The sequence below is a fragment of the Pseudonaja textilis genome, chromosome 3 (genome assembly GCF_049901715.1).
Source record: "Pseudonaja textilis isolate UNSWEBS1 chromosome 3, rPseTex1.2, whole genome shotgun sequence".
NCBI lineage: Eukaryota > Metazoa > Chordata > Lepidosauria > Squamata > Elapidae > Pseudonaja > Pseudonaja textilis.
Window position 1 is genome coordinate 20,803,029 of NC_141992.1, and position 136,820 is coordinate 20,939,848.

General features: G+C 38.6%; 3 long non-coding RNA genes across 4 annotated transcripts; 2 read left to right on the top strand and 1 right to left on the bottom strand.

Moving 5' to 3' along the window:
• Positions 1-1,180: 1,180 nt before the first annotated feature.
• On the bottom strand, positions 1,181-36,103 carry LOC148126022 (uncharacterized). The gene is made up of 4 exons (XR_015742692.1): positions 35,875-36,103; positions 8,324-8,465; positions 6,930-7,106; positions 1,181-1,483 (listed from the first exon to the last, which is right to left on the bottom strand). It is a non-coding gene; the product is annotated as an uncharacterized LOC148126022 (long non-coding RNA).
• Positions 36,104-48,646: 12,543 nt separating this feature from the next.
• On the top strand, positions 48,647-75,019 carry LOC148126023 (uncharacterized). Of its 2 annotated transcripts, none has more exons than XR_015742693.1 (4): positions 48,647-48,784; positions 67,000-67,923; positions 68,103-68,256; positions 74,018-75,019. It is a non-coding gene; the product is annotated as an uncharacterized LOC148126023 (long non-coding RNA). The 2 variants fall into 2 exon arrangements; XR_015742694.1 differs by having other exon boundaries at positions 48,651-48,725; positions 67,679-67,923.
• Positions 75,020-78,146: 3,127 nt separating this feature from the next.
• On the top strand, positions 78,147-81,503 carry LOC148126024 (uncharacterized). Its single transcript, XR_015742545.1, has 3 exons — positions 78,147-78,360; positions 80,421-80,509; positions 81,455-81,503. It is a non-coding gene; the product is annotated as an uncharacterized LOC148126024 (long non-coding RNA).
• Positions 81,504-136,820: the final 55,317 nt, after the last annotated feature.

The following is a 136,820-nucleotide window of genomic DNA, read 5'->3' on the forward strand; positions in this document are numbered from 1 at the left end:
TGTGTTCCAGAGATACAGACGCTTTAAATTGGATTCTTAGATGGGTGGTAAGACATATTCAGTGGCTCATGCTCCCTTTGAGTGACAGGCTTCCAGCTGGCTCTTCATATTTACAAGTTCATGTTTCTCCCTGTGAGATGGAGTGGCAAAAAATGAAAAGCAGAGAAAGCTTTCGGATGCAAATGCATAGAGTGATATTCCGTTAGGGGAATACAGTTCCACAATTCTGGGACTCAAATTTGAACTGGAAGAAAACATGATGAATTTTTCATCCCTAGTCTGAAGATTCCTGAAAGATTCATAAACGAGTCCAAAATACCTACAAGGGAAAAATGGTTGGTAAAGAGAGGTGGCAGTATTAACTTGCTTGATCAGGGATGACAAGTGTACATATTTTTGACTAGAAACTCTTTATATTTTGCTAAAAATGAAAAAAAATGTACTGGTGACTTATAGATGATATAATGATGATTTGAAAGCGTACAATATAGGAAGAAGAGAATAATAATTTAACCTTAAAGAGAGAGTGGGTAGATGGTAACATTAATTTGTAACTACTCTAAAAAAAGATCAAAAGATGATTCGTTGGTAGCAAGATGAGCAGCATATAATAAATGAATAAATAAATATTTTCTTTTTTTAATTTATATTCACTTTTACTTTTTATTCATTTGTTCTGTATTCTTCTTTTATTTAAATCTGTGTTTTAATTACTGTATAAAATCCTTCCATAAAAGTAATACATTAAAGAAAAGAATTTTATTCCTGATCGAGCAAGTTAATTTTGCCACCACTGCAAATTCTGTCCTCTTTACCGACCATTCTTAGTTGGACCAGCTGTAATAAAATGTTGTATTTGGTCTTAATCATCATTACATTTGAGAGTTTATGATTAAATTTCCCCCTGAAAGAGAAATTTCATCTATTGATTGAAGCATCAGGGGGAGAACATGAGTTCTAGTCCCACCTTAGATATGAAAGCCTACTGGACAATCTTGGGCCAATCATTTTCTCTCAACCCTAGGAAGGAGACAAGGGAAGATCACTTCCAGTATATTGACAAGAAAACTGTAGCGGCTAGTTTAGGAAGTTGTCAACAGTCAACACTGATTCAAAGGAACACACACACACACATACACAATAAAATTAAACACACAAGCATGCCATCATCACATAGAATAGAATAAATACTTTATTGTCACTTTAAATGTACACTAATCAGCATGCATTAAAATGCGATTTTGTGGCATTCAGCTCTCAAAAGATAACCATTATGCATATACCCACCTACCCACACATATATGATACAGAGAAACATCACAATCTACTTCAAATGTATAGCTATACATGGCAAAAAAAAAAAAAAGAAGAATCCTGTGAGTTTACAAGATGGATGGCATAAGGAACAAAGCTGTTACTGAATCGGGCAGTCCTGCTATAGATACTTCGAAACCTCCTCCCAGAGTGTTCTGACCAAGGCTTCCTGAGACATTAAAAAATATACATTAGTCCCCAAAATCTTTTATTTTATTTCAATGGCTGTGAATTATAGTCATTCACAGCCCGTAATGAGTCTCAAATAGTTTGTAAATAGTCTCACAGAAGTCTGCCAAAGTCCTTCGGGATAAGTCTGATAAGCACGCACCTTTATCTTTCTTGAAATGCTGCCAGTGACTAAATTGCCAATTAGTTGTACAAGGCCAAACGGAGCATAAATTCAACACAGAGTTCCAGGGTTCAAACTGACCAGTACGAACAAAGTTGCTTCCTGCAAAGGTTCATGTCCCTTTGCTCCTCCTTTATGTCTTATGGGAGAGCCAATCACCTCCAAACCTTACTCCTGAGCCACCCCTTTGTCTTAACTATTCTTGCCTTGTGACAGCTTTGTGCATGCGCGCACTGGTAACAGGCTCCCCCTGTTCCTCTGCCTCGCTGCTGTCAGATTCTGGAGGCTCCAAAGTCAGCAGATAACTCCCAGATGGCCCTGACCCCATCTCTGTATCAGATGCAGAACCTTCATCTGAGTCCTCCCCAGACTCCTGGACTGGCCCATGTTCCTCCCCACTGTCCGACTCTGCTGCCAGCTCTGCAGGCTGCCAGCAGACCACAACACAGAGGGGAGCAACGGAAACAGACTGTGAAGTAAGTGTGTGGGGTTTCTGACAGTGCCTTGAGCTCTAAGCACAGAGCACTTATAAGCAGTATCCTGAATAATGGGAAGCGAGCTTTCTATAATCTTCTCAGCTATCCTTACCACTCTCTACATGGACCTTCTATCTATGTAAGGAGCTATCCTGTTTCAGCACACCATAGTCAAGCTTGAAAGCAAGATTGAAACTATGGATAATTGATGCCCGGAACAAAAATGTCTAGTTTAAACTGCACATCATACTAAATCTTCAAACTGGGCCATATGCTTGTGCTTGTATTTACCTATAATTTGAAACTTTCCATTACAGATACAGGTGCTTGGCTGAACCAGTTCTTTGAATGAAGAACAGCTAGCAAATAAGAAGAGTTAATGACTTAAGGAAAGTTTTCCATCTCTGCAGAGTCAATGATTGTCTTTTCAGACAAACTTAATAAGAAAATCTGTTTGCTTGAATATAGAGTGGGAAATCATATTGTGATGCATATATACAATCTCCAGTGGGGCTATGAAACACCCTTTGAAACTAAAAACATTAGCTGCTTATCTATCTATCTATCTATCTATCTATCTATCTATCTATCTATCTACCTACCTACCTATCTATCATCTATCTATTTATACACATCCTTATTCTTAGGTAGTGTATGACTTACAAAGAAGAAAAATGGTAAGGCTTCTGTAATAATATATTAGGACAACCAAAAAATCATTAAAAATGTGCAATTCTTTAAAATTTCTCCATTAAGTAAAAATAAATCCTGGAAAGGAAAGGGAAGACTGACTTAATCCCAAGAATCACAGACTGGTTTGGCATGACACTAACTCATTTAACTGAATCATTTGCTCAAATAAAATGTTTAGGTTTACAGAACTGTAAGTTGATTACAAATATCAGTTTAGTAGGCCAAAAAAAATGGCTTAGGGTTTTTGCATAGGCAACCATTCAATTCAGAGTGAAATGGTGGAGGAGTTGGCAGAAGTTTGCTAGGGCCTGGGACGACATCACATTGCAGTCAGGGCTGCCTATAAAGTTGCTGGTATGGGCAGTGAATCATTTTTATTTATTTATTGTGTATCAAGACAATAGCGGATCTTTCTTTTTGCAAATGTACAGCCCAATTTTTTTAAAAACATTCTGCCTGTATCATTGGACAAAATGAGGTTGGTAGAAGGGAAGCAGATGTAGCTATCTAGCAGAAGTAGAGATTCTTTAGAGCGATGTATTAGATTTATTTAAAATCTATTTTAAATTATGTAGTGATTAAAGAAAATGAATTGGCATATATAACAGTGTATTGTGGGAGGGAGGGTGGGAGGGAGGCTGGCCGATAGGCAGGCATGCAGGCATGCAAGCTTGGTTCACTCATTTTGAGGGCCAGAGAATAGAATAATTTGGAAAAGATAACTTTCTTAAGCTCACCCAAATGGAAAGGGTGAGCAAACTCCTTAGACAGCACTCGTATTTTTGAACTGAAATTCTATCACAGCTGCCATATGGTTGTGGTTTAACTGATACTCATGTGGTTTCAGTGCAGTTAAGAGTCCATGGATCATTTCAGCACCTAATGAAGATTTAGGGTTTGGAAGTGCAGGTCTAGAATACCACAAAATGACTTTTTGTGTTTACCCTCCAAAGACTCAATATTATCCATGATAGACCATAACAGCTTCCTGGCTCTTTGTAAATTATGGTATACTTCTAAACACTTTTCAGAACCTAGCAATTTAACATAGTCTTCTTTTCTTTTCTTTTTTTTTAAAGGCATTTGTTATGAATAGTTAGATGAAATGAACTGGAAACAGGCAATACTAGATTTAATCACTTGATGTCACTCTTTGAAAGCTTTGCACACAGTGGAATAAACTTTCTTCCTTTGGGTCAGGAAAACCAATTGAATTGTTCATTTCTGTCAGAGACGTTTATAGATAAAAGGCCAAATTCACAATAATCCTGAGCCAAGATTTCTTAAAATAGTACTTGGTAGATTTGTGAAACTATTGTTATTTAACTCTGGCTTATCAAAAAAACAAAAATTGTTTCCCCGATTATAAACAGAGGCTTCCAATCAACACTCTGGATTCACTTCTTATATGAAGTAAAAAATTAGGTCTAAAACCAATCATAATAATAGTAAGGAGGAGTAGGAAGGCAAGGAGAACGAGGAAAGAAGAAGAGGACGCGGCTTGGGTGATTAAGCCTAACGTAGCCTTTTGTGTGGTGTGTGTAAATAACTTTTGACCTTCTACCTCTATAAGTCATAGCCATATGTGTATGTCCTCAGTGCCATGAGTTTGATTTATATGCATATTTCTTATTCCTTGTTTTTCCCCTGTCTAACTCTCTTTTCTGTTGTTTTCTCTTCATGTTTCCTTTACTGGCTGGTGTTTTACTTTGCAGAGCACAACTCTCTGTTTTAAGGAATACAGGAGCACAGTTTTCTGTTGGAAAATTGTTTTGCTGGGGAAAAAAAATCAAGAGGTTTTGGGGAGCTTGAAGTTACCCCCTGAACACTGCCTGGAGTAGTTGCCTACAGGTGGAGCTCTCGCCTCACAATCAGGAAGCTGTGAGTTCGATCCTAGGTAGGGAGGCTAATATTTGGAATACATTCTCGTGCTTGAGCTGAGGGTTGAACTAGATGATCTTTAAGGTCCCTTCCAATTCTGTTATATATTCTATGTTCTAATTTAATGGTCTGAGCACCTGGATATCAGGTGAAGGAAAATACGTATTCTTCCTAGTCCTCTAAGCTGTGGTTACATTTCTTGTATTTCCATTTAAAATAGTATTTTTTTTTCATTCTATGCAGATTAAATACCAGGCTTCAGGTGATGTATGACTATTGTTCCTCTTTGTCCTTAACATAGTATAGGTAGTTCTCAACTTACAACAGTTCATTCAAAGGTACACTGGAGCTGAAAAGAGTGACTTATGACCATGTTTTACACATATGTCCATTGCAGTATCCCTACAGTTACATGATCAAAATTCAGGTGCTTGGCACCTGACTCCAATTTATGACATGGCCCAGGGTGATGTGATCACCTTTTACAATTTTCTGACAAGTCAGTTTAGTGGGGAAACCAGATTCACTTAACTGTGTTACTAACTTAATAATTGCAGTGATTCAGTTAACAATTGTAGGAAGAAAGGTTGTAAAACGGGACAAAGCTCACTTAAGAAATGTCTCTGAGCAACAGAAATCTGGGGCTCAATTGTAGCCATAAGTCAAGGACTACCTGTATATAGTTAGGCTCAAGTCAGTGTGTGATGACCCGGAGTATAACACAAACGTAACAAAGTCCAAAATGTAAATAAATGTCCTTTAGTGCCTCCAACTTTGCCCCACTTTTCAATAATTCTCAGTTGGAGATAAAACTTGTTCAAAAATAGTCTTCAAAAGAAAGCAATACAATCCCGAACTTAATGAGCAGATAGATATAAAATAAAAAACTAAAACAAATTACAATGAAGGTATTTCCACAATGGACCAGGATAAGTAATTACCAACTTCAAGGAGATAACAAGGCACAGACTGTTGGAAGGACACCAACCAAGATAACTTCAGCCCAAAATAAAACACGCTTTGCTTCTGACAACGCTGTGTTTTAACCGTCTCTCTTATATACTATCCTCCCCAGCTGCAACCAATGAGGGGGATCATGGCCGCTTCCTTTCTCGTAAGCCAAGTTGTTGCCTTCTCCGTTCCTCCCTGCATGTCCTAGGATGAAGAGGGGATGGGCCTGGTTCTTCCTCTGACTGCCCAGCCAGCCTCTGCCCCTCCCCAGCCTCCTCTACAACCTCCGGAGCCACACCTCCACTCCCCGTTGGCTGTTCCTCCTCTCTCTCAGAGTCCTATTCTAACTAGGGCATGACACAGTGGCAATATTATTTATTCGCTTAAGCAGAGTAGATAGGTGAGATATACATTGAGCAAATGAAGTAAAATAAATAATATATAGGTAGTCCTCGACTTACAACAGTTCACTTAGTGACCATTTGAAGTTACAACGGCACTGAAAAAAGTGACTTATGAATGTTTTTCACACTTATGACCATCGCAGCATCCCCAAGGTCATGTGATTTACACTCGGATGCTTGACAACCGACTCGCATTTATGACGGTGGCAGTGTCCCCGGGGGGGGGGGGGTCATCCGTTCCCCTTTTGCGACCTTCTGACAAGCAAAGTCACTGGGGAAGCCAGACTCACTTAACAACTGGGTTACTAATTTAACAACTGCAGTGATTCACTTAACAAAGGGGCAAGAAAAGTTGTAAAATGGGGCAAAACTCGCCTAACAAGCTTCTCACTTAACAACATAAATTTGGGGTTCAATTGTGGTCGTAAGTCAAGGACTACCTGTATGTAGTTAGGCTAAAGTCAGTGGCAATATTATTTATTTGCTTAAGCAGAATAGATAGGTGAGAGATACATTGAGCAAATGAAGTAAAATAAATAATATACTTTAATCAATTTTCAGAGTTCCCTTTGCTCCCTGACTTGATGTTTGACATCAGAGATGTCAAAGAGTAACCAGGATGATTAGGGGACTGGAGACTAAAACATATGAAGAACAGTTATAGGAACTGGGCATGGCTAATCTAGTGAACAGAAGGATCAGGGAAGACATGATAGCAGTGTCCCAATATTTGAGGGGCTGCCACAGAGAGGAAGGGGTCAAGCTATTTTCCAAGATACCTGAAGGCCAAACAAGGAATAATGGATGAAAACTGAACAAGGAGAGATTTAACCTGGAAATAAGAAGAAATTTTCTTACAGTGAGAACAATCAACCAATGGAACAGCTTGCCCTCGGAAGTTGTGGAAGCGCCATCACTTGAGACTTTCAAGAAGAGATTGATTGGACTGCCATTTGTCAGAAATGGTGTAGGGTCTTCCACTTGGGTGGGGGGTTGGACTAGTTGACCTATAAGGTCCCTTCCAACTCTGATTATCTGTTATTGAAAGAGAGATTTAGTCACCAGTATCAATAAATCAGTATCATTTTTTGTTTTTGTTTTTCTTCTTCCACTTATTGGCACTGGAGGAATTGAGCATACCCACCTATCCTTCTCCACTCTAGAGGCACTAGACCAGGGGTGTCAAGCTGGTGGTTTGCAGGCCAGATGTGTCACCCACAAGCCACACTCACCCCAGCTCCATAAATGGGAAAAAATATCATGAAATGTCATGTGATGGCAACATAACACAGTTGAGTTTGACATCCATGATCTAGATAACTGTGCTATTTGAGAATTCTGCGAAGTGCAGTTCTAATACATTTGGAAGGCACTTGGTTGAGGAAGGCAAATCTAGCCAACTGAAAATCTCTAATATTGAGATCTGAGACATTAGAATTATCTTATAGTTCATTTTGTTGCCAGCTGCAGTATAAATAAAATTCCAGTGGTGTGTACAATTACACACAAAGTCATTTTCTGTTCCAAAGTCAATACTATCTAAAATTTGGACATGATGAGAACTCAACAAATTTTATGTCATTCGAAGTCAAGTTCTGAATTTTCACAAACCATGCTCAAGACAGTTAATAGCAGACAAAAAAAGGCATAATAATAAAGATAAGAAACAATACCAAATATCTCAGTTTATTAAATGCCGTTAACTCATATGGTGATGCTAATCTGAAATTCAACACAATATAATTTTAAAGTAATATAAGGCGAAGCTGTCTAAAAATGCTGGGTATATGTCTTATTGCATACAGAAAGCACTAAAGTGGAAGGGATACTTCATTAGAATATACACTACAGTAAGTAAGAAATCTATAAAATAATCACAGTAGGTAGCAAGAACCTAGTAAGTTGATTTTATTTCACTTTTCTGTATATGTTAAAGGCCTTTGCTCTCTAAAATCTTTCAACTTAATTTTGCCTTGAGATAATGTGTCATGGAAGAGAGTAACAAGACTATTACTCATTAGTGTGATTTGTCTTTTGTACAAGGAATATGTACTGTATATATTACATGAAAGCTTTTCCAGGGAAAAGTAGAGTTTTCTCTCTTAGTTTATGGAGATAAAACATTTGATTGCATTAAGTACTTTGCCAAGGAAGAGTTAGATAGTTTGTATTAAGTATTTTTTCTTGGTAATGAAAGGACCTTCATTGTTTTCAACTCCTTTAGGCTACAAAGGTTTAAAAACAATACTTACCAACCTAGGATGTGTCCTCTTATATATTGCTTTGTGCCCAAATATTGGTTGCTTTTCAGCAGTTGTGCATGGCAAGTTTCCATAACTGGTGGTTCCAGATTCGCTGGATTTGGGATTACAGACCTATGCATTTTGTGGGCACCTAGAAAAAATAATTATATGAATGGTAGAAGCACTTGAAAACATTTATATTTCCAATATGTCTCTTTCCTAACATTTCAGCTACAGTCAGGTTCTGTGCAAAATTCAGATATTCTGATGAACCAAAAAAAGGGATACGGCATACAAAAATCTCAAGTGTTTAACATTAAGACTTGGGTATAAATGGCCTTTCATATCCTCTGTCAAACTTAAGGATAGAAAAATGTGGTGAATTATTTCTTTGAATTTCTCTGGGTAAAGAAAAAGAGGGTAAAGAAAAAATACTTCAAATGGAAGGCTACAGCTACCTTAAAATTTGGGGGGAATGGGGCAAACAGGAGGAAGCCTATTTGATCTATTTAAAGTTTAGGGAGGGATTCAGAAATTTTAGAGGGACTAGTCATATTCCTCCTGGTAGTAATCTGTCTCTAGCCATGAAAACAGGATCAAATGATCTCTTTTGAAAGAGTGTTTTGATGTTCCTTTCACCAAACTGGTTAGAATTAGTAGAGGAAAATGCAAATTGTTTCTCTGTCTAGCATGAAAAAATATGCTAATATTAATTCATTGGATTTAATTATGTTACCTGACTTAATGTTAATTAGGATCTTTGCAAAGGTCTTCCTGATGCAAGGTTTGATGGCCTATTGGCACTAGCCAAAGTTGCTCATTGCCTTAGCATTTAGCATTCAATATAGTCATCTTGATTATTGTTTATCATGCTGTTCAATTTGTATCATGGGTTTTTTACATAAATTCTGCCTTATTATCATTAGTGACTTGTTTATCTATAAAGGAATTATTTGCTGCTCTGAAAGTATATGACCTCATGGATGATTTAATTAAAGGGTGGGCATAAAATGATCTTCCCCAATCTCTCTCACTTATCAGATGGTTTAGATCTACCTCCCACAATTCCAGATAATTGACCATGTTGGCTGAAGAACTTTGGGTGTTTCAGTCATAGTATAATGAGATGAATGCTTTGGTTGGGACTGTATAAATTCTCATATATCCTCATATATAACTCACGGTTATGTTGAGATTCATCTCAATGTCCAAATCTTTGCATAGCTGAATTCATAGTGTAAAAGGATCATTTTATCCTCATAATGAAAGAGCAAGGGGGTGAGGCAACAGCATACTCTGGGGTCCAGGAAAGAGTGAAGGAACCTCCCCCAAACCACCAAGGGTCAATTCAGTGACCAATCAGGATTACAGATGTGACCACATGACATGGACTACATTTCCCAGGATGCCTTAAATACATTTACCATGATGCATTCCCTTAAGGGGACAGCTCTCAATTCCCACCTAACTATCTCAATTCCCATTACCTATAAACTGTCTGGACAGCACAGTGCTGCTGAGTTTTGTCCAAACCAGTCCCTTAGATTTTGAAGCCATGATTTCTTCTTCTGCCTGCACCTCGTTTGCCTTCAGTCTTTTCCTGGAGGATTAAATGGAGTATGCTGTATTTTTCCAGGTGTTGCATCACATGTTACCAAAATATTCTAACTTTCACTTTTTTAAATGGTTTTAATACTGGAATAGGAAAACAAAAAAGAGAACCACTCTCTGTTTCCCTCTGGGTTTCTCATTTGCTCTCTCAAACAGCGATGTGTTTGAGAGAGCAAATGAGAGAGCAAATGATGTAATGTCAGGAAATAGAGTCATGAAGGTGGGCAGTTTTATCAAGTCTGTTAAATATAGGACACAAACACGATAAGAAGAGTGACTCTCAGGAAGAAATAACTGTGACTCCAAGGTGCTCTGTTGGTGCAGAGAAGTTAGCATGGTTCCAGCATTATCATCTGCAATGATATCATTGGCAAAGTTGATGCAGGTAGTTGCCATCTCCTTCCTATCTTGGCTTCAGGGAAGATTACTGAGCACCAGAGCTAGTAGGATGATGGCAATAGCAATAGCAATTAGACTTCTATACCATTTTACAGGGCTTTACAACCCTCTCTAAGCAGTGTACAGAGTCAAAATATTGCCCCCAATAATTTGGGTCCTCATTTTACCCACCTCGGAAGGATAGAAGTCTGAGTCAACTTTGAGCCTGGTGAGATTTGAACTGCCAAATTGCAGGCAGCCAGAATCAGCAAAAGTAGCCTCCAATACTACACTCTAACCACTGTGCCACCAAGGCTCTTATGAAGCTGATATGAAGCTGGTGGCACTGTATTCACCCAGTGAAACGATTTCTTTTTCAAAGCTCTTAGAAAGTAAGTCATTGGTCATCATCTCTGCAGAATCCTATCTTAAAGCCAAGGGGATGGACTAGCCAGCTACTAGAGAGGTGCAAAGGAGATATTAAAGAGACTCTAAGACCATTAGCCCAGGCTCCCTAAAATCTCTGTAGAGAAAGATGATGCACAAATGCCCTTCCTCCTCATCATAAACAACATAGACTTGGGAGCTGGATATGGATTCCAAAGGCATCAAATTGTATGTGTACTTTTGGTATTGTCTAATTTGGATGTATAATGAGCAAGATTTTCAAGGCTAAACAGCAGCCAAGAAAGAATTAATCTCTCTCTCCCCCAACTTTGGCAGTAGTCTTACAAGTCTGTTTTTCCTGAAAGAAACTGCTCAGTACAAAACCGTTTTGTTGCATTTTTGAAATGAGGGTTTATTGGCCCAACAGTCAGGATTGCGATGAGTGAAAAGACATCAGAACAGTTTAATATGGAAGGAATCATGTGGTTAAAATCTAGGTGAGGAGGAATGAAAAGCCAACAATATAGTAGGCCTTGCTTGATGTCTCTTTTGATTGGCATGTGTCATGAGCAGAATCCAAAATTTGTGAGTCAGCTAACATTTAAATACTGTTGATCTTTATTCTTTAAAAACAGCCAAAAAAGCCAAAGAAAATTTGGTTCAGGGTGTTTCAATTTTAAAAAAATACATCTTGAAAATAAAAAGGAGGAGTTATGGATGAAAAAAAATTGTGCCGGCAGGGAAGAACAGGAGGAATGTTTATCTGCTTGATAGACCTTAGATCAGCAACAGAGCTATCAGCTGATGGATGATACAATTGCTCAGTAGTTGATGACATCAAGGGATGACTTGCAAGTATCAGAAATAAGAATTTAACTTGCTGACTCCCATTGCTATCCATTGGTGGCATCAGCAAAGAGGATAGCATCCATACGCAAGTTCAAACAGCACTAAACTTGTGGTTGTGGTTGATTTGGTTCTGCCTAAACATGCAAAGTCATTGTACTTTATAAACTGTTCCTGATGGTTTAGCAACAGTTGTGGGATTCAAATTTTTTTACTACTGGTTCTGTGGGCGTGGCTTGGTGGACATGGCAGGGGAAGGATACTGTAAATCTCCAATCAGAGGTGGTATTTGCCGGTTCTCCAAACTACTCAAAATTTCCGCTACCGGTTCTCCAGAACTAGTCAAAACCTGCTGAATACCACTTCTGCTGAGCAACATATGTGGATAAAGACATGATAGTTTATAAACCATAGTTTATAGCTTGTACTAATCTGCCAACTATGGTTACTTAATAAATCATACTTAGCAAGATGCCTGAAATTTATCTAACTGTCTGTCTAGCTAGGAAACATGCAGGAGTCAGGTTGATAAAAACAATGTCTGATGGAATTTAATATGACTATCCAATGCTTCATTTTTAAAATTAATAAAGTACAGATCTACTTGTAGCTGATACCTCCTGATCTAGGCATGCCATCCTACAACTTAAGTTATGTTCTACATAATAGGATGCTACAGAACACATCATTTGAGTGACAGGGACTTTATGTATATTTCCATTACAGCCTTCTTCTATATCACACATATCTTCATGTGTTTTCTGAACATGAAACATAACCTAAAGAAGTTCAATCAACTTCTTCCAGCAGGGTTTAATTTCCAGGCCCGATCATCCTAATTTTCCATTTTTTCCTTTTTTGTTTTTGTTTCAGCCCTGATATGTGGTCCTGGAAACAGGTGCTGAAGACTGAGTCCTCATGACTCCTGGTTCAAATTTAATCTTAAAAATCCCCAGGGTTTGATCTCTGAGTTGAAGAGAGTTGGCTATCCTGACTGCCACCCACATCTGCACTACTGAACAAAAACTTTACTTGGAACATTGACTTCCATGTCAATACAGTCAAAAGTAACTGCAATCAGCTTTAAACAATGTATGGCTCTGCAGATAAGAAGAGCCTTTGCTTCCTACTTTTTTATGATGTTTAACTCTTTCATCTTTCTTAAAGTGGTTTGAGCTATTAGCATGACTTCCTCCTGTGGAAATGACCTCATCATACAGATGATCCACAATATGATTATTCTGCCTGACGAAAGAACCCTCTGCTATTCAAATGCCAGAAGGCTCTGTCCCACTTGCACAAATGTTTGTCTAACGAAAGAGATCGGCTTATCTGTTTGTATGCTTCTTCTCTCGCTCAAGGGCAGGCTCAGATATAAGTTCTGTGCAAAGTTCAAACCCTGTCATCTCTGAGGTGACATAAATAGGAGGCTCAAATTTTGAAAAGCTTTCTAAAGCAGAATGTAGCAGCCTCATGGGCCATTGGCTTTGGCTCCTGTCCTGATTTTATAAGTTAGGAATATTGATTAACCAATGATATGTTGATCTCTCAGGATGACCCAGCCCGGATATGTTTACTGCTATGGCAGATGATCAATTCCCTGTCATAGTGCATATTACAAGCATCTCTTTTTGGCAGTCAAAGTCAATAATTCCTAGCCTCTTCTGATATAGTAGAAAAGCATTGCATAGAAATTAGATGTGAGAATAGGTTTGGCAGACCGAGCTCTTACTCAAAGTTTACTGAGTCTCTAGTTAGACACCAGGACAGGGGTGTCAAACTCAAGGCCCGTGGTCCAGATCCAGCCCATGGGGTGCTTAGATCTGGCCTGTGGGGCCACCCTGGTAATAGCAAAGGACCAGCTCATGGTGCCTCTGCCAGAGAAAATGGAGTCCCCCCCCAGGTCCATTTTTGCTAGCAGAGGGTTGCAGGAAGCTGTCACAGCTGAAAACTGAATTTGGGAGCCTGTTTTTGCTGGCAGAGTGCTCGGCCACCACAGGCAACACCCCCCCCCCCGATACAAGTGCCATCATGCTGGCCATGCCACCCTGGCCATGGCCACCCCAACCCCCCAAGGTCAAACACAACCCTGATGCGGCCCTCAATGAAATCGAGTTTGACACCCCTGCGCTAAGAAGCACTGTACTCTAGAGTAATCTACCATAAAGCGTTGTCTATGGGAGAATATTGGAGAAATACCATGCACATTGTTTTAAATTACCGGATAAATGCAAGAAATCAACACAAATAACTAACAAACATTTGAAACCTTGAAGGGGAACTTGGTGTAAAGGTTAAAGTGTGATTTGCTTGAGAAAAGAAGGTAAGGTGGATGGGGGGACAGCAGTGATATGTAATTTATACCATAGATTCATGTCAGAGGCTGCCTTGCTTTGCCTCTAGAAAAAAATATTAGTTGAAATAATATGGGGACATATATTTATTTGTGTTCACAGATGTATTCTCAACCAGCTTAATAGAAATTAACAAAAGTTATCTTACAGCTCTACTTAAAGAGGAAGTTTGGTTCAATCAATCTGCATGAGTTGCAGAAAAGTTATTTCAAGCAAATGTCTGATAAATTAGGCTAAAAAGTTCATTCGTTAGAAGAATGAAAACTCTTGTACCAAGCAAGTCAGCAATAATTTCTGAAATGATGGGCTGCAGTTAAAATGAATAACCATTAGTGTGTACATTTTTCCAGTTTTCATTATCATAGGAGTTGCCCTTGCTTAGGTGAGGAAACAGGGATTCATCCCTCCTCCCATACCAAACATTAAGAATATATATGTTGGTGCTGTATTTTTGTATTTTCAGATAGACTTGTTTGACTTGGCCAGCGTAGCTAATAATCCATATGATAAACTCATTTTATACATTACTCTCAGTGGTATACTTACAGTCAATCTCTGGTTGGTTGAGATAGCATTACAACTCCTTCTGCACCAGATCACATGCATCATACTTATTGCACACCTGAGCAATGATATGTAGCTACATCATAGACATATGTATGAAGGCTCTTGGCAACTGGCATGTAGTTATGATGTTGGCAGCATCCTGGAGTCACAAGATTGCCATTGGTAACCATTCCAGATGACTTCTGACAAGCAAAGTCAACTGGGGAAGCTGGAGTCGCTTATATACTTAGTGATCATGGTGATTCATTTAATGACCACAGCAAAAAAAGATTGTAAAATCAAGTATGACTTACTTAATGACCACATCACTTAGTGACAAGTTCCAGACAGTTGTGGTCAAGGACTATCTGTATGATAAAGGATTCTCTTATGCCCAGCTAGCTGGCAGCACACAATCAACTTGAGTCAGCATTTGGATAGGAAACAATCAGGAAATATCAGGACTGAGGACTAGACTGGGAGGTTGAAAAAGCATCCTGAAATAAAGCCAATGGCAAAGACTTCCTCATGCTTGCTAAGAAGCAGTGCATGAAGCTGTCCATATGATCACCAGGAAAGAAAGCTTAGCTTGAAAAAGACTTTAGCTTTTTATATTATACTATACTTCCATGTTAGAAGCACTGAAGTGCTTCTGTTGCCTAGGGCAGGGGTCTCCAACCTTGGCCACTTTAAGCCTGGAGGCTTAAAGTGGCCAAGGTTGGAGACCCCTGCCCTAGGGGATACCCAGTTGGAGGCTCCTTTTGCACCCCCTCAAACTGCCCACCAAAGAGATACCCTTTATTGTACTCACAGTCACTCACTTTTGAACCAATGAGTTGGTAAGAGCTGGAGCTCATCCCACCCTGTGGCACCCATGGGTCTTGAACATTAAAGCTGCTGATTATCAGCCCAGCATTCTAACCTTGTGAGCCACTGTGCTGCTATAGCTTTTTCCATTCATTTAGAGCTTAAAAGAGAAATGACTTTACAAATGCTTTGGGGCACAGCTTCGATCATAAATAGTCTGCCCAGATAATATTTAGGGCTGGTGGAAATTGGAATGCTACATTATCTGGAGCTATATTATCTCAATTTTTTTTTTGTCCCTGACATATATTATATTAGTCAATACTAGCAGTTTGGTTTGCTTCTGAAAGAAATGGTTAATGCAATTGCTACAGCAGAATAGGGATTATTCAGTAATGACAGATCCAACTCTACCTGTATTTTAGGTTAATTCTGTGATGTAATTTCACTGTCGTCGTTGGGATTATCCTGATTTACTGAAGTGTGAATTCTCAACTATAAATTATGTATTTATTTGAACTACATGTAATATTTGGCATCCATGCCATGAGTTTACCTGTAGGTGCATGAAGACAATATATTTCAAAAATGAATTTCTTAAGAATGCTTCCAAGGAGCAAACTGTGTCAGGGTGGAACAATTTATGATAATAATGCTGGTGAGGTTGTCCTGACAATTTTTTATATTAAAAATAAATAAATTAATATCTGTAACAAATAAATTATAATGCAAAACATTAACTTAAAACAATAGCAATCATGGCTAACAATGGCTGTTATAAGAAGATTGATGGTAGGTGTTTTTACTTACTTCGTAATCTATGGCTTGTCAAGGTTAAGTGAAATTAAGAAAAGAAAGACCATAAGTAACAAGGGTTGGGCAATTTCAAAAATATTTATTCTTTTATTTAATAAAGTATATGCTGGCTGTTTCAACAATTCCAGATAGTTTACCATCCATGAAAGAAGAAATTACAAATGTATCAATATACAACCAACACAGAGTACAGATATAATCAATGAATGAACCTTATCTGTAAGGCATCCTTACAATCAAATGCACCCATTTGCTCTGTAGAATAGACTGGTCTCAATATGGCCTTCTTGTAGGGAATAAGGAAAATGATCTGTGTGACACTATGAAACCATTATGACCCGGGGCATGCCACAAAGGCAACACAGACACACAAGTAAGTAAGAAGAGTCCCTTTAGTACCTCCAATTTTGCCCTCAGTGTCCAGGTTACCTTCAGCTGGAGAAAAAACTCTCCCAAGAATAGTCTTTAAGTGGAGGAAATTCAGTCCAAAAACAAAGTACATACAAACTGTAAATAAAAATCCACACAAACCACGCTGCAGTAATTAACTTGACAGGGCAGGAGAAGGAATTGCAGCTTTGAAAGGCCAGCAGGGACATGACAATTATCTAGAGAAAGAGGGCTTTTATAGTTCAAAGCAGTGGTGTCAAACTCATCATGGGGTTGTCACGTGATGTATCAGACTTTCCCCCCTTTGCTAAACCGGGTGGAGGCAGGGCCAGCAAGTGATACATTTGGCCCATGGGCCGCGAGTTTGACACCTCTAGTCCAGAGCAAAAAGATAATATTGAGACTTGCAAGATTATGTTATTATTTATCTCAATAAAAGTAATTTTAGTCTGCCAGTGGAATTGACTCTGGCCTACCTAGTATGACTGAAATCAACCTTGCAAATCTGATAGTGCTGTTCCTCCTTCCCCTACTCCAACCACCAGGCCATGGACTGACATCAGTCCACAGCCCGCCAGGAACTGGGCCCCGCAAGTGAGTGAAGCCCCATCTGTGCACATGAGGGATCCAGGCATGCATGAAACCACACCCACATGATCCACAGAAAAACTGCCCTTCATGGAACCAGTCCCTGGTGCCCAAAAGATGGGGTGGGGGGGCACTGTTCTACTGAATTAGGGAAGCATTTGTCTGAGTTAATTCCATTTTTTCCCCAGAACTGTAGGTATGCCAAAGGATGAAGACCTCCCAGAAATGAATGTTACTGATGTTTCTTTTCTTTTTTGTGGCTTTGCTAAGGACATGTAAGCTTCAGGGAATTTCACAAAGTCAAAACATCTTTCCATAATAGATTCAGGGGACGGCTAGTCACCAGGGCTCAGTACACAGCATCTGACCTCCTTTGAGGCTGAATCCAAGTCTCCCGAAATAGCTCCCTGTACCCTGAGTTGGTCTGGGGATAATCTGTTCCAAATCATTCTCTAGATCAAAAGCAGGTTTGGGAAAAAATGGGGTTCTTTCTCAGTGGAAGGATTCTCCTTGTAACATTAAAAATCCTATTGCCTTTAGGAATAGAAACAGGAGTATCTGCTTTTAAATTCTTTAATGCAGGGGTCCCCCCACCCCCCAGCATAGCTGGCTGGAGAATTCTAGGAATGAAGTCCACACAATGAAGTCTTAAAGTTGCCAAGTTTGGAGATCTCTGCTTTACTGGAAAGACTGGTTGAACCTCAGCTTCTACAGAGCAAGCAGGCCTTCTGGATCCAACTTCCCTCCAAGGTCTCTGCACTGCCAGCATGAATCTGGTCCACGCATTAATCAGTCCTCTCAGGACTTATGTATCCACTACCATTGCAGCTGGTTAAAGAACAGAAATCTAACAGTTCCCTGTATTTTCCCCCCAAATGCCACTTTGAACCATATGTCTTGAGATAACACTTCCTGTTTCTCAAGCTGGGCCACAGTCCTTGGTTTAAGTCTGGCATGACTAAGCTTCTTTTTTTTTATCTCCGCATTGTAGCATTGCTAGTTAGGCCATTGCTGCAGCACTAACCAGAACTACCATATTTTTTTCCACTCTGAAGACATTCCTGCCCCATACTTCCTCAATTTCTCCAGCAAACTCTGGACTGCCAAGAAATCTTATTTCTATAACATGTCCAATTTTCACAAAGGTATGATGGCCAACTTAGAAGGACCCAAAAGCAAGGATGCCTAAGACAGATAGATATCCCTATTAATTTTTGCCCCGTCCTTACTAGGGCAGAAAGGTTTGCTCTTTCTTCTCCTTCTTAATTGATGCATGGTCATTTTTGCAGCTTACCAGAACTTCACATATGGTTGTGGTTCAAAATGGAGTGGGTTAAAGTCATCTGGAATGGATACAGTGCAGTCTGTTTCAAATTGTCAGAACTGTCCCAACATTCAGAATTTGTCCAGATTTGGAGCATAGTCCTATTAAATTCCGAGTAGCCCAGTTGAACAGTTAGAAATTCTGTCAAATTATTCTATTATATAAAAAAAAAACAAAATACATTGCATTTTACACTTTTATGATTTTTAAAGTTTTACTGTGATTGTGCAATGCTTAGAGTTCTAAGATGTGCATCCGTACAAATCTTTTAAATAACAGTTCTAGGCTGGATAAACAGAGGGATAGAATCAAGATCACATGAAGTGTTAATATCACTTTATAATGCCTTGGTAAGACCACACATGGAATACTGCATTCAGCTTTAGTCACCATGATGTAAAAATAGATGTTCAGACTCTAGAAAGTGTGAAGAGAAGAACAACAAAGGTGATTAGGGAACTGGAGGTTAAAACATATGAAGAACAGTTGCAGGAACTGGGTATGTGTAGTTTAATGAAAAGGACTGGGTGACAATATAGCAATGTTCCGATATCTCAGGGGTTGCCACAAAGAAGAGGGAGTCAAGCTATTTTTCAGCTAAATCCTAGAGAGGCTCTAAAATGCTTTAGAAGTGTATGCCAGCTAATGTCATAATATTATGTTGTTTTCTTATGCTGTATACTATAGCCTAAACTAGGCATTTGCAAATGTTTAGGGAATAACGCAATGGCAAATGATATGGGTATGACTGTGTAGTTACTAGGAGTCAAGCTTGATTCTACTTTACTATTCAGAGCATTGTTTCTCAACCTTGGCAAATTAAAACATATGGACTTCAACTTCCAGAATTCTCCAGCCAGCAATTCTGGGAGTTGTATTCCACATATCTTAAAGTTGCCCAGGTTAAGAAATACCAATTTAAGGCATAAGAAGCTCCCTTATACCTAATTAGATTATGGTCCCAGTTAATTCTGCTTTCTCAAACTAACAGGCACATGTTCCTTAGGAGTTCTCACAACAGTTATTGCTAGCCCTACATGGAGATGCTGAAAGTTTTTATGTTTATGCACTATATACATTCTTCTAACACTAAATAAAAGTATAGAATCCAGAAGAGACCTCAGCCAGAAGACACCTCGGAGATCTTCTAGTCCAATCTCCTGCTCAAGACAGGAGGCTTTATACCTGTGATGGTGAACCTATGGCACGTGTGCCACAAATGGCACACAGAGCCTTTTGTGCGGGCACACAAGCCCCAACCAAACTTACCTGCACTGAGCATGCGTGTGTCTCCCAGCTGATTTTTGGCCCGTTTAAGGCCTTTTTCAGCCTCCCAGAGGCTCGAGGGAAGCCTCTGCAGCCTTTGGAGGCTAAAAAACAGGCCTGCTTTATCACTTCCAGTATTTCCGGAAATATCGGAAGTGACAAAACGGGCCCATTTTTCGGCCTCCAAAGACTGCAGAGGCTTCCCTCATGCCTCTGGGAGGCTGAAAATCAGCTGGGAGGCACGTGCATGTACAGTGCAGATAAGGGGGTGGGGGGGGATCACGCATGCATGCACAGGGGGCAGGGGGTGCATGTGTTGTCTTCTGGGTGCTGGCACATAAATGCACGCACGCACGCAAGCGTGAGAGCAATTTTCAGCACAGGAGCCCCAAAAGGTTAGCCACCACTGCCTTATACTATCCCTGGTCAAATGGTTGTCCAGTCTATTTTTGAACACCTCCAGTGATGGAGCACCTACAGCTCCAGAAGGCAAGCTATTTCACTAATTAACTGACCTCCCTGGTTTCCTCTGTCAGCTCGTCCTCATACAGGAAGAGTCTTGGAATACTTAACCTTTCCTGAAACAGAAATCTCTGAATCATGTTTTTGCAAACAAGCCTAGACTGGCTTTTGCTGTCATAATGACATAAGCTTGAGAAATGTTAGTTTGTCCTCTTAAACATCTATTTCTTCCTTTGAACTGCAGATAGAAGAACACTGCAGACATACGCTTGTGTCTGCTTGTATCTTGGAGTGTTGCTAACTCTGCTCCCCCACAACAAGGTAAACAGTGCCACTTATTGATATACTGCTTTACAATGATTTAATTCACACAACATGCTAAGCAAAACCAACTTGTGATTGCTGTAGATGAATAGAATGAAATAGAATGAAATGAAAAGAATAATGATTTGATGTTGCAGTTGTGTATGCTATTGTCTTATCCTATCGATCCGAATTTTCCTTCTCTGGTTAAGAGGATCAGTTATTTACCAATGTTGAATTTATAGTTAACTGATAGCCTACTTGCATATAAAACAGGGGAAAGCTTGCTGTTTCAGGCAATTAAAGTGCTTCCTGCATAGGAGACAGCCATATGTCCTCATTACCATAGTATTTACGATAAAATAGTAATAATAGCCATTGTTATTATATACAATACTTTTAGTGAAGACTGTCAGAGGATTTAAGGCATCCTGATTTGAAATGGAATTACAAACAAAATATCATTTTTTGTTCCAGAAACTGAATAAATAGTATATGCGAAGGAAGAAGAAACTTTTTGAAGGGCAGGACTTCCTTTTGTAGTAGAGTAACACTTCAATGTTTATAGTTATGTTGCCACTGAAACTTTAATCATGTCTTTGGATTTAACTGAAGGCAGAACATTGCCGACCACCATAGATATGATTGTATGATGATCTAAGCCCCAGAGCTCATTGTAACAGCATTGCCAAAAAGGCATTAAGAGTTGTTAACCTAATTTTGCGTAGCTTCTTCTCTGGTAATATTGAACTGCAAACCAGGGCATGCAAAACCTTTGCCAGACCAATTCTTGAATATAATTGCCTGGACTCTGCCTGGAATCCACATTGTATAAAGGACATTAATACAATTGAACAAGTCCAGAGAAGAGTACTCCATTCCTCTGCTCTTAATAGAATACCTTATGCCACCAGGCTTGAAATGTTGGACCTAGACAACTTAGAACTATGCTGCCTACGTCTGACCTAAGCTTAGTACACAAAATTGTCTGCTACAATGTCCTACCTGTCAATGACTACTTCAGCTTCAACCACAATAACACATGGACAAACAATAGATACAAACTCAAAGTAAATTGCTCCAAACTCGATTGCAGAAAATACGACTTCAGCAACAGAGTGGACAATGCCTGGAACTCACTATCTGACTCTGTTGTTACATCCTCAAACCCCCAAAACTTTACCCTTAAACTGTGGACCTCACTCCATTCCTAAGAGGTCTGTAAAGGGTTGTGTATAAGTGCACCAGTGTGCCTACTATCCCTGTCCTACTGTTCCCATTTATTTGTACTCATTTATTATGTATATACCTATACCTGTTTATACTTATATGTTTATATGTTATGTTCATCTTATACTTGTTTTCTCATACATGCTTGACAAACTAAATAAATAAATAAAAAATAAGTACAAAAACTGTATTTCTCCATTTGTAAAAATATCAGTAAAATTCTATTCTCCTTTTAAATAATTTCTAAAGCAAATTCACTTCATCAATTTGAATGAAAATTGTTAGGAAAAATGCACTAATTAGTGCACTGCCACTAATTTGAAAACCTGCCCAATGCAAATAGAGTCTGAAGCTGAAGAACCACAGGTAAAAGGCTCATGAACCTAACAACTCTTAATAGTTAGAGAAAAATAGGAGAAAATGCACAGATATCATCACACTTGCTATATAACAGTTGCTTCAGCAGTGAGATGGATGGCATATAAATTTAACAAATAAATAAATAATAAATAATCCCCGAGTAGCTGCCTAAACCATGCAACTATCAAGAGCTCCTCTTCCTCACTATGTCCTCCACCTTACACAAAGATCTTATAGCATGTTATAACGATCATCTCAGCCATCCCAAATACAGTGGTACCTTGGTACTCAACCACTTTGAAACTCATCAAATTTGATACTTAGTGCATTTTGATGTGAAAATTTTGTCCTGGTACTCATCATTTGTTTGGTATTCAACACACAACTTAGAACTTGTCAGTGTCAGCTGCCTTATGACTCAGTATTATTCTTTATAGGAAAAATTCTTTGGTACTCATCATTTTTGGTATTCATTGCACTTCCCAGAAATAATTGTGCCTCACTGTAAATTTGCTATGGATACATCCAGGCAGCTGTTTTAAAATGTTTTTCTCCAGTTTTTGAGGGAAGACAATAGTAAGCCAGCATAAGTTCATTGTCTACTTAGGTGGTTTTTACTTTGACTGAATAACAGAATCAGCTAGCGTATTGTCTTAACAATTTACTATGAGCAAGTTAAGGTGTGAAATTAGTGCATTTCCTGCCAATGAGAAAAATATGAACCAATCACTCCTCCCGAAAACTGGGTATGGGTAGGCTGGTAGAAGAGATGAGGTTTAGACGCAATCTATATATTAAGATATGTCTTTCCACCAGGGTCTAACCAGTGATCCTGGTCTACTATGTTCTCTGGCAATTGCAGAGAGCCAGGATGCCTGTGTGGCAACCTGCCTGTCAAACCTGTGAAGAAAGAAATGCCTGGCAAACAGCTCACTCTCCTGGTGTCATGCCATCCAGCGGCACAAATCAAAATGGCCATGAAGAGAAGTGAGCAAGCAGCATATAGACAAGAAGAAGCATGCTTACAGCAGTTGAGAACAGCAAAATAGAAGCCAGGCAGATCCCAGGCCTAGTGTGAAGTAACCCAGATCATGATTTATGTCAGGAGAAAACTACTTACAAGTTGGATCAGAGAACATCAAAGAGATATGGCTTCAGTTTTGAGCTGGTGATGAGAGGAAAGCTATATTCATGGGGATATTTCCTGACAGAAAGGTGAATGAAGCATCTTTGAGTCAAAGTTGGGGGTTGTGAGGGATAGGATTTAAGGTTTTGGAGTTTAAGGTTAGAAGCAAGAAATCCAAGGTCTAGTCCATTTTCATCTCAGAAGCCTACTGAGGGATTTTTTCTCTTAGCCCAATCTGCTACACAGAATTGTTGTCGTGGAAAGGAGGCTATATAAGCCGCTTGGAGTTGCTGAAGGAAAGGTGATATTTGTTTATTTAATAAATGAAATTAATAAATTAGAATTAACTAACCTATTAATAAATAAATAAACATACCCCGAGTCTTCCTTTTAGCAATGCACAATAAGCTAGTCTTATTAGCAAAAATATTCCCTTTATTTTGAAGCCTTTTGCTAACCCATTCAACTGAAATACATTCAGACTGTATGCAATACATGTTGGAAACTGAAGTCTGTTGTTGACAAGCTAACAATTTTATGGAAAGGTAATGTGAAGTCTTTATGTTATAAATGGTTAAAACTAGCAAAGCTGCACATACCCAAAACTAGAAAAATAAATAAATAAAATGAAATAAGACCAAGAACCCGTGAATTTTTATTATACATATTTCTGTTATTCCATCATTTTTAAAGAAGCTACTTATTTTTTTGTCAACACTACATTCGAACAAAATCTATTGAAAATTTGGACAAGGTCCAAATAAAAATTATAGCTTCCACCCCCAGGATTAGCAGCAAAACAAAGCAAGTCCTCATTTCAGAGTTGCTGCCTTTATACTCATCTAGAAAAGGGTTTTTACTCGTAGAATGAAATAAACTGGAACTTGCTTAGTTAAAGAAACTTCATCCTTCAACTTCATTATGAACTTCATCCCTCAACTTTATCCTTCAACTTCATTATGAGTCTCAGTGGCGTTATGGTTAGAGTGCTGTACTGCAAGCCACTTCTGCTGACTGCAATTTGGCAGTTCACATCTCACCAGGCTCAAGGTTGACTCAGCCTTCCATCCTTCCGAGGTGAGTAAAATGAGGACCCAGATTGTTGGGGCAATATGCTGACTCTGTAAAACCACTTAGAAGAGAGCCTTAAAGCACTATAAAGTGGTATATAAGTCTAAGTGCTATTGCTATCCAGATCAGCTTGGCTGAGTTCTGGTGTCTTCTGTAAGGCTATGTAGATTTGTATAAATCTGAATAATGTATCAAAATCTGTATTAAATCATGTTTTAACTCCCTTCCCCCAACATCATGTTGACAAAATATGGCAGCAAACTGCCAACTGCAGTGCAAACTCCTGCCAATTTTTAGCAGGAAACAATTTAAAAAGACAGAAAGAAAAATAGGTGTATTAAGCCTTGGATACACAGAAGTTTCATCTCCTGAAGGAAAAAAGAAGGTAAAACAGTTGAAAACCTTGTCTGCCCCCTCTCTTAACAGAGCAACAAGCCTTCCAAATATGCTTTCAAGTGCAGAAGTAAAGGATGCATGTAACTCTGGCACAAAATAAACTCCAGAGATCAGTTAACACTTACCAAAAATCTCCCTTTTATTATTATTTTTAAATAGACAAGGCAGTATAAGAATAACATTATGAATGAATGAACCTTAAGGTAATATTTTTAAAAGGCACTGTACAGGTAAAACTCAAAAAATTAGAATATCGTGCAAAAGTTCATTTATTTCAGTAATGCAACTTAAAAGGTGAAACTAATATATGAGATAGACTCATTACATGCAAAGCAAGATAGTTCAAGCCATGATTTGTCATAATTGAGATGATTATGGTTTACAGCTCATGAAAACCCCAAATCCACAATCTCAGAAAATTAGAATATTACATGCAATCAATAAAACAAGGATTGTACATAGAACAATATCAGACCTCTGACAAGTATAAGCATGCATATGTACTCAGTACTTGGTTTGGGCCCCTTTTGTAGCAATTACTGCCTCAATGAGGTGTGGCATGGAAGCTATCAGCCCGTGGCACTGCTGAGGTGTTATGGAAGACCAGGATGCTGCAATAGTGGCCTTCAGCTCTTCTGCGTTGTTTGGTCTCATGTCTCTCATCTTTCTCTTGGCAATGCCCCATAGATTCTCTATGGGGTTCAGGTCAGGTGAGTTTGCTGTCCAATCAAGCACAGTAATCCCACAGTCATTGAATCAAGTTTTGGTGCTTTTGGCAGTGTGGGCATGTGCCAAGTCCTGCTGGAAAATGAAGTCAGCATCCCCATAAAGCTTGTCTGTGGAAGGAAGCATGAAGTGTTCCAAAATCTCTTGGTAGATGGCTGCATTGACCCTGGACTTAATGAAGCACAGTGGACCAACACCAGCAGATGACATGGCTCCCCAAATCAACACAGACTATGGAAACTTCACACTGGACTTCAAGCATCTTGCAGTGTGTGCCTCTCCACTCTTCCTCCAGACTCCCTTCCACATAACTTTCTATTAATGTGCTTTGATATAGCACTTTGGGAACATCAACTTCTTTTGCAATTACCTTTTGAGCCTTTCCCTCCTTATGGAGGGTGTCAATGATGGTTTTCTGCACAACTGTGCGGTCAGCAGTCTTTCCCATGATTGTGCTTCCTACTAAACCTGACTGAGAGACCATTTAAAGGCTCCAGAACCCTTTGCAGGTGTTATGTCTTTATTAGCTGATTAGAGTAGGACACTTTGAGCCTAGAATATTGATCCTTTTCACAATATTCTAATTTTCTGAGATTGTGGATTTGGGGTTTTCATGAGCTGTAAGCCATAATCATCTCAATTATGACCATGGCTTGAACTATCTAGCTTTGCATGTAATGAGTCTATCTCATATGTTAGGTTCACCTTTTAAGTTGCATTACTGAAATAAATGAACTTTTGCATGATATTCTAATTTTTCGAGTTTCACCTATATGTAGTGTAATGGTGAGAGTTGCAAAAAGCTAAACTAAACAATATATGCCAGTAATTTCTAGGGCTAAGAGATCTGGCCTGCAAAAATCTGGATGGTTGAAACAAAGTTAAGAATTATTGTTCCTCTAATTATTTTCTTTAGTCTCCCCTTTTATTTGGTATTAGTATTGTTATTACTCTGTTGCGTTGTATGTACACCGAGAGTTTCTGCACTGGAGACAAATACCTTGTATATTTAATCACATTTGACCAAATAAAGTATTCATTCATTCATCTTTTTGTTATTTTGCTATTTAGTAGTGTTCCAGAACCCATATCATCTGAAATTTTAAAACCAGGTTTGTATGTTTTATAGCAGAGGTCTCCAAACTTGGCAACTTTAAGACTTGTGGACCTCAACTCCCAGAATTCTCCAGCGAGCTGGAGTGAATTTTGGGAGTTGAAGTCCACAAGTCTTAAAGTTGCCAAGTTTGGAGACCCCTGTTTTATAGTAGGTCTATCTTCTTAAATAAACTAGATTACTATTGCAGTTTGCGAATGTAAATTATATTAATGTGAAATTGCACATAGATAGATATAGATGAGAGTCAGTTTGATGTAGTGGTTATTTAAGGCATTAGGTTTGAAACCTGAGGACCTGAGTTCTAGTTCCATCTTATGCATAAAGCCAGCTGGGTAACCTCAGGCTAGTCATTTTCTTCTCATACTTAGGAAGGAAGCAATAGCAAACCCTTCTGAAAAGCCTTGCTGAGAAAACTACAGGGAGGTGTTGAAGCAATCTTTCAGAATCTGACATGACTGAACAGAACAACAACAACAACAAACATGTGTCTTCAGGGCTTTATATTTCTTATGTTTATACTTAAAATTGCCCTGTCTGGTTCCCCCACCATAGAGTCTCCTCCTAGCGTGGTGTCCTTTTTCCTCTGCCTGTCCTAACTGAAAGCCCTATCAATTGTGGAGCCCACCGATGACAGGGAGCCACAGCAGAGGGATGAAAGAGCCACATGCGGCTCCAGAGCCACAGGTTGCTGACCCTTGCCCTATCCTTTCCATCTTAGTTATTATTATACTATGCAGCATTTTTTCCAACCAGGCTGAGAATTCAGCCACATCATTCCCAGCATTTGCAAGCCTGTCATTACAAAATCCGCCTCAATTAATCAGACTCTAAAATTGCAAAAAAAAGAGGGGGTGGGGGCCTTATAACATGGACTACTAGCACCTCACCCTAATGTACTTATTTGCATGACTTTTTAAAGGAAATTTTCTATATTATCTAACCCTGGCAAGTATAATCTCTTGGCATGTTTGCTTTCATTTCTTTGTTAAAGCAAGCTCTAAAGAGCTTTCCTAATTGATTAGTAAATACAACAAATACTGGGGTGGGGAAGAGAATAGGACTAGCACGAATCTTTAAATACACAAGAAATGCTATTGTTATTCCTGTTTGCTACAGTACTTAATCAAAAGTGCAGTGGCTGCATATAGCCTCTTTTTTTGAATATGTGTTTTTTTAATGTGCAAAGTGAGAAAGGAGCCAAACAGAAAGATCTTTAATGTTTCTGTGGGTAGCATTTTCAGTCTACTTCTTTAGTATCCCCTTCTTTTATTCCTCACCTTTGCTATTAATTCCTTTAATATGTTCCAATGGTGAGCAGTGCCTCTTCTCTTCTTAGTAAAACCTGGCCCTTCTGCCAGGACATTATGTTCTCAGTTAGCACAGTGACGTCAAGTGGTATCTGGCTCCTAGTCAAAGAATGTTACTGGGAAGGAATGTATGAATGAATGAATGTGGATTTCAGTTCAGATGGTAGTGGATGCCTTCGTGAGCCAATGAATCTTCCACTTTTTAGTATTAGCCAATGATGGGCCAGATGGGTATTATCTCACGGAACATCTGCTTACTCTCTGTGAAAGGAAAAATAAGAATGTCCAAAGCAAAACCAATGCCTGAGGTAATTTACATGGAAATACATTCATTATTATTATTTTTTTTAAAAAAAAGCAACCTTAAATTTTTAAAACTTCAGAAATAGTCTCCCCCTCCCTGCTTTTTTAGGAAAAGAAAAAAGATTGACAGAAGCATAGAGACTTCTAAAATTGATGTCTGCAGGGTGTCCATGTATCATACTTCCCAACAAACTGTGTTGTCTTGAAATAGCTATGAAAGTGTAACTGCCTTCTTTACGGGCGGGCGTTCTCTATTTCAAGGTTGCGAACTTTTTGGAGGCTGCATTGAGTTTTGCATAGCATGATGAGAGCCATTCTCCTCAAATGGGTAAAAATCACTTTAATGTTTTTCCTCTCCTTATTTTTATTTTTCAATGATACTTTCAATTATTGTTTTACAATATTACATTACAGAATTTCTTTGGAGGGTCCTTTCAAATTCTAAATCTTCTGCCTCCTAAAATAAGATGCAGATTTTTTTTTCCCTTTCACCCAAAGGATGCAATAACAATAGGACCTGAGATTTTCTTTTAAGGTTAACTTCCCCTCCTCCTGGTAAAGAACAACATTTCAGTCTTTTCACTGCCCAGAGGAAAGACCAAGTGGAAGACTGAAGTCATTTTTTTTTTACATAGTTTGGGGGAAATAAGAAACTGTTTGGCTTCCCAGAACCTTCACCCCCACATAAAAACATCAGAAAAAAAAACTACTCCATTTGGCACAGTAGGCACAGTCTAAAAAACTTAAAGGAACTTTCTGTATTCGAATCAGTTTTGATTCCTGGCAATACCCCAGATTTCAACTCAGAGTTGTCACTCCAGGCACAAATGACTAGACTCAAGTTATCTTACTTCAGACACATTATGTGAAGACCCAGCTTTAATGCTGGAAAAGATTGAAGGAAAGAGAAGAGGACAATCAGCGGTAAGTGGATGGAGTCAGTTACTGTTGTGGTTTTCAGGCAGGCGGTACAGATGGCAGCAGAGTGAGGACGAAAGGGAACCAGTCAGGGAGTCTGGAGAGGACTTGGACAAGGGTCCTGTGTCCAATGCAGGGATGGGGCCAGGACCATCTGGGAGTGGGGTGCTGCCTTTGGAGCCTTCAAAGTCTGGCAGCAGTGAAGCAGAGGACCCAGGGGAGCCTGTTCCCAGTGCGCGAGTGTGCAGAGCTGCTAGAAGGCAAGAGCAGCTGAAGCAGAAGGGGCGACTCGAGAGTAAGGCTGGGAGGTGATGGCCCCTCCCATAAGGGATAAAAGTCAGGCCTCAATGACGACAGCTTTGCAGGAAGCAAAGTAGTTCAATAGATTCTGATCCCTCTTGGAAGCCCTATGTATTATGGCTGCTTTTTTCTGAGACTTTAGTTGGCTTATGTTAATTGGACTTCTGTTTTTTGGCAGCATTCATTCTACAGCACTGAAAGGTGTGCTCTTATCTGGGGAAATGTTATAATTATTTCTGGCTGAGAATGCAAGTAATTCCCAGTATTGCATTAAAATAGGTTTTGCTTTTAAAATAAGTTTGTGTTTCATTAAGTTTGACAAAGCCTGGGTCAGAACAGTTACTGTCAATCTCCAAAAATTTCTCCTGACGTCTTTTACTGCTTGACTCTTGCCGACTGCCATGGAAATGGGGGAAGGGATAATTTGGTGTTGTGGGGAAGGGTGCTGGAGGTTGAAGTTGTGTGAACTGAAAAAGATGGGACGCTTTACTGCTTTCTGTGCAACTGCATCCACTTATCTTTTCTAGGCCAAGGTCAACCATCTTGGCATATCAGATGTGTGGGACACCACCTGAAGATGTAACCCACATGACATTATACACACCTCAGATTGGATGTCCAGTTTGAACTACTGGGGGAAGGGACTTGGGATAACTTTCAATACGTAATTTCCTCACCTATTTGCCTCAGATCTTGTTTTCCTTTCTTTGCCATCACTTCAAATCCAGTAAAAGTACTTGCCTCTATTTTAATGGAGTTTAAAGTTTTCTTTCTTAGATTTTGAATGGAGGCACAGCTGATAGTTACAGTGATGATGAGTGCACTATTGGAAGACCTAAAAGACCATATCATCATGGAGGAAATCTATCTAGATTAGTGCTAGGAGTAAGAAATGACTCAATGGCACATCATCAATCAATCAATGGCTCAGACAAGTCCACGCAGTCTTTTTGATATGACTTGGAATTGGTTTGCTATTGTCCTCTTTCTAGGACTAACAGAGAATGAGAGATCGAGGTCACCCAGTTAGGAAGGAATATAATTCCCAGTCTCCTGGTTTCTAGTCTGATGCTTTAACCATAAAGGCCTGTTTCAATCATAAACATCCAGCATAAGCCTTGTTGACATCATGCTTGGCATAACATCAGCACACAAAGAGAAATTAAGAAATTTCAGTGAAGATACCACAATGCAAGTGATGTTACTTGCCTATAATTTTATCTTGTACAACCTCAAAAATGTGAAAAAGAGCTCGGAAAGAATTTAACTTTATCTACACTGGAAGGTTATAGCAGGTGCGACAGGAGGACTGTATCCAATTTACAGGCCACCTTTTTTTTTAACATCCTTAATTTATTTTGAAGAAACCTAAAGCATAATGAAGATAAAATAAAAATAAAGAACAATAAATAAAAAGAAAAGGGGAAGAAGTGTTTACACCTGGCCTGCAGTATAATACAGCACAGAGACAAGTCATCTGCTCACAACTGCCCTACACCAGGAGTGTCAAACTCAAGGTCCATGGGCTGCATCCAGCTCAATGGGTGTTTAGATCTGGCCCACAGGGCCACCTGGGAACTAGCAAAGGACCGGCCCACAGTGCCTCTGCCAGTGAAAACAGGACATGTGAGGGTTTTTGCTGGCAGAGAATTGCAGGAGGTCGTCACAGCCAAAAACAGAGCTTGGGAGCATTCTGGCAGAGTGCTCAGGCCATCACATGCATCCCTGAGTAACATCCAGCTGGCCATGTCCAACCTGGCCACGCACCCCAACTTCCCAAGGTCAAACAACCCTGGTGTGGCCCTCAATCTAATTGAGTTTGACACCCCAGCCCTACATGATATAGTTATTTCCATTCCTTTCAGGGGTATCAAACTGGTGGGCTGGATGCTGACCACACCCATCCCAGCTCCAGAAAGGGAAAAAACATCATAAAACATCGTGTGACAGCAATGTGATACTGTGAGTTTGACACTCGTGCTTTACAACATTACTTTTTTATTATATTTTTCCCTAAGTTTGCAGATGTCTATATATGTATGTATGTATATAAGAAGGTTCAGGAAAATATAAACACAGAGATACTCAGTAGTTATGCCTATCTTCTCTTGGGTCCTGTTTTATGAGGGATTTGTAAGTGACCAGGGAGATATCAACAAAAGAATATGAAATATTCCACTTAAATAAAGCCTCCAGCACATTGTAATCATAAGCACAGTCACAGGGAAATAAGTTCCACTGAAATGAATGGGACTTACTAAAATTTTAGGGTTTTTTTCCCCCTATGTCCTGGAATATCAATTGGATTAATTAACACAAGTTCCAAAATAAGTGAAAGGAATTATTTCTGCAGACAAAACAAGATTAATTACTGTGTTACGAATACACAAACAAAGACTTGGCTCAAAGTTGACCTTTAGAATCTAAATTGCCTCAACAACCTTTCTGCCCATGGAGAATTCCATGAACTTGTTCAATTAGATTTCAACATATAGCAAATAAATGGCAGAGGGTGAATATAGCATTGGTCTGGGGTGGTACTTAAAATGTTAGAAAATCAGATTCAAGTTCACTCTAAGCTGTAGAAGCTCCATGTTGACTTTGGGACAATCTGTCCACTGTAGCCCAAAGTATTTTACAAGATGCCTGTTGTAGGGGGAAAATGGAGGGATATCCTCATGTAAACCAACTCTTGGAGGAAAAGTGGGTTATCAATCAATCAAACACAAAAAATTCTGGATATTATTTACAATCAACTAGCATTACAGGTAGCCCTTGATTAACAATTGCCTCATGTATGACTTTTGCAGGTCTGTAAAGCAAATGAAAGCTGAAATAAGATTGTAAGCACAACCACAGTTTTATTTAGCAACTGCTTGGCTTAGCACAGGGGTGCTACCTGTGGGCCACGGCCCATTAGTGAGCCATCAGGGGTTTTCAACAGGGCCGTGGTAGAGACCAACCACTTGCACAAAACCTTCCCCTCTGCCATCCACCCCTGCACCAGTCTGCAAAGCCGAAAGCTTTGGGGAACTCTGGCTTAGCACCTGAGTTTGCCAGTCCCAAAAGTGTAATTTATGAAAATGTAGATTAGGTAGAGTAAACTTTGAGTTTGTATGCCTTTGAGTCCATCTTGATCCCTGGTGATTACCTGGATGAGTCTCTGCAGTTTTTCTGACAACATTTTCCAAACTGGTTTCACCTTATTTTGTTTGTCTTGGGGCTGAGAATGAATGACCATCCCAAAATCACCCAGCTGGCTTTGTGCAGAGGTAGAACTCCCAGTCTCTCTATTTCTAGCCAGTATCTTTAACCACTGCACCAAATTGACTCCCTGAAGTAATGCATCAACATCTGGCTTTAGCAAGGACAAAGGGCCAGGATTATCTTCATCATTTTGCGCTTTTGAACTTTTTAAATGTTTGTTCTCTGTTGGAGACAACATGCCGGAGTAGAGGGGCTGCTTCTTTCAAACAAAAATGCAATTAAAACAAACTGAACAATATTGTGTCTTTTTACATTGCCCCGGTCACTACAACTAAAGTGCTGGTTTCAAAGGATGTGAGAGACAATGTAAGTAACTGTGGAAAAGAATAGGAACATAGTGACGTCAATGGTAATTCTCCTTCAGCATTAAAATAAAAACATATTCTTCATGTTGAACTTGACTCTTGAATGCATTCATGCCATTTTCCTGGCATGTTATGTAAGGAGTTTCTCACAAGCTTCTTCAATATGTTTTGGACTTCCCAGACTAGCCTACTGCCCATACAAATACTAACCAGATTTCTTTGCTTAGTTTCTAAGCTCAAGCAAGGTAGATTGGGTGCTGCCACTTGTGTGTCCTCTTTGTTAAAACATTGTTTTTTTTTTAAAGTAGATTTTCTAGAATACAATTTCCCAGGAGATTCAGATGACCAAGGGTGATATGAAAGTCATCTTTTTTATTTCAAGCTTACTCTAAAATTGCTATTATGACTTAGTAGAAATCGGAGAATTTCAACTCTGTAGGTAATAAAATAATATACTTTGAAGTGACCACTGAAAGCTGGTGTGGATAATGTTCTTTTGGCCATTTTTAATACTTTATGCCTTCCAGAGGCACAAACCATGTGTGCCAGTGGCATCATTGGGTGTGGTAACAATGTGACTTCTTTTGATGTTTTGTGTAAATTTTGTATTTTAAAGACTTTGCAAGGATCAAAGACATTAACACCTTAACCCTTTAGAATTAAAAATCAGCTTAATTTTGTACAGTGGGTTTTTAGAAACCCTTGAAATTGTTCAAGTACAAATTCTCTAGATCAAAATGTTAGCTCTATCCATTCCAATAATATTCTGTATAAAATTTGCTCATGGTTCATAAGACCACAGGCTGATGGTTGCCCATCCTTTTATAGGCCATTATATTTGACCTTTGGTCAGTTCAAGAATCCAGATTAAAACATCCCTAATAATTGGTGTTCAGCCTCTCCTTGAAAATATTTACCAAACAGAAGCTTATAACTTTCCTTAATCATTGGTTGCATGGTCAAGCTTAGTTTTGCCAATGTTGAATTCATATTTGCTTGTCTGTTATTTAGGATCATTGTTCTGCAATGAAATCTTTCCAAGCCTTCTTAGGCATTAAAAAACAAGTTCCGGGAATCTTTTCTTCTAAAAAAATTTCAGACTCTCCGGTCCTGCGATTTTCCAGTAATTTATTATTTACATTAGTGATATTTATTCAATTTATATTCTACCTTTTTTTGCAGAGAGCATTCTAGGCATCTAATAGGAAAACAAACATACGGGTGTCTCATGCAGCGGTCCCCAACTGCCAGTCCGTGGACAGGCATTGGGCCATGGCATGCCAGAAACCGGGCTGCGCAAACAAGCGAAGCCCCATCTATGGGATTCAGGCAGCGAGCGAAACCATGCCCCTTCTGGTCTGTGGAAAAACCTCTCTCCCAAAATGTTGGGAGCTGCTCTTCTAGTGGGAAGTATTATGCATAAGGAAGGAAGTTAATGAGATGATAGGTTTTTCTTTAAAAAAAAAATGTGAACAGCTGTGGGAGAGATTTTGTGGAAGTCACAAAAAACCCAATTCAATATACCGGGATGCATTATCTTCCAGAAATTAACCCCACTATATATGTAGTGCCCTGAGTTCTTATTCCTATTGATTGATTAGTTATGCCTGTGATTAGGGATTATGGATTATTGTTTCTTTGGTTGCCTGTATATGATGAAATGTAAACTCATTGTAGCTAATAAAGCAAGCATCAGAAAAAAAATTACTAGTGACTCTTGCATCCTTTCTGTGATGTGCAAAGAAGACCCAACAATGGGATAATAAGATGTTGGACTGGGGAATCCATTCCCAGTCTTAGAAACTGATTGGATGGCTTCTGAAGACAACCTCTTGATGCAACATCTTATCCCACTATGGGAAGAGTTGGAGAAAAAAAAGTTGCTACATACATTGCTTTTATCCTTTGGGGAGAAATGAGGTATATAAGTCTAATGAATAAATATTTAACAAAGAACTAAAGACCTAGGTCCCATTTATACTATTTCACCTGCCAGGGAAGAGTCTGCAAGCAGATAATAATGTGTAGGGCCAGGAAGAGATTTTTGAAAAAACTTGGAATTCTGTACTGAAGGTGATTATGAATGGAATTTGTGATACAATACCTAAGGTAACCCAGTGATGTGGATACACAACACCATTTTCTTAATAAGTTCCCACTAATTGGCTTAAGCAAAAGATGGAAGACCTCCTTTAGTAAAAAAGAAAACATGCCATCCTTTGCTTTTTAGAGAAATGGTTGTCTTGTTAAAAGGAGCTGAGTGGTTAATTTTGAAAATCCACAGCTCGAGGGCAGCCTAGTTAAATGCACTTTAAACATAGCTTTGAATTCATTTTATTCTGTTTACCAAAGTTGGGAACAAGATTCTGAAGTTGGTAAGTGTACTTTATGTGACATACAAAATCACTATAAAAATGATAAAACCCAGATGGTACAGACCCATTCTTTTTAAAAAAGGAGAGGAATAGCAACATTCCACCTAAAAAACAGGAGTAGTCAACATTCAACACCATTTCATAAGATCTAGCGACCAGGGATACCTAATGCAAGGAGACAAATGGATTTCTTTTGGAAGGCAATTCAAGAAGGCCAATCCTACCACGGAAAATAATTTGCTCATGCTATTCCAAGCTCTTTCAAATGGCATGAAAAATGTTCCACACTAAATAAATTAAAACTAGTCAGATGGAGCGTTGTCTCTGAGAATCTCCATAGCCGATGGAAAATTATGTTCATATTTAAAGCGGCATATTGCTATGAAGGGCAACTGTTGAATGCAATATGGGCAAAAATCAAAAGGGAAACTAATTTTGCAGGCAAAAATTATTATCTCAAGATCATGTGATCACCTTTTGTGATCTCCTCACGAGTAAAGTCAATTGGGAAGCCAAATTTACTTAACAACTGGGTTACTAACTTATCAAATTGCTGTGATTCACTTAACCACTGCTGACAAGAAAGATCATACAATAAGGCAAAATTCACTTAAGAAATATCTAACTTGACAACAGAAATTCATAAGTTGTGGTCATAAGATTCATAAGATCGAAGATTACCTGTAGCTCCCCAGAGAAGGGACACCTCCACGTCACAGTGTGTTCCAAGACTTTTCTTAGAATAGCTGGATTCAAAAAACAAACACAATGACTATAACTTTTATTTATTTATTTAAATTTGTTATAGCCACCCAATTCTGAAGGACTCTGAGCGGAGTACAAAACTAAAAAAAACCTCCATAAAACCATGGAGACAGACCAGACTAAAATGATCTTAAAAGCAACACAAATCAAGCTTGGGCACCCATTAGTCTGCAGACTCCAGTCTGCAAAGTTAAGCAGCAAAATATATCATGAAAACTTTGTTCTCTTGGCATGTTTTCTTTCAGTCTGTGCCAGAACTTTTGATATGTAAAGTGGGAAGAAGATAATGGAAAGAAATGAAAAAAGACCTCCCTAAAAGTTGCTTGGCTGTATTGTGTTATATTGTGTTTTGTGTGTGTGTGTATGTAGAAATGTATGTTTGTGGGCAGAAGTTCAGAGAGCAGCTCTTGGTTCAGCTTCAGCCACTTTGCTTATTTCTAAGTGGAACCAGCTGCAGACAACATCCAATATACATGGCTTTCAGCACAGCAAAACATTTGCATGAAACATATTTTTTTTCATCTTATTTATTGTCCTGAAGATTTTAAAAAAAAAACTAAAACAAAGGTCAAAGTCCTAATCCAGAACAAATTGTGTGTCTACAAATACCTTGTATACATTCAAGGAATAAATATGCTCCTTTGTTCTCTGTTCACTCAGGCCTTTTCACCCTATGTGAGTGAAACATATGAATTTGGGACAGGGCTGCACGTCCTATGGCCCTTTGCCACATGTGGCCCTTCCAAAAACTGATTGCCTGTTTCAGGAATGTGCACTCTAGCAAGAAGGGAGATCTTCAGCTGATCTCCTTAGTTCTTTCCTGCTCTATAATTCTTTAATTGTTGGAAAATTCCAGGATAAATTCACAACCATGTACCATAGTTGCAAATCTACCCATTTAAGAGACCATGTGAAGCTTTGCTTCAAAGACAATTTGATTGAAGTTAACATTCCAATTAAGTAGCCATTCAATTGTGATATATGGAATCAAAATGGATATACTGAGATTGATTCAGCAAGGAAGGATTTCTACATCTTGAGAAAAAGGTTGCTGTGGTTTGCTGTTTGTTTGTCTACATCTATGGAGGACTATACAGGAAATGTATTATCTGTACCCTTTTCAGTTTGAATTTAGGCTAGTAATATATTATGGAAACCAGATTGATTGTTCTCATGGATAACCTATGATGGGAACCTACATCTCTCCTAAATGTCTATGGAGGTCTCTCCATAGACATCTCTCCTAGTCTTAGCTGATTTATCAATTGCTTTCAATGTCATAAAATCTTGATGTTCTTCTGGACTGCCTCTAGATCAGGGGTCTTCAAACTTGAAAGCTTTAAGACTTGTGGATTCCTCCTCCAGTCACATTAGCTCAGGAATTCTGGGAGATGGAGATAAGTCAAGCCTTAAGGCCCTTCTATGTGGGACAGTTATCTGCAGTAAATGTTATTCCAACACTTATCAGGTATTATTTTCTGTACTGTTGATACTCTGCTGTACATCACAAGCATGAGCAGTTAATGTTATTCCAACACTTAGAGGCTGTGAAGGTCCTAATGGAAAAAAAAGGATTTAGACTCAACCCCACCAACAGAGCAGATATGGTATTAGAAACCGAGACCAGTGATGTTCCGTCTTTTGTTCAGAATGGAATCATGCTGACCCAGACTGAATTGGTTTGTAATGGGGTGTTCCAGGACTAACAACCCTGCTTGGGGAGTAGGTGGTTGTTGAGACTACAAGGGCCTTTGTACAGCTCTTTGTGCAAACTTATGACTTTTTTGGATCAAGAGTTTCTGCTTATAATCAGTCCTTGGAGGTGAGACAGGACAAGAAACAGAAATTCTACTAATGGTCTTTCTCATAGTAAGGGTGTACAACAATCTTGGAAGCTTGTCCAAGTTTCTCTGCCCCATCATCTACTAAACAAAATCAAGGCAGGGTTATTTTGAGCTTCTTTCTCACTTTTACCCCTATCTCAAAATTGTATCATTCTGCTTTTTCTCTTAACAGCTTTCTCCTTTTACTTACTCCTTAATGGTCTCAGATCAATTCTAATTTCCTTCATATTCATGCCTTGGTAACCTCTCAATCTCTTGAGGTTACCCTGGAAGATCACAGAGACCCTGCAGCTGACTCAGAATATGGCAACTCAAGTAGTTAAAGGTTTCTCCCAGTTTGCCACTTCTGAGAAAGTGGTAAACTTTTGTAGTAGTTGGAAGTTGGCTTCAAGGTTCAATATTTTGGTTGTCATTTTTAAAGAGCTGTATAACTCAGGACCTGGATATCTGCTGGCCCAATGCTTTTCCTAGTGGATTCTGTCCATCTCATAAGATCTAGTAGGGAAGGCATCCTTCAAGTATCTTCCTTGAGCAGCTGCCATCATCAGGAACCATGAAAACAGGTCAATTTGCTTCTTTTGGGGGGAACAGTGCTTCACCCAAACCCAATTAGTAGTCAAGAAAGATGCTAAATAGAATTTTAGAAAGCCTTGAGGATTGGATAGCATAACAGCCCAGTCACTGAGCTATGATTGTTGCTGCTAGGACATTTTCCTTCATGTGTCAGTACTTAGTATTACTAGGGTGGGGGTGGGGGTGGGGGTGGGTGGGATGGATGGATGGATAAATAATCTACAAACACACACTCTTAATTGAATCAAACTGATCCCATTTGTTTTGACTCAGGTCTTTGAGTAGATGAATCTAATTAAATCAACTGGTTGAAATGAATCAGTGATTTGAAAAAAATTCTGAAGTGATTCACGGAGGCCTGATATTTAAGGCTACGTTGCATATTTGGATACATAATTGGATAAATAATTTCATGCAATTTAGAGTGCAGCAGACATTGTACTGCACGTTAGGGAGCACCTTCTAAATATATATATGGAGTAAGAAAGTCCAATGTTTAAAAAGTGGTTTCTTTAAACCTCTGCAAAGATTACAGATTTACAGATAATCAGAGCTGGAAGGGCCCTTGCAGGTCATCTAGTCCAACCCCCCCACCCGCAGGGGACTCTACACCATTTCTGACAAATGGCGGTCCAATCTCTTCTTGAAAGTCTCAACTGATGGCGCTCCCACAACTCCCAAGGGCAAGCTGTTCCATTGGTTGATAGTTCTCACTGTCAGAAAGTTTCTCCTTGTTTCCAGGTTAAATCTCTCCTTGTTCATTTTCCATCCATTATTCCTTGTCGGGTCTACAGGAGCTTTAGAAAATAGCTTGACCCACTCCTCCATGTAGCAGCCCCTCAAATATTGGAAGACCTCTATCATGTCTCCTCTGGTCCTTCTCTTTACTAGACTAGCCAAGCCCAGTTCCTGCAACCGTTCGTTGTATGTTTTAGCCTCCAGTCCCCTAATCATCCTGGTTGCTCTTCTCTGTACTATTTCTAGAGTCTCAACATCTTTTTTATAATGTGGTGACCAAAACTGGATGCAGTGCTCTAGGTGTGGTCTTACTAAGGCTTTAGAGTGGTATTAGTACTTCCCTTGATCTTGACTGTATCCCTCTGTTAATACAATTTAGGATTGCATTAGCTTTTTTGGTGGCTGCTGCACCCTGCTGGCTCATATTTAGCTGGTTGTCCACTAAGACTCTAAGATCCCCCTCACAGTTACTGCTGTTGAGCCTGGTTTCACCCAGTCTATATGTGTACTTTTGGTTTTTCTTGCCTAAGCGTAGGACTTTACTTTTCTCTATATTGAATTTCATTTTATTAGATATGGCCCAGTGTTCTAGTCTGTCAAGATCCATCTGGATCTTGAGCCTATCTTCTTGGGTGTTAGCTATTCCTGCTAGCTTAGTATCATCTACAAATTTCCCCTTCTATTCCCTCATCTAAGTCATTAACGAAGATATTGAAGAGTACTGGGCCTTAGAACATTTATTTTGAGTTTCTTCCACTCTTAAAACTCAACCACATGAAGGAAGGACCACATATTTTTTTTCCCTCTTGCTCCAAACTATGGAGCCTCTGGAAGCTGCAAAAAAGATGCTGATAGGCTGCACATCTAGGATTTCTCCTGGGATTTTCTCAATCCCAATTTCACTTCTACCACAGGGAATTGCATACAAAAAGGGAAATACACCTGCAAATCAATTGTAAGTATAAGAACAAAAGAATTTCTTTATCCCACCTTCGTCCCTAGCCTTAGACTTGGTATCTGAAAAAGACAATACGGATAGTTCTCAATCTATGACCATAATTAAGCTCAAAATTTATGTTGCTAAATAAAAACAAGGTTCAGTGAGTTTTACCCATTTTATGACTTTTTTTGCCATATTTGTTAAGTGAATCACTGTGGTTGTTAAATTAATACGGTAATATGGTTGTTAAGTGAATTTGGCTTCCCCATTGACTTTGCCTGTTGGAAGGTTGCAAAAGGTGATCACATGATCCAAGGACTCTGCAATAATCATAAATATGAACCAGCTGTCAAGCATCCAAATGCAAATCATGTGGCCATGGGGATGGTGCAAAGGTCATAAGTGTGAAAAATAGTCATATATAGGCACTTTTTTCATGTAACTTCAAATGGTCACTAAATGAACTGTTGTACCTTGAGGACTACCTGCATTGGTTTTTCCAGCACTCTCTACTCTTCTCAGATTGAGAATTGCATATGATGTTGGCAAGAGAGGCTAATATAAACTGTAAAAAAAATAAATAAATCCAGAGGAGCACTAGATGAAAGCAGAGTGAGAATTTCTCTTTGCTGCCATCTACTGATTGGATTTATGCTGTCCAGATAGGGCAACCCTTCATCAGGACATAACAAGGTTTTGAGTGGGGAGGAGGGAAACATTTGCATATACACAATAGAAATGATTTTGGAATTTCATGCAGCGTTTGCAGGACTACCATTGCGTCCTGGAATGCTGATTTCTGTGCTTGGCTTATGATCTTGTAAACAAGCAGATTAAGCAGGCATCATAACTTTCCAAGGCTCTCTTATATGAAGCTAAATATGCATACTTTGTCCTGGGTTTTCCTCCCACAAGACAGAATGGGAATGTACAAAAATGTTTTTTTATCTTTTTTTGCTTGGAATAGTTAAAATGCCTAAGGCTAGTTTTGGGCTTTGGGCTCTTTCTGCTAAATACATGGTTTAGTTGTGATTCCTTCTGCAGTCATCATACCTTGGAGATAAATGCCTGAAAATATGCTTCTTTTTTACTAATCATTTTTTTTCAAACATTCTGGAGGCAAAGTGAAGGGCCAAACAATAAAATACAATTACTGATTGATCTGAGAATCTGAGTGTGTACAATATGGCTACATATGGTATGTATACAAAGGGAATAAAAGATATATACTGTATGTGAGTAGGCATTGCCTAATGCCAACTACAGTGAAGCAGAACCATTTTTTTTCCTTTTTCCTCTTTGTCATCCTGGATGAGAAACAAATGAACAGAAGGAATGATAGTATTTATGTAGTTCCTCCTCCTCCTCCTCCTCCTCCTCCTCCTCCTCCTCCTCCTCCTCCTCCTCCTCCTCCTCCTCCTCCTCCTCCTCCTCCTCCTCCTCCTCCTCCTCAGAGGCTTACTTTAAAACATTATTTCTAGGAGAAAATGGTTCCTAATCCCTGGTAAGACTTATAACTGTCTAAAACTCATCTCCCATTAGACCAAGGGTCTTCAAACTTGGCAAGTTTAAGACTTGTGAACTTTAACTCCCAGAATTCCTGAGCTAACATGACTGGAGGAAGAATTCTGGGAGTTGAAGTCTACAAGTATTAAAGCAGTCAAGTTTGAAGATCCCTGCATTAGACAATTAAGTCCATGGCTTATAATTATTTAGTTATACCATTGGATCATGCAAGAAACCTTGAAATAAGGGAGGTGAAAAATGATTGGGACAGCATGGATAACATGTATTTCTCAGCCCCAGGTTGATGGCCCTAATTATTTTTTTTCCAACAGTAACTATAGAATAGATGAACTAAGAACCTATCTATATACCACAAAAATTCTCCTGTTTGTCACCTTCATCATCATTGGGCAACCACTTTTGAATCAACATACCTCAAATGGGCTAACTTAAAAAATGCGTTAAGAAAATCTGAGACCCATTATTCCAATGGTACTGAAATTTGGCAAAATGTGGCTACTTCAGCACTACCATGTTGTCATAGTCAGCCAATTGTGCTTTCCAAAGCTCTTTTCCAGCTTCCAACAATAAAAATCAATTGGGAAGTGGTCAGAAAATTTGGAAATTGCTCCTTCTCTCATTGCTGTTTTGCCTGCTAGCAGTCATTCTGTTTCTCAGCTTAGGTAAGGAAATATCCCTGAAAGAATGACTCATGGGTTGTTCTAGTTTTCTTTAACTCCAACTCCAATGTGATATAATGATACAATTGCTAGAATAGGTCCATGGTTAACCCCTCTTTAGGCATGGAAGTTCACTTATTAATAGCACTTTTACAAAACATCTCTCCCAGGGGGTTGTACTTTTAGAGAATTGGATGGAAAGAGTCAACTGCATGGAAGTTATAGAAGAAAATAGGATGATATACATCTAAAAAAAGAAATTTGTATGAAGATAAATACAAAATAAGCCAGACATTGAGGTGTCTCAGATTTTTGATTGTATAAAATCTATGCACACAGATTCCTTGGCAGACAAGAAACAATATTTAAACAAATGGTTCCCCAACTCTGAAAAAGCAATCTGTATTTAGACTAACAGCAGTGGTGCTATTCTACCAGTTTGGCCTGGTTCTGGTGTACCAGTAGTGCCAAAGATCAGCAGAGACTGAACTAGTTCTCTCTGAGTAGCTGCTGTTGGGCCACCCGCCTGGGCTCTCATACTGACTTTTATTCCTTTCTTTTGAAGCACAGGAAGAGAGTCGGAAAGACTTGTTGTGGTTAGCCAGCAGCAGGTGCGGACAGCTGAGGAGAGTGAGGACTCAGATGAGGGGCCAGGACCATTAGGGAGTGGACTGCTGCCTTCAGAGATTGTGAGGGCTGGCAGCAGTGATGAGGAGGTTCCCAAGGAATCTATGCACACAGGATTACTTTCAGGAAAGAGCAGCTGCAACAGCATGGGTGACTCGGGAGTAAGGCTGCAAGGTAATAGTCCTTCCTTCAAGAAGATAAAAGCCAGCTGTGAAGCGAACCTTCTTTGCAGGAAGCAAAGACATTTTTACACTCAGCCTCGTGGATATTACAGTATTTTTAAGTTGGTATTTGAAGACTCTTGTGTTGTGAAATAGTTCTTATCTGTGATTCTTGGCAGTCTCATACAGTTTTGGCGAGGTTTATGCTTATCAAAGTTAACTAGTTTGCAGCAGCCTTTTAACCGGGGATTTGTAAGGCTCATTAAAAGGTTTCTGTTCCCTTTGGTTATTGTTTGTCTTATTGGAAAAGGGTTTGGGTCAGAACAAGCCTCTGTGCGTGTGTAAGTGTGTGTGTGTGCACAAAGCGTGTCCACCAAGCCACGCCCACCGAACTGGTGGTAAACTATTTTGAAATGCCCCACTGACTAGTAGGTGGGTCACCTGCATCCTTTTAGATGATGTCAAAATCTTACTGGCTCCATCTAGGAAAGAAGAAGAGAGCTTGCCAACTGCTGGTTACATGAAAGAAATGAGAATCTGTATCAGACAAATTATGTAACAGGAAAGTGGTCAATGATACCTTCAGAAAAAGTTTGCAAAAGCCAGAGGAAAAGGTAGCTGAGTCTGAGAACTGATCATCTGTTCAATTAGAACATTTTGCCTTTTTTGAAAAAAAACAAAAACACCTTCAAAAAAGTGGTGTCTTCTAGCAACTGCATGGCCAAGTGCCTTGCAGTTTTCCTGGCAAGATTTCAGAAGTGGTTTGCCATTGTTTGCTTCCTAGAGCTGAGAGAGAGAGAGAGAGAGTGATTGACCCAAGATCATGTTGCTGGCTTTGTGTCTAAGATGGAACTAGAACTCAATATCTCCTGGTTTCTAGCATTTTCATAATTATAGTTATGGAGTCATCTGACACTCTTTTGCTCAAACACAGCAAAGTGTAGACAATATGCTCTGCTCAGGTCTTTGAGTGTATGTTATGTGCTTAGGCATGCAAAGAACCTTAAGGTGGCACAGAATTGCTTTAAATTTTTCATGGTAATGTAGTTGATTGTCTAGTGTTGTATGAAGTGTATTGCAAGGAGAATACAATGCATCACTTGTATCCCTGCAAAACATAACAAGAACATAAGTGTTCCCAGGGCTATCACTTACCTACACAGTGGTAATTTTCCTTTCTAAGAATCAGTTCCTGTTTATACCTTTTCAGCTTAATTAAAAGTAATTAAATGAGCAGTGAGTAATTGAATATATACTTAGCCCTCTGGGAACATAGAAAGATTTGGGCAAACTGTACCTGGCAATTTTTATTATCATGTTATCCCATTTTTTCCCTATGGGTTTGCTATGCTTTTTTCCTCCATCTGGAATGATCTGGAGGGGGAGAGGGAGGTTAGATGGTTCCTGCTGAAAGGGAGTAGAGTTATTAGATTGAAATGATTTGAGAAACATCCATGTTTTTCTATTACAAATGTTATGAGGACAGTTGAAGGAAAATCTCCAGACGGAACTAGCTATATTCTTCACATACCCTCCCAAATTTTGGGCATTCAGTATTTTGACATTCTATCTGGGATGCCACCAAAGAGAAGAAACAGCACCAGCTCCTACTGTTTGAAACTCCTACTGTTTGAAACTACAATCATAGGAATCATAGAACTGGAAGGGACCTCTTGTGGTTGATTTTAAATGGATTTGTTCCCTCTTCCATGAGCCTTTGCTCTCACTCTTGATAGAAATTCTGGTCTGCCTGCCTGCCCACCCACCATCCACCCATCCATCCATCCAACCATCCATCCATCCATCCATCCATCCGTTGTCAATCTTCCATCAATCATCTATCAAATTTATTTGCTGTCCATCTCACACTTAACAACATAGTCTAACTCAGAATTTATTAGCTGCCTATCTTGTATCCAAGAACTCAGTCTAGCCCAGTGTTTCTCAACCTTAGCAACATTAAGATGTGTTATTGTAATGTGAAGTTAAGACTTCAACTCTCAGAATTCTCCGGACAAGCATGCTGGCTGGGGAATTCTGGCAGCTGAAGTCCATCCATGCATTTTAAAGTTTCCAAGGTTGAGAAATATTGGTCTAACTGAGTTACTTTTTACAAAATACCTTTGCAACCCACATTCCTGCATTTTCATTTGCTTGCTAAGCAACATAGTTAACCAGCCAGAGTTACAATTATATAATAATAATTATACACTATTACTATTTTTTTTTTTTGGCTGTTTGGCATTCTTCACATAGTAAAGTTGTGGATGCTTTGGAAATAATGCAGAATATGAGCTTTGGACCTCACCTGAATATTTCTTTGCTATTCATTAGAGCAGCCCCCCTCCCCTCTTTTTTTTTTACCCCAGGCTTTGGCACAAGAGTTTTGAAAGATTTTCTTTTCAAAAAGAAATGTATTGCTGCTTTAAAAATTGAATTGGATTGCTTAAAGCATCATCATCTTTCTTTCCCAGCTTGTGCTGAAGCCTGGAAAAAGGGAATTACTGTAGTAAGACAGGAGATACTCTGCTCAAGTTCACACGAGGTCTGAAGCCTTAAGATAGAATCCCTGATATGGCAATAATAGCACTTAGACTTCACAATCTTTACAGCCCTCTCTATGCGATTTACAGAGTCAGCCTATTGCCCCCGAAATCTGTGTCCTCATTTTATCAGCCTCAGAAGGATGGAAGGCTGAGTCAACCTTGAGCCCGTGAGACCTGAACTGCCAAATTGCTGGCAGCCCGCAGAAGTAGCCTGCAGTACCGCATTCTAACCACTGCGCCATCATGGCTCTTAATGTAGAATCTCAGTCACCATAATAAACCCTCATAGTAGGACATTATTGTTATTAGATCTTTGTAGAGAATCAGTATTGTTTGCTGAATCTAGACTGGGAATCAAATATTGACCCAACTGTTAATGTTTAACCTTGAGGGTTAATTTCTTAATTTACATGATGCTTAATTAATTGGTATATTAGGTATTGCAAAATAACTATGATGTTTTCATGTGAAGGAAAAACATTGTGAAGGAAATGATATTGTACTGATATTGTAAAAAGAAAATAGCAAGGCCATAGTTGTTGAGGTTACAGAATTTAATTCTCACTCTCTGCTGGGTGTCTCCTAAGCTTCCTTTGTAAAATGAAGCATGATCTATTTAGTCTATCTTTGCAGTAAATAAGTTACACTATAGCACCGGATATACTAAAGCATTTGGGTGGGTAGAAAATGGACTAAGAAATATCTTTGAGGCAGGAATCTGCAGAAAGTTTTAAAATTATTTCCCATTTTAGGCTTGATGATATAGTTTTGAATATCTGCTACCTCTAAATACCAGGAAATCGTGCCACCAATTTTTGGAAATTGTTTTGCTGAAATTTGGCTGCTCAATGATGTGGGATATAATAGTCCCAGAAGAAGGTCTCAAGGCTAACCAGTTGCCTTCCCTGTGGCTCAAATGAGCTTTCAAGATGTGTACTAATGGAGGGAAAAGGGTCACAGAGTATTCTTAATAGGAGATAGGGTGCAATCTAAGCACATCTTTATTTGAACTGTTGGAAAGCGTGATATATGCAACTGTCCCACAGACAAACTGTGTTCTTCCTATATGCAAAGTACAGCTTTCTCAGGCAGATACTGAAAGTCAGAATTCAGCAGTGATGCTAAGATAACTGTGATGTGATTGTAATTCATATGAAAAAATAATAATGTTGACACAGAGCAGAAGGAACACTGTTTCTGTCCTGGCAATTTCCCCACTAATGACTTACAATGCTCTTTGGAGCATCATCACCCAGCCATCACTGGAGTGATATAAAAGCTGCCTTGTTATTTTTATTTTGGCACAAAATAAAAATAGCTGGATAACTCTGGAAGATAGTGAGGAAATGACCCTTGTCAGTAGAATCAAGTAATAATTCTGAGGACTTTGGAAATATTAAAAACAGAGGAAATCCACTTCAGAAATAACCTACTCTTGACATTTTATCTGGGAGAAGAAATAATAGAAGCTCTTCCAGATCAAGGAAGCAGCCCTAAGACCCAGGGTTCATAGGTTTTATAACAGTGGTCTTCCAGCAGTGAGCCATTTTAGGGTATCCGCAAGCCAATGACACTGAATCTATGGACAGAAAATACCATTTCAAGGCAACAAAAACTGTTTCAGAACATTAATATCCCATCCTTGAGAGAACTCTCACTGGCTGGAATCTCTCCTCTTAGCTGTAGGGATTGCTCTAGAGCAGAGTGATGGCCTGATTCATCAAAGGAGTGAGTACAAATGCAGAACAGATGCAGAATGGCCAGCTGCTGTGTTGGTTGGTCAAGAACATGAGGAAACACTAGCAATTGATTCTTTTTTATTTTTGTAAATAAGGAAGGGGTGGATGTTGAGGTTCTATCTGAGGGATACAGAATAAAGTACAAAGTTATTTGCTGATAGACAAGCGCTGATTGGTTGATATTCTCTCTCTCTCCCCCCTCTCTCCCTCCCTCTCCCTCCCTCCCTCTCTGTCTTTCTGTCTCTCTCTCCACATGTACAAATGTGTTCAGCTTGTCCAGAAGAAGCATCAACCATAAGTTATCGGGAATATAAGCCCTGGCAACTGGACTTATTTTTGTTTCTTTGTTTGAAATGTTTCGCTGCTGATCCAAGTAGTTTCTTCAGACTTAAGCAGTGAAACATTTCAAGCCAAAAAAGAAAGAAAGAAAAGTCCTGTTGCTATGACTGAACTTCTAGATATTCTACCTGGATGATGTTCGTTGAACACCAACCATGAGTGATAAAACTACCTTTATTACAGTAACCAAAACTTGCAGGTCTGAAAGTGCTTCTCCCCTCCTTTACTATTACTTCCTATAAAACTAGAGTAGGTAGGTCCCTTCTGAGATGCTTCTCATGCCTTCTTTTCATTCTGTGGGTTAAGATACATTTTTTGTATCATGGTTGTCTAGACTGTAGCTCTCCTCCCTCCTCCTCCTCTCCTCCTCCTCCTCCTCCTCCTCCTCCTCCTCCTCCTCCTCCTCCTCCTCCTCCTCCTCCTCCTCCTCCTCCTCCTTCTCTCTCCTTCTTCTTCTTCTTCTTCTTCTTCTTCTTCTTCTTCTTCTTCTTCTTCTTCTTCTTCTTCTTCTTCTTCTTCTTCCATGTTCATAGCATCCTGATATCCAAACAGATTTGAAAGGGTTGAGAGATTAAGATTCATTGGGCAGTGCTCCAAGTCACTAGGTGGAAATCATGTAGTCTCCATACAAAACATAGCTGAGATGAGCAAACCATTGGGGTCATTGCATGTTGTTCCATTGAACATAAAGATCAAATCCTAGCCCTTGGTTGAACTGGAGTTCTGTTGATTGCAAAGCAGTTGTTATTTCTCAGGCTGAATTGGTCATAGATATGAAAAGCATGATCCAACTAAACATAACCTAACAAAAAGCATGTAGTCATCATTACATTGATTAATCATATTGTTTACACTAAGGCAGAGGTCAATGAAAGCAGGGCCAAATAGCCTTTGTGCTGAAGTATCTGGTTAGTGGGGGAGGTTTTGCTTAAATGAGGATTACTAAGTATTTTCAGATTTAAAAATGTGTTAGTCATCAAAAGGCATCCATTTATTATGGCAGAACACGTCTAAGGGGAGAGCCTGCTTTGTCAGATAAAAGAAATGGATAGAAAAAAAAGTAGCCCTGTTCAGGTATTCTATTCATAAATCATTTTAGCAGGTAAACAGCACTGGGTAGCTGAATTGATGAGGTAAGTGAAGAAACAGTTTTCATTCTTGTAGGGCAATTTTGGCACCAGGAAGACTTTGTATACCTATGAATGTTTCCACTTAGCTCAGTATTTCCCAACCTTGGTCACTTGAAGATGTGTGGACTTCAACTCCCATAATTCCCCAGCTGGCTGAGGAATTTTGGGAAATGCTTATTTATATGGAATGGTTTCCTAGGGATGTCCAATCTGAACACTATATCTGAGGAATGAATACCCCTCATTATTTTTGTAGTAAAACATCATACTTCTGTAATGGGTATTGGTCTACATCTCTTGAAGGAAGGAGGAATAAAAGTAAAATTAGCCATTATAAACCTCTATCTGGAAATATCTACTTTCACTTTCAAGGTTTCTGATCAAGAATATCACATAGATAAAAGGGGATTTCTACTGGCTTAATTTCAGAAAAGTTGGTTTCACATGTTTTTGTGAACTCTCTAAAGCACATTTGGCCACACTGCTAGGATAATAGGTCATATTCCAGCTGGATTCGTAGGCACTTTCTGTGTATTTAAAGCCTCAGCTCTTATGGCCTAATTTATAAACCCCAGGAGGAAATGGCAATTAAATTATCTTGCAATGCCTGGAGAGGAATGTCTCCCCCACAGCCCATAAATGCATGTGAGAGGGGAAGAAACATTTTTGAATAAAATCAAAGCGATTCTCTTATCTGGAGTTTTCCACTTGGGAGGATGAAGAAAGAATCTGCACTTCTGTCCAAAATTGTTGTTATCTTCTTCAGTCAGGGGATTTTAACAGGAACGTAGCACTCTTTTGGAATAAGTCAACTCATAAGTTTATTTGAAATAAAATGAAAGTATTATTTTTGGCACATATGGAGCCTAATGCATTGTGCTAGCTTTTGTACAATTATGCATTTCTGCTCGTCTCAGTACCAGAACTGAGAGCTATTGTGCTGTAGTTTTGCAGCTAAGTAAGCTAGTCATATTCCCCCAAGTAAAAGAAGTACAGTTTAAGGTACTTCTGGGTTCTTCCTTAGATATTTTTTAACATCTAAGGTTGTACTTTTTATGTAATTAGCAATATTAAAAAAGGCAAGGCTTGTCCCTTGTCTTTAATTCAACTGGAAAGTTGAATTAAAGAGATCCGTTGTGGATGCTCCATCACTGGAGGCTTTCAAAAAGAGATTGGACAATCATTTGTCTGAAATGGCATAGAGTCTCCTGCTTGAGCAGGGGGTTGGATTAGAAGACCTCCAAGGTCCCTTCCAACTCTATTATTCTATGTTCTGTGTTAGAATAGAGTAGAGTAGAGTAGGGTAGGGTAGAATAGAATAGAGTAGAGTAGAGTAGAGTAGAGTAGGGTAGGGTAGAATAGAATAGAGTAGAGTAGAGTAGAGTAGAGTAGGGTAGGGTAGAATAGAATAGAGTAGAGTAGAATAGAATTAGAATTAGAATTAGAATTAGAATTAGAATTAGAATTAGAATTAGAATTAGAATAGAATAGAATAGAATAAGAATTAGAATGAGAATTAGAGTAGACCAGAATAGACCAGAATAGAATACTTTATTGGCCAAGTATGATTGGACACACAAGGAATATGTCTTGATGTGAATACTCTCAGTATACATAAAAGAAAAGGTACATTCGTTAAGAATCAAGAATCATAATGTACAACACTTAATGATAGTCATAGGGTACAATCAACAATCAAATCATACTAGGAAACAAATCAATATAAATCGTAAGGATACAAGCGACAAAGTTACAGTCCTACAATCACAAGTGGGAGGGGATGGGTGATAAGAAGTGATGAGAAGATTAACAGTAATAGTAGTGCAGACTTTATAAATAGTTGAACAGTGTTGAGGAAATTATTTGTTTAGCAGAATGATGGCTTTCAGGAAAAAAACTGTCCTAGTGTCTAGTTGTTCTGATGTGCAGTGCTCTATATCGTCATTTTGAGGGAAGGAGTTGAAACAGTTTATGTCCCGGATGTGAGGGGTCTGTGTGTTCTAACTGATGTGATGATTTGGAAGTCACAAAAGTCATATTTCCTGTATTAATTCAAATCTTCAAACTAGAACAATTCAGATGAAACTAACAGTTTGAACTGAATCAAAGCTGAGATCCAAACACTTGGAGAACGTTGGATTGGCTGCTTTCTGCTACAAAGACACCATTGTTTATTTATTTATTTATTTATTTGTTTGTTTATTTATTTATTTATTTGATTTGTCAATTGCTTACACCATAACAGGTATAAGTATAAACATAGTTATGAATACATGAAATGAATGAATGAATGAATACGTATAAGAAAAATAAAAAAAGAAACAATAGGACAGGGATGGTAGGCATGATTGGTGCACGCCCCCTACAGGCCTCTTAGGAAAGGGGTGAGGTCAATAGTAGACAGTCTAAGGTGAAAGTTTTTGGGGTTTGGGGAAGAAACCAGAGAGTCAGATAGAGTATTCCAGACATTGACCACTCTGTTGCTGAAGTTGTATTTCCTGCAATCAAGTTTGGTGCGGTTAACTTTGAGTTTGTATCTATTGTGTGCTTTTGTATTATTATGGCTGAAGCTGAAGTATTCATTGACAGGTAGGACATTGCAATGTATGATTTTATGTACTATATTTAGATCAGACTGAAGGTGGCATAGTTCTAGGTTTTCTTGGTCTAGAGTTTCAAGTCTGGTGGCATAAGGTATTCTGCAACGAGTAGAGGAGTGGAGAACTCTTCTTGTGAAATATTTCTGGACTTTCTCAACTGTGTTAATATCAGACATATGATGTGGGTTCCAGACTGATGAGCTGTATTCAAGTATAGGTCTAGCAAATGTTTTGTATGCTCTAGTTAGTAGTGTGATATTACCAGAAAAAAAGCTACATAGGATTAGGTTAACAACTCTTAATGCCTTTTTGACTGTGTAGTTACAGTGGGCTCTAGCACTTAGATCATTAGAGATGAGTATTCCAAGGTCCTTTACAGAGCTTGGATCATTAACAAGATCTTGACTATTCAGCTTGTAATTTATTTTCCCTTTTTTTTGCCAATATGTAAGACAGAGCATTTATTTGTTGAGATTTGAAGTTGCCATTTGTTTGACCATTCTGATACATAGTCGAGGTATTTTTGGAGGGTAGTATTATTTTCGCAGGTGTTGAATAGCTTTACATCACCAGCGAAGAGAATGCAGTTGCTCTTAATATGTTCACAGAGGTCATTTATGTAGAGTATGAAGAGAGTTGGTCCTAGAACACTGCCTTGGGGGACACTACTCTTGACAGGTACAGAATTTGATAGGATGCTCCCAATTTTGACCATTTGTTGTCTGTTTGACAGGAATGCTTCTATCCAGTTATGCAGGTATCCAGAGATATCATAAGATTTTAGTTTTAGGAGTAGTTTGTTGTGTACCACTGAATCAAAGGCTTTACAGAAGTCGATGTAGATTGTGTCTATTGCGTAAATTTAAATTCATCCTCAAAGATTATTTAGCTTTTAGGCTGGTAAAGATTCATTTTTGTAGCATGCAATAGGAGCAAAGAGAGTGATTATTAGCATAATTTATTAAAAAGATTCTTGATAAGACAGGAGACAAAAGGATACAATTCCACAAAGCTCAATTTTTGCTGATGCTTATTAGGTATTGCCTTATTCTGGAATATTGCTTCACTTCCCATCTAAATTACAGCTGGAATTTCATAGTGATATCCTATTCAGGTATGTACCAGGTCTGAACCTAATTAGCTTCCAACATCAAAGTAAGTTGGATAGGTATTGCAACCTTCTATAACCTACTTTTGAAGGCAATTAGGTACACATGTACAATAGATGAAATGAAAATAAAGGTAACAGGATAGATCTTCTTTTAGCAATCCTAGATGTTCCTTAGCTGAACTTCTGTATGGTAAACATTTTCCTATGGCCCAATATTTCAGTACATGGAAAAACAGAAGAAGCTGAGGAAAGGAAAAAGAACACTTTCCTTTTTCCCTTCTTTTATTTTCTAAATGCTACTTCCCTATTCATTTTTAAAGTGACAAATCTTTTTAAAAATCTTCTCAGATAGAGATCCTGGGAGAATACCAAGAGTACTGCATCCAGTTTTGGTCACCAGACTATAAAAAAGATGTTGAGACTCTGGAAAAAGTGCAGAGAAGAGCAACCAAGATGATTAGGGGACTGGGGGCTAAAACATATGATGAACAATTGCAGGAACTGGGCATGGCTAGTCTAATGAAGAGAAGGACCATAATAGCAGCATTCCAATATTTGAGGGGCTGCTATAGAGAGAAGGGGATCAAACTATTTTCCAAAGCACCTGAAGGCCAGACCAGGAATAATGGATGGAAACTGAACAAGGAGAGATTCAACCTGGAAATAAGGATACATTTTCTGACAGTGAGAACAATCAACCTTTGGAACAGCTTGCCTTCAGAAGTTGTGGGAGCTTTATCACTGGAAGCTTTCAAGAAGATACTGGATTGCCATCTGTCAGAAATGGTGTAGAGGGGTCTGCTTGAATAGGGGGTTGGACTAGGTGACTTACAACTCCGTTACTCTGTATGATAATATTGGGAGCATATTAGTGCCTGCAGGTTTTGCATAGGCACACTTTGGCTTTATGGAGCTTTGATACAGGATAACATCATTTATTAAAAAAAAAAATCTTAGTTAACATTAACATCTGTGTTTCTCCCCTCTCATATCTCTTCCATCTTGTTCCACTTACATTTTTCTTCCTTTCTCTTTTTGGATAATCTCTTTTAGATTACAAACCATTAGTTGAATATGAATGACCAGGGTATTTTTGTCTCCCTCTAGTAGGACACATCTGGTCATACCCACCTCAAACTCTCTATGTCTTTTGGAATTTACCTTCAAATACCATAATTATCTTAACCAGGGCTGGGTTTCTACTGGTTCTGTCCACCTCTGTAGAACCGGTAGCTCTGAAGAGCAGCAGACAGAACCGGTTCTATGTCTGCTGATGTTTTTGCCCACCTGCCCACACCTGATCTTTATTTCCTGATTTTGTAACTTCAGCTGCTGAACGAGGCACAGCTGCAGTTAAAAAAGCAGGAAAAGAGGGCTGTTTCAAAGGCTGCGTCTCTGCAAGACAACATGCTGATGACGATTTACAGGTGCATGGCTCACAGCGTGTAGGGAAGCTCGTAAATCCCGAACCGGTTGTTAACCCTGTCATATCCCACCCTTGATCTTAACCATGTTACTTGGTGTCCAGAAACCTTTACATACCTCAACACTACAATGCCTAGAATTCCCACTCGCACAGCCTATTTAAAACTAAATTTTATTTATTCCTCTCAAGTAATGCTTTCCCAAGTTCTTCCCCTTCCCTCACTATTAATCTTCCTCCTCTCCTCCTTCCAAATCTTACATTTGCATAAACTGAATTTCACAGTTAAGTTTGCCAGGGAAAAACTTCTTTGAACATGTGTAGATCTGATATTTTCAAACATTCTCTTTCCACTGCCTGTTCACATAAAGCTGTTCTAATATTTCCATTCTTTACATTTTTAGCTAAACGTATAATGTTTCTAGTATCACTTTTTAAAAGTTTGGGTAATGGGAAATCTATTCAAGACCCAGCTTGTTCTTCTGTTCATGTAATCTGAAAGACTGCCTTTATTTTAAATGGGGATATTTTGCAGCCTTTAAAGGGAGCCAAAATTATTTGGAAGGCAGATATGAGGAAATGAGGATAAAAGCTTTCTGATCGGTTCTGGCTTCAGAAACCAAGAATGAATTTTGTCACTTGATTTTTTTTTTTGAGCCATGAAATGGAAATGCTGGCAAACTTCAGGCTATTATGATGTTGAGATGAAGAAAATGTATATGGCAATGAACAAGGTGAAAATGCTTGAGGCTTTCTTTTTTCCAGAGTAGTTACATCTGTTTGAATTCCAAGGAAACAAGCAACATCCTGATCAAACAGAAAGAAAAATGGAGTATTGAGTCCAAACAAAACATCTGGATTCAAGTGTCAGTGCCAGCATGGAGTTCCTTTTCTCAGTAAACACTGGAAAAAAAAATCCACTGTAGAAGTTTAGTGGATCCAAAGGGTATCTGATACAGAATAATACATTGAATAATCAAGCTTCACTCTAGAGACTAGTGTAGAATGATCATAGGGACAATTCATCAGATAAAAATATGCATAGAACAAATGCTCCAGATAGCTTAAGTAAAGGAGCAATGGAATTTCAAGGGAAGCAAAATGCTCATGATGTTATTAGTTTATCTGATGTGCAGAAAATATCTCCAAATATGACATATGGCCAACCGAACGAAAACTCTGCTGTCCAAGTGTCCCATTGATTAGATATTTTTGACAAATTTATTCATTAATTTATTCATTAAATTTGTTGGATACCTGTCTTACCACAGGGTAACTCTGGATGGCTTACAATGCTAAAAAAAGATAAAATTATACAAAACATGAATATTGCAGGAATAAAATACTGTCAAAATACAAATTATCAACTCTAACTAAAAGAGGGGGACAAAGGGAGTAAGATGAGCTGGAGGGAGGTTGGGTCTGTTATTCATTTATCAACCACCTCCATTGGAGCCCCAAGTCAACTGTCCAGAATGATGTCCAGAATGATGGTATTGAATGCTGAACTGAAGTCTACAAAGAGGACCCTTGCATAGGTATTGGGAGATTCAAGGTGCTGTAGGATGGAATGCAGAGCCATGTTAACAGCATCATCATCTGTTGATATATTTGCTTGGTATGCAAACTGAATGGGATCTAACCGTGGATCTGTGATGGTTTTCAGGTGGGACAGCACAAGCCTTTCAAAGATTTTCATAACTACAGATGTTAGAGCAAATGGTCTGTAGTCATTCATTTCCTTGATGGAGGGTTTCTTTGGCACTGGGATGATAGTAGAACCAATTCCAGAGGCTCCCCCACCTCACTGCTCTCCAAGTCTGAAGGAAGCTGATGACTGCCAGCCTGCCCTGGCCCCATCTCTGCCTCTGATGCAGAGCCCTCGTCTGAGCCTTCCTCAGCCTCTAGGACTGGCCTAGGTTCTTCCCCAACCTCCTTGCTGTCTGACTCTGCTGCCAGCTGTGTCAGCCACTGGTGGGCCACAATAACTTAAGAGTACTGACACAGAGAAGGTTGTCAGGTCTACCTACCTGGGAGTTAGTTCCATTGTACTGATTATTTGTGAAGATAAATAGCGTTGTGCTGTATATTTAAGTCTCATTGTTTTCAGTGAGTTAACTTTAAGCATGGCTAAATCCTGAATGCAAACCATTGTGGTTGCTGTTGTATTGTCACATCCATGTGGATGTTATTAGCATAGAGAAAACAACTAATTGTCAAAAAATATCGCTGAACTTAGTGGAAGTATCTGTGATCTCTTTTATTTGACTTGATTTGTTGACAGGAATTCAAATCAGAAGACATTCCTCAGCTATACACAAACTTTAAAGCATAACAATTGCCTTGCTACAATAAACTAAATCTAGTATTTTGTATCCAAAAGTGTCCAGATGTGTCCAGGATGCTTGTAAGGAAGTTGAAGTTGTCTTTTGTTGCTTAGCATCATAATACAGCAACAAAGGCTATAATGCATCTAAATGTGGAGGTTCCATTCTTTTTATAAAAAAAAGTACTACTTGACAGCAAGAAACCTATTTTTTCATTAATTTTCCCTAATCTATCTCCCCCACCCCATCCCAGTAAAGTGCAGATGAAGAACCATGGATCATATTTATAATTACATTGAACTAAATTGAATGGATGTACCAGGAAGATCCCAATTTCAATCAGATGATGCTACCATAGATCCCAGTATAATGTTTAAATCTAAACCCAGAAGTTCGCTATTTGCACTTCTGGAATATAATTTTAAATATATTATTATTTACATAGACATTTTTTATCCTAGTCTTCTAAGTTATATGTATTTGTGCCAAGTAAGCTTCTCCAGAGCAATGGCCTTGATTCATTCATAGAACTTATAGGAAGCTGAGACAGCCTCTTATTTGCTTGCAATATTTCTTTTTTTCACTTATTTTCCTTTCTGGAAGAATGTGTTAAAACAGAAAAAAGTTCATATACTTCTACACTTGACTTATGACAGAAAGTACTACTCATTTGCAAGCAGTCTTGCTTTCCTTTCTCTTATGATTAGTGATAAAAAAGAGGAGAGAAAGAGAATGTTCAACAGCAAGATGAATAGAGAGAACCAAGGTAGAAAAATTTCCCGACAGTAAGAACAATTAACCAGTGGGATGACTTACCTCCAGAAGTTGTCAATGCTCCATCACTGGAGGTTTTTAAGAAGAGATTGGCCAGTTGCCTGGAATGGTATAGGTTCTCCAGCTTGAGCAGGGGATTGGAGTAGAAGACCTCCAAGGTCCATTCCAATTCTCTTCTTCTGTTTATTCTAAGGATCCAATTATAGTAGTGATGGGTGCACTATTGTAAGACTTAAAGGACCAAGTTGGAGACATCCTCTTGGAGATAATATCTCTATTTGATTGCTAAAACTTAGCACCAATCAAGGTGATCAGTGAATATTATGGTGATTTTTTTTTAAAAAAATTATTTACTTCTAAACCAATCTGAACTTCAGTTCCCAATAAAAGTTTTCTTTTATTCTTTAAAGGTAAGCACTGGAAATCATCCTGTGAATTGCTTTATTTTTATTTCTAATGCTTTTTAATTGCCTTTTCAAGACAATGTTGTTAAATATTCTTAAGGACATTATACATTACAACAATACCAAATAAGTAGATAAAATATAAAAGTACTATAAACAGTGCTTTAAAAAAATGTATTGAACTTAATTAACTAAAAGCACTCTAAAAATCCAAATTACTCCGCTGTCTAAAGTTATTCCCACATTGGCTGTGTCAATCAAATCCCACAGTGGCCTATGGTTTAAGCAAAGAACAGAGTCTGCTGACCAACATATTGTCTGAAATAACATGGCCATTTTTTTGTGGATATTTCATCTGTGAGGACTCATCTCCATATGCAAGTTGCCAGTTCACGCAATGGCCTTCTAAAAATAAGCATACAGATGGCATACAATTCTAAATTCTTGCTATGTTAGGAAAAAGGCATTTATCTGCAACATCAACAGCACGGTGGGAGAAATATCCATTGGGTTCAGTTCCAAGCTGGGAGAAAAACATTGGAAACATGGAGGATGATTGGAAAGATGGTTTATTGATGAAGCAGAACCACCAAGTACATGGTTCTGGTGCAGCTGATCACATGGAGTTGAGAGAGAGAGATATATTTATACCCGCTCTTAGGCTTTGCACTTGAACTTCCTGTTCCTGTGCAAGAACATGTATTCTATTGGCTGTTGTAGGGGTCATAGCTAACTTTGTAGGTTGTCTAAGTTCCAGGTTTGGTTGAAATTTACTGGGTGATCAATGTCCCCAGTGATTGTGCCACATGTGGTGAGCTCTGCTGCTAGATGGGTTAATCCTATTATGTCCTGAAAGGTCATGTCTTAATCCCATGGCCCTGGAGCTGGAGTTTTTTTGTCTTGTAGATGGGCTGGCCTAGTCCTGCTGTGGCTATTAAGAAAGGTGGGGGCTGCTTTCCAAGAGCATATTTCTCCTTTTGGAAAATATAATATTATGCCTTTTTAATATTTCTCAAAACATTTCATTCTTCTAGGAGAGGGGTGGGTGTTAACTTCGTACAAGCACAATATTGGACATTGAGAGCTCCAGTGCTGCTCCAAGAGTGACTGAATCCAGAGCATTGTTCTGACCCATCTTTTTCAAAACTAGGAAGAAAATCAATTTGTTTGAACTCTGGTGCTAGAGAAGGCTCTTGCATATTTCATGGACACCAAAGGTGACTAACAAGCAAGTACTGGATCGCATAACACCAGACAAGGCACTAAGAAGGTAAAATCATGAAACTGCTGAATGGATATCATCATCATCATCATCATCATCATCATCATCATCATCATCATCATGTAGCAAGCACTGAGAAACCTGACTATGTGAGAACAGAGCCTGTAACTATGCAGTTGTAAAGACTGTCAAATCATCACACCAAATTGGCTCCTACAAAGTATTTTGCAACTAGAATGCCCTTCTAAATCAAACAGGACTAAAAAAGCAGGGCTTGATCACAGAGGAGGATTGGGATTGGATGGCATGTATGTTGAGTAAATAAATCCGTGAATCAATACATACGTGGCTGAGACACTGAGCTTGTCAATCAGAAAGGTCGGCAGTTTGGTGGTTCAAATCCCTCGCACTGCATGAGCTCCCGTTACTTCTCCCAGCTTTTGCCAACCTAGCAGTTCAAAAGAATATAAAAATGCAAGTAGAAAAATAGAGTCTACTTTGGTGGGAAGGTAACAGCGTTCTGTGTGCCTTCAGTTTAGTCATGCTGACCGCATGACCATAGAGATGTCTTCAGACAGCGGTGGCTCTTTGGCTTTGTAATGGAGATGACCACTGCCCCCTAGAGCCGAAAATGACTAGCACGCATGTGCGAAGGGAACCTTTACCTTTACTAATGGACAATGATCTAATAATTTTGGCATCATTGTGGATAGTAACAGATGTATACAGTTCAAAAAAAAGCAAGCCTCAAATACTAGGAAAAACACTCATCAATGGATGTAGAACATGATTATGTAATGGTCATTTGGCACTTTTACCTGGAGTCTTTCATTCCTGCAAATTATACTATCCATGGTAGACTCCTGAGCCTTCTGTAGCCCTCAAATTACTAAACACCAAAAAGAAATAGTTCTATTAGCATAGGGCAGCAGCATCAGTAGAAAAATACAGATAATTCATTTATTTGTGAAGGATTGTTCCAGTGCTGGACAAGAAGAAATGTCAAACAAACAAACAAAAAACAACAACAACCTACAGCTGCAGGAGACAAATATTATAGCTGAGGAACATGTCCCTGGACTACAGAAGATCAGCCTTGGGTGACTTTGAAAAAAGAAAGGTCAGGACATGCTAGCGGACCATCTGGAAATCCCAGGGTTATGAGTTAGTCCAGGAAGTTAAAAAAAAAATCATCCTGCAAGAAGGAAATGGCCAAACCATCTTTGAATTCTTGCCAAGAAGACTACATGGTCATGGCATTTGATAAGAGGGTACGAGAATATGAGGAACAAGCTGTAAATTTTGAAGATTGACATCTGGGAATCTGTTGGATGCATTGAAATAAAAATATATAACCAACACATCAAGCTGTTTTGAAAAAAAAAACATTTAAAACTCAAAGGCTGATGAACAAACAAGATTGTTTGAAAAGCTATTTTGAAAAAAAAAATTAAAACCCAAAGGCTGATGAACAAACAAGATTGTTGTCACAGCATGTGTGATTTTTCAAATCATCTCTGGAGGAGGAAAACTTGTCTCCTTTGGATTTAGCTTTTTTTTTTACTGGATGTTCATTGTTGAAATGGTATGGTATGGCTAACTATTCCCAGAAAAGAACTCAGAGAAGAGTTTCTACTGCTATCTACCGTTGTCCATTTTCTGCTGAGTTGCATGTTGGCTTATTATAGTTCTGAATTAAGCCAGAATTTTCCCCTACTTAAGGGAAGCCTCAGCAATGCACAGGACAGCTGATTTGCTGTTACTAGAACACTGGAAAGCTGCCACCAACATAGAGGAAGAGACTGGATTAACTGTTGCAGTGTTGAAGTGATATCAAAACCATGGTTTTCTTATAGTTAGGAAAGTGCTAGAAAGAAAGAAAGACAGTCAGTCAGGCATACACTCACTCACTCACTTTTTGTGGAACAAATAATTGAAGCATTTTCCTTAACATGCTTAGCCTTTTCAGAACAAGAAATACAGAGAAACAGCTGAGTGTGGGTACTAGATTGTTCATGATAACTTCAGTGATTTGCCAGTGAAGCCATGTAAATATTCAGATGCAAAGAGACTGCTGAAGATATTTTTTCAGAAGACTTATTTCACCATTTTTTGTGGGGGGATATGGTGGACATGGGACTTATGTTTTCTCTGGGAACAAAATAAACACTTTAACATGTGGGGACAGTATTCTATGCTCCAGGGCAAGAAGAAGGCCTGTGCTGAAAATTCATTGCAATAACACAGCATCTTAAAGTTCTTCCAGAAGAAAAGTGATAATTATGGTACCAATAAAAGAGAATATTTATAGCTCAGGGTTTAAATGTAGATGGTCTCTAAGCTCAATTGTTTTCTTGGAGACATTTCATTACCTGACTAGGTAACAGCATTACTGCTAGTAGGAAGTAGGGTTTGGTCTCATTTTATATACTAGTGGCTTGCCCTGTCAGTGTGGTAGGAGTGATCTTGGTGATTCCTTGTTTGGGCTGTTGTTTACTGTTGTTTCTGACAAGCTAACAGTAAACAAATAGCCCAATTAAGGAACCACCAAGACCTACCAATTCCTACCAACACTGACAAGGCAAATCACTATAGGTAATCCTCGGCTTACGACCACAATTGAGCACAACATTTATGTTGCTAAGTGAGCAATCTGTTAAGTGAGTTTGGGCCCCCTTTTATGACTTTTCTTGCCACAGTTGTTAAGGGAATCTGGCTTCCTCGTTGACTTAGCTGGTCAGAAGATTGCAAAAGGTAATTGCAAGGCCCCAGGACACTGCAATGCTCATAAGTATGGAATAGTTGCCAAGCACCTGAATTTTGATCACACGATCATGGGGCTGTTGCAAAGGTTGTAATTGTGAAAAACAGTCGTAAGTCACTTTTTCCAGTGCCTTTGTAACTTCGAATGGTCACTAAAGGAACTGTTGTAAGTTGAGGACTACCTGTAGTATATAAAATGAGAGCAATTCCTACTCCTTACTGGTACTGATAATAATATCTAGTTTGATAGTAAAACATCTGCAAGAAAACAACCAAGCTCAGAGAGCACCAAGCACCCCACGATAATTATGGGTCCAAAGCTAGCAAATCAGTCAAGGCTACATTCCTATTTTGACTTAACTTTTATATAGAGCCCAGTTAGGTTCCATACACATTTTATATCTCCTGGAAATGGTTTGGGACACATTTTTGAGGGCAGTGTTAGTATGTCCCACATGTTGTTGTCTAGTTGGAGGCTTCTCTATCTAAGATGGAAATTTGTATGGGCTGGAAACTTTTAATTTTTGTTTAAAGCTTACCCTTGTTCAGTGAGTATTTAAGAGTCACTATTTGTATTGGAAGCAGACCCTCTTGGATATACTATGAAACCATAACTTATCACTAGAATGTTTGCTGTCTGTGGGTTACAAATGAAAGTAGGATTTTTCTTAGTTACAGTAAATCCTGGATACTGAATGACAAGTTGAATGGCATCCATAAGGAAGGGGAATCAAATGACAATATGTGTGCCATGACATCAGCATACAAATGAAATGTCTTTTCTGTTGTAGGCTGGGATGAAAAGTTACTATTTTATTATGGTAATATCAGAGGTAGTATTCAGCAGGTTCTGACCAATTCTGGAGAATCGGTAGTGGAAATTTTGGGTAGTTTTGGAGAACCGGCAAATACCACCTCTGACTGGCCCCACCTCCATCTATTTTCTGCCTCCCGAGTCCCAGCTGATCAGCTGGGTCTCCTTTTGTTGCCCTGCACAGGAGAATGGAGCTGGAAAGCAGGTTAGTGCAGTGGGGAGGAAATGGAGATTTTACAATAGCCTTCCCCTGCCACACCCACCAAGCCATGGCCACAGAACTGGTATCAAAAAATTTGAACCCCACCATTAGGTAATATATTACAGATGTTAATGTGTGTAGGCTATTTTACATTGCTGGTCTTTGGCTGTAATAAAACATTCTTTCATACATTTATTCATGTGCTACTGAGAATTATTTCAGAGTAAATTTCACAAGACCAATGCAATACAGGGCGGGGGGGAGGAAAATCCCCCCCCCACACCAGTATTGTACACATATATTAAAATCTCCATTGTGAATTTGGTAAATAATTTTAATCACGTCATTGCTTCTCATCCTCCTGCGCTATTGGAATCATCTTCAGTGATTTAAAAAGTAATATTTCCAGGATTATTCAGGAAAGAGTGAAATTTCAGTGAGAAAAGGCAATGCATGAAGGCTGCCCTTCCTTTAAGCACAATGAGGCATTTCTTCCAGCTGGCAGAGGCTCAAAGATAGGAATAGCTGTTTTTCAGACATCTGATTTCATTAATAGGAAATAGCACAATAACAGAATTGGAAGGGACCTTGGAGGTCTTCTAGTCTAACCCTTGCTCAGGCAGGAAACCTTATACCATTTCAGATAAATGTCGCGTTCTCATTCTTCCTGTGTTTGTGGGGGTGTGGGTGGAATCCAGCTTTTTTTTTTTTTTTTTGCCAGAAAGTTGCTTTCAGAGCTTGGATGGTCCCATGTTTTGTGACAACTTATAAATGGCCAAACATTTAAACATATCAATAAAAAAATGATGACAAATGATGGCATTTAGGACATTGTACCTGGAAAGCTGCATATACAGTATAGCTACATATTAGAGTAACATGGAGCATCTTGGCTGCTGTATTTTTTTTTTTGATGTTTTTATTGTTTTTAACTGTTTTATAGTTTTAGAATTGTAAGCTGTCACTTGATTGAGATGGGCGGCTATAGAAGCTGAATCAATCAATCAATTAATCTTGCATACGTGGAAGACCGAGATGTGTTCTGGTTTTCTTTGTTTTCTTTCTTTCTTTCAATGGCTAGTTGTTGATTGGCAGCTTCAAGGCCCCAATTCTTCCTTCTTTTCATTTTTTCTCCCCCAACCATGGAAGGAATCATAGATTGGAAAGATGCCTGAACAGAGAATGACACTGTAATGTAGATGTGTGACTATTTTTTTCCATGTCGAATTTACACACCGTTATATACTGGACTTGGGGATTTCTCCATCAAGTTTGAGAACAGAGAAATTAGATAGAATTCTCTTTAACAATTTCACAGGAGTAGGACTCTCATTTAGAACCTGTATTGGAAAAAAATCCAGTGGGAGGGGTTTTCTCATGATTAATTTAATTTAATTTAATTTAATTGAAACAACAGAATCTAGACAAACTGCAAATTATTGGATATATCAGTGCATAGTGAAAACTAGGACATTTATTTATCAAGGATTTTAATGGGTTTTTTTTATGGTTCAGGTTATTTATTTATCTACTCAGTATTGCATACACCAGGGCTATCGGAAATAAATTATACATAAAACAGAATAACTGCTAGAGGGCAGCGAAAAGATACTACAACTCCAACCCTTTGCTGCAACCTGGTGAATATATAATCTTTGCAGTCAAGATATAAAAGTGTTTGTGTACATTTGATACAATCATTTTTCTTAATCTAAGGCAAAATTCTTTCCTATCACTTGCTGCTTAATTCTCTTAACTCAAGGTTGAATATGGGATTTTGGGCTCTGAGTCAAAGTTAAATCTGAGCTGCAGTTAAAATTGGTAGCAGGAAAGATTCTGGAAAACTAATAAAAGTCAGGGCAGGGGCAATTATGAGCAAGATAATCTGTGATATATTCTACCTTTAGTTAATCATTGTGTTCAGTAAGATCATACCCTGGCTTCAGTTGAAGTTATACATGCCAACAAAATTGCTGATTACATTGATGTAGATTCGAGTGTTTTTTTATGCATAATATGTGTCTCCTCATAAAATTCATTTATTGCTGATAAACAACAAAGGTGACCGGCTGTTTCAAATACCTGGGAATCATATCAAACTCTGGGCTGAGATAGGTGGTGATTTGGTTCTGAAACCTATCTTAGCTCAAACGATATATGCAAGTAAAACTTAGTCTGTTAAACACAAGATCTTTGGAGATTCATTAAACAACAATAGTCCTTATAGTATTTTTTCTGTATACATTAAATCCATCTCTGCATAGAACATTCGAATTGCAATCACTTAATCTGATAAGCAGAGATCTTAATACTTTGAACTGCTACTATCTTCTGAAGCCTTTTATCCCCAAAGGAGGGTCACTTCAAATTTGGGGCATGTTCTCTTACTGTGAGACTTTGGCAGTAATATCATTTTTGGCAATCCTCATCTGCTAATATGGCAGTTTGTATTGTTGTCTATCTGCCAATTCTCTGGGAGGAATTATTGCAATGTACTGCCTCGCTGTGTGAAATTTTTCTCCTTTGTAAATTAGCCTTAGGTCTTATTGCTGGAAGCTGAGTTCAATAATATCCTTGAGAAATCAAACAGGAGTAGCCTAGGTCAAAATGGCCCGAGTTGAACTTCGACAGGATTCTTTGAGGATATCAGTCTGCATCAGAAGTGCTATTCAGCAGGTTCTGACCAGTTCTGGAGAACCGGTAGCGGAATTTTTGAGTAGTTCGGAGAACTCGCAAATACCACCTCTGACTGGAGATTTTACAGTATCCTTCCCCTGCCATGCCCACCAAGCCACGCCCACAGAACCGGTAGTAAAAGATTTTGAATCCCACCACTGGTCTGCATTAATTTTCTATTGCTATCTGATAGAAAGTTAATATTCATGAGAAAGATTGCACTTCTTTGCACCTGGGACCAAAAGTCTTGATTCATATCAAAATCCACTTTGCAGTTGAACTGTGCAAAAGTTTGAAAGGGTGCTTCCGGTTTAAGGAAAGGTTGACTGAATTATCCTAAACTGAAATGGGTTCCTGCTTCAAGGCAGTGAATGGAATCAGGTGCCTGCAAAGGTCTTAATGGATTCAGAGCCCTTTCTGCTGTTTCCAGGATTGTTTCAGGCAATATTACACAATTAGCTGCCATCAAGTTCAACCCAACTCATGTCAAATGTGTGGTCAAATGTCTCATGTCTGGTGCTGTTCCTTGTAAGTTGTTAAACCTTGCTTGCAAAATGGACTAGGGTTAACAGTTTGGTAACTATTACCTTCTTTCACCTCTCTCTTCTTCAGAATAAATGTATAAGTACCGATCTTTCTCAATCTATTATGCCACACAGTCTTGCTCTACGAATGTTGACAGAGAGATGTTAGCACTTTAATTACTTCTTCTTCTGATGTTTTAAACGGTTCAGTGGATATTTCATCAGCTTATTTCACTCATGTCACATCTCACTTTGCCATGGAGTCACTTCCTGAATATATTCTCTTTCCGGAAATATTCCTGTTACTCTAAAAGCCTGTTTGTAAGGGTTTCAATATAGCATTTCCATATTTTTAAAATCTCATTGACCTCTGCTATAATTTCCTCTTATTGCCCTTGAATATCCTTACCTTAGCTGTAAATGTTCTAAATTTCCTTAAATACATAACTCACTTTTTTTCTTGTTATTTTTTTCTATTCATTGATGTTCTTGATTGAGATAGCTTTCTTTATCCTTGCTCATTTCTAGAAGTCTCTGTCCAATCTTTATATGTCCTTCTGGTTGTCCAAGGTTTTATTTTCCATGATTGTTATAGTAGCACAATAGCTTGTTCTAAAACTTTTTGCATCCCTTCCTTTTTAAACTTTTATGATTTGGTTAAACTATTATTTTTACTATGTCTCTTATTTCTTCTCTTCCCAGCCCCTCAAATTCTCTTTTGTATGTTAAGCATAAAAAGGTAAAGTTTCGCCTCGTACATACGTGCTAGTCATCTCGGTTCTAGGGGCAGCGCTCATCTCCATTACAAAGCCAAAGAACCAGCGCTGTCCAAAGATGTCTCTATGGTCATGTGGCCGGCATGACTAAATGCCAAAGGCGCATGGAACACTGTTACCTTCCCACCAGTGGCCCCTATTTTTCTACTTGCATTTTTACATGCTTTCGAACTGCTAGGTTGGCAGAAGCTGGGACAAGTAATGGGAGCTCACTCTGTTACACGGCGCTAGGGATTCGAACCGCTGAACTGCCGACCTTTCTGATCGACAAGCTCAGCATCTTAGCCACTGAGCCACTGCATCCCTTAATGTTAATCATACTTTACTTTAATTTTATATTATAACACATCTAATTATTTTTGGGAAATGTAAACCATTAATTTATGGCTTATGTATATTCCAATAATGTATGTTTTTTTCCACACTGCTCCAGAAATGTCCTTGATGTATAGATTGTATTTCTTTGTCATTTCTGATTTATATTGTAATTGATATCATTCTAAATTTCCAGTGTTGTGCACTGAATGATATATTGCTTAAAGTATTCGTTGGTGATAAAAGAAGAATTATCTTTGAAAATCTGTATTAATCTTTCTTCTTAGGTGCTTTTTCCAAGAGACAAGTGGACTTTCTTGTTTTTTTCTTTGGAGACATTTTGCTTCTCATCCAAGAAGCTCCTTCAGCTTTGAAGAGCGGGGAAAGAAGGAGGAGAAAAAAGGCACCTTTGGGACAACCCATGACCTGGATGACTGAAAAACTCCATAGACCTCTTATTATTGTTTTGGCCCAACCTAATCCTGTGTTCCTTCATCACTTTTGCATTTCAACCACCCTTTGATAGCACCATTACTCTATTTTATGATGGTTGCAGCATCTCATGCGAGTCACACGATCACAGTTTGCAACTTTGCCAGCCAGCTTCTGACAAAGTCAATGCAGGAAGCCAGATTCACTTAATAGCCCCACGAGTCACTTAAGTGCAATGATTTGTTTAACAACCAAAAGCAAAAAAAGGTCATAAAAATCAGGGGTGACTCATTTAACAACCATCTTGCTTAGCAATGCAAATTCAGGTTCCAATTGTGGTTGTACTTCGAGGACTACTGGCTGTGTTTAATTACATTGTTGCTTTAAAAAATGGGGTGGTGGTGAGAGAAATGCCAATTTCTTTATCTCAGCCTCTCCTTCTATGTTTCTATAACACTGTTTCATGTTGCATCAGTAAGAAAATGTTAGTAGTGCAGCCTCTGCTAACTGACTGACATAAACTATTGATAGCAGGTCACAACCTTGACTCATCCATGTCCTACAAAGAGGAGACCAAGCCTTGCCAATAATGAGAGATAAAGCTCTACAAACCCTCCTGGAATTGCACAAATCTCTGGGATCAGAAGCAGCCAAAGCACACCATCCAAGCAAGGACACGTCAAGGGACATGGTGCAACCTCATGCCATTCTCATGCCTGTCATTCCACAAAAGCAAATGGAAGAATTTCTATTAAAACAGGTTTCAAAACTTTTTATTGGTAAGTTGGAATAAGTGATTTTCTTGATTAGTTCAGACAAACCTTATAGGTTGATTTGCACAAACCTGCTGTATTTTAGTTTATAATATATGCTTTATAATAAATTTAATAAAGGCAAAAATTGGAACTCTGTTTCAAACACATTGTTCAGTTTAATTGAAAATTTCTCTCTGTGCTAGGTTGTTTTCTTTCAGATGTTCCTACTTCCAGTTAGGACTGAATAAAATATTCAATATCCTGTTGTCCTGTTGTGGCCAGCCACACATTCCTGAAAAGCTCATAAAATGAGTTTGAAAACAGTAGCTTTTCCTTGTGAATTCTCCTTCAGCCAAAGTAAGTACTGGCAATTTATGTCAAAGGAAAGTCATCTTAAATGCCAATGAGAATATGGTACATTAAATAAAAGAGAACGTTTGATGTAAAAATAAAATTGTAAAACATTCATACTTCTGTCCTTCACAAACAAATATTTTACAGCTGATGCCTATTCTTCAAAGGAGTAACAGATTTGTACTGGATCTTCATTCAAAAAAACACATCTGGTTTATCTGCAGCCTTTAAATGAGGGAGCCATGATGCCCTTTTTATTTTTTTAAGATCATCTGAATATTTCCAGTTATCCTTTATATTGTGGTCGATGTTGTTATTCATTATTCATTCATTCATTAATTATGCTGGCCATCTATTATGTCAATAAATCTTCTAGGCCCCTAAGGCCAAGACTTCAGATCTGAGTTTGTGAAAGATGCTGAGAATCTTTTGGAATATCTTCTGATAAGGTTTGAAATGACGTGGCCTAAGGGAGGCTGCCTTGTTGGTTTAGCATGAATCATTAACAGTGGACATAGTGTGACAATGGATAGTGTGGCTGAAATCCAAATCAAAGATAAAGTCATCCCCAAGAGAACATAGTGGCCCAGACAGTAAAAACACCCGACCATCATCAGGGCTATAGATCAAAGGGGCAATTTTTGGTTTACTTTGTACAACATCCTAGATTAAGCTAAAATGAATTTGAGTAGCGGTAGTTGGATGGGATCTAGCTATTGCCATAATATGTTGTTTGAACAAAGCTATGATTTAATTGTGACGTGGTTTATTTAATTGGAGAGTGTACATTACATGAACATAGCCATTCTTTTAGTTAACCTGTATATACAGTATATTTACAGAAGAGAATATTTGCAGCTCATGATGAAACTATGGGGTCTTTCGTGCTCTCTAAGCGTGATTTTCTTGCAGACATTTCATTACCAAACTAGGTAACCTCTGGTGCAAGACAGCACCCGAGAGCACCAAGAACCCCACAGTGATGCTTATTTGTTTGACTGATATCTTTCCTTTCTTCCAAGACCTTGAGTCACTCTACCTGGGGCCACAGCAAATCCCTAAAACAGAGAGTTTAGCCTTTTTCAATTACCAAAAGGAAACATTTCAATTACATTTTTAATTACAAAAAGGAAACATTGAGGAGGGAGGAGTTCTCCAGGGCAAGAAGTGTAGTCTTGCTTGCCTTCACTCTGTGCTCCCATCTTTTGACCTGTCAGCCAGGCTATTTGTAGACACAAGCTGTAAACAAGTACAGAGATAACCAGAGGTGGTATTCATCCGGTTCTGGAGTACCGGTAGCAGCAATTTTGAGTAATTTGTAACCTTTGCAATATTTGTTTCCTGACCTGGTCTACCTTGAGGGGCTGACACATGTTTAGTGCTTTTTCAAAAGAGCACAATCCATGTTCAGAAATAGCCCAAATGACAGAGGAGTTGCAAAGATACTGGGAGAGGCTCTTTGTCCCTGTGTCTCACTTCCTCACTTGTGATATCACCATTCAGGTTTTTAATAAGGTAAGAAGCATGGGGTAAATGCTGGAGGGGCAGGTGACTATCTTGAACCTTTTCTTAAGCAATGGGTATCTAGGTTGTGGAGCCACCATTTAGATTCTCCGTACATAATGTCCCCTCTAGCATTGTTTTGAAGCATTATGGGAAATACAATCAGGGTGCTGAATCAACAGAGTGATAGTATCAAGGGCATGCGAAGTGATAGTAGTGCTTTATGCTGCACTGGAATACGGCATCCAGTTTTGGTTACTAGTTAAAACAAAGATGTTGAGACTCTAGAAAGAGAGTGCAGAGAAGAGCAACAAAACTGATTAGGGGACTGGAGGTTAAACCATACGATGAACAGTTGTAGGAAACTGGGAATTTCTAGTGTGATAATGAAGAGGACTAGGGGTGGCATGGTAGCAGTCTTCCAATATTGGAGAGGCTATCACAGAGAAGAGAGAGTCAACTATTCTCCAAAGCAACTGAGGGAAAGACAAAAGGCAACAGATGGGAGCTTAAGAAAGAGAGATCCAACCTAGAACTAAGGAGAAAATTCCTCTCAATGGGAATAATTATTCAGTAGAATGGCTGGTCTCCAGAAGTGGTGGCTGCCTATCACTGGAGGTTTCTAAGATGAGATTGGTCAGATATTTGTCCAGAATAGTATAAGGTTCTCCTACTTGAACAGAGGGTTAGACCAGAAGACCCACAAGTTCCTTTCCAATTCTATTACTCTGTATTCTGGTCCACCATGAATGTCTTGGTACTGAGGAAGTACAGGTAAGTCCTTGACTTATGACCAGAATTAAGCACAAAATTTATGTTGCTAAATGAAACATTTATTAAGCGAGTTTTACAACTTCTCTTGAGACTGTTGTCAAGTGAATCATTGCAATTGTTAAGTTAGTAACACAGTTGTTAAATGAACCTGGCTTTCCCATTGACTTTGCTTGTTAAAACGTCACAAAAGCTGATCACATGACCCCAGGACACTGCAACCGTCATAACTATGAAGCAGTTGCCAAGCAGCTGAGTTTTGATCATGTGACCACGGAGATGCTGCAATGGTCACTAAATGTGAAAAATGGTCATAAGTCCCTTTTTCAGTGATGTTGTAACTTTGAACAATTTGTAAACTTTGTAAATGAAATGTTGCAAATCAGGGACTATCTGTTTTGTATCTTTGAATGTTTTTCCATGTTATTCTCAATGTTCTCAAACTTTAAGATGTGGGAACTCTAACTCTTAGAATTCCCTGGCTACACATATCTTAAAGTTGCTAAGGTTGAGAAAAAATGACTTAGACAATGAATTTTGGATAATGCTGTGTTATATTAGCTTGTTTTCTTTCCTGACTTCTATTTTTCTAGTTTATTGTCAGAATAATTGATTATTTCTTTTGTCTTTCATTCAGTGGTCCTTTGGAATTTACTTTACTGTTGGAAGTAGCAGACAGTTTTGTTTTCTTAAACACATCTGTTCATTCCTCTAAAGCAGTATTTCTCAGCCTTAGAAATAACAAGATGTGTGAACTTCAAACCCCAGAATTCTCTTCTTGAGTGATTTTCATGCACGTATTTCATGGTGTGCTGACTAGGGAATTCTGGGAGTTGAAGTTTACGCATGCAAAAGTTCCTGAGGTTGAGAAACACTGCTCTAAATTGGCAAGTCCCAATCCCAATCAGCAAAATCTCCATGGGAGGAGTTTTCCTTGGAATTGAATTGGAGCCAGTGAGATTGTACATTGCTGGGGAAACCTAATGTAGGACAGGACAGACTTCTGGGCTAAATAAGTACAAGAATTCCATTCCTGATAATTTCATCAAGTTTCGATGAAACAATTTCCAAAGAATGTTCTCTTTTTATCAAATCAGTAAGGAAGAATGCAAGGGAATATTTCTGCATGACACTGAAGTTGCAGGGCCCACCCAGTCACTATTATAAGAAAAGTCTGTGCAAATTGTCATGGGGCTATTAAATGACTTTTGGAGCTTTAGGCACAGAGCAGCAGAAAGAATGACTGAATCAGCAGGAAATCTAGAAGGACTCAAGGCTTTCTTCATCTCTTCCTCTTATTAAAGGGGAGGAGAAATTGGACAATTTTCATCCTCAGAGGAAAGGTGCAAGGAAGAGATAGGGGAATTAAAGGTATCCTTGTGTCAACCAATGGCATCAAGCGCCAGCATCCCAGAAGGGAGGGAGTAACTGTTAGCATCCAATCACCTGCATTTTATCTACTTTCTCAATGGCCAGCATGTTTGGCCTGAGTGCACGAGGACAAAAAAAGATCAGGTCATCTCAGTTTGAACTCACCAAACTCTGCAGTCAGCAGTCACAAGGTTGCTGCTGATTAAATATGAATGCACAGCACAGCAAGTCACTGACCTTCCACCGTCCAGTTGGTATAAGAGAAGATTCACAGTCCAGTTGAAAAACATAGAATCTGACTGAGCCGTGCCAACTTGCTAGTACTTGCTTCTGTGTAGTACAGAAGGCTCAAGGCTGCATCAATGTTGTTAGCGATAGCTGGATCAACAGCAAATTCCAGTTGAATGGCAATGAAATTTCTTGAAAGGAATCAGGCCATGTATGAAAATCATCCACCAAATTGAATGGAAAGCTCAGATTTTTAATTAAACTAGGGGCCTCAGTTTGATGATAGGATTTCCGCTTACGCTGTATTGAATTGGTTTTGGATGTTTCCATAAGAAATGCATGAATGTACTTGTACATTTAAGATCCTGATTTGACTGCTGGTTTCCCCACAAAACTTTTCTGGTTAGAAATAAGAACAACCAAACATTATTAAAGAGCCTATTAGCCTATTTAGAAAACTTCAAAATAAAAAGGAAGGAAGGAAGGAAGGAAGGAAGGAAGGAAGGAAGGAAGGAAGGAAGGAAGGAAGGAAGGAAGGAAGGAAGGAAGGAAGGAAGGAAGGAAAGTCCCTTGTCTCTCCCTCTAAAAGTCAACAAATGAGTTCAATAGCTACTTTCCCATAAGTATCTACAGTGCTGCGGTAAAATAAATAAATAAATAAAGATGGCCAGAATATTGCCTACTTTTTTGTGCATCATACCATGATGGTTGCCATCTTGACTTTTCTTAAAAAAGCTATCACATGGATACTGCCATATTGTTCTTTATCTGTGGGATCATAGTGTTGAACTAAAACATTCAGAAAAGAAGCCAGTTAAATAACCAAAATCCTGAACAAAAGTATTTTAATTTACATGATTTTATAGCAAATCTCATTATTATTGTGGAAGATTGCTCTCTCTCTCTTCTATCTATCTGTCTATCTATCTATCTATCTATCTATCTATCCATCCATCCATCATCTCTCTCGCTAGCTATCATCTCTCTCTCTCTATCATCTACCTACCTACCTATCCATCCTACCTACCTACCTATCTCAATCATCTATCTATCAGATATCATATGCATTCATTTCTGTAATAAATATGTGAGTAATCCTATTTTGTTTTATTTTGAAAGCTTCAGAGTCATCTTAGAAGCACAATAAAACAGCCATACCACTACAGTATGATGAATATGAATGACAGTTATGAAAGGAGTAGTAGAATAATAGAAACACAAATTTTGGGATACAAAATACAAATATTGGAGTTCTGTCATATTGCCACAACACACACACACACACAAACACACACAATTTTACTGCAATTTCTCCTTGCATTACTCTCACAACTTGAGCTACCATAACAGGTTTTAGGCTTCTCCCAGGGTCAATGCTGCAAAAATGGACTATGAATTGGCAGGCACCATTCTATATAAAAAAAAGTGCCATTTCAGGATCCCTAGAATTCAGGCAGCAAGGCAGAGAAGATCAGAAAAGAAGCAGGTTCTCTGAGGTTGCTCAGTAAGGACTGTTTCTACCTCTCACTTCTCAAACCATAGCAGACAGTATTCACCATGTGTGGGAGACTTCTCTCTCTCTCTCTCTGTGTGTGTGTGTGTGTGTGTGTGTGTGTGTGTGTGTAAAATATATGTGTATGTATTTGTGTGTGTGTGTGTATATATATATATATGCATGCATACAAAACACCTCTGCCCATATAAAATACAGATAATAGTGATTCACAGAAAACATAAAATCGAAGTAATTCATCGTTAAAAGCTGATTTTGATTCCTGGTGACTTCTTATATAAATAAGTTCATGCATTGTCTTGATAACAATATGAAAACTGCACTGTGGCCTTTTCTTTTTTTCAGTAAGGTTCTTTTCTTTTTCACTTCCCACTCCAGACAGAATCTGAAGATGGCTTGGTGATGTCCTATTGAAGTATTCACATTGCACAGCTTTCTGAGATCAATCAAAGTTGGCTCAGTGCTAATTGTGGTTTCAAAATTATAAAATGAAAATGCCAACAGCATATAAAGAAAATTTGTATAAGATGTTTTACAGGTGGCGTTTTCCCCTGACAAGAATAGCAAGAATGTTCAAGAACAAATCGGAAAAATGTTGGAAATGTCATCAGACACCTGGCTCATATTACCATATGTGGTGGACTTGTGCGCATGCTAAAAAATATTGGACTAAAATCCACACGTGGTTGATAAAAATGATAAAAAAGCACATAGATTTGAAACCAGAGATATTTTTATTGGGAATTTTATCTGAAATACATAGTAAAGAATTGAAATACTTGATTGTAAATGTATTAACAGCGGCTAGGATTGTATTTGCTAAAAATTGGAAAAATGAGAAAATACTATCACAGGAGGAAATCATTAAGAAAATATTGGAATGTGCTGAAATGAGTAGATTGACATTTGAAATCAGAAAACAAGATGATAAAATTTTTTTATAAAATCTGGGATCTATTCTATCAATGGTTAGACAATAAAGCGTGGTAATGAAATATGTAGATTCCAAGGAAATAATAAATATATAAAGATGTATTCTTTTCTTATTACATCTACAAAATGTTTGTAGGATAGATTCGAGATGATAATATGAACTGTCACAAAACAATTTAAGTAAGGTATGATTATTTCGTAAAACATTAATGAATAAAAGTATAGTCAAATGATTGATTAATAATGATATTAATGTATTTAATACTTGATTGAAAATATGAGAAAATATATACAATGTAATTGAAGACTACGAAATGGAAGCACAAAACAATTTGTAAGCCAACCGGCACACTGTATGTATATATATATGGAAGATGGCTTGATGTTTTTATGTTTTGTTTGTCTATGTTCATCTTAAAAACCAATAAAAATTAAAAAAAAAAGTTAGCTCGGTGCTGCAAATGTGGGTTATTAAACTCATATGTCAGCTTTCCTCAGCCTAATTTTTTTCAGATGAATTAGGGATACAGATCACAGACTTTCTACCCACTTAGTAAGAGCCAAAACGAGTTTATGTCATAGTTTTGCTACCCCTCCCATTTGACTTCAGACTCATTATAACCTTGTGTCACTCTCATTCCACCCCAGGTCCTTGGGGAGGGGGTGTGTTTGAAAAGAAAGCCACACAAAATTTGCATGCAGGCACATATTTTAATGCATTTTTGCATTCAAATTAACATTTCTCAATGTCTTCTTACAAAGACATACATAAGCTTTCCAATTTCCTCCATAAAGAAGAAATAACTTTGATTTGAGAGCTACACTATTTGGGAAGGGGGAAAAGGTACACATGAGTAGAGAAAGAGGGAAAATGAAGAAAATGTTGGTTCTCTTTAAAATGCAGATCATATGAAATGCCTACATCTTAACCTTACAGGTAACATATTTTGATTTTCTGAGATTTAGCCTTTTATATTCACAACCTGGACAATGTTTTATTTTCCATTGTTTAACCTCTGTTTTTTTCTTTTTAGGATCCTGTAATCCCTTGCTTTAGAGTGGAGTTGGGGTGGCTGAATGAGAGTTTACTGGCCGGATGCCCTTCCTGATGCCTACACAGTGTTCACAGCAGATATTTTCTTTTTGTGCCATGATAGAGAAACACCTGTCGCTAGGATTGAACTTCCAAATGAGAGACGAGCATCTTCACTTCTAGGCTCCATTGTTTAACTTCTGTAACTCTAATATTGTCCTGTGGCTATTTATTATTATTTATTTATTAGATTTTTATCCCAACTTTCTTCCTTCATAAGTAACTCAAGATTGTGAATAGATTCTTTCCTCCTCCTATTTTCCCCAAAACAACAATCTGGTTGGGCTGAGAGTTCATCATCATGCCCAGATGGCTTTCATGCCTGAATCAGAATCAGAACTCATAGTCTCTTGATTTCTAAACAGCATCTTAAACGCTACACCAAATTGGCACTCTCTTAATTGCTGTTTTAATGTTTTAAATATATTGATTCTTTCAATTTCATTGTTTTATATTATATTATATTATGTTTGTCATGGAGTACAAACCATCCTCAGAGCTTTAGGATAATGGATGCAGGCTATACATGGTTTAATAGATAATTCAACACTGTAAAAGCCCTATGAGGAATGGATAGCACCTTCTTCCACTACTTGTTAGCCTGCGGAAAGTACAGATTGAGTCCCAATTGAGTAGGACAGTTCCAATTAACCACAGTTTCAATTGGAAAAATGTGACTATCCTAGATCAAGCCAAGTCCCAAAATGCTAGGGATTTTCTAGAAGCCTGGCATTCTGACAAATTAGCCATCAGTAGACACACAGGCATCAACAACATCTATTGACCATGCAAAAAAAGACAATCAGCCAGCCAAAAAGAAGGGGGAAAATACCAAGCAACTCTCCATCAGCAATCAGCACCCAGATCAGATTTAGCAGATTTAACAGATTAACAGAGTTGGAAGGGCCCTTGCAGGTCTTCTAGTCCACCCCCACCCGCAGGAGACCCTACACCATTTCTGACAAATGGCAGTCCAATCTCTTCTTGAAAGTTTCAAGTGATGGCGCTCCCACAACTTCTGAAGGCAAGCTATTCCATTGGTTGATTGTTCTCACTGTCAGAAAGTTTCTCCTTATTTCCAGGTTAAATCTCTCCTTAGATTAACTCCAAGATTAACATCAGACCTACCATCAAATAAACAATACCCTGATCAAGAAAACTGCCGAAAAAGCCAACAACAAACAGCCCAACCAAAGAATCTCTAACATCACCCTCACCAAGACTGACCAGGCAAGCGAACAGAATATAAATGGACAGCAAACGGCACTCCTTACAAGCACTGAGGATGTTACCTAATTTGGGTAATGAGACATCTGCAAGAAAACACGCAAGCTCAGAGAGCACTAAGAACCCCTTATTTCAACCCTGAGCTATACACATTCTCCTTTATTAGTTGCTATTAAGTTTTATAATGTTCGTCTAATCAACTTCTGTTTGGAGGTTGTCATCTTTCTCCTCCTTGTCATCATTCTGCTCCCCTTCCAGTTCACAGCACCATTGCTGAACAAGCTATTTTTAATTTATGGAGGGTTTTAACTGCCCCCCGCCCCGCCCAATCTTGCAGGATATAATGTGCCTTAAGATGCTAACTCTGACATGTTCTTGTAATGACCCTGCCTTGAGGTTCCCTTTTTCTCCTGGTTTTGCTTTTTCTTTGCATGTAGAGCCCAGACTAGGTGACTCTGATTCCCCAGAATTGCACTTCTGGGTGTCTCTCTGCTCTTATGAAACCAAGTGACTATGCTGAGTGCTACAGGAATATTCTAAGTATTCTGCCCCAGTATCAAAGCATAACAGAAGCTCCACCGATTACATCACTGGCCTCCTATCTTCATTTCTAAATTATTATTTTAAGGACGCATTTCACAATAATATCATGAAGTAAGTCATTAATAGCCTAGCAATGTAATTTGCCTGGCATGTACTATTGCCTCATTATTTATATTGCTAATTATAAATAGGGAAAATCTGACATAATCTCCTGAGAATTAGCACAGAAGAACACACCCTATGCAACAACCCTGTAGTGATACGCACACACACGTCTATGTGTGTATGTATATACAATGTGTGTGCATGCACACACACACACACGTCTCACAGTATGCTTTCATCAAAACCTGACAGATTAAGATCTGGAAGGTTTGCACAACGGAGGCTGTCTTGCCACTAGAGAGCTGTCTAATGCAATTGAACTTAAATTTTTATGGCTGAGTTGTACAATCCCTCAATGCACATACTGCACAGTTTACAACCCTCTTAATCTGCACCTGTTGCAGAAAGAGAGTAGGGGTTGCACAACGACTTTGCCCAAAAAAGAAAAGTTTCTCAAAAATAGTTTGGCAAGGAGAGGATTTTGCTTTATTTTACTTTATTGTCTTGAAGTTACAGATGTAGGCAAGCTTGCATACAGTACACACACACACACACGTACATGCACACACACATTCCAAGGAGTATTTCTCTTTCCCCTTCATTTTGAAATGATGCTATCCTAGGAGCACAGCAATATCTAATTCACGTGTTTTCCTGAATGTGCTTACCATAGGATGGCACTACAGACCATCTGTTCCAGGCCTGGTGCCATTTCCTTCCATGATCCCCAATGACTATCAGTGTCTGAAACAGAAAAAGAACCAGCACATCGAAATGAATGAAGTTTTTACACAGTTTTCCCCCCCAAATAGCCTAGAAAGTAAGTTTCTAAGCCTGTTATAAATTTTCTAGAAACAACAATCTTCAAATTTTGAAAATGTGTCTTTGCATGTTATTAACAACTGGAACAGTTATCAGTATTATTATTATTATTATTGTTGTTGTTGTTGTTGTTGTTGTTGTTATTGTTATTGTTATAATAATTATATGGTTAAAAATGCTAAACCCACAGGCTGGGTTTAGCATTTTTGTCCACCTATCAAGTCCTTTCCAAGAATCTGGGACAGACAGATCTGGATGTTTGAAGGTATTATAGATATCAGAAAAGAAAATAACAGAGTTGGAAGGGACCTTGTAGGCCATCTAGTCCAAACCCCTCACCCACACAGGAGACCCTACACTATTTCTGACAAATGGCAGTCCAGTCTCTTCTTGAAAGCTTCCTATTCCAAGTAAAGCTGCCTTTTGCAATTGACTGATGGTGAATTTGTCAATTCCGAGGGTATTCAAGTGGTGCTCCAATTGTTCCAGGATTGCACCCAAGGTCCCTTTTACTATTGGTACTACCCTTACTTATCTTTGCCATAGTCATTTTCTTTCTATTTGTAGCTCTTTGTATTTTGTTATCTTCTCCAGTTCTTTCTCTTCTCTTCTGCTGTCTCCAGCCCACTATCCAGTCCACTGCTACAGCCACTATACAGACTTTTTTGCCCTTCTTGTCAACAATTTTAAGTCTGGGATGTTATGTGCCAAATGCTATTAATTTCCTGAATTGGCTTTGCAACCAGATCTCTGCTTGTGTAATTTATTCATTCCCACCTACTTTAAGCAATTGTTTTATTTCTTCTGTTTGAAACAACTTTTGTTCAGGGTATTAAGGCAAATTTTCAGCAAAATTGTCAGTGTTGAGAACAATTTTCATTTCAATTGATTTTTAGTACAGTTGCTGGGTATTAAGTGGCATATAAACTTCATAAATTATAATTACTATTATTATCATAAATATATGTTTCAGGCACACACCTTTTATTATACAAAAATGAAATTCTCAGGAAATGTTTTTCTACACAGTCTTCTCATTTTAAGTTATAGTCAAATGTTACCAATGGTTTGATATCTACAAAGCTTAAGAGACTTGTTTAAAAATGTGCCTGCTTGAAGGTGCAAGCTAGTTTAGAATTGGGTATTGTTAGTTTATATGACTCAGTTGTAATCTGATTTGGGTGTGCCCATCAGATATTTATGAAATGCTGCTAATTGAAGACATATAATTCTATACTCATAATGTCAGGGAAGCGTCAGAATTCCCTGGCAAAAGTCTGTGCAAAGAATCTAGATGAAAATTATTACAAATTGCAGTTACCACAATAAATCTTCCAATTACCCATTTCCCTTAAATTCTGAAGGAATCCCCAACATGTACAGAATGGATGCGTCAAACAGCTTCTGTCAGTTGTTTCTTTCTACATAATAACTGCAGTTGGGTAAAATATTACAACATTATTTAATCACTAACATCTATCTATTGAGCTGTGGTGGCACAATGGTTAAAGTGCAGTACTACAGGCTTGTTCTGCTGATTGCCAGCTACCTGAAATTTGGCAGTTCAAATCTCACCAGGCTCAAGGTTGACTCAGCCTTCCACCCTTCTGAGGTGGGTAAAATGAGGACCCAGATTGTTGGGGGGCAATATGCTGACTCTGTAAACCGCTTAGAGAGGGCTAAGCACTATGAAGCGGTATATAAGTCTAAGTGCTATTGATATTGCTACCATGGTGTAAGATCTGCAAAGTCAACTCAGTGTAAAAATGTTGGCCTAAGATTGGAGAGGCTTAGAGTTCAAATCTTCTCCTAGCCATGAAATTTTTGTGGATGATCTCCGGGATAATCATACTCATTTTAGAGAAACCTATCCCATAAGAGTAATGTTGTGGGAATAAAATTGTCTGAAATTATACTGTGCCCAGAAGAAATGCAAGATAAACATTTAATAAATATATAACTAACAAAAAAAAAGATGTATGCAGACCATTAGAATCAGATCTTGCTACGGGCAAAAAATATATACGGAGTGATCTTGTTTTCAATTCTGATCCACAGATGGACCTCTCAGCCAACCTGCAGTTCCATATCTGACCCCTTCAGATGGACAATGGAGAGCCTGTGACTGCACCATCTCAATCAGAGTGGTCAGTGTTGCCATGATCTAGATCAAAGAGATCTATAAGCAATCTTTTCTCCATCTTCTTGAGACAATAGGCAACGAGAGAACCATAGAATACAGCTTTACCAGTGGTGGTATTCTACCGGTTCGGTCTGGTTCTGCAGAGCCGGAAGCAGCAATGAGCAGCAGAGACTGAACCAATTCTCTCTGCTGCTCTGCTGTTGGGCCCACCCACCTGCCCAGGTCCACCCACCTGCCCATTCACCTTTATCTGCTGAATTTGAAGCGCAGCTGCTTTGTGCAGCACAGAAGAGTGCTGCGCAGCAGCTGCTGAAGCGACTGGGATCTTGCAGGCTTGCAGGAGGTGAGATAGAACACCCCTGTGCCTGCACAAAGTGTGCATTTGCCACATGCATGCATGCCCACTGAGCCATGCCCACCAAGTCACGGGCACCAAACCAGTGGTAAAAATATTTGAATCCCACCACTGAGCTTTACCCTCCATCCTAGGGTCTTCAGGATCTCCAGAATGTCTGGTAAATTAGGTAATTGCTTCCCGAGTTGTCTGTGTTTAAACTATTTAAATGAAAATAATAATGAAACAAATAATGACAAATAATGAATCCTCTCCCCATCCCTTGTTCCAGATCATGTGGTTTGCTTTGCTCTATTTGGATTGGATTGCTGTTTTTCTTAACTATGATAGTCAATTAGCCTGAGGACATTAGTCCCAGACAATGTGATGTAGATAAGTAACTGTAAAAAATAATAAAGATGTTATGACAGCAGCAAATAAACAAATCAAAAGGCACAGGTCACTTTGGAGGCTCAGTTTTTTTTTCATATGAAAAGTGAACCTGAGCAAAAGAAAGAATGGTTGATATTTTGGATATTTTTCCACATTATTTCATTATTAGCAGATATTACAGCTAGATTGCTCATTGCAACTTATGTTCTATTTGTTTTGCAGGGGGAGCTATTCATTTCTCTTGGTGCCTCTCAGATTTACTGCCCACTCCTCTGCTTTTATTTATTTTTTATTGAATCCTGTTAATTAAAAAATAAGGATATGTAAAGCTGGCACACTGCAAAATGTGATATCTGCCTCCAGCATCCTCTTTATTTACAACAATATTTTGTTTCAGGTTTTAGGAATTGCCTCATTTAAGGTCTCACTGTCAGTACAGACTTAGCTGGAGCTTTCTTTCTCCACCTTAGAACCTCCAGATCTATTGAATTAAAACCTCTATCTGCGCAAAATTGCACTCCACAAGACATGGAAAGTGCCAAATTGGGAGCAGCTGAGCTAAGTTTAGAATCAAAGAAGTACCACTGAAATTGCCTGCAGTCGAGAACAACAACGATGAGGAAGAGGAACAGGGAAAAGCCCGAATACCTTCCCACAAGCCTCTTGAATAACTTGTCTTGCAGCCTCAAGTGTTTGTTGTTTCCATCCGAGTCCACCCTTGGCACACATAAAACAATCTTTACTTGGGTTCACCACTAATAACAAGGGGAATGGAACTTTATGGAGTGGAGATGATATATTTGTAAAGCCTATATATTTGTGTGTGTGTGTGTGTGTGTGTGTGTGTGTGTGTGTGTGTGTGTAAAACTCCAACAACAACATTATAGATATGCTATGTGTCTCTGAGCTACAGCTGGTAAAAAAAGGACTATGTAGAACCTGTGTAAAGATCCACAAAGTGTAATAAATCCATCCTTAAAGCAATCATTTAACTCAGAATTGCAATTATACATGGTTGAAGGGCACTTTCCTATGGAGTAAGCTGAAAAGTTTGCTCATGGTGGTTGGCGGGGGGTGGTGGTGTTTTCTTTGCTTAACTTCTGCTTTACCCCTATTTATTTACTCAATTTTATATACTGCTCCAATCAGAAGACTCTGAGCCACTTGTCTATACAGTAAATAGATTCATAATATACACATAAGGGGTAGCCCATACCCATGATATCCTGCTTCAAATGGCAATGAAAGATCTCACACATCTCAATATTCAAGACAAATTCACCTCTTAGTTCTTTGGCTCTGTGTTGTTTTCTTGTCATCAAGTGGTTGGCCCTTGTTCAGCCCTTCTGAACTTTTTCCAGCTTCCCATTCTAAATCATAGCCCTGGCATCTCCTAATGGTGCAAGCCTTGCTTGGTTTTCTAACTTCAGCCACATTCAGCAGAGCTCATTCAAAGTATGGTTCTATATACATGAAGAGGAACTTTTTTGTGGAAAAAGTTGGGGATTGGTCTGCTATTGGTGTTAGATCTGGGAGGATGGTTCAAGAACAGAGGCAAGACTCAGATAGCAACAACAGCTCTTTATTAGTGACCAGATCTGAGCAACTAATCCCAGCCGCAGCAGCCCCTTATATAGGGCTGGCTGCGGCTAGGCAGCCAATGAAGGTGATTTGAGTTTGCCGCTCTTGGCAGGGCCAATCGCGGCAGCCCATTTACTGGCCAATCGCATCAGTCTATGGCGACCAATCACGATCAGCTATCAGGGGGCCAATCAGGTTTGCAGGCTTTGAGCCTGCTAGTCCAGAACACCCCTCCCCTCTCAGTTCCATTTAATGGGTGGAGTAATATAGTCTCGCAGGTAGGCAGATCTTCGCACCTGTCTACCTGACTTACGCAATTCCAATTGTCCATGTTCAAATCCGGGTTCAGATGGACTGCTTGCTGGATCAAACAGGAATGGTGAACCGGTGCCATGGTCAGGGCTCTCCTCTGGTGCCCCCGGGGTGATAGAGTCCTCAGCTTCGTTGCTACTGCCATGGCTCCCCAGGCTCGCTGAACCTGCCTGGCTGCTGTTTCTTGGCGAAGCATTCGTCTGTCCAGGCTCAGCTGCAGCTGGTGAGTGTTGCAAACTATGGTGCGGTGATCTCGGTGTTAGTTCAGAATAAACAGGTGTTGGTTCTAATTCTGAGTTCATGGCTTCCCCTCCCCCCCTGGTGTCAAAGTTAGGGTCAGGGTTGGAAGATGTGGTTAGTCTGGAGTGCAGCTGGTCAATATGGCGTTTCCACACTCTGCCATCAGTGGTGAGTAGACAGTATGAGCGGGGACCCGTAACTTGAGTTACTTGGGCAGGAATCCAGAGGGGATCCCCAGAAATTTTTTTTTGCGAATACAAGGTCTCCCACCTTGAAGGCACGGTGCTTGCTGCTGGAACCCAGGGGCTTTTCCAGGGTGTAGGCAGGGTGCAAATGGTCTAGAGGCGATCTGAGTTTCCTGGCCATCAGGAGTTCAGCTGGGCTCTTGTTGGTCGTGCTGTTTGGTGTGATATGTTGCAGGAGCAGCATTCTAATGACTTTGTCATGGATGTTACCTTGTTCCATTTTCTGCAGGGTTTTCTTTGTAAACTGAACCATTCGTTCAGCCCTGCCATTCACCACAGGATGAGCCGGTGATGTGAGTGAGTGTCCGATGCCCCGTTCCGCTAAATACTGTTCAAAGGCTAAGGCAGTAAATTGGGGACCATTGTCAGAGACCAGGACATCTGGTAACACGTGTGTGGCGAAGAGTCTGTTCAGTTTTTTGATGACTGCCTCAGTAGTGGTTGCTTTCATTTTATTGACCTCAAGCCAGTTAGAATACACATCTATGGTTATTAAGAAAGTGTGGCCTCTCGTAGGTCCTGCAAAGTCAATATGAATGCGAGACCAGGGACCCCCGGGTGTTTCCCATTCTGCTGGTGGAGCTTTTGGTGGGGCTGAGTGGTTTTCCTGGCATCTGTTACAAGAGGCGACCCAGGTTTCAATTTGTTTGTCCATACCTGGTCACCAGGCGTAACTTCTTGCCAGCGCTTTCATACGCATGATGCCCGGGTGTCCATCGTGTAGCATTTGCAAGACCCTTTTTTGTAACTTAGTTGGTACAACAATTCGGTCTCCCCACAAGATGCACCCTCTTTGTGAAAAAAGTTCTGTTTGTCTGTTTTTAAATGGCTTAAATATTTCCTTAGGGTCGTAATCTGGCCATCCCCTCTCCACCCAGCCAAGAACTCATACCAAACAAGAGTCTCTTTTGGTTTCAAAGGTGATGTCTTGGGCCGTTAGTGGAGGTGAGGGCATTGTCTCTATTTGCAGTGCCGGGAGTGTGGGAGCTGGGTCTTTCTGTGGCTCGGGTAGTGGCGAGCGGCTCAAGGCATCTGCATGAGGAATAGATTTCCTCGGGCGATACTTTAATTGATAGTTGTAGGCAGCTAGAAATTCTGACCATCGCGTCATTCTGGGGGAGAGAATGTGTGGAGTAGGTTTGTCGCCTGCCAGAATGCCAAGTAGTGGCTTATGATCCTTAATAATAGAAAATGGTCTCCCATAAACATATTCATGAAATCTTTTAATTGCAGAGACAATAGCAAGGGCTTCCTTATCTAAATGGCTATAGTTTCTTTCTGTTTTTGATAGAGTTCTTGAAAAAAATGCGATTGGTGCCTCTGAGCCGTTTGGTAGGATGTGGCTCAGGATGGCCCCCACCCCAAATGGTGAGGCATCACAAGTGACAGTCAAAGGTAGTGTCTCATTATACTGAATTAGTACTGCATTAGAGGTAAGGAGGTCTTTTACTTGCTGGAAGGCGTGTTCCTCCCGACGTCCCCAAATCCAGGATGCCCTTTTATCGAGTAGTCTATGAAGGGGCTCAGCAACAGTCGCCTTCTGGGGTAGGAAGATGTTATAAAAGTTAATAAGTCCCAGGAAGGCTTGGAGGTCAGTTTTGTTTTTGGGTCTTGGGGCATTTTTGATAGCTGCCAATTTCTTTTCTGTGGGGTGGATTCCTTGCTTGTCAAGGAGGTAGCCAAGAAACTCCACCCTTTCTGTGCAAAGCTGGCACTTTTCCTTCTTAACCTTGAGGCCAGCATCTTTGAACCTCTGTAGGACTGTTCTGAGGCATTTCTCTAATTGGTTTTTTGTGGGTGCTGCTATTAATACGTCATCAAAATAAGGCACGACCCCTTTTATACCTTGTAATAGTCTCTCCATCAGGCTTTGAAAGATGCCTGGGGCTACGCTTACACCAAACTGGAGCCTGTTGCATTTGAATGCACCACGATGTGTGACTATAGTTTGGGCTTCTGCAGTCTCAGGATCAACTGGCAGCTGTTGATACGCTTGGGCCAGATCTAATTTTGTGAATATTTTGCCACCCCCAAGTGAATGCAGGAGATGTTGAACAACTGGTACTGGGTAGGCGCTCTGCTGTAGCACGTGATTGAGGGTGGCCTTGTAGTCACCGCAGATTCTTATGGGCCCATCAGGCTTTATGGGGGTGACAATTGGTATCTCCCATCGGGCGTGGTCAATAGGTTCTAACACGCCTTGTGCAATTAATTTGTCCAGTTGCTCGTCAATTTTGGATTTGAGAGCAAAGGGAACTCAGCGTGGCTTTAGACGAATGGGTGCAATGTCGGGGCGAAGATTAAATGAAATAGGGGACCCCTTGTACTTGCCTAGGCTTTCGTTGAACACTTCTTGGAAGTCGTGGACAAGAGCCGCCTCCCAGTCATCGTCTTCAGTATGATGGATGCCAGCCATTCCGATTCCTAATGGTGCGAACCACTGAAGGCCCAATAGACTTGGCCAGTCTCTGTCTATGATGGTGAGTAGTAGAATTGCATCATGTCCCTTGAAAGAGACCTGGACATGGCAGGTACCTGCGACTGGAATCCGGTTGCCTTGATAGTCTTTCAGTATGAGTCTCTGACTGCTGAGGTCTTGGCGTCGGATGTTGGGAATTAGCTTCTTGAGTGTTCTCCAGGATACCATGGATAGTGATGACCCAGAGTCAACTTCCATGATGCACGGTTTGTTTTCAATGGTGACCTTTACTCGGATTTTTTTAGCGTCAAGTGATGAAGCATGGCCGATGGTGATGGTTTGATGAGCCTCCTCTCGTCTGGTTGTGTCGTTAAACCTTTGGGGTCTGCTGTACTGGTTCCACTGGTTGCTAAGGCGGTCCCTCTGTGTGGTGGAGTTGCCATCATACCTCTTTGGGCTGCTCCCTCTCCGTCTGGGGCTGGAATTTCTCTTGTTTCTGCATACCTTCACGATGTGCCCTCGTTTCTCGCAAAAACGACATATGGCATCTAAGAATCTGCATTCAGATCAGGGATGGTTTCCCCCGCATCCAGCGCATTGGTAGTTGGGTTTATGACCCCGCTGGTCCCGTTGCTCACGTTCTGACCGGAGCCTGTGAACTTCTTCTTCCTCGCTGTCTGAGGATGACTCGATATCTTCATGATGGGTGGTCGATGTGTACTTGTCTGAAGGTTTCCCAGCATCGTTGGTGGGTTGGCGGTTGGTTCCGCTGGATCGGCACATTCGTGCTGCTGATTTACGAGTGGCTCCAGCTGCAGTGGCGTCTGCTATGGAATCTGCAAGCGAGATGTCTCCCTTGGCCATGATCTTGCTCTGGACAGTTGGGTCTCTGAGGCCAAGGACGATGCAGTCTCTCATGGCTTCTTCGAGGTTGGTGAAGCCACATAAACCGCCCAGGTTCCTCAGGTCTGCCACAAAATCCCCAATGCTCTCACCTTCACGCTGGTCCCTCTGGTAGAACTCGTGTCAGTGAATGAGAGTTGGCACGGCTGGGGCATAATGGTTGTGCAGGATGGGAGCAAGGGTGTCCCAATCCATGGTTTTAACCTCAGCTGGCTTCGCTAAGGCTTTAGCCATCTTAAAAACGGCTGGCCCACAATGGGTTAGAAAAACGGCTCATTTCTTGCTAGGCGTGGCATCTTTGAGGTTGTTGGACTCCAGGAACATTTGAAATCTGTCCATATATGAGTCCCAGTCTTCGCTAGCTGGATCGAATGGTGCGGGTGGTATAGCACTGCTGGCCATGTTGCCGTCGTTGCGCTCTGTCAGCCACGTGCTCCTTCAGCTAGCTCAAATCAATAGACTTCGTTGCCTCCGCATCCCATCCTCGTCGCCAGTGTTAGATCTGGGAGGATGGTTCAAGAATGGAGGCAAGACTCAGATAGCAATAACAGCTCTTTATTAGTGACTTCAGATCTGAGCAACTAATCCCAGCCGCAGCAGCCCCTTATATAGGGCTGGCTGCAGCTAGGCAGCCAATGAAGGTGATTTGAGTTTGCCGCTCTTGGCAGGCCCAATCACAGCAGCCCGTTTACTGGCCAATCACATCAGTCTATGGCGACCAATCACGATTGGCTATCAGCGGGCCAATCAGGTTTGCAGGCTTCGAGCCTGCTAGTCCAGAACAATTGGCTTTTGCCAGGATGCTGTTTTTGTTTTGTTTTGTTTTTAAAAAACATCTATTCTACTGTCTTCAAATTTCCTAATCAGGGGTAAATACTACTTGAAGTCTACTATTACTTTTAGAGATTTGAAATCAACCAAGTCCAGAGAGATCCTGCCATAATCTGGAATGGCATGCAGAGTGGCCTGGTGCATAGAAGGATCACCTTCCTCTATCTTTTATAGAAATTGAAATTTTATTAGTTGTTGCTTACACAAGAAATGGACTTTTTTTAGTTATGCTAAACAGTTTATTATATCCAAGAAATGGCAGCAAGATGAAATTATCAGACATTTGCTAGAATTTTACACACTGCCAGAATGGGAGAATGTCTCTTTTGGTACTTGGCCACCTTACCCAAGTATTGCCGGTATGACCAAATATAGTTCTAGAGCTGTATCTGAATAAGCTCTTCATTTATAAGTAATAACTCTAAAATAGAAGAATAGGAATCTTGAACTTATCCTATCAATTCTTTACCCCATTCTCCCTTTCTGGCAGTGTGCAAAAATCTTACCAAATGTCCGATAATTTCATCTAGCTTCCATTTCTTGGATTCAATAAACTATTTAACATAGGTAAAAAAAAGTTTAACATCTGATGGGTTTCAAGGGAAATTATCTATATGTAGCAATTTAGAAGCAGGTAATGTACAAGTGACTGTATGAGGTGGTGGTGAGTGAGAGAAATGTCAGGAGTTTCTATGAAGTAAATCATTATTGTGTTTTGCAGATCAGTACCCAAGAGAATCTTATTCTTTGGAAGCCAATACTAATTTGTTTGACCAAATTGGGTAGGTCAAGAAAAGGAGAAATAAGAAAAGGAGATGATGTGAAGAAATCCAGCATGTTTACTATGATTGTTAAGAAGTTCTGCTAAGTTTTAAAGACCTCCTCCTCTGAGTTTTGTAGGTGCCCTTTTATTTGCCCTTTTCTATGGCCACATCTGGACCATCTTCAGGGAGAAAGGATGGAGTTTCTTACGTTTTGTTGTCTGGACTGGGCAGGTGAAGTAAAAGCAATCGCAGCAGCAGCTGCAACACAGCCAGAAAACAGCAGAGGTTGCACAGTGGTTGCATGGAATGGTCCTATTTCTGAGTATGATGGCTTCATTTTTAAAAATATCTCTTGCTGCTGAGTAGAATGGCTTGTCAGGCTGATTTCTTTTAAGCCTTGATATATCAATATATAACCAACTTCATCTGCATCCGAAGAGGACATCAGAATGGTTAGTGGAATATATAAATAACAGAATAATAACAGAATAACAGAGTTGGAAGAAACCTTGCAGACTTCTAGTCCACCCCAGCTCAAGCAGGAAACCCTATATCATGTCAGACAAATGATTGTCCAATTTCTTCTTAAAAACCTCCCAAATCCACTGATTAATTGTTCTGTCAGGAAATTCCTCCTTAGTTCTAGGTTGAATCTCTCCTTGCTTAGTTTCCACCCATTGCTTCTTATCCTGCCTTCAGATGCTTTGGAAAATAGGTTGACTCTCTCTTCTCTGCGGCGCTGTCTGCCAGAATATTTCTCTTTAGTTCAAGGTTGATTCTCTTCTTCAAGCATATTAAAACGTTTTGACCAGATAAAACTGTAACAAAACATACATCAAAACTTGATTTAGTAGCACATTGTGGGTGAAGACCATGCTGGCTGGAAATCAGTTGAAGTCCCGAAAGTTGGGACGACTAAGAGGGGATTGAAATTACTTAATAAAATAGCTGAATGGTGTTATGAATTCCCTCCAGGTCTTCTGCTTTTACCAGAGCAGAAATTATAAAGTTATGGCTGAGTTTCTTTGGCTGCCTGTCATCTAAGCTTTTATGATATACAAAACTAGAGCTACAGTTATCAAAACAGCAGCATAAGCAATACCAGAAACAAGTTCATGACAAAACTTCCAAAATAGGATGTTTTACCATCTTTCACCTCTTCAAAAATCTTTTCTGATTGAGTTTGAAAGTACTGATTAATATCATCCCACTCAGGAGAAGCCCCAATATATCTCCTAGCTATAGAGGTGGAAAACTGGGATAAAGGACTGAACTCTCTCATGGCAGCTGCTAGACTGTAGGATTCCCCATTGAAAAGCCACAGCTGGATTTAATTTATTTTGAAAAACAAAATTAACACAGAACTCTTAATCAGAGAAGATGTGGCCAAACCAAAAGCAAAAACAATCAGAGTAGGGAAGAAGAAAGAAAGACAAAAGATTTGATTACAGATTATAGATTAGATTAGATTTTTGAAATTTTAAGACTGTCCTGAGATGGCCCTGGGGACTAAATATAGAAGCAGTATTATATATTACTGGTGTTGCATGATAGGATTTACTCAGCAATGGTTGTCCCCATAGCTCTGAGTACAGAAAGAATACAGATCAGTCCTTCCCTGTTACAATGCACAGGAAATAGAAGCAAAGAAGCAGCCATTTTGATATCTACAGTATATGGTCAGAGATAAAATTTGGGTAGCAGAACTTGTTTTGGCAGGTGACCAACCTTAAGTTTATTAAAAAGAATAATACAAGAAGGAAAGAGGTAAAGGAAAAAAAGGAAAAAAGATGAAGATAAAGAAAAGAAAGAAACAAAACCTATTATGTCACATACAGAAAATCATTCAGCCTAAGTTATAAGCCCATCATTAAACTTCACCAGACTAAATAATGTTGATCTGTCTTTTTATTCCATCAACAGATAAGTAGAAAGAAAATATATATCTATGATTCTGGATTGTAAATCTTGTGTCAAACTAGCTTTTCAGCATTGGAAAGTAAAAAAAAATATATCCATAATTCTTCATATAGTCAAAAGTTCAATAGATAATATCATAAAGATATGACTAAAAATTGAGCCAGGTTTCTGTCATAATGTTATAAAAGCCGCATGATAACTTTCTAATTTGTCCTCAGTGATGTATTTGGTTTTTTAAACCAGATTACTTGCATTTCACAGAGAAGCAGAAAATATATGATAGTAAATATAACAGTCTAGAAATTAAAAACCTACTACAATATTATTATACAGTAGTAGGTGTTTAATTTCTAGATTGTTATATTTACTGTCATATATTTTCTGTTTCTCTGTGAAATGCAAGTATTTTGATAAAAAAATAAAAGGGGTATGTGTATCCCTCTTAGGATATCTTACAGTCTGCTTAAAATAATACATTTTTTCCTTCCTAGCATCTTTTCCCAGAAGGGCAGGTTCTGCTCTTTTTTTCTAGATCAATCAAATGTCGATTGGTTGTGACAGGAATTGATGGATAGCTTTGTCACCCGAGCCTGACTTCATCAGCTGAGAGAGAGTGACTGGCCCAAAATCACCCAGCCAGCTTTCATGATTAAGTCAGGATTCACAGCCTCCTGATTTCTAGCCTAGCCTTAACAAAATACTGAATAAATTCATCTTTAGGCAACATTCATTTTTACATTTCCCTTTCCTTATTAAACACAATAAACCCTGTGTCAATCTTATCAGAGATTTGATATATTAATATCTGCAAATGAAAGTTCTCTTGGAATATTTTTTCCTAGATATTTAAAAGCAACGTTTAAAGCTCCAATTATAAATTTTCATTGAAACGTTAGAGCCCATTGAATGTAAATGAGACTCCAATTAACCCGATGACCTGATAAATTTCTAAACTGTTGCATACTGCCCATAATTCTTTGTACAGAAAATATATAATTATCAATAAGACATAACACATCACTGTCTGTCATATAAAAACTGTTTGTTCAACTTCAGTAGCTGTTGTGTGGAAATATCATCTTTGTCTAAACCAAGAAAGGCAGTGTTTCAAATTAAAAACAAGAGGATGTAAAGGATGATGAGTTCCTTAGACAGTTTGATAGATGAAGAGACAATTTCATCTCTAATAACTTGGTCAAAAGTTAGCAAGCAGCATATTGATCCAATTAATAAAATGGGGAAATTCATATTTAGGAAAAAAATCATTTCAGAAATTTCCTCGGGCTGTGTACCAGAGTACTTTTCCTTACCACATTGTTAATTTCATTTTCATTTCATTTTCCTGAAAGATATATATGGAATTACAATTAATAATTGTATATTATCAGTTGCTCAATGCCTTTTTGTTAAAAACAGATTGTGCAGGATAGATAATCCAGAATAATATCATCTGTAATCTATGTATCCACTATCCATTTTTATCACTACTTATTTAATAAGGAACATATATTTAATATATGTAACATTATATTTTGTAATACAATTGGGGCAAATAAATTAGTGTAGATTTTTTAACAGTTGAGTAATAGAACAGTTTTTACCCATTTTCAAATAATCAATTACATCTGTTATTTCTTGAAGAGATAAAGAGATGCACTCAATAGGCAGTTTGATCATAGGTGACTTAAGGAAGAGCTATATGAAAATTGATTAATTTCTTTCTTGGTGACACTTAATTCAGTGTTATGCAATGAAGAATACACCTTTTAAAACAAATTTGATTTATTGAGTCAAGTTCTCTATAATTCAGTGTGGGTATCCTTCAACTAACTAGATTACAATTTTATTACAACTTGGATGGGGGACAAGCAGAAAAATCCCAAGACTCCACTTTAGATTAGGAAGTTAAAAAAAAAATCTGGAAGAAAGGGAAGGAAAGTCAAGCTGAGTTTGCAAGATTCTTTACTTTAGAATAGCGGTTGGTCTCTAAACCTTTCCAGCTTTGCAGACCGGTAGGTATGGGGAACGGAATGGTTCCTCATAAGTAGTGGGCAAGCAAGTGTGTGCACACAACTTGCTCATTTGCTGCACACACAACTGTGGACCTATGTGCACATGTGCACTTGTCTGGCACTTTCCAAAGCACCAAAAAGCAAGACAAGAAACAATGGTTGGAAATTAAACAAGGAGAGAAGCAAACTAGAACTAAGGAGAAATTTCCTAACGGTGAGAGCAATCAACCAATGGAATATCTTGCCTTCAGAAATTATAAGTTCTCCATCACTGAAGGCTTTCAGAAAGAGACTGGACAACCATTTGCCTGAAATGAGGGGGTCTCCTGCTTGAGCAGGGGGTTGGATTAGAAGACCCCCAAGGTCCCTTCCAACTCTATTATCCTATGTTATTCTGCAGTCCAGTTCTGAACAGACCACAGCACAGTAGTGGTCCATGGCCCAAAGGTTGAGGATCCCTTAGAAGATATAACGTTGCAATAAAACAAATTTAATAATATTACACATTTAAAGAAGTCAACAAAAGAAGCATGCAGAGAATAATTTCCAACATTTTGATAAGATCTTTGCTCTGAGTCACCTGACCAGGGAGAAGGCAGGAGGAAGGCTTAGAACGAACACATTGGCCACTTTCTAAGCAGCTATCCAGCTGCTTCTCCTGTAAGGGATATTTGAAGGGCCTTTTCTTTGTAGTCCATAGCCATTCCAGTTCCTTTTCATACTTGATCTTTCTTTCACCAGTTTCTGTTCCCAACCAAATTTGGCCCATTCTGTACAAATTTTCAGATTGCTATCCTGCTGATGGACAGACAGAGTCCCAACACTACTTACACAATTTCTTTCCAACATCCCATTGTGTTGGAAGAGTAAGAACTGTTTAAAAAATGGACTAGGTGAGTTGAAGCCATAGAAAGCTTGAAAATAATTTTTGTCTCAGTTGGCTCTGTATCCGTGGGTGAAAAGTCATGCTAATTGTTTTTTCTTTGTTTCTTGGGGGAAAACAAAAGCAACGTAAATTTGTGATGAGGTCATAAGTGCATTGAAATTCTGGAGAAAATTAGTTGGGTTGGTACTAGTAGATTTGGCCTTTACATTTCATCCTTAGAGAGCTGCCAAGGCCCTGATTCTTGGCACTACTTTTGACATCTGCCCACCCAACTCCTTCAGTATTTATATATTCTACTCTATCACTGAGCAGCATTAAGGAGCTGGGTCTAAACATCATAAAGTTAAATGAATGACTACGCCCAGTTATCTGAATCTTTTGAGTCTGTTATGGTGACAGCTCCTTCTCTCCCACTAACAGGGGAAGAAGGGGTTGATTAAATCCTTTTTTCCCATTCAGAACTAGCCAGAACAGAACAACAGAGTTGGAAGGGATCTTGGAGGTCTTCTAGTCCAACTCCCTGCTTATGTAGGAGACCCTATACCATGTCAGGCAAGGGACTGTCCAGTCTCTTCTTTAAGCCTTTGGAGCACCCAAAACTTCTGAAGGCAAGCTATTGATATGTCCTCACTGATGGGAAATTTATCCTTAGTTCTAGGTTGGTTCTCTTCTTTATTTGTTCTCATCCATTGTTTCTTGTTTTACCTTCTGGTGCTTTGGAAAATAGGTTGATTCCCTCTTCTTTGTGGCAGCCCCTCAAATATTAGAACACTTCTATCAAGTCGCCTCTAGTACATTCTTTTCACTAGACTAGACATTCCCAATTCCTGCAATCGTTCTTCATATGTTTTAGCCTTCAGCTCCCCCCAATCATCTTTGTCACTCTTTGCACTCTTTCCAGAGTCTCAACATCTTTTTTATATTGTGGTGACCAAAATAGGGTGCAGTACTCCATGTGTAGTCTTACCAAGGCATTATAAAGCAATGGTATTAGTTCTTGTGATCATCATTCTATCTCTTTGTTAATGCAGCCTAGGATTGCATTGTGGCTTTTTTTTTTTCTAGCAGCTGCAGCAAATTGTTGGCACACATTTAAGGGATTGTCCACTAGGACTCCAAGATCTCTGAATGGCCAGAATTTTAATTGCTAGCCTTTGTGATCTTTTATTCAAGCATTCCTTGGAGATCACTGATGTTTTCTCAGAGTAATGGGCTTAATAAAGATTGGCCACATTTCCATTTCCAGTCATTGCAAGACTGTGCACTAGAATAAACATGCCTTCAATGGCTGCAGATTAGTGGTTTCAGTGAATTGTCCTGAAGACTTTATGGGGATTCTGCAATTACCCCCTGAAAGATCTGGTGTAGATTAGAGCACAGGGAAATCTTTTTTCTTCTGAAACAATGAAGTGAGTATTACTGGGAAAATCATAAATATTCCCAAGGTACAAAGCACAGGGGGAAAATCTATGGGTTGTGAACTCTGTGGTTTATTCACAACAAGTAGTATCTCATCTATGAACTATGGGAGATATTCTGGAAAAATGGGTTAAACTCTTACACACTTTTTTCCCATGGCTTCTCATGAATCTCTGTACATTTGTTTGGATCTAAGAATTTTGATTTGCCATCCTGACTTAAAGGTTATCCTAGAACAGATTACAATATGTTAAAATAGCTTAATGATCTGAAAAACAGTTTTGGATTACTCTTCCTTGACTAACCAGAAGAGACCCTGGAACCAATAGGAATATGTGCAAATGAGAAAGCAAAATCTTTCTCAAAAATGACATTGTTATCTTAGGAGTGATCTGGATCTCCAAGACTTAGGGTTCAATCAGTGCATTGACGTGCAATAGTTCTTATCGCATTTGTCTAAATAAACATATTTATCAATGTGTTTGCTGCCTCACTCATCAAAGTAATTTTAGATAGCTCTCATGAGAAGAAGGAAAAGAATGATGAAGTACATACAATTACACATCTGGGAAGTATAACTACTTCAAGCATATTCCCATAAATCAAGATGCAGCATTGGAAGGAGATCTAATCTTGAACTTGCTGAAAAGGCTGATTTTTTTACAACTATATAAAAGCTCAACAGGATCAGGGCCTTCTAATCTTCAGGGAAGATGGAAGTATGGAGAAGTTTTGTAAATAAAGCTTTCCCAAACCTAAATAAGTGAACTGTTATTTCTTGTTTTGAATTTGGTATTTTTATTATTTATATACTGAATATATAACAAGGGAGCTGGATTAGAAGAAAATGAGCATGAATTAGAAGGACTTGCATGAAAAACATCAATAACCTTCCCCACATTGATGATTTTACTCCCATAACTGAAAATGATACATAAGTTCCAGTGACGAAAGTTGAAAAGCTTCCTTCCATTCATTCATGACCAGTTTTTGGAGACTGCCTGGACAAGTCCCTGAAAATAGTTTTTGTGGCAAAGTTTTTCAGAAGTGGTTCGCCATTACTTCCTTCCTAAGGCTGAGAAAAAAGTAGCTGCCCCAAGGTCACCCAGCTGGCTTTGTGCCTAAGAATTCATGGTCTCCCAATTTCCAGCATAATGCCTTAACGATTACACTATAGTTCTCACATGATTAAATATAAAGAAAACCCAAAAATGATAATAGGTATAGCAACTAGCCTTAAACTATCAATAAATAGTTTTTCTTTTTCAGGATTGTCAATAGTAAAGGGACTAGCAGTCAAGTAAAATGCTGTAGAACAGAATTTGGTAGAGTCATAATGAAGTCCTTGGACAAGTTACTCTGATGCTATGATATGTCAATATCTACAAAGATCAAGATCACACAGGCAATGATTTTCATGGAGACTATATGGAAACAAAAGTTGAACTTCCAGAAAGGGGTAGAAACAGTGCAAACACTTTTGAAATTTGGTGTTGGTGAAGATTGTTGAGAATATTATGGATAGCCAAGAAAACAAACAAAGGGATCATTGTATAAATCAACTCAAAGTTTTCACTCAAGGCACAAACAATGGGGTTTTGTACACAATATCTAAATTGTGGATATCCACAATATCCCTTGGGAAGTCCACAATTCTGGGAAAGGGGGAAGAAAAGAAAAAAACAAAAACAACCAATAACAAAGTGAGGGGTGCACTATTGGAAGATTTGGAAGATTAGGTTGAGGACAGTTCACCCTGAAGAAGGCCTATCTAGGTATCCCCCCAAGAGTTAACACTGATTGGTGGCACATATTGTAAATCAATCAATATTACTGTTGTTTTTATTTCCTGCTGTAAGTTTTGTAACTCCATTGTCTATTTAAATTATCTTTAGCAGAGACATTAACATCTACTTACATATAAAATAGGCATACTTGGGCCAGAGAATTGAGACTGATGAATAATTGAAGAATAAAATAAATACCATGCCATAACATAATGTGGTTTGTTTGGTTTTTGTGTGCTGCTGTATACTTAGTCCTTTCATTATCTTTGGAAGCTTCCTCCAGCTTCCCTACAATGTAAAAAGAAACAGGTAGGAACAAGGGAAGCATTTTTCTCACTTGTGGAATGCCAGGCACACCTAATCTTGACATTGATGCTTTTTGTGTTCCTGGAAAAGACATTCTTCTTTTCCCAGACAGAGATTTGGCATGAAACACTTGCTGTACAGTTGAATAGTGGATTGTTTTTTGTTTGCTGTGTATTACTTGTATATTATTGTTTTTCCCTGTTTAAAACATTTTAGAAATTTATTTAAGGAAAGTTATGATTTGTCCAAAGAATTCCTATTATTGGAGGTTGAAACCTACATTTATACATGTATGGACTTGCCTATTGTGCACCTGTGCACATCCAGAAGCAGTGTATACAAACGTATTTATTTCATTGTATTTCATTGCTAGTCCCTTCAATTGAGAGTTCTAGGTATATCCAGGGACAACCAACAGATGCGACTGGCCTCAATAACCTTTCTTTTTTAATTGCAAATTGGCATTCTTTTTTTTTTTTACATTACATTTTATGTATAAATGTTTTCATATTTCATTAAGTTCATGACTATTGAATTTGGCTACTCATGACTTCTGGTTTAAGCTGCCTGGAAGTTAAGTTATATTTTGCAGTTGAACTAGTCTGAATTTGCAGTGCATCCCTTACAATATTTAAAAATTGAAAATAGACGTAATTTGAACCTATAGTTATAATGTGAACCCTAACATTTATAATCTCCGATCTGGAAATACTTCTTCTCCCCTAAAAAGAATTCCTGCTAGTGTTCCAAGTAATGCACTCATAGAAAGCAGAACTCTGAGGCAAGCAAATTCCTCAAAGAACAATTTATTGGATACATCATATTGGCCTAACCCATGAAAGGCAAATCTGAAAGTTTCCACGGGTTTCACCTAATTAAAAAGTAAAAGTTTCCCCTTTCCCCCAAGTCACTGGTCACGCTGTCCAATCAAGGTGCTGGCCAATTGTTTGTTTACTTCACTCCTTCTCTGGCCAGCTACCTGTGGGAATGTCCTTGATTACCACAGGAAAACATTATTGTTTTGACTACAAAACCCCATCTAGCTATTTCCCTCCTCCCTCTGTTGGGTGGCAACCCTGAAGCCTCCAAGATGGCCTCAGCCAAGTACACTTCAGGGTTGACAATTCCCTTATTTCATAAAAATATACAGGTATCAGGAGAAAGAATAGAAGAAGGAAAAAGGGGCTGATCTTAAGACATTCAAGATGGTGATTTAGCCCCAAGGATAATTTTAAACTATATCTAGACAAGTTTGAAACTAAACATCAGAGCTCCTTCTTGATGTATTAGATTTGATAAGGTCAAACTTTCAACCTGGTGCTCAAAAGTGGGGCTCTAAAACATATGCATGGAACTACAGAATTGAAAAAAAAAATCTGGAAACATGAGGTGAGGCTGGTCAAATTCCTATTTTGGAATAAGAAGTGACAGGAGATAACATTTCACAGACATTCAGTACTTTCTGTTGCCTATTTTTCTGTTCCATATTATCTTCCCAAACTGGTTTCTCCAACATATTTTTTATATGGGAATTCTTGTGCTATGTACAGCTCTACTGTGGCTTTCACTTTAACTCTTGCATCTGTTTTTTCCTCTTCCCACAAAATTAAATATTTCCCAACATAGTTCTAATGTTATTTTGTGGTTCTTTTTGCACAAGTTACAAAGAGATATAAATGTATAAATAAACACTGTATTACATGCTAAGGACATTTCTATACATATTCTATAGGTCATGATTATTGTATTATATAATTCATTTAAATAGAAATGAAAGACATCACTGCTCAGTATAAAAGATTTCACCTGGAATGTTCAGTTGCTAAATAATGATATATACCTTACCTGCATGTTTATTCCTATACCTTTATAGGATTCTTTATCTTCAAACTGGACATAGATTGCACAATCTTTCAAACAGAGGACTTCCCCTGTAAATTATGGTTGTTATTATGGCTGAAAACTTAGTTGCATTTAGGACAAGAACTTTAGCTCAGAGCACCTGTTGTAGTAAGTTAAGATCTCCATTCAGTATGGAAAAAGAAGGAGGGTCCCACCTTCACAAGACCTGTTCCTTCAGGCATTTATATTAAGTGCTAAAAGCACAGAGTCTTCCAGCAGAAGCAGCTTCATACATTCTTAATATGTAAACCTAGTCATCCACTCTTACGTACACAGTGTTCAGAACAGTTTTCAGAATGCCTGGATGCCTTCCGTTCAACAATACCCTCCAGTAATATTGGAGACTAAAACATGAAGAACGGTTGCAGGAACTGGGCATGCCTAGTTTAATGAAAAGAAGGACTAAGGCTGGCATGATAACAATATCCCAATATCTAAGGGGGTGTCACAAAGAACAGTATTTTTCAAACCACCTGAAGGCAGGACAAGAAGCAGTGGATGGAAACTAGTCAAGGAGAGATCCAACCTAGAACTAAGGAGGAATTTCCTGTCAGTTAAAACAATTAACCAGGAATGACATGCCTCCAGAAATTGTGGGTGCTCCAATGCTGGAGATTTAAAAAGAAATTAGACAATGATTTGTCTGAAATGGCATTGGGTTTCCTGCTTGAGTAGTGGGTTGGACTAGAAGACCTCCAAGATCTCTTCCAATTCCAATTCTGTTAGCAATCTGTTAAATAATTGGGATTATGCTGATTATAGCTACAGAGGCGCCTCTTAATTTCTTTAAAAAAAAGACTCATTCTTCTCTAGAAAATTGATTTAAACAACAAAATATTAATGGCTGCCTTGTCTTATCAAAGAATAATCTTTAAACATACAATTCTGTTTAACAAAAAATCAGCTTCCTCATTTGAACGCAAAAAATCCGTCTCTCCTTTCCCTTTCTTAAACTGATACTTCTGAAATGAATGCTTTGGTAGCTATATTATTGTGATCTAAAACACAAACATGACAGTGTGATGTGCTACATTTGCTAAACAAGCAAATACAGCAACATGAAGTCTTTACAATGGGTAGAATAGACAGGAATGTAACAAGATGAGAAAACAAAGTTTCTTTCTTTTAAAAAAATCCTGTCAGTGATTAAATGCAATGAGTCACAATTCTTAGTAAAACAGCAAGCAAGGAGAAGCTGAGAAAAAAATACAAGGGAAGGGTTAACAAAAGCATGAACTGAGATTCACATTAAAACCATTGACAGCTTAATTGCTGTGTTGACAGAACTTGCTGTTTTGAAGCTGATGGTACTTTCCTCTTCAAACTTTTGTGCTGCATTGTAGAAGAGGCCTAAGCTCAGAGACACTCCCTCTTAATGCACCTGCTGGCAGACAGGATATGTATAGGTGGCTCAAGGAGCCCCAGGAGCAGAGAGCAACTGGTCGAAGAACCACCTGAAAGATATCTGTGATGCAGAAGAAAGAGGGGTTGAAGATAGCTTGATGGACACAAATAACATATAAAGTATGTGTTATAATTGCTCCAAGGGCAGTTCATAAGTCACAATGAGATAGTTAAAAATATACTTTTTATTTATCCAGGGTTAAGTAAATGTGTCTGATGTGCTCAATACAAATTCTGGGTCTCCAAAAGGTTTAGTTTAATTTTCTGCAAGACTTGTGCTGAGTTATAAGGAGCAGTAGTACTGTATACAATACTGTATACAACAGTGGTGGGATTCAAATTTTTTTACTACTGGTTCTGTGGGCGTGTCTTGGTGGGCATGACAGGGGAAGGATACTGTAAAATCTCCAGTCAGAGGTGGCATTTGTCAGTTTTCCAAACTACTGTACTTAAAATTTCCACTACCAGTTCTCCAGAACTGGTCAGAACCTGCTGAATACCACCTCTGGTATATAACAGTATACAGTGCCAATTTGTTAGCAGGGGATTCTCCAGTCAGAAATGGCAACAGAAGTTGGGTGCATATCCTTGCAATACTGTTCACAAACATAAATTCCATGGTGTTGTCTTGTACAACAAAGATATGTTGTTCCTCTTTGTTGTTCATCTGGACCCAAGAGAGACAAGAATGATAAACACTGCCAAAGAACAGTGTAGAAATTCATCCTATCTTTAATCTTCCTCACTTGATTTTCCACCTGGAACTTTTTTCACAGGGTCAAGTTGCAACCATTGCAATATCCACTTGAGCTGCTTTATGTTTGTGGGCACAACTAGGCCTCTGTAAACAAATCCTTTTTTGGTGGGCCTCTTCCCATTGTCCTCTTATCATTTTTAATATCAATATTAAATTTCATTGAACTATATTGTTTTCACAATGAATTTTAATACCCCTCTCAATTTAAATAGGGCCCTCCCCTAAAATAGTGCTAATCTAAAAGGTGAGGATTTAAGAAGACTTTATAGGTAGAAAAGAATGAGACTATCAGATTTGATGACATAAGGTCTGCTAAATAATTAGCACAGTTCTTGTGATAAAATCCCCCTTTGCTCTCTGTAGTTTCCATAAAATCCCCCTTTGATCTCTGTAGTTATAAGAGAGAGGTGGTTTTTTTTTAAAGGGATCCAATTTATTGTCTCCCAATCTTTCAGTTTTAGAAACTGTGTGATCAGGGAAAATCCAGAAGACTCCATGCTTTGCTTGAGGAACTGATCTTTATTCTGTGCTGCTCAGATTTATTAACTACTGAATTTGCTCAACTACCTTCCTAGGAGCATTCAATAATTCACCCCCAAAACACTACAGACTTTTAAATACATATACATACATACACACATACATACATACATACATACATACATACATACATACATACATGCTTATTTGTTCGGTTATTTTCCCACGTCATTATAGTTGTGCTTTTAAAGTTGTAGCAACGTTTCGGCAGAATCTCATCTGCCATCATCAGGCTTCTGTATTGTGTTCGTCTGTGAGTCAGACTTTTACAGTTGTTTCAGTTTTAAATTTGGGGCTAGCCTACTGCTGTGCCAGATTGGTTTTTTTCTTCATCCTAATTGGTTGGGAGTCTTGGTCTGTGTTTATTGGTCTTGGAGTTTGCTGTGTTCTGCTTGATTGGTTTTTTTTAATATCTTCTGTCTGTTTTGTGGCTTTTTTTTGTCTTGGTTGGCTGGCAACATTGTGTTCCTGTATTGGAGGCTTTTAGTGCAGCTTGGCTCCGAGTAAATGGACGGCTATCATTTGTTAGGAAGCTAGGTTTCATCTGGGTGCCTGGTTGGGGTGTGTTTGAGCTGGAGGTATCAGGGGGGATCTGTTTGTGCCCAGGTGTTTGCCTGGCTTGTGGTGTGGAGATTTTTTTGTTTGTGAATGCAGGCTTCCAAATAATTGACAGTCTGGTGGAATCATCTCTTCTATTCATGCTTTCAGGTCTTTTTTCAATCTCTATGGCTTCTCTGATAATTCTGTGGCTGTGGTTTTCTATAGTGGCTAGGGTTTTGGTGCCATTGAAATTGATGCTATGACTTGTGGCTTTCATGTGTTGGACTAATGAGCAAGTGTGTTCCAGCTTTTTGACTGCATTTTTGTGTTCATCCAGGCGTGTACTTATTCTTCTATTGGTCTGTCCAATGTATGTGGCAGGGCATGATGCACAGGGGACTTCATATATGCCTTGGTTTTCCAGGTCAATTTTATCTTTGGGGTTTCTAAGGATGGCTGCTATTTTTCTGTCTGTTTTGAAGGCAGTCTTGATGTGATGCCTGTGTGGTATCTTACAGATTTTGTCTGTAGTACCTCTTATGTAGGGCAGGACAGCTGTTCCATAGGTCTGTTCATCTTCTAGGTCTCCATTATGTCTCACTGTGTTTTTGTGGATCAAGCCAGTGATTTTGCTTTTGTGGAAGCCGTTGGCTGTCAGTACTTTAGTCAGGGTGCATAGTTCAGTCTTTATGTGTGTCTTGTCTGCCAGGCATTTGGTTCTAGTAATTAGTGTTTTAGCCACGGAGTTTATCTGTGCTGGGTGGTGGTGGGATTGGGCGTTGAGGTAGCGGTTGGTGTGTGTTTTCTTCTGGTATATGGTGTGTCCTAGTGTGCCATCTGTTTTTTTGTAGATTAGTACATCTAGGAATGGTAGTTGTTTGTTTGTTTCCGTTTCCATGGTGAACTTGATTTTGGGGTGTGCGCTGTTTAGGTGTGTTAGGAAATTGTTTAAGTTTTCTTTTCCATGGGGCCAAATCACAAATGTGTCATCGATGTATCTTAACCATAGTTTGGGTTTGTGGGTGGCGTTAGCCAGGGCTCTGGATTTGAATTCTTCAATAAACAGGTTTGCAATGATGGGTGACAGTGGTGATCCCATAGGGGGGATTATTCCCCAACAGGAGAATAAATGCACACACACATATATAATTACCACTGTTAATTCTCAATAGCTTCTTTCAAGAAACATTTGTTTTCCTGATTTTGTTTTGTTCCTTTGCTTACTAAGAAAAGACAAGTATCAGCCAGATTTCATTAGACAGAGCCTTTCCTGTTGTTGTAAGTTCCAATCCTAACTCAAGAGAACTAGTGGCAAAATTATTTTTTTATATTCCTATGTTTAACTCCAATTAATTCCTAGCTAAAATGAAACAAATCACTTCCATACACCTGTTCAGATGTTAAAGAGAAATAATCTAAAGATTGGTAGGAAAAGGAATGATTTCCTAGTGGTATTTCTATGACATTTCTGTATGAACTTGATAAATAAATCATAGTTGTTTTTTTAAATGAATGTTTTATATATTCACTGGGTTTTTTGAATTAATTGTTATAAAATAACTTATTTTGTGAGATGGATGGCCATGCCATTTGATAAATAAATATTTCTCAAATTCAAACTGTTTTACAAGACTCCTGCTTTGATCCTGACAGCTGTGACTCAGATCAGTTCAGTTTCGGATTGAGGACTCATCAGAACCTGATGCATACTCCAGTTTAGTCTTCTGTTCATTCCAAGTTTTGAACTCTTCTGGGAACAGGAACTTGGGAAAGTGTCTTGGCAGAAACTATTAGAATATTGGCAGTGTGATGTGTGAGTGGGTGCTTCTTCAAAAACCTGCAAGGCCTGTATGACTAGAGTTGACAAGGTTTTCAAAATTAAAAGTGCCTATTGACACCCCCAAATGATTAATTGATTATCTACCTCAGCTCTTTCACCAGTTGATTATAATGTGCATGTAGGATGGGATTGTCCCCCATCTATTTCATGACCTTGTCCCTGAGGGATCACTGAGTCATTTTAAATCTGCCCCACCAACTGAATGTATTAGTCCCGGAGAAACCTATTTTCCCACCCCACAGAGAAATGTATGTTATAGAAGTCCTTGATTGGGAAATTTCTATGCCAAAAAATGAAAGCAATCTTTGGGAAAAGATTCTCAGGCAGTTTAAATATAGCAACTATGTGAATTAGAGTAAAATGTGTAGCAATATTCAATATTTTAGGAAATGTAGATTATTAAAAGGTTCTACAGTATTTTAATCAGATTCCAAACAAAAGAAGTACCATATTTGAATAGTTAATTAAGTGTATCAGGTTCAGTTTTTGGTGATCACATGGCCAAATGCTTGCCATTTTGATCTGATTTTAATAATAACCTATAGCTATTCCAGTAATATCCAATACTCTTTTAAATCCCATTGTTTTTCCTTCTACTTCCCTAAAACCTTGCCAAACATAAATATATTTTCTAGTCTATCATTGTCTTGCTTCACTTGAACCTTATCCTAATAATGTAGACCATAAAAATGATTGATGCTTATTGGAGGTTTAACAGATTAACAGAATTAGAAGGGAACAGAATTAGAAGGGATTAGAAGGTCATCTAGTCCAACCCCCCATCCAAGCAGACCCTACACCATTTTTGACAGATGGCAGTCCAATCTCTTCTTGAAAGCTTCCAGTGATGAAGCTCCCACAACTTCTGAAGGCAAGCTGTTCCATTGATTGATTGCTCTCACTGTCAGAAAATTTCTCCTTATTTCCAGGTTGAATCTCTCCTTGTTCAGTTTCCATCCATTATTCCTTGTCTGGCTTTCAGGTGCTTTAGAAAATAGCTTGACCCCCTCCTCTCTGTGGCAGCCCCTCAAATATTGGAATACTGCTATCATATTTCCCCTGGACCTTCTCTTCACTAGAATAACCATGCCCAGTTCCTGCAACCATTCATTGTATGTTTTAGTCTCCAGTGCCCTGTTGATCCAAACATTCCTATTTAGCTTCCGCTTCCATTGTTTACAATAGCTTTTTCCCATCCTGGTACCTTTGGTCATCCTTCCTGGGAATTTTGGGAGTTGTAGTCCCAACATTTTTGGTGGTTGCCAGGTTAAAGATTATAGGATGAACTATAATATAGGGATAGCACTAAACTCTTGGCCATTGGATCATGGCATTATGGGAATTGTAGTCAAACATACCTGGAAGTGTCAGGTTCAAGAAAGTGACTTATTGTCTTTTGTATATCATCTTCTGGAAAGATGACCTATGTAAGACTGACAAGATGCCAAATACATTACCAATCAGTTCTTTTTAAAAAAAATTAATGATGTAAAGAGAACATCACAATATTCTTTCCTACCACTTTGTCACTGAACAATGGGTGAATAAGGGATAAACACCAGTGTAATTTAGTGATCGAAAGAACTAGACTAGAAACTGTCTTAGGGACAAAGCCAGCTGCATAACTTTGATACAAACCCCCTCTCCATCCTAGGACTTGTCTGTGTAGATGCTAGAAATGAAGATTGACTCTAAAGCACACAAAAAAGAAAACCATATTTAGTGCAATGAAATAACGATATTTGACAAATACGGAAAAATAAAATGAGGGGTAGCTGATTAATTTATGAGCTAGCAAAGTCCTTCCTTCCTTCCTTCCTTCCTTCCTTCCTTCCTTCCTTCCTTCCTTCCTTCCTTCCTTCCTCCCTCCCTCCCATCCATCCATCCATCCATCCATCCCAACAATGAATCTTGCCTGAACTTAAAAGTTCAGTAGAGTTGGGGCTTTTAAATGGGATACTTTAGGGCATTTTCTTAACCTATCCAACTTTAGGATGGGTGGACTTCAACTCCCAGAATTCCCTGTCCATAATGTTGCCTAAGAAATTCTAGGAGTTGCCATCCACACATCTTAAAGTTACTAAGATTGTGAAACACTGTTCTAGGGAATCCCAGGGCAGCAGGCTTGACTGGGAAGTTGAAAAGGTTGCAAAAAAAGGCAATGGCAAAACTTTTCCAAGGAAAATGGAAGTCAGACTTGATTTAGGAGCTTCTTTTCCTTTTTAACTTTCTTCCATCTTGTATAAGCCAATAAGCTTTCTTTCCTGGATCACTGAAATCTTAATATGGTATCAGGTGTCTCATATATATGTGTCTTGTGTATCAGAATGTACTATCCTGGATATAGAAAATTAAAGTTTTTCAATTACATGCTGATAGAGTGTTCTTATGGTAGTTTTAAATAGATTAATTGTAGAGAGCAAAAGTCAATTATAACCTTAATGTGTGGACACAGATTAGAACTCGTATTCCAGAGTATATGGGAGAATTTATATTGGAGCCAAAAAGTGAGGAAAAAACATCTAGAATACATCTATGTGTTTGGGTATAATTTATGCATATTATTTTTGAGTAGATGTATGCCAGATATGGTGTAAGCAACTTAAAGTGCTAGTGTGTTTATTTTCTGTTATAGTATTTTTCCCTTTGAGAAAAGAATATGAGATATAGCTGAATCCATTTTCTCATCAATTTAAACATGAACAGGAACTAACTGGAATTGGTATTAGGAGTCAACTGTCAACTGTCCTAGGAAAATGAAACAAACAAGAAACAATTCCTAAGAAAAAATATGATTTCAAGACAATTGTATGGTGAATCATTCACAGGTCTTTCCTCCTCTCCTGTCCCCCTCACTACTTCCCCTCCCCTCTCCTTTTTCTTTCTGCCTTTGGTAAGGATTTCAGCTTTTTCTTTTTACTGGTCCAAATAAATCAATTAAGTAATTTGTAAATATCCACACTTACATTTGTCTGGCTCAGTTTCCCGCTTTAAAAGGAAAAACAAATGCTTCCAGTAAATTTAATGGCAGAAAATAAGGGCATTTCTTGTCATTTGGTTGTGACAATATAACCATATGAAAAAAATCTATTCTATGTACAGATTTTTGGGTTATTTTGAAGACAAGCCAAACAACATACTGTATATCACAACAGTTCATTTTCAAGCTAAATAAAATAATGAACTGCGCACAACTGTGGTAAGTATATATTTGATATTATCATACACTGTATATTTGGTATATCTCAGCAGGTACTACCACTGAACCACCAGAAGCTGAGGTTAACTTATGTTTCTTTGATAGTTGAGGCTTTCACATCTTGCTGTTCTACTTTAGGACATTAGCTGTCACTGCTGGTGGCCAAATATATTAATGATTTAATATTATTCTATTTATCCACATTTTATGGTTTTCCTCTTCTAGTTATATCCAGTTTTGCAGACCACATCAATTCTTTGAATGTAGCCATTGGCATGCCCCAGGAGGCACAGTGCAAACTTTAGTCCCAAAATGTTACTTAATCTTAATAAATTCTAGGGCAATTTTAGAAGTGTAATCTCATGGCTAATAAATGATTAAAATAGATCCTTTAAAACTGGGTTGAGAACAGAAGCACAGCTCATCTTTTGTGTTTCTAATCTTTGCTTTCAGCCCACTAGACTATCAAGCTATTAGGCAGAAAAGTTTGTTATCCCTCTTCAGTGCATAGCATGGATTATGTTCAAGATCAAACATGACAGCTCAGCATCTTCCTGAATGTACTTCATTTTCCCAAGTGATAGAGACAATGGGATGGGAATAAAGCAGATAAATGCAAGAATTGCTAGGATCACAGATGTAGATTTTCTACCTACATTCTATTAGTCAAGCTATAAATAGTCAGACAATAATTACTGTCAATGTATGTTTCCCAAGCATCACTTTTAATAACTGATTTCTCATCAAGAATATCCTCCTTTGAACCTAGAAATGAGCAGCTAAAAGAGGCCACAACAGTCCACAGAAGAAGAAACAGGGTGTAAACTCACAAGATTTGTTTTTCCATGTACATGTATACATCCAAACTAGACTGTGTTGTTTCTCTGTGTCATGTAATATATGTGAGTACGTGCACAATCATGTATGTTTGTATGTATGCATTATGTGTGTATGTATGTGTATATGTATGTATCTATTTATTTTGTCATGTTTATGTAGTGCATATTGGAGGTGGTGACTTTTTGAGAGCTGTATGCAATGAAAAATCATTTTAATGTTTGCTGATTAATGTACATTTAAAGTGACAATAAAGTTATTCTAAGCATGCTTATATATTTCACCAACTTTGGGAATATATTTAAGCTAACATAAGTTTATGTTAATATCGATTAGGAGGACATTAGATACCTAAATAAAGAAGAATATAAACAGGATGAAAAGGCAATCAGTTGTTTACTAACAGATCTTAACTTATTACATCTATACAATAAATTATTGTTTCCCTTCAAAATATTGATTCAGAGTGCTATAAAATGGAATATCTATAACAAATTGCCTTTCATTCAAAGCTTCTTTACTATTTTCTCCCTTTCTCCCTGATTCCATTAGAGATGGATTAAAATGGATTAAATTGACAGACATTGTCCCAAGAACCAAAAATGAATTTATTTTAAAACAGCTTTATGTGTAAATCTATCAAATAATCTTTCTAATGAATGTGTAATACAATCTCTTCCAAGATTCTAGTACTAATCCAGTTATGTTACTGGAAGCCAAATAAACCTTTTAGATCTGGCTTTAAATCTACCCTCTTCATGAAGATTCTAAAATGGGATTGGGGGAAAATAAATAATTTTTCAGCTTTCATGGCTGGATGTAGACTTGATTCATTTCAGAACCTTCACCAACCAAATTAAGGACTGCATGAATCTTTGAGTTTGGTCAGTCCATTTTAACATAAATTTCATAGATTCACTATTCCTAAAATCTTAATCTAAGGACAAATTTCTAGGACAGCGTATTGCAACTTGGGTACCTCTGTGGCATTGCCAAGCCACCATAGTCATTTTAAAAAGTGAAATCCTGATTGTACAGGACAACTAACTTGAGGGAAGAATCAAGTTGTTTTAGGGATCTCAAAGGCATATTCTGGGATCTATTTGGATTCCAAGTCATCGGGAAGACTTCTAAAACAGATTGTTTGCATGCATGCAATTCCATTATTAAAAAGGAAGGAAAAGGTTCTTTTATTATCCTGCAACCAATATATCTTCCCCACCAGAATTCAGTGAAGTTCTTTTCTGTTTGTTTTATTACAATATCCCCAGAGGTATAGTATCTGGGTTGGACCATGAAACTGTTATTAAAGATAACTCAATCACCTAAAGATTTATCCTAGTAAATAACTTGTTCTAGGCAAGCACCACTACAAACAACTTCCAATAATTTCCTGTCAATTGCAGCTAATCACTACCCCTAATTTTCAGGCTGCTTGACCTCATCCTATAGCGTGAAATGTTCATTGTACAAAACCTACCAGATTTAATTGCAAACACAGTTCTAAAAAGGACATGTGGAAAAGGTCACATCATGAAGACTTTGAAGGATTTTGAATGATCCGCTTATTCCCACAGGAGATTTAAGCAACAAAGCTCATTCGGTACATGGCCAGCAAAACCCAATATAACTTTATCTGGCTTCACAATAAAGTATGTGCCCAAAGGAATGTGATTATATTAAATTATACTGAAGTTCCACTTCAGTCAGGATGCTGCCAGAATAAAATAAACAATAGTAATTAGAACACAAAAGTGGAAACACTTAAAGCACTTTACGATGACAAATTATTTGAACTCAGCTTCAGAGGAATTATATGTCATCTTTCATTGGTGCTGAAAGATGCATCAAAGAAGAAGAAGAAGAGAGAATGCATTCATAGATACTTATTCTCATTGCCAAAAAGGATGAGGGAGAACCTGTTGCTCCTGAGAAGCCATAACTCTTGACAGCTTCAACTATCATAGTTGAGAAGAAGGAATTCTGGGAGTTGTAGTTTAATAATATCTGGAATCTGAATTTTCATGTCTACCCCTGATTTAGGTCAAGTAATTTTTCTTAGATAACCAAAGAATTCCATTTAATTTAAGATAGCAAAATGTGTGCTGGGATGATCACAAAAACTGCAGATGAAAAACATGGCAAGCTATAGGGAAAACTCTGTATTTGGGGTAGATTTAAAAAAACTTAAATGAGACAAATAGAACAATATGTTCAACATATGATGATAGCTCTAATTTGAACTAGAAGCTGTACAGGTTGGAGTAAGCATTTTAATTCTAGGAATTTTATTTTTGGACATCAGCTTTGTCCTGTTGTGCCATTTTGTTTTCCACATATACATACATACACAAAAGCATTAGCAACCTCCATCTACAATTGCCTGCTTGATTCTTCAAAAGGTACCCTGACTGCCATAAAAATAAAAATTGATGAACTCACATAAGATATCAAAATCCTGCAAGATTTTCTACAAGAACACTAACATCTTGCATGATTGCATGTGCACAGCTTAACACTGTGATACTTTCATAACAATAATTCAGATGGTTTCACATGTTGACATCTCATTAGATTCTCAGTAATTTTGCGGGGGGGGGGGGAAGGTGACCGGAGAGGAATGGCAGGAACACTCTCACAGCTGATCTAAAAGGGATCTCATCTAGTGTTAGATTAATAGAATTGATATCCCAGAATTACAAAGGGATTGTAAAACTCATTTGGTAAGAGCATCTGCCTCAAACTTCTGTCATATCAGAGATGAGGATTTGTTCAGATAATCCTCATTTCCAAATTCAGGAATTAACAAGGTGAGGACAACATTTTGGAGAAATCTCACCACAGCCTTTTGCTCTGGCATGCCAAGACAGCTGTGCTAGCTATTACTCCCTCCTATTCCTCCCTCCCTCTTTCTCTCTTTTGTTCCTTCTCCATAAGTAAAAAGTAGTAAGATACCAGCTAGTACTTATCAAAGTATCTATCTATCTATCTATCTATCTATCTATCTATCTATCTATCTATCTATCTATCATCTATCCATTATCTCCTCTGTTAATACCTGTCAAAGGAATGAATTAATCTGTGGGCTCCAAGCAGCTAATATCTATATCAAAATATTAATGGATTAGGAAATTGTGTGTCAGAATTGTTACTTGGACATGAAACTCTCTGAGTTATTCTTGTCCAAGTCATTACTTTTCTGGATGACTAACTTAACAGGGTTGTAATAAGTAAAAGTATTTAAGAATCAGCATGACTTTGACTGTTATCACCTAGGGAGACAGGCAGGGCAAAAATGTGTTAAATACATACTCATATTTATTTATCCTAAATAGACATGTAGCTCAAAGAGGATTACATCAAATGTGAAGGGAGCCAATCCACCTTTTGGCTAAACTGTCCCTGAACAACGCTCTGTGTGAAACTAGCACCTGCCCTTCCTTTTTCCTGGTCAGGTATAATTGGACTCTGTTTACAGTGAATCAAGAGCTCCATTGTAAAAGATGACGGGATCCAACTGGGAAGAAAATGCTAGCATTATTTGTCAGGTCTTTGGTGCATTGTTTCCTGGCGTATACTCACCTCAAAGAACTGGATGGAGTCCAACCAAACCTCAATCCTGCTGTACCATTTTTAAAGAAGAGATGCTTGTTTACAGACAAAAGGTAAAGGGGGAGAGAAAAATCCACTTATCCCTTTTCACCCCCACACCCATGACCTTCACTTCCCAATAATAACGCAAGTTAAGTAACATGAATAATCTGACACTAGCGATACATATAAGGAAGCTAAGAATAAGATTGGGAAATGACCTTCTCTGGCGCACCCATACTTAGCTTTCATGCCTTTGAATGGAATCTTACCAACCAGCCTCAGAGGCAGAGGGGAAGAAGTAAGGTCAAATAAACATGGTGGATTGCTACCATATACCCTGACTGTATATAAGAAAATTAAGGAGGGTCTAAATCAGTGTTTCTCAACCTTTGAATAGCTTTGCTGACAGAGAATTCTGGGTGTTGAAGTCCACACTCCTTAAAGCCATAAGGTTGAGAAGCCTTGGTCTAACCAATACCAATCTTTGTTTCAGATATCTTTTGCCCACTTTTTCCTGTACCTAAATGAAAATGCTTCTGAGCTGAATACTCAAGGAAGGCCCCAAAAAGTTTAGGATACTAAAGGAACAGCTGAGGAAAGGAAAGACAAAGAAACTATTAAATAGGGAAGTAATAAAAGGACAAAGAAAGAGCCTCCAAATTTGGCACACCTCGTTCATTTCTTCTTGTTGGGAATAATATTTTTATTCATTAAAATTCATTTCTTCCTCCCACCCCCAAAGGAATTTATTTAATACATTTAAATGGCTGTCCATCTCATATACCTGACTCTAAGGGCCCCTTGTCAGTCAACAGGAGTGCTGATTTACCACCAACTTATCAGGAGCTGAGGACTTGGCAAATCAAGGAAACAATAGCCAATGATGTAATAACCAGTCATCAAGACTCCAATCAATAACTAAAAAGCTACACACAACAAGGCACCACATAAGTTCTATGCATAGCCCAAAGCCACATTCTGGTGTGAGAGAAGTTCCCTGAGGATGGGCTCCAACACAACTCTAAAAGCTTAGAAGACTAAACCTCTGGTCCCAATAACTAACCCAGATTGGATCCGAAAACAGAATTAAAAACACAACCAAAACGATCAACTTAAATAACATAAAATATCAGCTGAGAACATTCACAACATCTCAAGGTCAATGTAGCAAACTGGAATGGGTTCACAGTTACAATTAGGGCCACAGATTCTAATGGCCCAGCCAAGTATTGTATGCCTTACAAGAGTCCAGCAGAGTTGGGGCAATGATCTCAGGAGGGAAGATGTTTCAAACAGCAGGCACCACAGCAGTTTTGTCAATGATTTTTTGAAAATCCATGGCTGATAGAATGATCCAAACTTTTGAAAAGGTGCTTTGATATGAAACATCCATATATCTTTTGGTCTCTGAGACTTTCATATGACAGCTCTAGATGCTGGAAAGCACATGTCCCTGCACATGTGCGCAGGCAGAAATATTGTGTTCCTCTCATCCTAAAGAAAAGAATGTCATTTCCTTTATGGCATAAAGCAATTCCTTATAGTGAAAAACTGCCTTGCATAGAACCAATAGCTAGGAGATTTTGGAAATACAGGGATTGACATGAAGAGAGGGTCTTCTCATATGGCTGCCATTTTATCAACACGGATTCATATATTTTTGAACTGATGAAAGTTAGAAATCACATTTGTATCAACTCTTTCTTCTAGAACAGGGCTGTCAAACCTGCGGCTTGCGGCCCACAAACGTGCGGTGGCCATGGCCATGCCCAGTTTAGCAAAGGGAGAAAAAAAATCATGACATATCATGTGACGCTGCCATGATGACATGAGTTTGACACCGCTGCTCCAGTGTTGGGATTCAAAATTTTTTACTACCAGTTCTGTGGCAGGGGAAGGATACTGTAAAACCTCCAGTCAGAGGTGGTATTTGCCAGTTCTCCAAACTACTCAAAATTTCTGCTGCCGGTTCTCCAGAACTGGTCAGAACGTACTGCTCTACATATATCCAGAAACAGTTTGAAAATCCAGAGCTGATACTATATTTAAATCTCATGGCCTTCAAAATTCTCAAAATCCTCCTATCTGTGGTAATGAAATTAGAGAAATTAAAGAAATTTCATCCCTTTTTCCCCACCAGGGAGAAGAGAAGCTCTCCAATATTTCTCAGTGGCAGAGCTCAGGATCTTCTGTCCCAGTGCAGAATTAATAGCTCACAATTTCCCTGATTCTTTTCACTGACGATGTAAAGCTATTCAACGCCACTGACAATGCTGCTACCCTTCAAAAAGACTATGTGTCAGAATGGTCAAACAAATGGCAACTTCAAATCTCAACAGATAAATGCTCTATCTTACATATTGGCCAATAAAATAAAATAAAATAAAATACAAGCTGAATCGTCAAGACATTGCTGATGACAAAAACTTTGTCAAGGATCTTGGAGTACTCATCTCAAATGATCTAAGTGCTAGAGCCCACTGTAACTACATAGCCAAAAAGGCATTAAGAGTTGTTAACCTAATCCTGCGTAGCTTTTTCTCTGGTAATATCACTCTGTGAACATATTAAGAGCAACTGCATTCTCTTTGTTGATGATATAAAGCTATTCAACACCACAGACAATACTGCTACCCTTCAAAAAGACCTCGACTATGTATCAGAATGGTCAAACAAATGGCAACTTCAAATCTCAACAAATAAATGCTCTATCTTACATACTGGCAAAAAAAAATCAGAAAATAAAATACAAGCTGAATAGTAAAGACCTTGTTGATGATCCAAACTCTGTCAAGGATCTTGGAGTACTCATCTCTAATGTTCTAAGTGCTAGAGCCCACTGCAACTACATAGCCAAAAAGGCATTAAGAGTTGTTAACCTAATCCTGCGTAGCTTTTTCTCTGGTAATATCACTCTACTAACTGCAGCATATAAAACATTTGCTAGACCAATACTTGAATACAGCTCATCAGTCTAGAACCCGCATTACATATCTGATATTAATACAATTGAGAAAGTCCAGAAATATTTTATGAGAAGAATCTTCCACTCCTCATAGCAGAATACCTTATGCCACCATACTTGGAATTTTAGACTGAGACAACCTAGAACTACGCTCCCTTCGGTTCAATCTAAGTATAGTATATAAAATTATATATTGCAACGTCCTACCTATCAATGAATACTTCAGCTTCAACCAAAACAATACAAGAGCACTAAATAGATACAAACTAAAGATAAACTGCACCAAACTTGAGGAAACTTGCAGGAAATACAACTTCAGCAACAGAGTAATTGGTGTCTGGAATACTCTACCTGACTCTGTGGTTTCTTCCCCAAACCCCAAAATCTTCAACATTAGACTGTCTACTATTGTCCTCACCCCTTTCCTAAGAGGTCTGTAGGGGGCGTGCATAAGCACACCAAAACGTGTCGGCCGTCCCTGTCCTATTGTTTCTTTTTTTCTTATTCGTATCCATTTCATGTATTTATAACCATGTTCATACTTATACATGTTATCTAATAATTGTTTGACAAAATAAATAAATAAATATATTTAACATAATTCCAAGCATTAACCACATAAGGAACACAGCAAATATAGGGCAAATGACTGGAGCCACAAAAAGTGAAAAAATTCTGTAAAGCAGGCTTGTTTACTAGACAGGGTGGAAAGTGACACAAAAAGAGAAACGTTTTAAGATTTATTTTTTTCAAAAAAGAGTTTTCAGAAATTTCATCATAACTGACCTTATTGTGTTATAATTGCTTTTAAGAGAAAAACTGTGATATTAAAAAAAAAACAATAAACAGTGTTTAATGATCCTTCATACTATGTCTGTATAGGACTTGCTTAAACTCTGGATCAATTCAGTTCAGGATTTAGTTAAATTAAAGTAGATTCAGATTACTTTATTGGTTTACTTCAGAATGCAGTTGTTAAAACTACATTCCCCATCAATTGATATTGCTTGTGTATTTTCCACAGAAGTAAACTATGTTTATGTTTATTTCTTGGATGACTAAACTATCCAGAAATAATCCAGAAGTTTGGAATATTTTCTAGGCAAGATCCTGGTGACCTCCTCCTCGTGTGTCATTGTGAATTGATAATAACATAGTGTTTCAGGTGTTGTTAATATAAAGTATGGGCCTTCCCAGATCTAGTCAGATAACATCTCCAAGAATCTGTAAGAATCCCCAGTGGAAGCACCTGCCACAATTCACAACTTTCTTCATGTTAATTCTAGATTTCTAACAGATTTCTAATCTCAGTCCTCTCTCTCTAAAACTACATGACTATTTGGACCACACAAGCAGTTTCCCATTGTTCATAACCTACTTGCATGCATCACGTAATCTTCTCAGAACACCTTGCTATTTATCCCAAGTTCATCTTAATTAGACTGGTCATGTGATCCAAAGTTGAAACTATTTTTTAACTTTGTGTCTTGAGACTTCAATGTCATCAATTATCTTTCAAGGGCTTGTACACACCAGTTGCCTTCCCAGGAGACTCTCTTTCTCCCCTTCTCTTTCATACCACACCTTTAAGGCTGTGGCAACCATTTATTACTTCTTAATCAACTGTCTGGGGTGTTTACTCATTGCTGATCAATGCAAGGCACTCCTTTCTCCCCCAGGGCTAAGTACATTTCCTTTAGAGTTCTCTACTCAAACCCAAGGAACAAGAAGCAGGGGTGGGAACGAAACCCAAGTCTTCTGCATGACAATGCAAAGTATTATAACCTGGGGCTTAACACTGACTTCCTTCTCCTTACCAGCCCCTTCTACCCAAGAAGAAGACAAGAAAGGCATACCTAATGCATAAGATTTTAAGGATTAATAAGATGCTGTTCTTAGGGTTTGGATCCCTGCTTGTTTCCAAGAAGACAATGCAAATTCCATCCAATTATGTTTGGGATAAGATTTTGCAGTAGATTGTTGTTCTTTCTTGACTGCCTGAAAAAAAGAGTGAGAATTGACTTAAAAGTAGATCTTCAGATCGGTCTTCAGATCAGTCCACGTCATTTTTCAAAACTGTGTCTAAGCTGAACTAGAGAACCTTATTCTTGAGGCTGAGTATAATGGGGCTTAATCCCACTGACCTTTTGGACAGGAAGAAAGCTAGTATAAGCTTGCTGCGTGAGTAGACACAAATCAACTTTATAGGCAAAAAACCCCCATCCTTTTTTCTTCATGGGGTTCTTTGAATAGCTGATAGTAACACATAATTACTGAAAGGTTGCCCTATTGGACCTGATAAGGGGGAAAAAAATAAAACATTTATTTGAAAAATGTAATGTATGAACAAATTCTACCACTTGTTCCTGACAATGAGTGAGTTAATCTTCTTTGAGTGGCTCCAAAAACTGTAGTTGGCTGAATGCAGTTTCAGGAGATATATTACAGATTCTTTCAGAACTTTACTGTTCTATCTGCAATTCCATTTCCCTCCTGCCTGCATAATGATGAACATTTTCTAATACTTTTTATGCACAACAACTTCACTGTTATCAGACTCGGAAAGAAAGATATTTACTCTGAGTTTTAAAGTTAAATATGACCTCTTGAGTTCAACTGGGTCAGGGATTACACTGACCTATTCAAATATTACATGACTTTATCAGCACTTTATGTAAGCCTCAGAGTAGACATTTTTATATGCATTCTTTACATCAACCCCTTCCTTCTTATCAGTCAGTGTCACAGATATGGAAATTATTTTTGTTGGCATTAGCTTGTTCTCTCTCTTTAGCTCAATGGTGACCCTCTTGCCTTGGTCCCTTTTCCTGTATGCTCAAATTCATCCCAATGGCTTCACCATATCTCATCTTGAAAATAAGCATGGATGCTTAAGTTACAATGAAAGGATTCAACAATGTTCAAGAAGCTTGTAAAAACAATTTATTTGATTTTATAAAAGACTTCAGATCAAAGATTCCAAATCAGGGAATTTGACAATTTGGGTTTATATCTTGTTCCCTTTGATATTCAAGATGAGTTTTCAGGATCTGAAATAAGATTTTCCCCTAAACCTTGAGATAAACTTCATCACTGAGCTCCATCACTGAGCTACAGTCCTTCATGGCTCAGTATAAAAATAGTACATCAAACTGTCCTGGAAGTTGGCAGAAACAGATTGAAAAGATTTTACTGGAAGTCCCATAGAATAGTTATTGATTTACCCTAGCTGTAAATGATCTATTTGATAAATATGATGGATGAAAAGGGAACTAGACAAGGATCAGGAGAGTTGATAATGACATTTCTGGGATAATAGGCAAAGCACAGTTTCAACCAAACAATGGACCAAAGTAGCAAAATGTTCAAAAGTCATTAGTAATCCCACGGTTGGATGCTTCTCAACAGTATAAACCAAGAGCAGCTGTTTGCCGGGAAATAATGTTCCATTTGCCAATATGTAGAAGAGATTTTATGTTCCCCTAACTGGGAATTCCACTAGCTGTGCTTATCATACATTACTAATAACATGGGATGAGCTGCCAACATTTTGATGGGCTGTTAAAAATCAAATCCAGATTCTCTAGTCTCTACGGCTGTATGTTCCCCTTGCTGGACATTCAGCTCCCCTGCCTCATCATTTCCTCCTACATCCTAAATCAAGATTTCACTCTGATCCAACCAGTATGCTCCTGTGATCAGAGTGGGGATCATTGTACAATCCCCTGGCATCATAAATTATGACTTTATGTTTTACACGGAAACACTGTCAGATGAAACACAGGTTGTTCTTTGAGTTTCTGTACTTTTAGGGCAATTGCAAACAAAGGAAAATTATAAAGCTCTTAGACAGAAGTGAGAATAGGATACATTGGAATTAAATTCAGGTTGATATACCTGTTCAGCTTTAACACTATACGATGGCTGTCAGTGCTGCATTGCAAAAATGAGGTTGGTCATTAGAGGGAAGCAGAGAGATGGAAAAAATTTCAGCTCTTTCTTGCCATCTAATTATCACCAGTAGAGGTGGTATTCAGCAGGTTGAGACCAGTTTTGGAGAACCAGTAGTGGAAATTTTGAGTAGTTCAGAGAACCGGCAAATACCACCTCTGTCTGGCCCTGCCCCCAACTATTCTCTGCCTCCCAAGTCCCAGCTGCTTGGCTGGGTCTTCTTTTGTTGCCCTACACAGGAGAATGGAGCTGGAAAGCAGGTTAGTGGGGTGGGGAGGGAATGGGGATTTTGCAGTATCCTTCTCCTGCCATGCCCACCAAGCCGCGCCCACAGAACCAGTAGTAAATTTTTTTGAATCCCACCACTGATCACCATCCATTTTCATTCCGGATAAGGAAGATTTAAACAATGCTAAACTATTATAATTATTATTATTTGTAAGTTGTTAAATTGTTTTGACTCCTGAAGGGCTGACAAGAAAGTTAGTAAAAACATACAGCAACAATACAAGTCCACAAGGAAAAAAAAGGAAAAACTAAAAATTACCTGAGACATTTATAACGCTAAAGCTCAAAATACAGTATTTTTTTTAAAAAACTTAAAATTAAAAGTAACGATGTAAGAATCTTAAAATAAAATAAAAAGGAATAATGAAGAACAAAGTGGGATGGTGGGAGATCAGTCTTCCAAAAGAATGTAACCTTCACCAGCTCCTTACAGACTATAATTCAGAGTTATATTAGAGATCCCCATGTATGTTTGGGGACAGGGGGTTAAAAAAATAATTAAATCAATATAAAATGAAATAAAAAGGAAAATAAAAATGCAACACAATCAAATCTAGAAGCCAAAATTATATTGCTTACAAAAATCTGTGCAAAATACATAGGTCTTCAGAACAGGTCTAAATCCAAAGAAAAAGCTATATTGTCCCTTTCCTAGCACAGTACAGGTGGTCTTCAGTTTATAACCATTCATTTAGGGACCCTTTGAAGTTACAATGGCACTGGAAAAAAGTGACTGGTTCATATCTATGATGGTTGCAGAGTCCTGGGGTCATGTGATCCCCCATTGCAACCTTCTGACAAGCAAAGTCAACGGGCAAGTCAGATTCACTTAACAACTATGTTACTAACTTAAGAAGTGCAGTGATTCACCTAACAACAGTGGCAAAAAAAGTTGTAAAATGGGGCAAAATTCATTTAACAGCTGTCTCAGAATCTGTGGGCTCATTTGTGGCTGTGAGTTGAGGACTATCTGTATTAAGCTGACGGAACTCTCCTGTTTTGCCTTTGGAAGATATTCATGTTCTATTTTTACTCAGTCTTTATCATGAGATTGTTGCTGTTTAGCTTTCCTCCTTTTTACATGAACCACCACTTCCCAAACCATTTAGAACACGGGTATCAAACAGTGGGCCGGATATGTCATGCACTGGCCATGCCTATGCCCAGTTTAGCGAAGGGGAAAAAAGCCCCGATACATCATGTGATGTTGCCGTGACAATGTGAGTTTAACATTCTTCATCTAGAACTATCTCCAAAAGTTCAAGGACTACAAACTTTGTTTCTACACACAGATCACCTCTGATGCATACATCTAATTACAAATGAAATCCTGTTGGCTTTTCTCTCAATATTCCAATCTGTGCAGTCATTTTTTTTTCAGCGCTCCATAAAAATGCTTTTTATATTTATATTCCAATTTATAGCTGACTTATTTCAAATCAGGAATTCTGACAGAGTTAAAGTAAAGGAGTAGGAAAACAACTGGTATTTACATTCAACTTTGAAGAGAATTGGTTGTTAGGAAATACTCGTCTGGTCCTGGGTGAGATTTTTTTTCCTCTGGTTTTTGTACTATAACTAAAACAAGTGGGCATCAGAAAACCCTTACACAGAGGTCTCCCAGTAAAATTCTGCTATTACCTCCAAAAGAGAGAGAGAGAGAGAGAGAGACAGACAGACAGACAGACAGACAGACAGAGACAGAGAGACAGAGGACAGAGGACAGAGGACAGAGGACAGAGACAGAGAGAGAGAGAGAGGGAGGGAGGGAGGGAGAGGGAGGGAGAGAGGGGGGAGAGGGAGAGAGAGAGAGAGAAGAGAGAGAGGGAGAGAGAGAGATTGAAAGCTATAAGTGAACTGTTCAGATGGTGTAAGAGTCTTGGACAGTTTTGGATGGTTCCCCAAGCTTCCTCTGAGAACTCTCCAGAGAGAAACAACATGCCTCAAGATTTATGCTGTTTGTTTGTTCTTTTCCCACTTTTGATAACAGCTTCCCCAGAATGTTCAGAACTTTCTAAATTCTTCTGTCTTGTTTTATATCTTATTCTGGCAGCACAAAGAACAGGAGAAAGAAGTCAAGCAGGTTTGTTTAATCTCTACCGTGGCTAATTATAATGTTCCGGGCTTATTTTCCACTTTGCAATTTGATGCTAGTAGTAATCCTTAGGGAACTTTAGAGGTATATCTGCCCTCTTCTGCTCAGGCATGCTAACCCAATGAAATTGTTTTTTGCTGCCATTGGTCAAACCCAAACTTCATCCTGAATTTGAATTAGGTTCTCTGTATTTCTAGTGTCTTTTTCAAAGGGGAAATCTTGACATAATGAATTCTAGAAATTCTCCTCCTCATGTGGTTAATCTCCTATAGGTCCCAATTCAGTGGTGGTATGCTACCGGTTCGAACTGGTTCAGCTGAACCGGTAGTAAAAAAAAAGCCGACAATCAGCTGAGAGGAGGAAAAAAAATCCTTCAAACAGCTGAGAGGAAAAAGAAGAGAAAAGTGCAGGATCGGCCCTCCCACCCCCTGTGCTTTTCTCTTCTTTATACACTCAGCATTGCAGGTCTCAGCTGGTGTGGGGAAAGCTGCGCTCCGGCGTTAGGCAAAGCAGGCCCACCAAGCCACGCCCACCGAACTGGTGGTAGAACAATTTGAATCCCACCACTGTCCCAATTGGTGAGAAAGAAAGGCAGTTCCAGGAACCAAGGAGGAGCCTGGAATCATCTCCTCTGAAATAGTCCACAAAGGATCACAGTGATGTTTCTCTACAGTATAGATAGTCCTCAACTTAAAACCACAAGAAAATTTTGTTAACTGAGTTTTGAACCATTTTATGACTTTTCTTGACACATTCGTTAAGTGGATGATTGCAGTTGATAAGTTTAGTAACATGGTTGTTAAGTGAATTTGGCTTCCCCATTGACTTTGCTTGTTAGAAGGTCGCAAAAGGTGATCACATGACCCAGGGAGAGTGTAAACATCATAAATATGAACCAGTTGCCAAATATCTGCAGATGAATCATGGGGATGCTGCAATGGTCATAAGTGTGAAAAATAGTGATAACTCACATTTTTCAGTGCCATTGTAACTTTGAATGGTCACTAAATGAGCTGTTGTAAGCTGAGGGCTACCTGTGCTCTTGGAAATGTATGCAGTGATGTCTTTGATACCTGGTGGCCATTAAAGCTCCAGAAAGAGTCCTTTCCTGAGGAGAGTGAACTATGTCAATGGGCTGGCATGTTTTCATTTGGAGTGTCAATTCATAAAATATTTCTATGGTCTTTTTAGAGTTGCCAACAGAAAGGGGAGGGGGGAGAAGTGTGGCAGCTGGTAAACCGGAAGTGGATTCCATAAATGGTTTTCAAAGATAATAAAAGATAGTAACTAGGTGACTGAAGTTTCTGCAGTGCAAAATTCTAACTGGAGAGCATGATTGATGACTCTTGGATATGGATGTGTCCCATTGGAGAATATGAATTACAATACACCCAGGGGGTGGGGGAACCAGGGTCAAGGGTGAAAATGAATTATATGTCTCAGAGTCGGCTACACCCAGGCAGTGCTGCACTTTTGAAGTTTTGTAAGTTTGGCTCGAGACTCATGATTTAAATGGGGGTAACTGCCAAAATCCTGACAGCGAGAATACAAGTAATCTTCAACTTATAACAGTTCATTCAGTGACCATTCAAAGTTACAACAGCATTGAAAAAAGTGACCTATGTCCATTTTTCATATTTATGACAGTTGTGGCATCCCCATGGTCATGGGATCAAAATTCAGATGCTTGGCAACTGACTCATATTCATGATGGTTGCAGTGTCCCTCATCAGGAGATCACCTTCTGTGACCTTGTGACAAACAGTCAAGAGGGAAGCCAGATTCACTGAATGACTGAGTTACTAAGTTAACAATGGCAATGATTCACATGCGGTGAGAAAGATTTTCAACGGGGCAAAATTCACTTAACACTTTCCTGTTGCTCTTTGGACAGATAGATGGTTGACAGATGATAGACAGACAGACAGACAGACAGACAGACAGATAGATGATAGATAGATGATAGATAGAAGATGATAGATAGATGATAGATAGATAGATACTCTAGATAAATAGAGATAAATGGATAGATAAATAGAGATAGATGATAGACAGACAGACAGACAGACAGACTCTACTACTGGTAATCAGTTGGAACTATTCCTGGGTAGCAATAATAGCAATACTTGAAGGGCAGTTTGAGGGTTCAGTTTACTGTTCTCCCATCATAGTATAAAGAATAGTCCGCTAACCATTTTTTAAAGAACATGCCCTTGTGGTGTAGCCTTTATATCAACCCACAAGCTATTTAAAGTTGAATTTAACTGTGCCAGCCTGAACTGTTCTCCAAGCATAAGTTTTGCTGGGAACATGGATCCTTCATTAATGACGTGATTAATAACATGCTAAGGCATAGAGATCCATCCAGCTTCCATTAGCCACTTGAAGCTTCCCCTTTCCCCTCCAGTCACTGGGCATTGCCCTCTAGGGCTGTTTTGGAGTGAATTGTAAGACAGAACTGGAAAAACCCCTGGCCTCCTTCAACAAGTCGCTGAACCAACCCAACCGTGAGAAGAAATCACAATGGACTTTATTGTGGAATTACCTGAGAGTGAACAGACTACAATCATTTGGACTGTAATTGACTTATTCTCTAAACAGGCCCACTTTATAGCCTGTAAAGGACTTCCATCTGTGAAAAAGCTTGCAAAGCTGTTTGTGAAACTTATCTATAGACTACATGGAGTACCTTGTGTGAAGGTGGGATGCCGTGGATGCTGGCTTAGGTTTTGGGTTCAAGTTGATTTGTGGTTTTATTGTGGGAGGAAGAGGGGGCAATGGCCCCAGCCCAATGAGGGTTTTCCTGAATCCATCCTCCCATTTGTCTAGCCAAGCAAGTACCAATATGATTGATTCTGACATCCTGGGGGCCACTATGAAGCATATGACTTTGCGATGAGGCCCTAATTCCATCTTGATCAATTCTGTCATTTGGATGGCTGGGGTCCCCTCAATTAATGTCCCATCCACTTGCTCAAATCTGATTGGGCATTTTAGTGGGCTAGTCTTTATGCCCAATTGTTCAAGGATAGGGAGTCTGATAAGGCATCTAGGGCACCCAGTATCAATGACAACTTCTAACTCCCCGGCCTCCCTCATGTTTGGTACCACTAACTTGACCTTGACTGTAAAAGGTATGATGAGATCACTCACCATTGGGTCATCTTCGCTGGTCGGGTTCTCAGGATGTGGTGTTGGTCTGGTGGTCCGTTGCTCCCATCTGTGTAGAGGGGACTTTCCCAGCTGTGTCTAGCAAACCGGCTAATGTCCGGAGGTCTTGTATGTTTGCCATGACCAGCATTTTGGAAAACATTAGTCAATAGACACAATGTGAACATGCTTTTGATAGAGTGTTAAATCTATGAATTTAGATAGACCAGACCAGAAAATTTCAACTTTTCCGGTGTTTCTGTGAATGAAGGATTTCAAGTGGTGATATGCTTTTTTTAAAATTAGAATTATAATGGCACTATTTTTAACTCATTACTATGCTATTTTGCATAGTGCATGGATGGTTTCCAAGTGATTCTGATTATGGTCCAGGTTGCCAGCACTGCCCTTCCCTTGAAGCAGGAAAACAGAGAGAATAATCTTTGGCCATCCCTGCAAGCACGGTCCAGATTAGAGCAGAATTACTGAAATGAATAAACTCTGTATTTAACAGGATTTTGGTCTGTGGGGAGTGTGTTTTCCACCAGTGATGGGATTCAAAAAATTTTACTACTGGTTCTATGGGCGCGGCTTTGTGGGTGTGGCAGGGGAAGGATACTGTAAAATCTCCATTCCCTCCCTACCCCCACTAACCTGCTTTCCAGATCCATTCTCCTATGCAGGGCAACAAAAGAAGACCTAGCCAATCAGCTGGGACTTGGGAGGCAGAGAATAGATGGGGGCAGGGCCAGTCAGAGGTAGTATTTGCCAATTCTCCGAACTGCTCAAAGTTTCTGCTACTGGTTCTCCAGAACTGGTCAGAACCTGCTGAATATCACCTCAGTTTTCCACCATCTAGAACTGGTGGGCCGGTTACACCCACCCAAACTCCACGAAGGGAAAAACCATCACAATACATCATGTGGCGGCAATGCAATGTGCCGAGTTTGACACCCATGATCTAGAACATAGGATTGTGTCTATTCAATTGCAAAGTCAGTAGATATTCTGTTAAAGTTTTGGATGCTGCAGACAACAAATCAGAGCTATACGTCTTTGTTTTTCACTGCCAGCATGACCCCCTCACTTGCAACCTACTCTCCCCATCTGTTTTGTCCTGGTTCTGAAATTAGTCTCCCAGGCTAATACTCTTTCAGAAGTTCAGCATGGCTATGTTGAACAAATATATCTAGTGTTTTTTCAGAGAAGTCTGAAACCCTGTTCAGTCTTACTGACATATCTTGGGCAACTTGAAAGGTGACAAAACTCTCCATCTTAGGCACCTGCTTACACTTGCCCAATCCTGACACACAACAGGTTATTGATTTGTGGTTATATGCCCTGGCAACAGCTGAGGATTAATGGAAGGGACCATGAAATTGGGGAATTCACCCAACTATTTCCTCAACCTGTGCCATGTCAAAACTGTAAGGGTAGAACCAGTCGTCAGCCTCATTACTGAGGCAAATTAAAGCTGAGTTGTTGGAGAATTGCTTTTTTATGTAGGGATATTTTCTGCTGATTCATGGACTGGAGAAATGAGCATTAACAAGGCTGTGAGAAAAAGTCCAAAGGGGGATTCTGAGAGTTTGGGTGGGGAAAACGTAAGCTGGAGTTCTTATTTCTGATTTAAGAAAATCAATTTGTCTTTGCTTGTTCTTATTATAATTATATCTTTAAGATCTTTCCCTACCTTATCCTACTCATGGCACAAATGCCTGTAATCTCAGTTTTCTATCATCTTCATGATATTTCTTTGGATTCATCTCCAATCCATGGTTGTTGCTTTTTTTTTTTTGAAAAAGTTTTTTTATTTTTACAACAAAAATTACAAATAAAGCCATCTTTCAATTTTACAGTGCGTCATTGGGTACATATAGCTTGTGTGCATAGCAATATTGTTATACATTTCTTATTTGATTATATTCATAAACCATTCTAATCAACCTTTTATATTATATTATTCCATTATTATATTTTCATTAACATTATAATTTCAGTTCTATATTATCTTTCAAAAACAAATCTTATCCTTGCAATGTTATATTCATATTCTTACTCATTCAAAAATAATCAATTGTATTATTACTGTTACCTCATATTTCAATTTCTTACTCTTCTATATCTCCAATCCATGGTTGAGGTACCTTGAAGTTACCCATAACTGTCACCTCCAGTCCAAGCCCATGTTAGAGAAGATGATTTGTATATTTTGTTTTGTTTTTGCTAACTGTAGACATTTGGTAGGACTGAAAGCAGTAGGAACCACCAATCTCTGTCTTTAAATTGTGCTTGAATAAGGACTTACCATTTGCCAGCATAATATTTGTGACTAGGGCTAAATATCTATAGAGCTTCTCAGTCATCCAGGTCATGGTTGTCCTAAAGGTGATTTTACTTCAAAAGGTTGGACTTTCTTTGTTTTTCCTTGAAGATGTTTCACTTCTCATCCAAGAAGCTACTTCAGTTCATCAGAACTGAAAAAACAAAGAAAGCTCAGATGCCTTTTGAAAAAGCACCTTTGGGACTGTGCATAAAATCATTGTCTCCTATCATATTACCATTTTTGCTTCTATTGCTTTCATTTGAATGTAATTTTGCATCTTTGGCATGGTACCCTATGATAGTGCTGTTATACTACTTAAGGCCACTGGTCAAATTCTTTATTAGCTTCTAATTTTCCATGTTTTCTAAGATTTTAAGTTGCATTTAATGAACATTGGGAGGTTTTTTTTTAACAAAATGATAAAAGGGAATAAAGATGTCATTAAATAAATCTGTACATTTCTAATGCTGGATACTGCTAGAAAAGGCCTTATTAGACAACTTTTATTGCAAAATATAAGCATGTCAAATGACTGAATGATTGAATGAAAATTTATCAGCATGCTTTCAAAAGTACAGATTTTAAAAGCCAATACATTAAAGTAGGATTTCACATGCACATTAGAAAGCGAATACATTTATATATGCATGGAAATATGACTCTCTTGTAATAAATCTTATTATCTTTAATACTGATTTATTAAGCATGCCTGTGATCTGGTAATATTGCTTGATTATCTTTGTTTCCAGGCCTGAATATGTTGTAATTCTCACAGACTCTCCGGAGTTAAATCTTTCAGATGTTCTACTCAAACAAACAGCAGAAAAAACTCTAATATCCTTTATGCGACCAGATGTATATGACAGACTATTGGTCAACTCTTGTCCTTCTCTTCCCCCTTTCTCGTATTAGAGAAGCAAGAAGTGTTCCCATACATTTCCCCCACTTTTAGATGTTGTGATAATGGCTTTTATATGTTATTTCATGTATTACATATTAATACAACCAATGTTCTATTGTTTTATTTGTTTCTAATGCTTTTAAGTAACTTTGTGATTTCAAGAACATTTCATTATCATCATCATCATCTTCATCATCATCATCTTCATCATCATTTTATTTATTTATTTTGTCAAGCAATTATAAGGTAACAGGTACAAGCATGGTTATGAATACATGAAACGGATACATATAAGAAAAAAAAGAAACAATAGGACAGGGAAGTTAGGCAAGTTGGTGCGCTTATGCACACCCCCTACAGGCCTCTTAGTAAAAGGGGTGAGGTCAATAGTAGACAGTCTAAGGTGAAAGTTTTTGGGGTTTGGGGAAGAAACCACAGAGTCAGGAAGAGTATTTCAGACATTGACCACTTTGCTGCTGAAGTCATATTTCCTGCAATCAAGTTTGATGCAGTTTACCTTGAGTTTGTATCTATTGTGTGCTCTTGTATTGTTATGGTTGAAGCTGAAGTATTCATTGACAGGTAGGACATTGCAATATATAATTTTATATACTATATTTAGATTGGACCGAAGGCGGCGTAGTTCTAGGTTGTCTAGGTTGAAAATTTCAAGTCTGGTGGCATAACGTATTCTGCAATGAGTAGAGGAGTGGAGAACTCTTCTTGTGAAATATTTCTGGACTTGCTCAACTGTATTAATATCAGATATGTAATGCAGGTTCCAGACTGATGAGCTGTATTCAAGTATTGGTCTAGTAAATGTTTTGTATGCTCTAGTTAGTAGTGTGATATTACCAGAGAAAAAGCTACACAGGATTAGGTTAACAACTCTTAATGCCTTTTTGGCTATGTAGTTGCAGTGGGCTCTAGCACTTAGAACATTAGAGATGAGTACTCCAAGATCCTTGACAGAGTTTGGATCATCAACAAGGTCTTTACTATTCAGCTTGTATTTTATTTTCTGATTTTTTTTGCCAGTATGTAAGATAGAGCATTTATCTGTTGAGATTTGAAGTTGCCATTTGTTTGACCATCCTGATACATAGTCAAGGTCTTTTTGAAGGGTAGCAGTATTGTCTGTGGTGTTGAATAGCTTTATATCATCAACAAAGAGAATACAGTTGCTCTTAATATGTTCACAGAGGTCATTTATGTAGAGTATGAAGAGAGTTGGTCCTAGAACACTGCCTTGGGGGACACCACTGTTGACAGGTACAGAATTTGATGGGATGCTCCCAATTTTGACCATTTGTTGTCTGTTTGACAGGAATGCTTCTATCCAGTTATGCAGTGTTCAGAGATACCATAAGATTTTAGTTTTAGGAGTAGTTTGTCGTGTACCACTGAATCAAAGGCTTTACAGAAGTCTATGTAAATTGTGTCTATTGCTTTGCCCTGATCGAGTTGTGTAGTACATATGTTTTGGCAGTGTAAGAGTTGCAGATTACAGGATAGTTTTTTTCTGAAACCAAATTGTTTCTTAGAGAATAGGTTGTTTGTCTCTAAGTGGAGGATAATGGATTGGTTAATAATTGATTCCATGACTTTACAGGTGACGCAGCATAAAGAGATTGGTCTGTATTTTTCAACTAGGCTGTGGTCTCCCTTTTTGAAGATGGGGATGACTGTGGCTTGTGACCATAGTTTTGGCAAGGAGCTGGTCCTGAAAGATTTTTCAAAGATTATGCTTAGAAGTTTGGCTATAGCAGTGGATAGTTTTTTTTAAGAAATAGGCACATATTCCATCCAGTCCAATCGATAGAGATGGTTTTAGATTGCTTTCTCAACATTATCTTCTGTAAAATCATCATCAACATTATCAACAACAGCAATTCATTAAATCACACTGGCTTGGGAAAGGTTAAAGAAGCAAATTACTTGTTTCTAAACATAAAACTATTGTTAAAAAAAACCTTCCTTTTTTGTGCCAGATTGCCCCATAGGAATGGCTGAATCATGGGGAGAAGGGGAGTTGGGGAGTGGGATAGGACCATGGAATGTGGGGTTCTCCAACTAAAGGAGAAGGTTTTCCATGGCATATGCCCTGTGTAAAATGAACACTCAGGAGATTGTACACAGTTTATTGTTCTCTCTGTGTCTGTAACCTGGAAACAGTAGGACAATGCAAACTGTGAGGCCAGCTGGAGCCTGCTGGAATCTCATTCACGTTAGCAAAAGCTGCCTAAATTCATAGGCTCTGACAACAGTGCGTTTTGCGTCAGAGTGGAACATCTCCAGATTACTTGGCTTTTTTCACTCCTCCCAGCTCACAAATCCACCTCTTCAGTCAATCCTGTAACTGGATACCATTTGTAAATACTGTGACGCTAACAAAAGTCAATTGGCACTTACAAGCACAAGCCATTTACACACTTGCTGTGTACTGAATCCGTTCAAATTCTCAGAAATTAGGAGACAAAACTTTTCTACTGAGGCATAGTTGATTTAGGCAGGACTTCCTCTCAGAAGGCAGTTGTTAAGATTGCAGTTAGGGTTATAAAGGCTGTTTGAGAGAGTATCTGGTTCAAGCACAAAAAAGCCTACAGTGTGCACAGATTACCCTTTAGAATTCAAGTTGTGATTTAAGTTTTCATTATATATAGACAAACTTTGGCATAGTTCTGATTGGCATTTCCTATTTCTAAGGGGGAGAGTGGTTTGGAGGTAGACCTGTGACAATAATTATTCTTTCTCTGTCAAAAATTGCACTAAATCAGAATGATTACTTAACTTGGGGTTATAGTTCCCTTTCAACTATTGTTTCCGTTTCAACATCCTGGCTAATGACAATCTATAGTTTGCCTTTCTGGCATTAGATCAAATCTTCTGGTTAGTATGGATGTAGGCGTCTATGGAGATTCTCAGTCTTCCAGGTCATGGTTGTCCCAAAGGTGCTTTTTCAAAAGGCAACTGGACTTCATTTTTCCTTGAAGACATTTTGCTTCTTATCCAAAAAGCTTCTTCAGTTCTAGAAGCTTCATCCAAGAACTGAAGAACCTTCTTGGATGAAAAGTGAAACGTCTTCACAAAAAACAAAGTCCAGTCGCCTTTTTAAAAAGCACCTTTGGGTGTGGATGTACACTCAGATCAGAATGGACAAGCTTTTTATACCCTTGTGAGCCCTCGGAATAGTTTGTACAGATAAGGAGAATTTCTCTTCTCCATACTTTTTCATTTTCCTATAATCCCAGCAACCAATTTATAGCTGCCTTTAAAAAAAACCCAAGTGCTAAACTTTTTAAGCCCACCAAATTTTGACTGAGAATAATATCTAGAAAATGCACCAACATCACCTAAGAAATCATCCAAAATAATCAAGAGAAACCAATTCTTTCAAAATCTCAAAAGATTTCAGCAATCTTGCAAAAGATCTCCAAGATTTTGGTGATCCCTTGAGATTTAGTTATTTTTAATTATGTTTACATATTTTATTTAAAAGAGAACAGACCCTGTAGCGTAGCCTAGAGTCTCTGATAGCTGTGTTGTGGACTACTAAATAGAAATGAATGAAGAAAGAAAGAAAGAAAGAAAGAAAGAAAGAAAGAAAGAAAGAAAGAAAGAAAGAAAGAAAGAAAGAAAGAAAGAAAGAAAGAAAGAAAGAAAATGAACAAAATTTTATAATGTGTACTGACAGCAAAAGTTGGTTGGAAAAGTTAAAAGAAACAAGGAATGGTTACAATTAACCAACTGAGAACATTCAGAGTGATTTAATGAAAGGAACTTGCTTTCAACATGTTAAAAATGCTGGAAAAATGGCAATGCTGCGGATGAAACTAGAGAAGAATTAAAATAAGGATGGGACCTGACATGGAGTGACTGTGTGACTTCTTTAATATGTGCATGAAGATTGCATCTCTGGCTGCCAATTGAAAAAATGCTAGTGTAACCATGGGCAAAGGAAACATAGTAAGAATGAACAGAAAAACTGCAAGTAAAAGTAATTTAGTAAGTGTGCCTGAGAAAGTATTGGCAGAAACCTGATAGAAAGGTTACAATAGGTGTCAGAAGGGTTTGTGCTGGGCAAAGGATGTGCTGATCAGTATTTTGCTTATCAGTAAATATACAGAGGTTAAAAAAACATTTAATGTTTGTGGATTTAGAGAAAACACACAATAAAATGAATAGGCTGAAATTGTGAAACATTACAGTTCAAAGTGAGCTAAGAGTACAGTATATGGTGGAAATAAAATGTGCATGTGATATAAGCCTGACTCCTTAACTACTACACCAAACTGGCTCTCATAACAAGGTTACAATTAGTCATAAAGAAAATGTGCAGAATTTTTTAAAAAAGAAAATTAGCTGACGCAGGGGAACAAAAAGGAAAAGAGTTTTGCCCCCATTTTACAGCTAAGGACAAGTGACCATATGCCACTGGGACATTGCAACCATGATAAGTATGAGTCAGTTGCCAGAATTACAATCATGTGAGCATAGAGACTCTGCAATGGTCATTAAGTGTGAAAAATGGCTCCTAAGTGCATTTTGTGACTTCAAATGGTCACTAAATAAACTGTTGTTAGTCGAAGACCAATTGCATTTGTTCTGAGGGCCAGTAAACAATCTAATTATTTTATATTGTTGCTTTATCGTGCTGTGAGCCACCCAGAGCCAAGGGCAACATATAAATTTAATAAATAATAAATAAAAATTGGCTTCTCTTACAGCTTTCTTTAGTTTAGCAGAGGAGAAGGATGGACAGGGGTCAAGAAGAGAAGAATTGTCCTGTTCTTTTTGCCATTGTTAATTTGCAATTGTTGGCCTTTGGGATTCAGGGCTGGCCTGTTTTAAATCATAGAGAGAGGTCTACTACAAATTCCCAAGCGATTTTCTATTGCTATGGTAATCCAGCTCCTGGAAAATGATCATAAAGTCAAATTGTGTATACATGGATTATGATTTTAATGCAGATGTATAAAACGTGGTGGGGTTTGGGTTTTTTTTTTAGCTGTGTCCCTTCCCCATTCTGTGACTTGTTTTAGCTTTCCCTGTTATCTCACATGGAGCCTTTAATCTGCAACTGAGAGCAGCCCCCTGTTTGACGTAAGGAGAGAGCCGGGCCAAAAGGAAAGAAGCCGGAGGGCTTCTAGTTTTGAAGCCAAGCATTTCCAGGCAGGGGAAAAAACACACACAGAGAGTGGGTGGCTTCCAAAGGAGCAGTTGTGTCCTTCTATTTGTTGATCCACAGTTGCCTCCGTTCCTTTAAGGTAGAACTTTTCCAAAGTGGGATCTGATCTGGATGTGAAAAATCAAGTCACGGCTTATCCAAAGTTCTCACAATGGTGATGGATGGGAGGTAGATTCCCTCTCCCCCACTTCTCACCATGTTCAGTATGTTGTACTGTACACTGATGAATCACTTCCTGCCTTTGCTCTTTTCTTGTGCTCACTGCTACATCACGGCAGCCTGGCTCTCCCACTGCATCCCACAGCCCCAGCTGAGATGTTTTGTGAGCTCGGTCCTGGCGCCTACTAGAACGCAAAGGCAAGGCTAAACTGCTGTGTCATACTTAGTTATTAATGACCAAAGAACCACATGATACAAAGTTCTGGGAAACTTAGAGAAGATTCCAGGAAAGGGTCAACCAGTTCAGTAAACAGATTTTATTAGAACTTGCAGAGACCAACATGTTTCCTTTTTACTGAGCTGTGCTTTTCTTTCTCTTTTTCTTTTCTTTTCTTCTCTTTTCTTTTCTTTTCTTTTCTTTCTTTCTTTCTTTCTTTCTTTCTTTCTTTCTTTCTTTCTTTCTTTCTTTCTTTCCCTCTCTCTTCTTTCCTTTCTCTTTTTCTTTTTTCTTCTTTCTTCTTTCCTTTTTCTTTCTTTCCTTTCTCTCTCTTTTTCTTTTTTCTTCTTTACTTTCTCTTTTTCTTTCTTTCTTTGTCTTTCTTTCTTTCTCTCTCTCTCTTTCTTTCTTCTTTCCTTTCTCTTTTTCTTTTTTCTTTCTTCTTTCCTTTCTTTCTTTCTTTTTCTTTTTTCTTCTTTCTTTCTTTCTTTCTTTCTTTCTTTCTTTCTTTCTTTCTTTCTCTTTCCTTCTCTCTCTCTCTTTTCTTTCTTTCTTTCTCTATCTTTCTTTCTTATTTCCCCCTTCTTTCTTTTTTTCTTTATTTTTCCATCTTTCTTTCCTAATTTTCATCCAAGGGACCCTTACCAATGGCAGAAAATAAACCAAAAACAACTGATACATTTCCTCTAAATGCCCTTTTTATGTGTGTTCATTTGAATTGGTCCTTTTAAAAAAACCTTAAAAAAATAAATGCAGGAATTTTGCTTCATATTGGCTGTTTGTTCTCTTGTACTCATATTCTGTACAATGATAAATCCAGTTGATTTACAATAAATCTTCAATTTAACAAACTTATTTTATTTTTATTTATCCAAATTTAGAACTCACTTCACACTTTAGTGATTAAGGGCAGCTTATAAAATAGAAAAAGAAATAACAAATAGAGATACAAGTAAGAAAAGAAGTTGCTTGACCAGCAGAGTGATATTTTAGCCATGCCACATATTTAGCAAATGGAAGGAAAAGAGGACTACCAACAGCTTTATCTCACAATCTGGGAGAACATCCATGTTCTTAACAGGTTCCTAAATGCCACAAGGATGGCATCTGTGTGAATCTCTGGGGTGGGAGGTATCATTCCAAGCTGCCCTTAATCACTCAAGTGTTAAGTGACCTCTAAATTTGGATAAATAAAAATAAAATAAGTTTTTAATTGAAAATTTATTGTAGATTGTGAATCAACTGGATTTAGGCTCTTCAGCAGAGAAGGTGCAGTTCTCTGCACTTAACCCCACAAGTTGAAAGTGCACACTCTTTGCCTGATGGTATAAATCAGGCAGAAACAATTGGAGATAGAGGATTCCTCTGCAAAATCAAGTTCCATTAACATGGTTTATACTCCTCTGACCAAGAAACTACCATGTTTGAGCTGAAGTTTGTAAAAAAAAACACTCAATAATCAAACTATACACATATCATGCATTGTTTTCCCAGGATACCGAAAGACTTTTCCAGGAATCTATTGTTCAATAGTAGAGAGGAAATTAGGTTGTGTGCGCTGGACTTTAGGCTTCTAAATACTACCTTATTGTGTTGAACAAGAAGATCTGTTTGGGCAGACATGGTTTCACTTGGAGCTTGGCTCAAATTGCGTTTGTGCCAAATTTATGGGCAATGGTCTCTCAAGAGCAAGATTTCCCTTTGGTACAATATAAATGCTATTACATTACTATTCACCATCCCTCGTGGTGATTTTTTTTTCATATTGAACCAAGATCAAGGGAAGTACTAATACCACTCTATAAAGCCTTAGTAAGACCACACCTAGAGTACTGCATCCAGTTTTGGTCATCACATTATAAAAAAGATATTGAGACTCTAGAAAAAGTACAGAGAAGAGCAACCAAGATGATTAGGGGACTGGAAGCTAAAACATACAACGAACGGTTGCAGGAACTGGGCTTGCTAGTCTAGTAAAGAGAAGGACCAGGGGAGACATGATAGTAGTCTTGCAATATTTGAGGGGCTGCCACAGAGAGGGAGGGGTCAAGCTATTTTCTAAAGCACCTGTAGGCCAGACAAGGAATAATGAATGGAAACTGAACAAGGAGAGATTTAACCTGGAAATAAGGAGAAACTTTCTGACAGTGAGAATAATCAACCAATGGAACAGCTTGCTCTCGGAGTTGTGAGAACACCATCACTTCAGACTTTCAAGAAGAGATTGGACTGCCATTTGTCAGAAATGGTGTAGGGTCTCCTGCTTGGGCAGGGGGTTGGATTAGATGACCTACGAGGTCCCTTCCAACTCTGATTATTTGTTATCTATTATCTGTTATCTGAATGGAAGCAAGTGATAGAGACCACATATCTGCCAAATGTATGATTGTGTGCAATGAATGATGTTAATATATACCCCTTGGTCATATTGTAGTACAAGAAGATCACTCTCCATCCATAAGAAATCCCGCTTTCAGATAACAGATAACAGATAATCAGAGTTGGAAGGGATCTTATAGGTCATCTAGCCTACCCACCCCACCCAAGCAGGAGACCCTACACCATTTCTGACAGATGGGAGTCCAACCTCTTCTTGAAAGTCTCAAGTGATGGCGCTCCCACAACTTCTGAGGGCAAGCTGTTCCATTGGTTGATTGTTCTCACTGTCAGAAAGTTTCTCCTTATTTCCAGGATAAATCTTTCCTTGTTCAGTTTCCATCCATTATTCCTTGTCTGACCTTCAGGGGCTTTAGAAAAAAGCTTGACCCCTTCCTCTCTGTGGCAGCCCCTTTCCTTTGAAAGACTCTATAAAGCAATCTCTACTTGAAAGAGATTGCTTTGGTATTTATGAATCCTGAATATTCCTGATTGAATGGAGATTTTACTGTATTTATTGGAACCTAAGGCACTACCAGTAATGTGAGAAGTAAAACAATCCCATAACTGATCTGGATGCTTCTGTTTGACCAATGGGGGGGGGGAGGCTGAAGTGAGTGTGGCCAGGGTGGGCATGGCCAGCTTGATGTCACTCAAGTCAGGCTTGCCTGTGGAAGCCCAAGCACTCTGCAAAAACCCGCTCCTGAGCTCCATTTTCAGCTGCAATGCAGAGGTGGTATTCAGCAGGTTCTAACCAGTTCTAGAGAACCGGTAGTAGAAATTTTGAGTAGTTCAGAGAACCAGCAAACACCATCTCTGACTGGAGATTTTATAGTATCCTTCCCCTGCCATGTCCACCAAGCCACGCCCACAGAACTGGTAGTAAAAATTTTTGAATCCCACCAGTGGTGCAATGGCCTCCTGCAACCCTCTGCCAGTGAAAATGGAGCTTGGGAGGATGCACGTGGCCCTCTCAACTTCTGTTTTTGCTGACAGAGTTTCCACAGGCTGGTCCTTTGCTGCTTCCAGGGCAACCCCATGGGCCTGAATTAAGCACCCCATAGGACAGTTCCAGCCCCTAGACCTTGAGCTTGACACCCCTGCTTTAGATCATTCAGTCAACGATGGTGTGGCATGGCTGTTCATTGATGAATGGCAGTTCATATGAAGATCATAATTAGGATTGTTAATTCCTAAAGCGGGATCTTTGTATGCAACAACTATCTCATGAAGATCTCATCTACCTGACACAGTGCTGATGAATTTCTGCATTCCAATCTGCATTGCCACTCCTGTCATGTTTCTAGCCATACGCCTTACCAGCTGATGATCTTTATTTGTCCACCTCTGTTATCTATTTGCAATCCCGGCGTTACTTTCTTCTTTGCAAAATATTTCAGTGATGTCACATCTATCTCTTTCATCAAAGCTCACCTCTGGCTTAAAAGCAATTCTTGAAGTGAAATGCAAGTCACACAGATTGTCCATCTTTCTCTGTTACGAGGGAAATTTCACTCATCTCTCCATACAGTTGGCATATTTCTCATGGAAGAACTATTTTTTAACCAGAAAAATATGGACTTCCCAATTCTGTTTTCTCAGTAATATTAGTATGGAAGATAGAGGACATACCTGAATTGGCTCAAGGGAGAGAATGTTGAGTCTTGAGAAGAAAACATTCTGGGCCACTTTTACAGGAGCATCTACCCAAAGCAGCTATGAAGCATTAAAGGA